General features: G+C 41.8%; 4 protein-coding genes across 6 annotated transcripts; 2 read left to right on the top strand and 2 right to left on the bottom strand.

Annotated features, from left to right (window-relative positions):
• Nucleotides 1-4,041: 4,041 nt before the first annotated feature.
• LOC143878852 (uncharacterized) lies at nucleotides 4,042-7,249 on the top strand. The gene is made up of 5 exons (XM_077381070.1): nucleotides 4,042-4,350; nucleotides 4,516-6,234; nucleotides 6,622-6,790; nucleotides 6,896-7,056; nucleotides 7,241-7,249. Exons 1-5 carry the CDS (start codon nucleotides 4,042-4,044, stop codon nucleotides 7,247-7,249), a joined length of 2,367 nt encoding a protein of 788 aa, XP_077237185.1.
• Nucleotides 7,250-35,415: 28,166 nt separating this feature from the next.
• LOC143880134 (uncharacterized) lies at nucleotides 35,416-107,775 on the bottom strand. Of its 2 annotated transcripts, none has more exons than XM_077382897.1 (3): nucleotides 107,477-107,775; nucleotides 35,787-38,978; nucleotides 35,416-35,662 (listed from the first exon to the last, which is right to left on the bottom strand). In XM_077382897.1, exons 2-3 carry the CDS (start codon nucleotides 38,796-38,798, stop codon nucleotides 35,654-35,656), a joined length of 3,021 nt encoding a protein of 1,006 aa, XP_077239012.1. In that variant the 5' UTR covers nucleotides 38,799-38,978; nucleotides 107,477-107,775; the 3' UTR covers nucleotides 35,416-35,653. The 2 variants fall into 2 exon arrangements, with proteins under 2 accessions (XP_077239012.1, XP_077239013.1); XM_077382898.1 differs by having other exon boundaries at nucleotides 35,814-38,978.
• Nucleotides 66,697-69,842, top strand: LOC143878517 (Calcium-dependent lipid-binding (CaLB domain) family protein). 2 transcript variants are annotated; one of them, XM_077380793.1, is made up of 5 exons: nucleotides 66,697-66,940; nucleotides 68,192-68,257; nucleotides 68,603-68,741; nucleotides 68,835-68,946; nucleotides 69,644-69,842. In XM_077380793.1, the coding sequence occupies exons 1-5, from the start codon at nucleotides 66,874-66,876 to the stop codon at nucleotides 69,695-69,697; spliced, it is 438 nt and encodes a 145-aa protein (XP_077236908.1). In that variant the 5' UTR covers nucleotides 66,697-66,873; the 3' UTR covers nucleotides 69,698-69,842. The 2 variants fall into 2 exon arrangements, with proteins under 2 accessions (XP_077236908.1, XP_077236907.1); XM_077380792.1 differs by having other exon boundaries at nucleotides 66,700-66,940; nucleotides 68,835-68,970.
• Nucleotides 70,335-92,980, bottom strand: PAT2 (protein affected trafficking 2). The gene is made up of 11 exons (XM_077382896.1): nucleotides 92,590-92,980; nucleotides 91,200-91,276; nucleotides 90,468-90,717; nucleotides 89,767-90,384; nucleotides 87,428-87,601; nucleotides 75,880-76,006; nucleotides 75,686-75,795; nucleotides 74,171-74,371; nucleotides 71,765-72,795; nucleotides 71,384-71,650; nucleotides 70,335-70,945 (listed from the first exon to the last, which is right to left on the bottom strand). The coding sequence occupies exons 1-11, from the start codon at nucleotides 92,803-92,805 to the stop codon at nucleotides 70,597-70,599; spliced, it is 3,420 nt and encodes a 1,139-aa protein (XP_077239011.1). The 5' UTR covers nucleotides 92,806-92,980; the 3' UTR covers nucleotides 70,335-70,596.
• Nucleotides 107,776-126,492: the final 18,717 nt, after the last annotated feature.

The raw sequence follows: 126,492 nt of genomic DNA, 5'->3' as shown, positions 1-126,492 counted from the left end.
GGTCAGTTGGCGATCCACATCGCCAATTGATGACTAGGTCTAAGATGCGATAGATCCTACTGTTTTTCTTAGGATATACAGCCTAGCTACACATAGATTATAGGAACCACTTGCATTAGCTTAGGGCTAACCTGCATTTAGTTAGGGCATATAGGGTGTCCTAAAATCTACAATCCATTGGAATTTAAATAATCACATAAGAAGCTTTAAGAACTAGTCCGGTCTTTTAGATCGAGTCTAGGATAGAGATCTAGATGTCTTAGGCATCATAGATTAGAATAAGTGCGAAGAACTACGTTGCCTTGATTCTCGTGGAGGCGGGGATACGTAGGCTTCTTTGGATGAACATCAGATCATCTAAAGACTCGGGCCTAGGTATAGATTAGAGTTTTAGGGTTGTATGGTATCGAGTCATTTTCTATGTTTTGCAGTGTTTTCTTACTTTATTGCGCAGACCTTATACTTTTTTGGTGTGTCATGCATGTGTTTGTTCATCAGAACTTAGACACCCATTAGGCATGTCACTTATAACCTAGCTATGCTTAGGTGACACATGTTTCTTTTATTTTATCTTGTGTGCCTTTGATTTCATCTCCGAGACATGCATGATTAGATAGATGTCTTCTCGGAGATATTCATTCCCATTTCATATGATTTTCGCCCAAAGCTCTTCAAAATTATTAAGTAAATGGCATAAGAGACCAGGTGTTTGCACTTGGGCGGATGAGGTGCTCTTTAGACCTTCCGAATTCGTAACCAGGCACGAACCTTATTTTATATCTCTGGTTATCCGTTGCAACAGAGCATAGTATGGGATCCAGGGCCCATTTGCCTTTTTCCTTGGATGGCGACTCTTCTTTGTTTAAGGTACGCCTCGGATCTGGGCTAGTCCCCGAATCGAGAGGTATCTCACCTTTTTATCGCCACTCATGCTATGAGAGGCATTTCTTCTTTCGAGAGTTCCTTGGTAGAGCTCTTCATTCACGTGGATGATCCGTAGAGACCTTAGCGCGTGGGGCTCGTCCCTCACCGCCGCGCCTCTCTCGGATCGGGGTCCACAGGCTGGCGACTCTGCTGGGGATTTCTTTCAAGATATTGCCTAACTCTGTTAAAATGCCATTTGTTATTAATTTTGAAGAATTTTGAGCTAAAATCATTATAAATGAGAATTTAATCGCTTAGAATCCAGGGGCACCCAAATAGGTGTTTAAAATAAGGGATTCACACACTGCACAGCATACATCATTTTTGTTCTTTATTTTCTTTTATTGATTTTATTATTATTAGCTCCATGGGATAGATATAATGCGTGCCTCATGGGATATCACTATCCAGATGATGCTGTTGTATCTATTACCAAGCTATGCGCCGGTGCTGCAGTCGTAAACACTAGGCGTACTTGTGTTTACAGCAGCCGATGAGCAATGAAGCATACTATGTATAACACTAGGCGTACTTGTGTTATACATTTTAAGTATGGATCATAAGCATAGTACCCGATATATTGAGTCCGGAGCTCTACTTTCATTTTACATATATTATGTATATTTGCTAACTTAGTGAAACCCAATTAGGATCTGCATGTGCTTATATATATATTGCATTCATATAAGGACGAACATGTGTTGCTTATACATGTTGGAGCCTAGATTTAGGAGCCTTGTCCTATCCATTGATTATTGTAGCTCACCTTATGTGGCTACAACGCAGTCCTAGTGCACTTACATGTCTGTCTTGAGTCAAGTATCTTGACTCTATGGGATTATATTTAAGGCTGGTGCCCCTGGTTAGGGTATATATGTATATATCTATATATTGATTATCAGATTGAGGGCCTACTCTTTAGTGAGGTTTCCTTGTCTAATCTAATCAGTTGTGTCAGTCCGTTTTTCAGATCTAGACCCGACCAGTGGTTTTCGCTTGCCCCTCTCATGGTCGTGGCCTCTCTGTTGTTCTATTTATTGAGATTATGCCTCTATATCTGTTGATTATAAGATCAGGACCTACTTTCTAGTAGAGATTTCTGGCTTGGATCAATCAGTCATGTCTATGCATCTCTCAGATCTAAACCTAGCTAGTGGCTTCTACTTGTCACCCTCATAGCTACGGTTTATTCTTTGACTCGATGATGATAAAATTCACTTGTTTTTATCCCTCAGATTGAAACTTCATTTATCCATTCTTTTGTTGTGTCATATATTATTCAGATTGTTTTCTTCTCTTGTCTTTAGATATGGTCGACAGTTTGTCTGCTGTCTTCATGGCCATAGTCTATTATTGATCTCTTTGATCGTTCAGTTTTGACATCCATCTTCCAGATTTAGATCCGGTCTATGATCTACTTTTGTCATTTTGTGACCGTGGTCTCGTTTCTGAGTTTCTGATCATCTTTGATCAGTAGTGGAACATTCGATGTCATCCATAATATCCTTCTTATGCTTGATCGTTAAGTTCATTTTTATTCTTTGTTTATTCGAAGTTATCTTCATTCCCTCATTATCCCGTCCTATCTTTGTGTCAGGTCTGATTATGGCAAACCTTTTGTTGGACAACTGGATAGCCGATACCATTAAAGCTCTTCCGCATGAACTGTCACAGAGAAATATGGCTGATCATTTCATCAATTCGTTCACCTATTTGAACAGTCGGGATATAAATTGGAAGTTTCTCCAAGCAGCTGCTGGACTTTGGAATCCTGTTCTTCATGTCTTTCGATTTGGCCGTTTTGAACTTTGTCCCATATTTGAAGATTGGTGTACCATACTAGAGCTCCCATCTGAGGGACTCTGGATCAAACCTTCAAGGATAGAATCTCCTCATGGTCTGTTTTGCAAACTGTTCAAAAATGAGACTGTGGATGCTCTGCCATGTTTAACGGATACGTGCGTGAAAATTCAAGACCTTGTTAAACTTTTTTCGAAAAACGTCGATCCTACTAACTCTCGTTTTCAGGATTGCCGACGTAATGCTTTAATTTTTATGGTCTTCGCACGTCATGTTCTTCGCAGAAATTCCCATGTTGCATCTTTGATACTATTAGGAGTGGTAGATCAGATCAATGAGGGGAGGAATCCTATCCCTACCATGTTAGCAGAGACCTTCTTGGGACTAGATCTTATTGCTTCCCAAGAGATCAAGGACAATTTCTATGGATGTGTCAAGTTGTTGTATGTCTGGCTTAGTGAAAAACTTCAAATTCTTCAGCGACAAAACCAAAATCCATATACCCTGAAGAATTTCCATACATGGAAACCAATAGCCCATCAACCTCAGTCTATCGATGAATGGCACAATTGGTTACAACATGTAGAGGAGAGCCAGTTTCGCTGGGTAAGTCATTCATGTTTCCACGTTTTTACTAGCACTTACCCGCATTCATTTGTTTACCTCATGGGTACTGAGAAATCTTCCTTTTATGCACCCATGCGAATTCTCCATCAGATTACGGGAATTCCATGTCCTCCCGGAATCATAGTCCCTCCTCTTTGTGAAGATCTCACTCCTGATCCCGTCCGATCCATTGTGGCTGCTTGGGGAAACAAAAATATAGAAAGGAGGTTAGGTTTATCTCGCAAATTCCGACGTGGAGAAATATCGGAAGAGCCCGCAAGCAAGAGAGCTCGGATTGAGGAGCTTTGAAGATCTGTTTCATGTTTTGCTATTCCGATTTCTGCATTTCCCATTATTGTCAGTCTGTTTATCCAGCTGCGATCAGAGATTAATATTTTTCATCCGTTGTAATCACAATTTGAATTTTATTAATGAAAGTGTGTTTTTGCCTCTTTTGTCATTGTTTGATCAAAATAGTTTATCTCGATTATCAAAATTTTAATCTAGTGTTTATATTTCCATATCAGGATTCTTGATTGAGCAGCCATTGCTCCTAAGAAAATCCTCGTTTCAAAATCAACCTGGTCCCGTCAGTCCGCTGATTCCAGGCTGAGTCGTTTTTCTTCCTCACCAATTTCTTTTACCTCCCCTGCATTACCTTTCTCCAATCTCCAGGAAATCCCTTCGCCCGTTCAATATACTCCTGAACAGATGGCTGAATCTGCAAACGCTATAGCTGAGATGAGTGAGATGATGAAGGTTATGCTCCAGCAAATGAATAACATGAATGAGGAGATAGCCCGTCTGAAAAATGATAGGGAATCTACCTCCAAAGAGCATGTGGCTCAGCACCCTTCTGTTTTACCTCCTCCCCCTCCTGCAATGGCCCGGCCTACTGTTTTAAATGTCGAAGACGATCTCGATGATGAGCAGTATGCAGAAGAGAATTGCCATCCCAATATAGATAGAGCCAATGAGGGCAAAGCGATAGCGGACAGAATGGATATGTTGGCCCGAGAGGTGGAAAACATAAAATTTCAAGGCCCGAAGAAGTTGAACATGGCCGATTTTATGTTGTATCCAGGAGTCACATTGCCTCCTAGATTCAAAGTTCCGGACATGGATAAGTACGATGGGACCGGGTGTCCTCGAAGCCATCTAATGTCGGTTCTTCCGCTTTTACAGCAGCATGGTCTATCTCCGGAACAGGTTGCTCTCTTATTTCCCCGATCTTTGGTCGGAGTGGCTAAAAAGTGGTTTTTGAGCTTAAAGTCTGAAGAGATCAGAACTCTAGAGAATATTGCAAATAGGTTCGTCGAGCAGTTCTCCATGGAGGAGGGAATCGACGTGACCAAGAGAGATCTCAAGGCTTTGAAGCAAGGCCACAATGAAACCTTTACTTCCTTCATCCGCAGATGGAGAAGGAAAGCCGCGCAAATGACTCATCGTCTTTCAGATGAAGAGCAAATCAAGATTGTGGTGAAAAATCTGTCGCCGCAATATTATCACCATATGGCTATTCAGTATTTCCTTGATTTCAATCATCTCATTAAGACTGGGACTCAGATAGAAGATGCATTGGCTAAGGGCCTGAGATCTAGAGTATCGTCTGATGTCAGAGAGGGGAAGCGACCTGTGATGGCGCCGAAGGAAGTACATAATGTTAATTATGTCAGACCTCCACCCAGGGTAATCACTGAAGTAAGAAGGCCGCCGATGGAGCAGAAGCCTCCTCGTCACTTTGATCCCCTTCCATACTCTTTGTCCGTAGCTTTGAAGAAGCTGTTGAAGGACAGAAAGATCAAGCTGCCTGATATTAAGCCTCCTCCCAACCCATTGCCGAGATCCTGGAGAGAGGATCAGTTCTGTGATTATCATCGTAACACTGGCCATATTACTGATAGGTGTTTAGCTTTGAAACACCAAATTCAGAACATGATCGATAGGAAGGAACTGTCAATCGAGTTACCAAATGTAACTAGAAACCCCCTTCCTACGCATGCAATGCCGCCTCCATCTTCAGTCAATGTCATTTGCGCTGAAGAGTCTGTTATTGATCCTGCTTCCTTCATATGTGTTGTGGAATCCGAAGAACCCTATGTCTGGAAATTTGAAGGAGAAGATCAGTGGGTAGAATCAGAAAAGCCATATGTATTATCCTGGAACGACCCTGATGTGGCTGGGCCATCAAATCAGTCATATATTTTCCAGTGTGAGGATGAAGAGAAAGAATCCGAATCTCTGTACGTCTTAAGGGTGAGTGATGATGAGGAAGAAGAGATAAAAACCCCATACATCCTTAAGATAGATGATGAAGATCTGTTGCTCTTGAACGATCAATGCGATGAGCTCCGCCACGTCACACGTGGTGGACGAGTCTTCAAACCAGCTGAGCTTAGAGTTGAAAATCCCGCTGAAGTTGCAAGAGGGGTTGACAGTCAGAGGCAGAAGCAAAGACTTGATGAAGAAGAAGATAACCTGTTGAATCAGCTTAAGAAAACCCAAGCTAATGTTTCTATCTGGGGTTTACTGATGGCATCGCCGAAGCACAGACAGGTTGTACTTCGTGAATTGAACTCGTCCCAGGTGTCAGTGGAGATCACTCCTGACGAGCTGGTCGGTTTGGTGGCCATGACCAAGGCTTCAAAAGCCTTGTCTTTTTCAGATGAGGACTTACCTTCTGAAGGAAGAGATCATACGCGTCCTCTCAAGATTACCTTGCTTTGCAACCAGAAGAAAGTCTCCGAAGTACTGGTAGACAATGGGTCAGCTTTGAACGTGTGTCCTTTGAGCACTGCCACTACTCTGGGGTTTGGGCCTGAAGACTTCATTCCGTCTGAGCAGGGTATACTGGCATATGATGGAACCCGAAGGGACGTTATTGGAACCTTGGCTACTGAGATTGTCATTGGAGGAGAAACCTTTGACATTGAATTTCAGGTGTTGGATATCAAGACTTCTTTTTGTCTATTGCTTGGTCGACCTTGGCTGCACAAGGTTGGAGTTATCCCTTCCACACTTCATCAAAAACTGAAATTCATTTGAAACAATCGGGTGATCACAGTCAAAGGAGATCCCGAGCCAGAAGTCGGACAAATATCTCAAGAGCTTGTTACTGAAAACACAAGAGATATCAGTCTGACAGGATTTTCAGTGGAGGTTTCAGCTATCACCATGAAAGAAGCTATGAATGAAGAAATTATGTTTCTTTCTAGCACTAATACTCGGGTAGTCAAGATGATGCGCCGATTTGGGTATCTCCCAGGGGCAGGTTTGGGAAAGAATATGCAGGGTCCGACTGAGCGGCCCGAGTTGAAAGCATCTGATGGGTTGTTTGGGTTGGGATACAAGCCGACTCGCAAGGAGGTGCAGGAAATGAGAGCCTACATGTTTAAATGGGCAGAATGTCGCCGCAGAGGCTTAGAGTTTCCAATGGGACCTTTCAGCAAAGTCATTAATGGTAGATTCCGAAAAGAGGGAGCTGATTGCCCTTATTATGGTTTCTCAGAGCCATGGTATGATGAGAATGGGACCAAGCTGCCGGGTCTTGAGATTTTCTTTGCAGATGAGCTGCCAGCAGAATTTTACAGTAAGCAGATTGCGGAGTCAGTTGTAACAGAGGAATCAGACTCAGACTGGGTTGAGAACTTTGAGCCAGAACTCCTGAATTCTTTGTTTCAGACCGAGGCACCAGTCATAGCTATGATTGGAAGAGACGCACCTTTCGTGAACCCAGAGGACTATATCACCCCAGCCGAGGGACCTCTGGATAACTGGACCTCACAGGTTATACCCCATGTAGTCCTTCAGTATATTCCAGTCCCTTCAAAAGAGTCAGTTGTTTCAAAGTATGTGCCAGTTTCTGAGTCCGTCCCAGAGTCTGTCATTTCTAACTTTTCTTTTGATGCAGGTACTGTAGAGGTCGTGTCTACCTCTGGAGTGGGTGACGAGTCTGTCCTTGATGGTGTCGAGTCCAAGTCTGAGGACGTATTCATTGATTCTTCGTCTGTGCATATTTCTGGTTGTGTCGATACTGATGTCGACTTATTTTTTCATTCTGTTCCAGAGTCTGTAACGCCTGATGTGGGCGAGTCATCTGATGTAATCATTAATTCTGATGAAATAAAAGACTCTTTTGCTTATATTCCTGTACTTGTCTCTTCTGCTGATTCTGCTTCTGAACTTGATCAAGTAACTAATAATAACAATCAAGATTCCCCCTCTAATGAGGAAGCCGATGAAACTCCCCTTGAAATCAAGCATATGATTCAACAAGAGGAGAGTCGCCGAGCTAAACCACTTGAAGAAGAAATTGAAACCGTAAATATAGGTGATGAAACCTTAATTCGGGAAATACGAATTGGCAAAATTTTATTTCCTGAGGAGCGCGAAGAATTAATTACCTTGCTAAAAGAGTTTAAGGAGGTTTTTGCTTGGTCTTACGACGACATGCCGGGATTGAGCGAGGACATTGTCCAACACAAATTACCTCTAATCCCTGGCATCAAGCCGAAGAAGCAAAAACTCCGGAAACTGAAAACAGAATGGGAGTTGAAAGTTCATGATGAGGTTAAGAAGCTACTTGAAGTGAAATTCATTGAAGTAGTTGAATACCCCGAATGGCTTGCAAATATTGTACCAGTGCCCAAGAAAGACGGAAAAGTCAGGATGTGTGTCGATTTCAGAGATCTTAACAAGGCAAGTCCGAAAGATGATTTCCCGCTTCCGAACATTGATCTCTTGGTTGACAATACCGCTGGACATGCACTCTTATCCTTTATGGATGGATTCTCAGGGTATAATCAAATCAAAATGGCGCCTGAGGATATGATGAAGACGGCATTCATTACTCAGTGGGGGACGTATTGCTACAGAGTTATGCCGTTTGGTCTCAAGAATGCTGGTGCCACCTATCAGAGGGCTGCGACAACTCTTCTTCATGACATGATTCATAAGGAAGTCGAGGTCTATGTAGATGACATGATTGTCAAAGGCAGGACTCGGCCGGAGCATACAATTGCTTTGAGAAAGTTCTTCGAGCGAATCCGAAAGTTTCAACTTCGCTTGAACCCTAATAAATGTGTATTTGGGGTCACATCAGGGAAGTTGCTTGGATTCATGGTCAGTGAAAGAGGAATCGAAGTGGACCCTCAGAAGATCAAGGCTATTCAAGAAATGCAACCACCAAAGACAGAAAAGCAGATTCGTGGATTCCTTGGCAAAGTGCAATACTTGAGGAGATTCATATCTCATTTAACTATGACGTGTGAACCCATCTTCAAGTTATTAAAAAAGAATTCTTCCAAGAAATGGAATGAAGAATGTCAGGAAGCATTTGAAAAGGTCAAGCAATGCTTATCTTTGCCGCCTGTTCTATCCCCAGTCATTCCTGGTCAACCATTGTTGATGTATTTGTCCATCACAGATACAGCAATGGGTTGTATGCTTGCTCAGCAGGAGGCAGTGTCTAAGAAAGAAAAGCCCATCTACTATATCAGTAAGAAAATGCTAGAGTATGAAATCAAATACACTGTTTTGGAAAAGACATGTTTAGCATTGGTTTGGGCAACTCAAAGGCTTAGACATTATCTTCTGTCGAACAAGATATTTTTGCTCTCACGGATGGATCCGTTGAAGTATTTGTTCGAAAAACCCGCTCTTACTGGAAGAACAGCTAGATGGTTGCTATTGTTGTCTGAGTTTGACATCACTTATGTCACTCAGAAATCAATTAAGGGACGGGTAATTGCTGAGCAGCTAGCTGATGCTCCTGTTGAAGAGAATGCTTTTCTGAAAGCTGATTTTCCTGATGAAGAGATTATGGACATTGAAGAAGAAACTCCGAGTTCCAAGTGGCTTATGTACTTTGACGGAGCTGTCAATAATCACGGTCAAGGAATAGGGGCTGTTTTGGTATCTCCAAAGAAGGAGTACATTCCGTTATCCATCAAGTTGCAATTAGAGTGCACCAATAACATGGCTGAATATGAAGCATGTATCGCAGGACTTGAGGCAGCATTAGCTTTGCGAATTCAAGACATCGATGTATTTGGAGATTCAATCCTGGTCATTTGTCAAATAAATGGGGATTGGAAGACAAAAGAGGCGAGGTTGATCTCATATCACACTTATCTCGAATCTCTGAAAAAGTTCAGGAATGTCACCTTCACTCATCTGTCGAGGACAAGGAATCACTTTGCTGATGCTCTGGCTACTCTGGCATCTATGTTGGACATTTCTGCTACAATGGAGGTTCAACCTTTAGCTGTAAGATTGCAATGGGCTCCAGCACATGTGAATGCCATTGAAATATCTGCCAGGTGTCCAGATGGTAAACCATGATATATAGATATCAGAAATTTCATTTCAGGCAAGGGGCATCCGCCTGAAGCTTCCAGCAAAGAGAGGAAAACTCTTCAGAGGTTCGCTGCCAACTTCATCATCTGTGGTGAAGAGTTGTACAGAAGGTCGTTTGATGGGATACAGCTTCTGTGTGTTGATGAAGATCAGGCTGCAGAGCTCATAGAGCAAACACATGAAGGTGTTTGTGGTCCTCACATGAATGGTAAGATGCTGTCAAGGAAAATCCTTAGACTTGGATTCTATTGGCCCACAATGGAAACAGATTGTTTTGCATTCGTGAAGAAATGTCATAAATGCCAAGTCTATGCGAATCTTATTCATGTGCCTTCGTCAGAGCTGCATTCTATGACCTCACCATGGCCATTTTCAGTATGGGGAATTGATATCATCGGAAAAGTCTATCCTAAATCGTCAAGTGGACATGAATACATCTTGGTGGCCATTGATTATTTCACAAAATGGATAGAAGCTGCTTCATATGCTTCCATAACTTCCAATACAGTTGCGAAGTTCATTCGTGCGAATATCATTTGCAGATATGGAGTACCTAATGAGCTGATTTCTGATAATGGATCTCACTTCAAGAAAGAGGTAGTCCACCTGTGCTAAGAGTTTAAAATCAAGCATCATAAATCATCTCCTTACAGACCGCAGACCAACGGGGCTGTAGAAGCAGCGAATAAGAATATCAAGGTCATAATCAGTAAGATGACCGAGACTTATAAGGACTGGTCGAACGAGCTTCCTTTTGCTTTGTGGGCTTACAGGACATCGATCAGATCTTCTACAGGTGTAACTCCGTACTCTCTGGTGTATGGAATGGAAGCAGTCCTCCCTGTTGAAGTGAGAATCCCGTCTCTAAGAGTTATGATGGAAGTGAATCTGCCAGAGTCTGAGTGGGCCAAAGCCAGACATCAGGAATTACAGATGATTGATGAAAAGAGGCTGAGAGCCTTGTATCACATCCAAGGGTATCAGAGAAGAATTGAAAGAGCCTTTAACAAGAAAGTCAAGGTCCGAGACCTGAAACCAGGAGATCTCGTCTTAAAGTCTTACCGAGCACCGGTGTTTGATCCCAGAGGAAAGTTCAGGCCAAATTGGTCTGGTCCTTACATTGTTGATGAAGTCCTGCCTGGAAAAGCCGTAAGACTCCTTAATGAAAATGGAGAAAAATTAACAGAACCTACAAACCTGGACCAACTAAAAAAGTACTATGCTTAGATACACCAGGAGGCCGTCTTTGATCGATCAGAGCTCAAAAGCCAACAACCTCAAAGTCAAAAACCATTTGCAAACACTTTGGGCCTAAATAAATAAATAAAAAAAACTTTCATTCTTTGATAAACTCAAACCAGGGGCATCTTTTATGACTTGCGTCATAAAAGATAATAGCCTGAACTACGTCATGACTAGATCCCTCTCTACAGGGTACGTAGGTAGCCTGATTAATTCGGGTTCGGTCAAATCCTTCAAACCTTTCAAATCCTTAAAAAAAAAAGAAGGAAAGAAAGAACAAAATAAAAAATTTTTGAAACCCAAATGGGCGAACTACGCGGACCTGATTCCCATTTCTTTGGGGATACGTAGGCAATCTGGAGGGCCAGATTCGGTCAAATACATGAAAACTTACCAAATGTTAACCTGATTGAACCCAAGCCTACCTAAAAGTCCTTCTGGTGTACTTAGGCCCAGGTTTGTAGAGAAACAGAAAGAAAATAAAAAATAATGGAGTCTTAGACCCGCTAGACTGAAAACCCGCAAGGGCGGTCTAGGCAAAAGTTAGGGTCATTCGCCCGCTAAGCTGAAAACCCGAAAGGGCGGCTTAGGCAAAAAAATTAGGGTGCTGAACCTGCTGGATGGAAAATCTGCAAGGGCAGACAGTCCAGGCAAAAATTAAGGCATACGGTCCGCCAAATCGAAAACCTGAAAAGGCAATTTGGTCATGGCAGTGACTTCATAAAGGACAGAACCTCTGAAAGCCAGCAAGACTTTCATTTCTTCGGCGGCACTACTCCAAAGTCTGAGTAAGCACCGGCAGAAATTCTTCTGACACTCTCTAAGCCAGGGGGTTAAGACTAAGCAATCCAAGAGAATAATAACCATGATGGAAATACCAGAAAAATGAATGAAACACCTTTAAATACGGTTTTCAAAAGATTTTAAGAGTGGTAGACTGTACCATTTTAAAAATACTTATCAGACTAAGAAGCAGATTCAGTCTCTCTTAGAGTTTAAGTCATTGTGCCCGTCGAAGTCCTCATTTGCTGGTTGTCCAAGTCTTTTTCTATGTCGAGTCAAGGTTAAATTCCAGAGTCAGAGTCCTGTGTGGTTAATATTCCTCCCAAGGCTGGGGTGATGAGAAAAAAAATGATGAATTTGTATCCCCTCAAGGGTGATGCGCAGCAGAGTGAAGTTCAGAAGATGATTGATTCTCAAGTCCATATGGCAGGCTTTCAAGCCCATATGAAATGGCAGAGATCGTCAGAATTGAAAGGCAATTGTCGGGCAGATACAGTCTGTTGTAAACCTGAAAGCTTTGTAACCTCAAATATTCAATGAAATGAAAATTTTTGACAATTTCCCTGTGTTTTGCTCTCTTACGAATCTGTCATGGAAGTATTTCATACTAGGGGCATCTTTTATGACTTATGTCATAAAAGATATCAAGCGTGATGATAACTGGGATAACTATTCTCAGCAAATAAAAACCAGAGAAGCTTGAGTACAATCTTTGAGTCAGTCTCTTCAATCAAATTGTTTTCTTTTGAAGTCCAGTTTTCAGAAAATCTTATCCCTAGTGGAGTCTAGAATTTGCTCCTGCAATCGTCAAACCCTCAGCAAAATGTTTTTTTCACTCATTTTAAAAGGGTCAATACCTGAAATTTTCTTCAAGTTTCTTGAGTTTTATCTTCAGCAAAGATCATGCATTTTCAATCATTCTTGGCAAAGAATGACTTATTCACCTTGTAAGATCGATCAAAGTTGGTCATTTCTTCAATCATTTCAATAAATTTTCCTTTCATTTTAAAAAAATATATATTTCTGCCTTTGGCTCCGCGATTTGGAGTTTGGTTTTTTTTTCTTTCACCATTTGAAAGATTTTAAAAGCTGTTTTCGCCAATGGCTCCGCGATTTGGAGTTTGGTCATTTCTTTCACCATTTGAAAGATTTTAAAAGCTGTTTTCGCCAATGGCTCCGCGATTTGGAGTTTGGTCTTTTCTTTCACCATTTGAAGGATTTTAAAAGCTGTTTTCGCCAATGGCTCCGCGATTTGGAGTTTGGTCATTTCTTTCACCATTTGAAAGATTTTAAAAGCTATTTTCGCCAATGGCTCCGCAATTTGGAGTTTGGTCATTTCTTTCACCATTTGAAAGATTTTAAAAGTTGTTTTCGCCAATGGCTCCGCGATTTGGAGTTTGGTCATTTCTTTCACCATTTGAAAGATTTTAAAAGCTGTTTTCACCAATGGCTACGCGATTTGGAGTTTGGTCATTTGTTTCACCATTTGAAAGATTTTTTTTAAAAAAAAAAATTGTTTTCACCATGGCATTCAAAGTCCGTTTTCACACGGCATTCAAGGTATTCAAGTCCATTTTCACATGGCATTCCAAGTCCGTTTTCACACGGCATCCAAGTCATCAAAGTCCATTTTCACATGGCATTTCAAGTCCATTTTCACATGGCATTCTAAGTCCGTTTTCACACGGCATCCAAGTCATCCAAGTCTGTTTTCACACGGCATTCAAATCATTCAAGTCCGTTTCCACACGGCATTCAAGACCGTTTTCACACGGCATCCAGATTCATTTTCTCTTCAAATTTCAAGATCATTCACAATCAAATCTACCATTTAATGTTTTGCAAGAGAGGCTATCTCATCCATATATCCATTGTTGAGTTACGAGTTCAAGAAAGGCTATCTCACCAGCATTTGCAGAGTCAGAGTCCGGTGAAAGGCTATTTCACCATGTTATCTTTGTGAATATCATTTTCAAAAATAAAAAAAAATCTAAAATTTTAAAACCCTCTAATTTTGGGCCAGTCAAAATGTGTTGTCTGTTCAGCTTTGACATTCGCGTGACAAGCACGCTCTGCCAAAGAGGGGCATCTGTAGACACCCCATTTTGACCGGGCCCTAAACCTCTCTGTGAAAATGAATAACCCAACCAAATCTCAGCATTAGGGTCCCAAACTTCGCCCTAGGTTGGATTAGGATCTCTTCTAACCCCTTGCAGAATTTCATCGAGATCGGGACTCGTTTGCCCAGCAATCGGGCTGAGAGGGTGTGTGTAGTGTAAATAGGGGGTGGCCCACTAGGTTTTTCATTTTACCCTAAAAACCTTGTATTTTAGGAAAAATTCAAGTTATCCAAAGACCCCAAATACCCATGAATACATTTTCAGAAGCCTTAGGATCTCAGAATTGTCTCGGCAAAATTTCAGAAAAATCTACTAAGAAAATTCGAAAAAGACAAGCGGAGTTAGTGCAGTTATCAAGCAGTAGGGGGTGAATCATCCGGTCAGGGTCGCACATTTGTGCGCTTATCAATGGTAGTGCCAATATCATCACTCAAAATTTTCTTTAAATACGAATTTAAGTTTCTCTTAAAGAAAAAAAAAAAAAAATTTCGCTGGAGAGAGAAAGAGCGAGAAAGTGTGAGTGAGAAACTGGATCTCGTTCTCCGATCGTCTTCTCCGGTGAAAATTGTCGGGATCTTCGTTGAAATCTTTGCCGGAGTCTCCTATTCAAAGATATTAGCAGTTGTTTCTCTTCTTGATAAGTTTTATCCCCATTTTTTTTTAGATCAATCCTCTTCTTATCTTCTCCGACCAATCGCTGGTGAGATTCTGGCAAAATTTCTGCCATTTTTGTAGTCAGCAAGCTTTTCTACACTTTGTTTTTCTTGTTTTCTCATTGACCTCAAATCACAAGCACGTGCTTGAAACCCTAAATTTTTCTAAAATCCGAAGTCATAAACCTTAGATCTAGTCTTCTAAACCCTAGATTCACATCCTTTCTGTTCTGAACCTTGAAACTCCAGATTTTTGCAGAGAAGAGAGATATCTGTGAGAGATCTAAGAGATTAGGGAGGGAGAGAGGCTAGTTTTTATTGAAAAAAGAGGGATCGAGGGAGAGAGAAAAGGGATTTTGCTGAAACCCTAGCTAACTCCTCCTTCTTCGGTTCGATCCTCATTCGATTTCGATCATTTCCTACCGACGGAACTTGAAGAAGTTTTGAAGCTGGTTGAAGAAAAGGTCTCAATAAGTGAAAAGTTACAAGTAAAAAAAAAAAAGAGAAGTGAAAGGGAGCTTAAAGTTTACAGGTTTTGATCGAAGGCTTGTCTGAGGTAAGTAGATGTTTCAATTTCATTTGTTTTTCATTGGATCTGTGATTTTTGTTAAGCTTTCTTTAAGCATATTTTTTTTTAGATTCATTATTATCTAAAAGAAAAAAAATTTCACTCTAAATCGCTTTGGATCTAAGAACTGAATTTTTGAAATTTGTTTACTTTTCATCCAAATTTATTCTGTTTATTATTTGTGAATTTATTGATCTATTAAGCTGAAGTTTCGTCATTTCCATTGACATCATAAGAAGAAAATGAACATAATTGTTCGATTAATTTTTTTTTTTGTGGGATTGAGTGGTAGGATGACTTTGTGTGGCTCGATTTCTCAGGTTTTATTTGGAAAGACTGTTAAAATTTTTATATCTTGCTTGCTTGATTTAAGAAAAGAAGTGATGATTATTTGTTTTTTTTTTAGCCACCTGATCTTGCTCTTGACAAGCTACATGCTTTGATTTTAGCATTGAACCTTTAATTTTTAACATGATCTGTCTGTGATTTTGTGTGGCTCAAAAAAAAAATATCGTGTAGTTAAAGTTTTGGTTATATATCTCTATCTATAAGAGGCATCTTGTTAGTGGTTTGGATGCTTGATTATTTCGTATAAAAATTAAGGAATGATGTGAAATTTGTAGCTAGGGCTTTATTTTAGTTGAGATTATAGAAGTTCTGAAAAATTTTGAGTATAAAGCTTAATATTTAAGCTTGATTCTGTTACTCCTTTTTGTTTATAACTTCATATTAGGATTGTCCAATTGGCGTGATTTTTGGGCTAGGGATAAGATGTATTATTTTTGTCTTTAAGTATATTGGGGCTCGGTTCTTAGTCTAAATATACAAGCGGTCATGGAGAAGGTGTTCCTGTTCATTTTTGTTTAAAAAGAAATTAGTTACCATAATATATGCAACATGGACATTGCATCTCACTGTGTATAAATAGCATAGAATTCCCAAGTTAACCTTCCACTTGTTCTAATAAAACTCCAACCTGATTTCCTATTTCCACCAAATATGAGTCAATTATCACCACCCCTTCACATTGATATCAGTAGCCCCTATACCCTTGGTGCTAGTAGCCTTTACACCTTTGATAATGGCAGCCCTCACCTCCGTTTGGTAATGGCAACCCTTTTTGATATGTGTAGCCCCATAACATCTCTTAGACATTAGCAAGCCCTGTTCATTGCAAGGGCGATGAAGGCGCTAGCCCAAGCCCATCTTTAGAGGGATTTACCCGATCGTGATAGTCTCCCCTTCTTTCTTCTTTTCTTTCTATAAACTTGCATAGTTTTTAGAAACCTTTAGAATTTGTCCTTTCATTGCAAGGGCGATGAAGGAGTTATCCCAAGCCCATCTTTTAGGGTGATGTAAATATCATTTAATGTGTTTCTATAATCTGTTGGAAATTTAATATTTCTCTTTCATCTTATAGTTTTGAGTTAGATTCTGAAGATAAATGGATTATTCAGGTGTGATTATCTCAAAGCTTCTTATACTCATTCCTATTTTATTTAAATAAATTGTTAATAGGAAGAAGGAGATCAGATGACTACTCTATTCGATAGTATCGACATGAGTACTGTCTGATCTCAAGGCGGGATTAGAAATATTATCATGTGTATTTGATATCAGATGATTACTTTGGCATCATCTGATTTCATTGGAGTCCCCGTATTGGGGTTTGTGGTTGGTTTTGAAGTGTTTGATATTGTTTTTACTTTATTAGGCTATCCAGCGGCTGGTCTGGACTAATTAATGTTATTTATCATTTTATGATTGCTATTAAATTGTATATTCTTCTTTGCTTAACACTTGATTTATTTTTAGAATAAAATTTGCGATTATCTGGTAGCATTTTCTTCTCTTTTTGATAGACTAACACAGTCTTATGGATTTCTGTTAAAATTCTTTAGATATTAGAATTCCCTCTCGTTGTAGGGTGATGAAGGCGCTAGCCTAAGCCCATCCTTAGGGGACTCTCTTAGTCCGAGTAGCCCTCCCCTCGTTTGTTTTTTTAAGACGTGCCCAGTCTTTTGAGATACCCTTAAAACTTTGTCATTTAGAGCCTCAATTTAGAGAGACAGGCTATGTCTCATGTAAGAAAAGTTATACCCTTTAGAGACAAGCTTTGTCTCATTAGTGGGTTCACCTTTAGGAGACATGCCATGTCTCGTCAGCACCTCTCTTGGAGACCATCCTTGTGCTTATGAGACTTGCCCAGTCTTGCTAACATTTTTCTTTATCCTACCTCTATGTCTAAAGAGACTTATCCAGTCTCATTTTCTTGCTAGACCTCCTCTTTGTGCGTCTTTTGGTTTTGGGAGAACACCTTACTCGGCTTGGCATCATACCCCGACCCTTATGGGTATTGGGTTGCACATTTGTTGCACCCTAGGGCTAGGTAGCTGTCCGGCCCGGCTGGGTGTTTTACCTTTGCCAAATACGCACAAGGTCTCTTTTTCTTTGTTAGCATTTTTCTTTATCTTACCTCTGTGTCTAAGAGACTTACCCAGTCTCATTTTCTTGCTAAACCTCCTCTTTGTGCATCATTTGGTTTTGGGATAACATCCTACTCGGCTTGGCAACATACCCCTTACCCTTATGGGTATTGGGTTGCACATTTGTTGCACCCTAGGGCTAGGTAGCTGTCCGGCCCGGCTGGGTGTTTTTACCTTTGCTAAATATGCGCAAGGTCTCTTTTTCCTTGTTACTTGTGAGCTTTATCTTAGCTTGATAGTCTCACTAGCACCCTTCTTTATCTCATTTTCTTTTAGGAGACAGGCTTTGTCTCATTAGCACCTCCTTCTTAGAATCCTATTTTCAGAGTCAGTCCTTAGCCTAGGAGTCTGTCCTTAGCTAGAGAGTCTGTCTTTCTTTCGGGAGTCAGTCCTATCATCATAGGGATTAGGATTCTATCCAACCCTTCATCAAATCGTGTGTTTTTCTATCCACTCTTGCAAGGTATAGGATGCTGTCCAACCCTTGCAGACCTGTGTTTCTGTTCTTTTCCCCCGCAAAGCATAGGATGCTGTCCAACCTTTGCGGGATATCAGGAGTCTGTCCTCCCCTTATGATGATAGGATTTGTCCCCGTTGAGTCAAAAACACTTAAAAACAATAAAAACGTCTGAAAAACCAAAAATCTCAAAAATCTTGAGTCATTTGGAGTAGTTAGGAAATCTGTTCCGAACTACGTTGGCTTGATCTCTTTCAACAGGGTACGTAGTGCAGCTTGGGATCCACATCCCAAGTCCAGCCAAACCTTTAAAAATAAGCATTTTAAATCTTTCAAAATTACAAAAATCTTTCAAAATATTATTTTTTCGAAAGGATCTTCCTCTAGAGTTAGGAGGTTGTCCTAGTTAGAGAGTTTTTTGAGTCAGGAGTTGCTCCCTTGTTCGTTGTTTGTTTGTTGTGTGTTTTATTTGTTTGTGTTAGAGTTAGGAATGAGTCCTAGCTAAGAGTTTTACGCCTCCGTCCGGTCAGTTGGCGATCCACATCGCCAATTGATGACTAGGTCTAAGATGCGATAGATCCTACTGTTTTTCTTAGGATATACAGCCTAGCTACACATAGATTATAGGAACCACTTGCATTAGCTTAGGGCTAACCTGCATTTAGTTAGGGCATATAGGGTGTCCTAAAATCTACAATCCATTGGAATTTAAATAATCACATAAGAAGCTTTAAGAACTAGTCCGGTCTTTTAGATCGAGTCTAGGATAGAGATCTAGATGTCTTAGGCATCATAGATTAGAATAAGTGCGAAGAACTACGTTGCCTTGATTCTCGTGGAGGCGGGGATACGTAGGCTTCTTTGGATGAACATCAGATCATCTAAAGACTCGGGCCTAGGTATAGATTAGAGTTTTAGGGTTGTATGGTATCGAGTCATTTTCTATGTTTTGCAGTGTTTTCTTACTTTATTGCGCAGACCTTATACTTTTTTGGTGTGTCATGCATGTGTTTGTTCATCAGAACTTAGACACCCATTAGGCATGTCACTTATAACCTAGCTATGCTTAGGTGACACATGTTTCTTTTATTTTATCTTGTGTGCCTTTGATTTCATCTCCGAGACATGCATGATTAGATAGATGTCTTCTCGGAGATATTCATTCCCATTTCATATGATTTTCGCCCAAAGCTCTTCAAAATTATTAAGTAAATGGCATAAGAGACCAGGTGTTTGCACTTGGGCGGATGAGGTGCTCTTTAGACCTTCCGAATTCGTAACCAGGCACGAACCTTATTTTATATCTCTGGTTATCCGTTGCAACAGAGCATAGTATGGGATCCAGGGCCCATTTGCCTTTTTCCTTGGATGGCGACTCTTCTTTGTTTAAGGTACGCCTCGGATCTGGGCTAGTCCCCGAATCGAGAGGTATCTCACCTTTTTATCGCCACTCATGCTATGAGAGGCATTTCTTCTTTCGAGAGTTCCTTGGTAGAGCTCTTCATTCACGTGGATGATCCGTAGAGACCTTAGCGCGTGGGGCTCGTCCCTCACCGCCGCGCCTCTCTCGGATCGGGGTCCACACCAGCCCCTGAGGAGAATTCTCCAAAAACTGGAGACCTCAGGCAGGATGGTAAGCTGGGCCGTCAGGTTGGGAGAGTTCGACATACAGGTCCGGCCAAGGCCGGCCATTACATCCCAGGCCCTCGCCGACTTTATAGTGTAATCTACAGCCCCTGCCACGGAACCAGCAATAATGGAAAATGACAGGGACCCCACCAAACAGACGGCTCGCGAAGACATGAGGCCAGGCTCGGCGGAACATAGCGACAAGATTCACTGGACTCTGCACGTTGATGGCTCAGCAGGTAAAACGGGGCACGGGGCAGGAATGGTCCTCCACGGCCCCGAAGGATTCACACTAGAATACGCCCTCCGGCTAGATTTAAAAGCCTCCAACAACGAGACTGAATACGAGGCCTTACTAGCAGGGCTAAGCCTAGCCACGGAGCTCGGCGCAGGAAAGTTAAAAGTCTGTAGCGATTCCCAGCTCGACGTCAATCAAGTGAGCGGGGCCTACGAGGCCAAGAGCCTAAGGATGAAGAGATACCTCCAGAAGGTAAAAGGAAAGCTGCAGAGAATGGGAGAAGTTGAGATCCTCCAGGTACCGCGAGACATGAACAACCGAGCGGACGCATTGTCAAAAATGGCCTCCAAAGAAACTCATGACTTCGGCACCGTGCTCACAGAGATACTGTCCCACCCCAGCATCGATGAGGTACAAGTCTTGGAAATTCCACCATGACCAAACTGGATGGATCCCATCATGCGATACCTGAGAGACGAGATACTACCCAAAGACAAGCTGAAAGCGCGACGCCTAACCGCAAGAGCCGCCCACTACGTGGTCCACGGACCCAGGCTGTACAAACGGTCATACACATGGCCGTACCTCCGATGCCTGGTACCCTCCGAATCGGAGTACGCACTACGGGAAGTGCATGAAGGAATCTGCGGAGACCACGGAGGCGGTAGGATCCTAGCTCAGAAAATCGTAAGGCACGGCTACTTTTGGCCTACGATCCTCAGGGACGCCAAGGAGCTCGTCAAGAAATGCAGCCCGTGCCAGAGGTACGCAACCACCCCCCGTCAACCAGCCACACCATACACCGCGATGGCAAGGCCCCTGCCTTTCGCCATGTGGGGTATGGACCTGCTCGGCCCATTCCCAAAAGCCCCCGGGGGGCACACAATGCTGTACGTCGCCATCGACTACTTCACCAAGTGGGTCGAAGTTAAAGCCGTGGCAAAGCCCAATTCAAAAGCAACGGAGAAGTTTTTCTATCATGACGTGGTCTGCCGCTTCGGCATTCCAAGGATACTTGTAACGGACAACGAACCCCAGTTCGCAAGTGCTGAATTCGGCAGATTCTGCGATAACCTAAACATCGAACACCGTTTCGCTTCCGTAGCACACCCGCAGGCCAACGGACAGGTGGAGGTAACTAACAGGATCTTGCTCCAGAGCCTCAAGAAACGACTAGAAGAAACTGGAAAGAACTGGGTAGAGGCACTCCCTATCGTCCTCTGGGCCTACCGAACGACGCCGCGGACAACAACGGGGGAATCCCCTTTTAGTTTAACCTTCGGGGCCGAAGCGGTTATTCCGTTAGAAATCGGCCTCTCCAGCTTCCGCACGGAGAACTACGACGAACAAAGAAATTCTGAGCTCCTCCGGAACACTCTCGATCTCGTGCTTGAAAAAAGAGAGCAAGCCCTCCTCCGAACCGCCTCCTACCAGCAAAGGGTGGCACGATACTACAACGCCTGAGTAAAAAAGCACACAGTAAAGCTCGGAGACCTGGTATCCGACACCCGCAACACCGGGAAGCTCGCACCTAAATGGGAAGGACCCTACAGGGTCGTTCGTGCACTCCGCCCCGGGGCCTACCAGCTAGAGCGCCTCGACGGGACCCCAGTCCCTCGAAGTTGGAGCCTGGATAACCTCCGAGAATTTTACCAGTAAAAAGTAGGGTAAGGTTCGTGTTTTTCTTTTAAGATATGACGAATGTTTTGTTTGTTTCCTTTTTATGGTTTCTAGAAGCAAAGCCGTGTTTTCCCCTTTACAAATCAATGGAATAGCGTTTCTACCTGAGCCATGAGCATCTCTACTTTCCAGCCCATGATGAATAAAGGGCCGGGAAAAGACAGGGAGTGAGACAGAGGTAGCATCGGAGCCGATCCCCCCGAAAATACCCTAAAACGCTCCCCATGAAAAAAATACCTCCCCATTAAGGGCAGGCGGGACCCATTAACTCCGAACTGATCACTCGAGGGGAAGATGGTCCTTCCACGAACAAGATGCCCTACAAGGGTGCACTAGAAGTATTCTCGCCAACCAAGATTACAACTTAATAGCTCGAAGAGAAATACCGAAAAGCTCAAAGGGCCCAAGGCGCATTATATAAAAAAGAAGAGAAAAATATATATAGTTCAAATGTCATTACAGACCAAGCATGTCAATAATACCATGAAAAAGAAGCAAATCCCCAAGGCATCCGAGCCTCACTGAGCCCCCCCAGAGGTCTCAGTAACTACAGGAACTTCTAAGGCAACCTCCGGATCCCCGACCGGTGACGGTGTACCCACCGGTGCCGGCAAACGCTTTCCTCAGCATCGTGCACCAACTTCTCGAGGGGGAAGGAGGGATCAACCTCGCGAACGCGCCGCCGGCATTCAACAAAAGCATCTATCTCAATATCCACGCTGAACGAAGCTGCGGCCTTAAGAAACTCCTCGGAATCCCGCCATTCCTCCCGCACCTTCGCCAGCTCCTCAGCGTGCTTCTGTCGAGACACTGCCAATCTTTGCTCCGCATGGCTTCTCCCATCCACTATCTGCCGGAGGTCCCCCCAAAGTTGAGCAACAGTATAATCAAGCGCCACTTTTTCCGCTTGGGCCTTCTCCAAGTCCTCGCTCAGCTTTCGGGTTGGCTCCTCGAAAGCACCTATCTCAGACTCATCCTCGAGCAGGTACTGCACCATCTTCCTGGCATAACTTTGAGACTGCAAAAAGTAAACCATTAGGAAATTTTTACTTGCGGTCTCAAAGGCAACAAAAAGGGAAAAGCACAAGCAGGAAAATCGGCCACCCGGTACTTACGCAAGATGTTGACTGAAAATACCGAGCCCCCAGGGCCCTGCGGTCGAAGCCTTCTAACTCAGCCTCATCCCCAGGAAGGCCGGTTGTCACCCCTAGCTCCACCCCGACCTGGGGATTCGCAAGGACGCCATCCTCGACACCAATCTTCCAGTCGGGTTTAAACAGCTCTCTCCACGTCTGAAAGCACTGCAAAGAAAGCTCCATCCGCTCCAGAAGCAGTTTGGTCATAACCGACCCCTCCAGCCGACTCGGCACGTCCTCCGTAAAGGCAGGGGGACGCGCCGCACGGCCAGCTTTCCCCTGTTTAGCGCCAGAAGGGGCGACCCTCTTGGCGGAAGGCTCCAACTCCCAAGGAGGAGACCCGGCCGTACCCTTTTCTCCGACCGATCGACCAGAGGAGCTAGATGGCGCGGATACGGGAAGCCTAGCTTGTGACCGGTCCAACCTGGCCGCGGCCATAAAACCGAAGGGAATCTTCTTACGGCTCGCCAGACCCTTCGTCGCCGCCGCAACCCCCTTTCCCCTGCCAGCATCACCGGAAGAAGACATACATGCTGCCAAAAACAGAAGAACAACAACCACTCTGAGCAAATAAAAACAACAACCCAAAAAAATATATATATGCTCAAGGCGCATATGGACAAACCCAGGGAAAAAGGCTCACCGCGGTGACTGGCGGAACTCTCCCCTGTTTCCTAACCCGTACAGCGGGCCCTCCTCTCCATAGCTCCCAGCAAACCGAGCCTCTTCAGACCCCTCTCCCATCTAAACTCGGAAACATCGATAGCCTCCCCAGAGGCGAGCTTCCCCAAGTCAAACTTACTACAATCGGACTCGTCGGGGAGGGACTTCCTCGCCACTCAACGGAGCGCCTCCAAGAACGAGAAAAGCCCCAACCAGCGTCCGATGAAGGAATGATGAACACATACTCCTCCTTCCACTTCTTAATGGAAGAAGGCAAGTTCGCCGCAATTTTCACATGAGGACGCTGGGTCAGATACAACCAGATGTCCTCCCCCTTCACCAACGGGCTAAGGGCAACACAACCCCGGAGCAAAGGAAGGGTAGGCTGGATCTTGTGAAGACCCGCCTTGGCCACAAAAGCCAAGAGAGTACGCCAACTATTAGGCGACAGTTGGGAGGGGGCCACCCGGTAAAACTCGAGGGCCTCTACTGTAATACCCAAGAGCAGAAACCTAATTCCCGCCCGGAAAGCCTCCACGTAGAAAGCTACCTCTTCCTCCGTGATACCCTCACACACCCCTCCGCAGAGGAAGGAACCCTAATCCCATAATCATCGGGAATGTGAAACTCCCTCCTAATCTTCTCCGCCGCCCCCTCTTCCAAAGTACTCCCATAACACGCCACCCGACCAAGACGGATAACGGTGCCAGACCGAATGTCCCTAACCTCCGCCTCACAAGCGGAAGAGACACGAGCAGGAGATTCCAAGGGAGTGTGGACCCCGATCCGAGACGGGGCGGGGGACGTGCCCCCACGCGAGTCTCAGGATCATCCACGTGAAGGAGAGCTCCGCCAAGGAACTCTCGAAAGAGTGCCCCTCACAGCATGAGCGGCGATGTGAAGTGAGATACCTCTCGATTCGGGGACTAGCCCGGATTCGAGACGCACCTTAAACAAAGAAAGAGTCGCCATCCAAGGAAGTAGGCCCTGGATCCCATGCTGTGCTCTGTCGCAACAGATAACCAGAGATATATAAAAGGTCCGTGCCTGATGACGAATGGGGAAGGGGTTAGGCGCCCCCAATTCGCCCAAGTGCGAGCACCTGGTCTCTTATGCCATTTATTATTAATTTTGAAGAATTTTGGGCAAAAATCACGCGAAATGGGAACGAAGATCTCCGAGATAACGTCTATCTAATCATGCATGTCTCGGAGATGAATAAGAAGCACAAAAAGGAAATGAAAGATGTCACCTAAGAATAGCTAGATTATGAGTGTCATGCCTAATTGGTGTCTAAGTTCTGGTGGGCACACACATGCATGCTACATCTAAAGGTATAGGATCTGTACATGAAAGTAAGAAAACACAGCAAAACATACAGCACAACCAATGACTCGACACGACACACCCTAAACTCTAAGGTGATAATTGACTCGGACCAAGATGGCCATACATCTTAGCTGCACTACGTATCCCAGCCTCGGGAAGAATCAGAGCCAACGTAGTTCGGCGACCTATGCTAAACTACAATGCCTAACCCTCTAGAACCGCTATCCTAGACTCGATTAACTAGACCCGACTAGTTTTTAAAGCTTCTTGCGACATTACTTAAGTTCAAGTGAATGGTGATTTTTAGGACTCCCTGTATGCCCTAACTAATGCCAGTGAACCCTACACCCTAGGTGTGACTAGGCTGTGTGTCATGAGGAAAACCGTGGGCTATCTAAGCGCGCTCTAGTCTAGCCATCGGCTCGACTAAGTGTCTAACCGACCACGACCTGAGGCCTCCTAACTCTAGGGACACTCACACGACCGGACATGACAAAGCAACACAATCAGGACAGACTCCCCACTCTACGACACCCCCAAACGCCAAGGACTGACTCCTAACTCTATGGGAGGATCTTTTGAAAATTGTTGGTAAAGCTATTTTGAAGAATTTTTGTAGTTTTGGAAGGTTTTGAAGTTGTGAAAGTTATGAAGTTGTGGAAAATATTTGCAAAATGGTGACTGCACTCAGGATGCCAGCAGCACGCCTGAGCTGCCTACGTACCCCTCAGCTAGGGATCAAGCCATCCGTAGTTCGGAATTGACTACTCCTAATGACTCGAGATTTTGAGGTTTTTGATTTTTAGATGTTTTTGAGTTTTTGAGTGTTTTTGAAATGCCTTTCTTTTTGGAATTTTTGACACGAGAAGACAGGACCCTATCATCATAAGGGTACAACAGACTCCCGATATCCCGCAAAGGTTGGACAGCATCCTATGCTTTGCGGGGGGGAATGAACAGAATTACAGCTCCGCAAGGGTTGGACAGCATCCTATACCTTGCAGGAGTGGATAAAATCACATGACTTGATGAGGGGTTCGGCAGAATCCTAACCCCTATGATGATAGGACAGACTCCTAAAAGACTGAAGGACTGAATCCTATGCTGAAGACTGACTCTGAAAGACGGAAGGACAGACTCCTAAACCCTCTAGGACTGACTCTAAAGAGGAAGAAATCCCTTAACCTGCGAAAACTCTAAGGCAGGAAGGGAAGGGGTTGGCTCAAGATACATTCCGTCATAGCCCAGACCCGACAGAAAAATTCTGAAGTCGATGGACAAAATGGGAACCCTGAGATCTAGGGACAAATTCTAAAACTAAGAGAAGCCTCGAAAGGGAAGGAAAGCGAAAGATAATGGCGCTCAATAGCAGACGAATCCGGCATATGGGACAACTCTTGAAGTGGAAGGGGATGTCATCGACCTCATTTTTTGGTGAGAAAAAGGGGAGATAAAAGTACAAGCACAGGGCACTTTGACACAATATCCGCTTCGGACGACCTTGAGCAAGATAGGATTCAATACAGGTTCCACATTTCTGGGCCCGAGACTAATGAAAATGACCAACATATTCATATATATTTCTTAAAGAATATATACCATAAATCAATGCGACCGAACCCGCGCTCCCCAGAACTAAAATTATAAGATCAGCATAAACAGAAATGAACAGGGGCTGAGTCACAAACGGCACGGGCTGAGCCTGTGCTGAAACAGGGGGCAGCAACGGACTAGTATAGTGCTGAAACAGGGGCAGCAACGAGGCCGAATCTGTGCCGAAACATGGGGCTGAAATAACTAAATGAACTTACACCACCAGCCCTCTATACCTTTTCCACAACATCAGATGCCCCATTATTCGGAAATTAACATGCATGTACTTAGATCAGATACCGCTCAAACAATGACCAAAACAAAAAATCCAAATGTAGAAGGATCGGTTATCGTTACCTAAAGCATGTGACATACTAAACAAATGTAAATATAAAATATATATGAAGGAAAACTGAGGCTGACTCTAGCAAAGTTTAAATTAGCAACTGTCTCTGGAAGGCACTATTTCCTTTGAAATAGGATCTTAAAATAGAGAAAGGGATGTACCTGAAGGTCGCTACAAACTCAGTTCTGATGGCGGGATGCCAGAATGGTATGATCGGTGGAAATGGGTGCGATTGGTGGATGGGCAGAGGCCGACTGGAGGAGACGGAGTTGAGGGTCGAGCTCCCTCTCTTTCTCTCTCTTCTCTCTCTCTCTCTCTCTCTCTCTCTTCTCTCTCTCTCTCTCTCTCTCTGCTCGAACTTATTAAACGAAAATGGTTTTTTTTTTTTTTTTTAAAAAAAACAGAGATGGGTTGGAGCAGAGATGGGGTGGGAGTGGAGAGGCTTGATGGGTTGTGGAGAGGCTTGCCGGATTCCGGCAAGCTCGCCGGAGATGGTCGGTGAAGTTGATGGGCGAACGGCAGATGTGGGTTTTCAAGATGGTTTTTTTTCTTTTTTTTTTTTTTGGGAAAAGGGGGGTAGAGGTGGTGGTGGTTTAATGGAGGTTGGGTGGAAGAGAGGGCAAGGTGGAGGTGGTGGAAGATGGGGGGTTGCCGGAAAAGGGTGGATAGCCGGCGGCTGTGGGGGAGGTTAAAAAAATGATTTGGGTTTTTGAAATAGGTTCGGAAAAATGACAGAGGGTGACCGGTGGTGGCGGTGGTCAATGGAGATGAGGGAGGAGAGGATGGCCGGTGGGTTGGATTCCGGCAAAATCGCCGGAATCGATGGGAATGGGGTTTGGAGCTCAAAAAAAGGTGGTTCGAGGGTGGTGGTGGTTGGAGGTGGAAGAAGGTGGATGGAGTGGAGAAAATGGGTTTGGGTCTTGGGGATTGAGGATGGCGGCTGGTGCGGCTGGTGCGGTGGAGGTTGGTTTTAATGGTGGATGGGTTTCGGATTTTTTTTTTTTTTTTGATGATGGTGGCTGCAATGGTGGAGGTCGCGGCCGATGGAGGTGGTGGCTCGGTGGAGTGGGTTGGAGGTGGGAGAAGGTGGGTTGGTGGAGGCAAAGGGGGAGGCTTGCCGGATTTGCAGAGGTAATGGTCCGGTGGTGGCTTTTTGTTTTTTTTTTATTTGAAATGGGTTTCGTTTTTTTTGGGGTGTAGAGGAAGGGGATTTCGGTTTTAGGTTTGGAGGGAGGTGAGGATGGAGATGGAGGGGATTTTCGAAGGGTTGGGTGGTGGTGGCTGGAGGTAGACGATGGTGGAGGTGGGTGGAGGATGGGGAAGCTTGCTGGTGGTGGAGGTTGCAGAGAATGGAGAGGATGGAGGAGGAGGTGGCGGCTGTGGGTGGATGGTGGTGGTGGTTGGCAATGGAAGAAGAGAAGAAGAAGAAGGTGGGGGGTAGGCTTGCCGGATTCCGGCAAGCTTGCCGGAGAAGAAGGTGGCGGCTGCGGATTTTTATTTTTTCTCTGCCTCTTTCTCTCTGTGTTTTTCTTCAACGAGAATGAGCTCCCCTCCCTCTGTTCTTGGTTTTTTTTCCTTGAAAGAAAATCCTCCCTCCCATCTGTTGATTGATTTTTCTTTTCTTTTTTTTTTTTTTTTTTTGAATTCTGCCCTCTCCCTTCATGCAAGAACCCTCTTTGTTTTATACTTAGGGTTGAATCCCTAACTCTAATCCTAACCCTCTATGTGGCATCTTCCTCTTCTTGGGTGATCTCCACCCTTGATCTCCTCCATTGCCTTTACAAACCCTAGAAAATCTCTTCCTCACCTCATCCTACCCACACATTTTCTTTGATTGATCCTATGGCTTGGAATTATTGCTTCTCAAGCAAGCAATGTGAACATCCAAGAATACCCTTAAGGATGGGTTGATTTCCTCTTTGCCCAAGCCCCTATTTTGAAGAGTGATATACTTGCCCCCCCCTTTTTGCTCTAGACAACCCCATCTAGTGTATTTTAACTACTCTTATCCTTACAGGGGGGTGGCTCGGGTAGAAACAGGGGGCGGAATAAAAATCTTTTTTTTTTCTTTTTCTTTTTATTTGCCTATGGTAAGCCAGTATTGGCACACCCATGCCCTGCTAATTCATACTCCCTTTTATATTTCTTTAAACTACGCCCGGCTCGAGCTCGAGACACGGGTTGGGGTGCGACCTGGGTTGATTCGTGAAATTCGGGTTGAGATTTCCAACTGCCAATCGGGTTAGGCTCCGATTAATTCCATTCATTTTCCGCCTGACCTCGGGATTTCATTCGGATACACGGGTTTAGGGCGCTGTCAAAATGGGGTGTCTACAGATGCCCCTCTTTGGCAGAGGGCGCTTGTCGCGCGAATGCCAAAGCCGAACAGACAACACATTTTGACTGGCCCAAGATTTCAAACGGAAGGAACGAGATGGATCGACGAGACAGATTCTCATCGAGAAGGAATGATAAGATGAATTGGCGAGACAGACTGTCACAAATTGCAGAATGGAATAATTAGACAGCCTCTAATTAAGCCACTCAGAGATTTGGAGATTATAAAGCGGAATGATTAGACATCATCTTGATCAAACCTAAATTGGGATCTGAGAAGACAGCATCTTGACAGATGAACGAAGCGGAATGATTAGACAGTTATCATGATCAAACCTGGATTGGGATCTGAGAAGACAGCATCTTGACAGATGAACAAAGCGGAATGATTAGACAGTTATCATGATCAAACCTAAATTGGGATCTGGGAAGACAGCATCTTGACAGATGAACGAAGTGGAATGATTAGACAGTTATCATGATCAAACCTAAATTGGGACCTGGGAAGACAGCATCTTGACAGATCAATACAGCGGAATGATTAGACAGCATCACGATCAAACCTGGATTGGGATCTGAGAAGACAGCATCTTGACAGATGAACAAAGCGGAATGATTAGACAGTTATCATGATCAAACCTAAATTGGGATCTGGGAAGACAGCATCTTGACAGATCAACACAGCGGAATGATTAGACAGCATCATGATCAAACCTGAATTGGGATCTGAGAAGACAGCATCTTGACAGATGAACGAAGCGGAATGATTAGACAGTTATCATGATCAAACCTAAATTGGGACCTGGGAAGACAGCATCTTGACAGATCAATACAGCGGAATGATTAGACAGCATCACGATCAAACCTGGATTGGGATCTGAGAAGACAGCATCTTGACAGATGAACAAAGCGGAATGATTAGACAGTTATCATGATCAAACCTAAATTGGGATCTGGGAAGACAGCATCTTGACAGATCAACACAGCGGAATGATTAGACAGCATCATGATCAAACCTGGATTGGGATCTGAGAAGACAGCATCTTGACAGATGAACAAAGCGGAATGATTAGACAGTTATCATGATCAAACCTAAATTGGGATATGGGAAGACAGCATCTTGACAGATCAACACAGCGGAATGATTAGACAGCATCATGATCAAACCTGAATTGGGATCTGAGAAGACAGCATCTTGACAGATGAACGAAGCGGAATGATTAGACAGTTATCATGATCAAACCTGAATTGGGATCTGAGAAGACAGCATCTTGACAGATCAACACAGCGGAATGATTAGACAGCATCATGATCAAACCTGAATTAAAAATTTGATTTGAAAAATGCGCTCAAGTTTTCTCAAATCCTGATTCGTTAAAACTGCTATCTCAACCGTCAATGCATGCTAGGTATCTTTTATGGTCTGACTTTCGTCAGGACATAAAAGATGCCCCTAGTAAAATTTCGCTTCCAGTTCAGGAGTCTTAACAGAACTCAAACAGATTCAAGCTTTCTTTTATGAAACTCGGGTTACAAAGATTTTGAAGGTACAAGAGACTGACTCTTGCTGAAAGGCCTACCACTTTTATGCCAATTGCAAGGGCTCCGGGCCTCAAAGGCTTTCAAAATGCACAAGAGACTGATTCTGCCTGAAATACTTTCAATTTTCTGCCAGCTATCAGAACTTCAGGTTGCAATGACTTTCAACTTCCAAGCAGACTGATTCCGCTTGACACATCTTCAACCTCCTGCCTGCTGCAGGAATTTCAAATGGGCCTGAGAGCTTGCCGCGCTTCTAGACCATGTATAGGTCATTTCGCCTTCTGGAGATGCGACTTCAGTTTCTGGTACCTGCTACCCCAGCTTTTTGAAAGGATACTGGACCAAACAGGTCATTTTGGGACACACCTGACTCGACTGAGTACATGACTTTGACTTGACAAAAAATGACCTTGACGACTGCTTGTCAAAGGACTTTTGGTGAATACACGACCGAGTTACAAGACTGACTTTCAGGAAAGACTGAATCTGCTTCTCAATTTGATAATCGTTTTAAGATGGTACAGCTTACCACTCTTGGAACTCTTTGAATACCGTGCTTTAAGGTGATTACGCCTCTTTCTGGTATTTAGTCATGGTTATTATACCCTTTGGATTGCTCGGTTTTAACCCCTAGCTTAGAGGAATATCAAAGGAAGCCTTGCCGGCACTTTTCAGACCTTGAAGTGATGCCGATACAGGTATGACGTCTTGCTAGCTTCTGAAGTTTAGTCCTTTACGAGAAGTCACTGCCATGACCAGACTGCCTTTTGGGTTTTCAATCTGGCGGACCGCTTGCCTTAATTTTTGCCTGGACTGCCTGCCCTTGCAGGTTTTCCATCCAGCAGGCTCTGCACCCTGATTTTTTTTTCCTAAGCCGCCCCTTCGGGTTTTCAACTTAGCGGGCGAATGACCCTAACTTTTGCCTAGACCGCCCTCTCGGGTTTTCAGTCTAGCGGGTCTAAGACTCCATTATTCTTTTCTTTTCTTTTTCTGTTTTGCCACAAACCTTTGCCTTATCACACCAGGAGGACTTCTAGGTGGGTTAGGGTTTGAAAGAATTGGATTAGGATGTTTGCATTGACTGGACCGAATCTGGACCCTTCCAGATAGCCTACGTACCTCCAAAGAGTGAGGATCAGGTCCGCGTAGTTCGCCCATTGGGGACTTTGGGTAGAGATTGCTTTGATTTAAGTCTCTTTCTTTTCTTTTCTTTTTTCGAAAGCTTTGAAAGATTTGACCGAACCCGAGTTTGTCAGGTTGCCTACGTACCCTGTGGAGAGGGATCAGGTCATGGCGTAGTTCAGGCTTTGCATCTTTTATGACGTAAGTCATAAAAGATGCCCCTGGTTTGAGGGTGACAAAGAAATTTTGGTTTCACTTATTGGCTCAAAGGGTTTGCAAACGGTATTTGACTTTTCCCTTCTTCTTCTTTTTTGAATGGGATTTTTGGCTTTGAAGCTCAGATCGACCAAGGACGGCCTCCCGGTGTCTCAGGCATAATACTTTTTAAGTTGATCAAGGTTTGTGGGTTCTGTTAGTTTTTCACCATTTTGATCAAGGAGTCTGACGGCTTTTCCAGGCAGGACTTCATCGACAATGTAAGGACCCGACCAGTTTGGTCTGAACTTCCCTCGGGGATCATGGACCGGTGCCCTGTAGGATTTCAAAATGAGGTCACCTTTCTGGAGATCTCTGATCTTCACCTTTTTGTTAAAGGCCTTCTCAATTCGACGCTGATACCCCTGGACATGATACAGAGCTCTGAGCCTCTTCTCATCAATCATCTGCAACTCCTGATACCGGGCCCTTGCCCATTCTGATTCTGGCAAACCAGCTTCCATCATTACCCTTAACGAAGGAATTCTCAGCTCAACTGGTAGGACTGCTTCCATCCCATATACTAGTGAATATGGCGTAGCTCCCGTAGAGGCCCTGATCGACGTTCTATAAGCCCACAAAGCATATGGTAGCTTATTTGACCAGTCCTTGTACGTTTCTGTCATCTTGCTGATGATGGCTTTGATGTTCTTGTTTGCGGCTTCGACGGCACCATTTGTCTGAGGCCTGTATGGTGAGGACTTGTGATGCTTGATCTTGAACTCCTCACAGAGGTGTACCACTTCTTTCTTGAAGTGCGATCCATTGTCTGAGATCAGCTCATGCGGCACCCCGTATCTGCAGATGATGTTCGTTCGAATGAATTTGGCGACTGAGGCTGAAGTCAGCGAAGCGAAGGATGCGGCTTCGATCCACTTAGTGAAGTAATCGATGGCTACCAGGATGTACTCATGCCCGCTTGAAGATTTCGGAAACACCTTTCCAATAATATCGATTCCCCAGACTGAAAACGGCCACGGCGAAGTCAGAGAATGTAACTCAGAAGGCGGCACATGAATGAGGTTGGCGTAAACCTGACATTTATGACACTTCTTCACAAATGCGAAGCAGTCAGCTTCCATGGTTGGCCAGTAGTACCCAAGTCTCAGGATCTTTCTTGACAGCATCTTCCCGTTCATGTGAGGCCCACAGACTCCTTCATGCGTCTGTTCTACGAGATTAGCTGCTCGATCTTCATCTACGCAAAGAAGCTGGATTCCATCAAATGACCTCCTGAAGAGCTCATTGCCGCAGATAATGAAGTTAGCCGCCAACTTCTGGAGAGACCTCCGCTCTTTTCCTGATGCTTCAGGGGGGTGCCCTTGGCCTAAAATGAGATTCTTTATATCAATGTACCAGGGCTTTCCATCTGGACATCGGGCTGCTATCTCTATAGCGTTCACATGCGCTGGAGCCCATTGTAACCGCACTGCCAGAGGCTGAACTTCCATTGATGCAGAGATATCCAACATTGAGGCTAGTGTAGCCAAAGCGTCCGCGAAATGATTTCTCGTCCTCGACAGATGAGTAAATGTAACATTCTTGAACCTTCTGACCAGGGAATCCAGGTGCGTGTGATACGGGATCAATCTATCCTCCTTTGTTTTCCATTGACCATTGATCTGACAAATGATCAAGATCGAGTCCCCGAAAACATCTATCTCTTGAATATGCAGAGCCAAGGCCGCTTCGAGACCAGCAATGCAAGCCTCATACTCGGCCTCATTGTTGGTACACTTGAACTGCAACTTGATGGACACGGGGATGTACTCTTTCTTCGGAGATATCAACACTGCCCCCACTCCTTGACCTCGGTTGTTCACAGCACCATCAAAATACATCAACCATCTGGTGCTTTGGACCTCCTCTTCTACAGCCATGATCTCTTCGTCAGGAAAATCTGCCGTCAGAACGGCATTCTCATCTATAGGCGCATCAGCCAACTGCTCAGCTATCACACGCCCTTTAACTGATTTCTGGGTCACATAGGCAATATCAAATTCAGACAATAGCAGCAACCATCTGGATGTTCGCCCGGTGAGAGCGGGCTTCTCGAACAAGTACTTCAACGGATCCATCCGTGAGAGTAAGAGAACCTTGTTTGATAACAGGTAATGCCTAAGCCTCTGAGTTGCCCAAACTAGTGCCAGACAAGTCTTTTCCAAGATAGAATATTTGATTTCGTATTCCAGCATCTTCTTGCTGATGTAGTAGATAGGCTTTTCTTTCTTCGACTCAGGGGCTTGCTGGGCTAACATGCAACCCATAGCTGTGTCGGTGACAGATAGGTACAGCAACAGTGGCTGGCCCGGAATAACTGGCGACAAGACAGGAGGCAAAGTTAGACACTGCTTGACTTTCTCAAATGCTTCCTGACACTCATCATTCCACTTCTTCGGAGAATTTTTCTTTAGCAGCTTGAAGATGGGTTCACACGTCATTGTCAACTGATTTATGAACCTTCTTAGGTACTGAACCTTTCCCAGGAAACTACGGATCTGCCTCTCGGTCCTCGGCGGCTCCATCTCTTGGATTGCTTTGATCTTTTGAGGATCTACCTCGATCCCTCTTTCGCTGACCATGAATCCCAACAACTTCCCTGAGGTGACCCCGAATACACACTTGCTCGGGTTCAAGCGAAGCTTATACTTCCGGATCCTTTCAAAAAACTTCCCCAGGACTATGGCGTGCTCTGGTCGAGTCTTGGATTTAACAATCATGTCATCGACGTAAACTTCGACCTCTTTGTGAATCATGTCATGCAATAAGGTGGTAGCCGCCCTTTGATAAGTTGCCCCTGCATTCTTCAGCCCAAACGGCATCACTTTGTAGCAATATGTTCCCCATGGAGTGGTGAACGCAGTTTTTATCATGTCCTCAGGGGCCATCTTGATCTGATTATATCCGGAAAACCCATCCATAAAGGATAACAAAGCATGACCAGCTGTATTATCCACCAGGAGATCGATGCTCGGCAAAGGAAAGTCATCCTTGGGACTCGCCTTGTTCAAATCTCTGAAATCCACGCACATTCTGACTTTTCCGTCCTTCTTGGGCACCGGTACTATGTTAGCCAGCCATTCTGGATATTCAACCACTTGAATGAAGCCCGCATCTAACAGCTTCTTGACTTCATCATGGACTTTCAACTCCCATTCTGGTTTTAATTTTCGAAGCTTTTGCTTTTTCGGCTTGGCACCTGGGATTAGGGGAAGACGATGCTGGACAATGTCTTCGCTTAATCCCGGCATGTCATCATAGGACCAAGCAAAAACTTCTTTGTATTCCTTAAGCAAAGTGATTAATTCTTCACGCTCCTCCGGGGATAACGTTTTGCCAATCCGTATTTCCCGGATTAAGGTTTCATCACCTATGTTGACGATTTCAATTTCTTCTTCGAGTGGTTTAGCGCGACGCTGCTCCTCCTGAGTAATCATGTGTTTGATCTCAGGGGGAGTTTCGTCGGCATCCTCATAAGAGGGGGAGTCTTGATCATTGTTATTAGTTTTATCAATTTGAGAAGCAGAAACAGAGACAGAGACAGGAAGATACTGAAACGAATCTTTCATTTCATTCATAGAATCAAAATTTACATCATTGATCAATTGGCCCACAGCAGGCTTTACAGTATGCTCAAAAGAAAAGTTTGTATCGTCAACTGAAATGTTGACACCTGACTCAACTGGACTATGTATGGACTTTGCAGTATATTCTATGACGGACTCATCTTCATAGACAGCATCTATACCGGAGGACTCGCCACCCACACCAGGAATGTCTAAGCTTCCTAAGGTACCTGCATCCAAAGAATTGTTAGAAATAACAGACTTTATATTTGACTCGGGAACAGACACATACTCAGAAACTTTAGACTCTTTTGGAGAAACATGACCACACTGAAGAACTAATTGAGGAATGACCTGAGAAGTCCAGTTATCAAGGGGTACCTCAGCTGGGGTAATTCGGCCCTTAGGGTTCAGGAAGCGCGCCTCTTCTCCGATCATAGCAATGACCGGCGCCTCAACCTCGAAGAGGGAGTCTAGAAGCTGCGGCTCTAAGTTCTCCGCCCAATCGAATTCCTGCTTCTCGACAGCTGTAATCTGCCCATGGAAGTACTCATCCGGCAATTCATCAGCGAAAAAGATTTCAAAACCTGGCAGCTCTTTCCCAGACTCATCCAACCACGGCTCGGGGAAACCACAGAACGGGCGATCAGCTCCTTCTTTCCTGTATCTACCATTCATCAACAGACTGAACGGTCCCATAGGCAGCTCTAGGCCCCGACGACGCAACTCTGCCCACTTCAGCATGTACTGCTTCCTTTCCCTGATCTCCTTTCGGGTGGGTTCATATCCTAACCCAAACAAATTGTTCGCGACCTTCAGCTCCGGCCACTCAGTTAAACCCTGCAAACTTCTCCCCAGACCAGTTCCAGGAATATACCCATATTTGCGCATTATTCGGGCTACCTGCGCATTTGCACTGGACATAAACAGAATTTCCTCGTTCATAGCTTCTTCCATAGTAATGGTCGAAACTTCAAGCGAAAACCCAGTTAGACTGACATCTATGGTGCTTGAACCGATCTGCTCTTGGGAAATCTGTCCAACCTCTGGTTCTGGATCCCCTCGAACTGTGATAATTCTGTTATTCTTGACAAACTTGAGTTTCTGATGGACAGTGGAAGGAACCACTCCAACTTTGTGAAGCCAAGGTCGGCCGAGAAGGAGAAAGAAGGAGGTCTTGATATCTAGAACTTGGAATTCTACGTCAAACATTTCACCTCCGATCTCAATTTCGGTGACCAAAGTTCCGATGACGTCTCTCCTGGTCCCATCATAAGCCAGTATCCCCTGCTCTGACGGAATATAATCATCGGGCCCAAACCCCAAGGCAGTAGCGGTGCTCAAAGGACATACATTCAGAGCTGACCCGTTGTCAACCAAAACCTCTGGTACCTTCTTCTTATTGCACACGACGGTGATTCTGAGGGATTTTGTATGATTTTTACCTTCCGGAGTCAGATCTTCATCCGAAAAGGACACGGTCATAGCTGATCTGGCCATAGATACGAGCCCAACCAGCTCATCAGGAGTTATATTCACAGACACCTGTGCTGTATTCAATTCACGAAGTATAACCTGACGATGCTTAGGCGATGACATCAACAGACCCCAGATAGAAACATTAGCTTGGGTCTTCCTAAGCTGCTTCAACAGAATGTCCTCATCTTCCTCAGGACTCAGCCTCTGATTCTGGTTTACAACTGCTCTGGCGATCTCAGCAGGATTCTCTGCTCTCAACTCAGGGGGCTTAAAGAAACGTCCACCACGGGTAACATGGCGAACCTCATCACAGGGATCATTCAACAGAAGCAAATCCTCATCCTCAAGCTTGAGGACGTATGGGACTTCGCTCTTCTCTTCCTCCGCCTCGAACCTGAGGACATAAGGGCATCCAGAGGATTCCCCAACTTCTTGCGTAGAGGACAAGACATAAGGCTCTTCGCGCTTAACTTCCTCATCATCGGATTCCCATCTCAAGATATACGGCTCATCAGAAATAACGGCACATATACGGGAATGATCCAGCACAACCTCTTCAGTAAGAATGGCAAAAACATTTGGAGGAGGCATAGTATGCGTCGGCAATGGGTTCCTGGTGACATTAGGAAGAGCTTCCACTGCAATTTCTTTTGCCTCAATCTTATCCTGGATCCTATGCCTTAGTGCCATACATCTGTCAGTCAAATGCCCAACACTCTGGTGAAATTCGCAATACTGATCCCTTCTCCAATATTTCGGGAGAGGATTTGGGGCTTCTCGGGGTTCCAGTAGAGTGATCTTCTTGTCCCTCAACAGCTTTTTGAGAGCCACAGATAGGGAATAGGGTAGAGGGGTGAATTGTCTGGGCTCAGTTCTTTCCGGACGAACTCCTCCGGGACCTTCTCTCCTAACTGGACGAGCAGTATTCACGTTGTTGACTTCCTTCGGAGGCGCCATAGGCCTTTTTCCCTCTCTGACATCTGAGGTGGAGGTCCTAGTTCTCAGGCCGCCCTTAGCTAATATATCTTCGATTCTTGTCCCGGTCTTGATCAGGTGATCGAAGTCATTGAAGTACTGGATTGACATGTGAGGAAAGTAAAAGGGGGAAAGATTCTTGACGGCAATCTTGATAAGATCGTCATCTGGCAACTTGTGGGTCATTTGTGCTGCCTTTCTCCTCCATCGCCGAATGAAGGAAGTAAAGGTCTCATTGGGCCCCTGCTTCAGCGATTTCAGATCCCTTTTTGTCACGTCAATCCCCTCTTCCATGGAGAATTGCTGGACAAATTTGTTGGCTACACCTTCAAGGGTCCTGCTTTCTTCTGGTTTCAGATGCAAAAACCACTTCTTCGCTGTCCCAGTCAAAGTTCTAGGGAACACCAAAGCAATCTGCTCTGGGGATAAACCGTGCTGCTGCAACAGAGGAATGACTGACTTAAGATGGCTACGAGGGCACCCCATTCCGTCGTATTTGTCAAAGTCTGGCATTTTGAACTTGGGCGGAAGTACGACCCCTGGAGCTATCATGAACTCAGACATATCTAAATTTTTGGGACCTTGGCACTTCATGGTTTCCATATCCCGAGTCAGCTTCTCAATTTGGTCAGCCAACTCCTGTGCTTTATCAGGATTTCCCAGGTTAGGAAGACAGTTCTCTGCTGCGTACTGGCCCTCATCAAAGTCTTCGATTTCAGGCAATACAGCTGGCCTGGGAGAAACAAGAGGAACGGAAGGTATAACTGAAGGCTGCTGATTGGCCGGGTCTTTAGAGGTAGAAAGACGATCATTTTTCAGGAGGGCTATATCATCCTTCATGGCACTCAGCTGAAGAAGAATAGCCTTCATCATCTCATTCGTATCAGGACTGTTGTTACCGGTCCCTTCCATTGATTCAGATGCAAGTGAAATGGGTGAAAGAATTTCTGGACGACCAAGGAGAAGCGGCGCAGGAGAAGTAAAGGATTCTGGGGAAAGAGAAAGTCTATTCAGCCTGGAATCTGAAGACTGACGGGACCAGGCCGATTTTGAATTGGCTTTCTTAGGAGCGATGATGTCCCGCTAAGACTCCTGAATGGAAGTTAATAAGTTAGATTGCACATTTGATAATTGAGATGGAACACTTCACGTAAATTCAAGACGAGAAAAATAGAAAAGAACACATTTTCATTGATCACAAATCAAACTGTAGTTACGATTGATAAAACATGTCACTTTTAATTACAAGTAGATGGAACAAAATGAGTATAATGAAACTTGAAATTAAAATGACAATTGTATGAAAATGGTCTTCAATGCTCCATGATCCGAGCTCTCTTTCCCGCAGGCTCTTCTGGTAACTCCTTTCGATGGACTTTAGATGATAGAGCAAATCTCCTAGCGGTAACCTTGTTTCCCCAAGCAGCTACAATAGACTTTATGAGACCGGGAGTAAGCTTTTCGCAAGGAGGAGGGGTTACAAATCCGGGAGGACATGGACTTCCCGTGATCTGGTAAAGCAGACGAGTGGGAGCATAAAAGGTTGACTTTTCCAAACCCATAAGATACACAAATGGGTGTGGGCAGGTGCTAGTGATAACATGTAAGCATGAATGACTCACCCAGTGAAATTGATCCTTCTCCACGTGTTGCAACCAATTACGCCACTCATCAATGGATTGGGGTTTATTGGCCATTGGTTGCCACGAAAGATGATCCTTGAGGGTGTACTGAAGGGAACTCTGTGGCCGAAGGATGGTGAGTTTTTCACAGAGCCATAAATAAAGTAACTTGACGCACCCATGGAAATTATCCTTCACCTCTTGCCGGGCGATAAGATCCAGCCCAGAGAAGGTTTCTGCTAGCATGAGTGGGACAGGATTCCTTCCTTCACTAATTTGATCGACCACGCTCAGTAAGGTCACAGGGGCAATACTGGAGTCTTCACGGACAACGTGACGTGCAAGGACACCAAAGATTAAGGCACTGCGTCTACAATTTTGAAAACGGGTATCAATAGGGTCAACGTTTTTAGAAAAACGCTCAATGAGGTCATCGAATTGCACGTACGTGTCTTTGAAATAGGGCATAGCATCAACAGTTTGGTTCTCGAAAAGCTTACAGAAAAGGGAACGAGGAGACGCTACACTCGAAGGTTGGATCCAGAGTCCCTCAGGTGGGAGTTCTAATAAGGCGCACCAATCCTCGAATATAGGACAGATTTCAAAGGGACCAAATTGAAAAACATGAAGAATAGGATCCCAGAGTCTTGCAGCTGCTTGAAGAAATTGCCAATTCACACCGGATGCGCTCAAATTATTAAACGTGCTGATGAACCGGTCGGCCGTACTCCACTGTGCACGCTCGCGCGGGAGAGCTCGAATTGACTCACTTATCCAAACCCTCATCACTTTGTTCGACATGATTTAACCTAATCACAGATAGGATAAGATCAGAAGAGAGGGAAGATAACCCTGAATAACGAAATAATAGGGATAATTTTGACCGATCATATGGGAAGGATACAACTGGTGACAATGATTTTGTTCATCAATAATCATAGACTTTCGAATAGATCAGAAAGGTAGACCACGGCCACAAAATGACAGAAGTAGGTCATAGACTGGATCTCAAATCTGATGATGGACATTGACAACTGTATGATCAAGAGGATCGATAATGATAGATCATGGTCATAGAGACAGCGGACAAGCCATCAACCATATCTAAGACAGAGCATGCAAGTAGCGAAAATCTAACCCAATGAGTAATATCCACACACAACACGGATCTATGACACATGAATAGACCATGGCTATGAGAGTGACGAGTATAGACCACTAACCAGGTGACTCTGAAAGAATGTACATATGATTGATTGAACCAGGAATCCCTCACTGGAAAAGAGGGTTCTGATCTAACCAATCGACAAAACAGGACATACCAAAGAGATTTGTACAATCTGAAGACAAAACGACAGATATAGTCTCAACAAAGGTAAAAGAAATACTATCGACTGCATCGAAGGAGTGCAATAGGATGGATCAGACCTGGAACACCTATTGTAAAAAGGTGGCCTGATCTGAACGACCGACTCGACACATAGGGTATGCACAAGAAGATGGCAAAACTGTACATCGACTCAGCGAATAATACATGTACAAAGGAACAAGACCACCGTACACTCAGGAGACAAAACATAGACCATGATCAGGACAAAGACCAGGGAAAATGATTAACCATTTTGAAGACTGAGGAATGAAACTATGTAGCTGATAGTTAGACCAGAAAATTCTATTGATAGACGGACCCTGGTCTAACAGGTTAGCACAAAGACCGATCAGGAAAATAAGGAATCAAGGACTGGACCATGACCATGAAAGGCGGTGAACAAAACCGTCGGCCAGACCCAAACTGAAAGAAGGAATAGACTCTACCTGATGTAATGGATCAGAACAACTCAAACACATGAACCCAACACACCGGGGTGACCGTATGATGAGAGATCACAGGGTAAATCACGATCTAGCTGACAACCGAGCAAGAGTAAGGGTCATCGATCAGGTCTGAAGGAATGCACGACTGCGACAGATACAGAAACCTAATCTAGGAGACATGTCCTAATCTGAGAATAAATATAACACATACACGTACATATATACATACATATCCTAGCCAGGGGCACCAGCCCTAACCTGATCTAGCGGAGCCAAGATAATCTTGACTCAAAAGTGCTTGTGAGTGTACTAGAAAACGCGCGGGTAACCATGGTGTGACTTACCCTTCTACACTACATGGGTAGGCTGACTTCTATCCTAGGCTCACATATGCTGGTCGCACATGTTCGTCCTATATGAGTACATATATATAGTGTCCTAGCAAGGGTTCCCTAATTTTGGTTCTAAAGGGAGCAACTAATATATACATACATAATATAATGAAATAAAAGTAGGGCCCAGGCATCTCTGCAGGGTACTATGCTTATGACCATACCCTTGATGTATAATGCCAGCACACCCAGCATTATACAAAGTATGTTCATTGCTCATCGGCTGCTGTAGAACACCAGCACACCCAGTGTCTACGGCTGCAGCTCCGGCGCATAGCTCGGAAATAGATACAACGGTTCCCAACTGGTACGCGTCATATCTATTCCCTGAGGCCAATAATGAAAATAATGAAAGAAATAAAGAATATGACAATGTATGATGTGCAGTGTGTGAATCCCTTGTTTTAGTTACGCACCTACTTGGTGCCCCTGGATTTCTAACGATAAAGTTCTCATTTAACTTGATTTTGACCCAAATTTCTTCAAAATTAATTAAAATGGCATTTTTACAGAGTTAGGCAATGTTTCAAAAGATCCCCAGCAGAGTCGCCAATCTGTGGACCCCGATCCGAGACGGGGCGGGGGACGTGCCCCCACGCGAGTCTCAGGATCATCCACGTGAAGGAGAGCTCCGCCAAGGAACTCTCGAAAGAGTGCCCCTCACAGCATGAGCGGCGATGTGAAGTGAGATACCTCTCGATTCGGGGACTAGCCCGGATTCGAGACGCACCTTAAACAAAGAAAGAGTCGCCATCCAAGGAAGTAGGCCCTGGATCCCATGCTGTGCTCTGTCGCAACAGATAACCAGAGATATATAAAAGGTCCGTGCCTGATGACGAATGGGGAAGGGGTTAGGCGCCCCCAATTCGCCCAAGTGCGAGCACCTGGTCTCTTATGCCATTTATTATTAATTTTGAAGAATTTTGGGCAAAAATCACGCGAAATGGGAACGAAGATCTCCGAGATAACGTCTATCTAATCATGCATGTCTCGGAGATGAATAAGAAGCACAAAAAGGAAATGAAAGATGTCACCTAAGAATAGCTAGATTATGAGTGTCATGCCTAATTGGTGTCTAAGTTCTGGTGGGCACACACATGCATGCTACATCTAAAGGTATAGGATCTGTACATGAAAGTAAGAAAACACAGCAAAACATACAGCACAACCAATGACTCGACACGACACACCCTAAACTCTAAGGTGATAATTGACTCGGACCAAGATGGCCATACATCTTAGCTGCACTACGTATCCCAGCCTCGGGAAGAATCAGAGCCAACGTAGTTCGGCGACCTATGCTAAACTACAATGCCTAACCCTCTAGAACCGCTATCCTAGACTCGATTAACTAGACCCGACTAGTTTTTAAAGCTTCTTGCGACATTACTTAAGTTCAAGTGAATGGTGATTTTTAGGACTCCCTGTATGCCCTAACTAATGCCAGTGAACCCTACACCCTAGGTGTGACTAGGCTGTGTGTCATGAGGAAAACCGTGGGCTATCTAAGCGCGCTCTAGTCTAGCCATCGGCTCGACTAAGTGTCTAACCGACCACGACCTGAGGCCTCCTAACTCTAGGGACACTCACACGACCGGACATGACAAAGCAACACAATCAGGACAGACTCCCCACTCTACGACACCCCCAAACGCCAAGGACTGACTCCTAACTCTATGGGAGGATCTTTTGAAAATTGTTGGTAAAGCTATTTTGAAGAATTTTTGTAGTTTTGGAAGGTTTTGAAGTTGTGAAAGTTATGAAGTTGTGGAAAATATTTGCAAAATGGTGACTGCACTCAGGATGCCAGCAGCACGCCTGAGCTGCCTACGTACCCCTCAGCTAGGGATCAAGCCATCCGTAGTTCGGAATTGACTACTCCTAATGACTCGAGATTTTGAGGTTTTTGATTTTTAGATGTTTTTGAGTTTTTGAGTGTTTTTGAAATGCCTTTCTTTTTGGAATTTTTGACACGAGAAGACAGGACCCTATCATCATAAGGGTACAACAGACTCCCGATATCCCGCAAAGGTTGGACAGCATCCTATGCTTTGCGGGGGGGAATGAACAGAATTACAGCTCCGCAAGGGTTGGACAGCATCCTATACCTTGCAGGAGTGGATAAAATCACATGACTTGATGAGGGGTTCGGCAGAATCCTAACCCCTATGATGATAGGACAGACTCCTAAAAGACTGAAGGACTGAATCCTATGCTGAAGACTGACTCTGAAAGACGGAAGGACAGACTCCTAAACCCTCTAGGACTGACTCTAAAGAGGAAGAAATCCCTTAACCTGCGAAAACTCTAAGGCAGGAAGGGAAGGGGTTGGCTCAAGATACATTCCGTCATAGCCCAGACCCGACAGAAAAATTCTGAAGTCGATGGACAAAATGGGAACCCTGAGATCTAGGGACAAATTCTAAAACTAAGAGAAGCCTCGAAAGGGAAGGAAAGCGAAAGATAATGGCGCTCAATAGCAGACGAATCCGGCATATGGGACAACTCTTGAAGTGGAAGGGGATGTCATCGACCTCATTTTTTGGTGAGAAAAAGGGGAGATAAAAGTACAAGCACAGGGCACTTTGACACAATATCCGCTTCGGACGACCTTGAGCAAGATAGGATTCAATACAGGTTCCACATTTCTGGGCCCGAGACTAATGAAAATGACCAACATATTCATATATATTTCTTAAAGAATATATACCATAAATCAATGCGACCGAACCCGCGCTCCCCAGAACTAAAATTATAAGATCAGCATAAACAGAAATGAACAGGGGCTGAGTCACAAACGGCACGGGCTGAGCCTGTGCTGAAACAGGGGGCAGCAACGGACTAGTATAGTGCTGAAACAGGGGCAGCAACGAGGCCGAATCTGTGCCGAAACATGGGGCTGAAATAACTAAATGAACTTACACCACCAGCCCTCTATACCTTTTCCACAACATCAGATGCCCCATTATTCGGAAATTAACATGCATGTACTTAGATCAGATACCGCTCAAACAATGACCAAAACAAAAAATCCAAATGTAGAAGGATCGGTTATCGTTACCTAAAGCATGTGACATACTAAACAAATGTAAATATAAAATATATATGAAGGAAAACTGAGGCTGACTCTAGCAAAGTTTAAATTAGCAACTGTCTCTGGAAGGCACTATTTCCTTTGAAATAGGATCTTAAAATAGAGAAAGGGATGTACCTGAAGGTCGCTACAAACTCAGTTCTGATGGCGGGATGCCAGAATGGTATGATCGGTGGAAATGGGTGCGATTGGTGGATGGGCAGAGGCCGACTGGAGGAGACGGAGTTGAGGGTCGAGCTCCCTCTCTTTCTCTCTCTTCTCTCTCTCTCTCTCTCTCTCTCTCTCTTCTCTCTCTCTCTCTCTCTCTCTGCTCGAACTTATTAAACGAAAATGGTTTTTTTTTTTTTTTTTAAAAAAAACAGAGATGGGTTGGAGCAGAGATGGGGTGGGAGTGGAGAGGCTTGATGGGTTGTGGAGAGGCTTGCCGGATTCCGGCAAGCTCGCCGGAGATGGTCGGTGAAGTTGATGGGCGAACGGCAGATGTGGGTTTTCAAGATGGTTTTTTTTCTTTTTTTTTTTTTTGGGAAAAGGGGGGTAGAGGTGGTGGTGGTTTAATGGAGGTTGGGTGGAAGAGAGGGCAAGGTGGAGGTGGTGGAAGATGGGGGGTTGCCGGAAAAGGGTGGATAGCCGGCGGCTGTGGGGGAGGTTAAAAAAATGATTTGGGTTTTTGAAATAGGTTCGGAAAAATGACAGAGGGTGACCGGTGGTGGCGGTGGTCAATGGAGATGAGGGAGGAGAGGATGGCCGGTGGGTTGGATTCCGGCAAAATCGCCGGAATCGATGGGAATGGGGTTTGGAGCTCAAAAAAAGGTGGTTCGAGGGTGGTGGTGGTTGGAGGTGGAAGAAGGTGGATGGAGTGGAGAAAATGGGTTTGGGTCTTGGGGATTGAGGATGGCGGCTGGTGCGGCTGGTGCGGTGGAGGTTGGTTTTAATGGTGGATGGGTTTCGGATTTTTTTTTTTTTTTTGATGATGGTGGCTGCAATGGTGGAGGTCGCGGCCGATGGAGGTGGTGGCTCGGTGGAGTGGGTTGGAGGTGGGAGAAGGTGGGTTGGTGGAGGCAAAGGGGGAGGCTTGCCGGATTTGCAGAGGTAATGGTCCGGTGGTGGCTTTTTGTTTTTTTTTTATTTGAAATGGGTTTCGTTTTTTTTGGGGTGTAGAGGAAGGGGATTTCGGTTTTAGGTTTGGAGGGAGGTGAGGATGGAGATGGAGGGGATTTTCGAAGGGTTGGGTGGTGGTGGCTGGAGGTAGACGATGGTGGAGGTGGGTGGAGGATGGGGAAGCTTGCTGGTGGTGGAGGTTGCAGAGAATGGAGAGGATGGAGGAGGAGGTGGCGGCTGTGGGTGGATGGTGGTGGTGGTTGGCAATGGAAGAAGAGAAGAAGAAGAAGGTGGGGGGTAGGCTTGCCGGATTCCGGCAAGCTTGCCGGAGAAGAAGGTGGCGGCTGCGGATTTTTATTTTTTCTCTGCCTCTTTCTCTCTGTGTTTTTCTTCAACGAGAATGAGCTCCCCTCCCTCTGTTCTTGGTTTTTTTTCCTTGAAAGAAAATCCTCCCTCCCATCTGTTGATTGATTTTTCTTTTCTTTTTTTTTTTTTTTTTTTGAATTCTGCCCTCTCCCTTCATGCAAGAACCCTCTTTGTTTTATACTTAGGGTTGAATCCCTAACTCTAATCCTAACCCTCTATGTGGCATCTTCCTCTTCTTGGGTGATCTCCACCCTTGATCTCCTCCATTGCCTTTACAAACCCTAGAAAATCTCTTCCTCACCTCATCCTACCCACACATTTTCTTTGATTGATCCTATGGCTTGGAATTATTGCTTCTCAAGCAAGCAATGTGAACATCCAAGAATACCCTTAAGGATGGGTTGATTTCCTCTTTGCCCAAGCCCCTATTTTGAAGAGTGATATACTTGCCCCCCCCTTTTTGCTCTAGACAACCCCATCTAGTGTATTTTAACTACTCTTATCCTTACAGGGGGGTGGCTCGGGTAGAAACAGGGGGCGGAATAAAAATCTTTTTTTTTTTCTTTTTCTTTTTATTTGCCTATGGTAAGCCAGTATTGGCACACCCATGCCCTGCTAATTCATACTCCCTTTTATATTTCTTTAAACTACGCCCGGCTCGAGCTCGAGACACGGGTTGGGGTGCGACCTGGGTTGATTCGTGAAATTCGGGTTGAGATTTCCAACTGCCAATCGGGTTAGGCTCCGATTAATTCCATTCATTTTCCGCCTGACCTCGGGATTTCATTCGGATACACGGGTTTAGGGCGCTGTCAAAATGGGGTGTCTACAGGGAGCGGCCCCCAACGACGATCCAGAAGCCCCGGAGCGATCCTCCGACTCCCTGGGCAGCTGTACATCTCGAGAGTCGCCACCCCCGCCCTTTACCAACCGCCTCCTTTTCCTTGGCGGAGCCCTCTCCACTACTTCTACTGACTCGGAAGACGGACTCTGAGAACCGGTTGCGACAGACATCGTAAAATAATCAAATGTCGGACGGAATAAAAAACACAAAACTCACCAGGGCAAACAAACGAGGAAAACCAGAAGGAAATTGGTGAAGAGCAACACGTAGAAAAATCGCTGCAGAAGAAAGCCCGCTTCACCCGAGGAAGACGAAGAAATAAGACAAAGAATGAAATCCCCAAAAAAGGCTTTAAAAAGAGCTAGGGTTTCAACACGCGTCGATTGATCTCCCTTTCCTTCTAATCCGATGGGACGCGCACACGTGGCGCCGATTGGGAAATTCGAGGGAACTGCCAAAAATCGAAGCGCCATGCCCCCGACTGAAAAGACGTTACTACTCCTACCGCTAGGTGACTTCCCCAGCAAGCCATCCCTAAATTCTCCCCACCTAAGGGGAAGGAAGGGTCCAGATGGAAAATACCATGTACAGTCTGGAAAGGCTCGGGACCTATCACAAGGGCTCGGCATACAATTCCACAAGATGGAAAACACCACGTACGGTCGGGAAAGGCCCGGGACCTATCACAAGGGCCCGGCATACAATTCCACAAGATGAAAAATACCACATACTGTCGGGAAAGGCACGCGACCCATCACAAGGGCCCGGCATACAATACCACCAGAAGAAAAAATACCAAGCACAACAAAAAGGGTTCGGGTCGCATGGCAAAGGCCCGGTCTTACTTCTAAAACTCCGCTCGGAATAATTCGGCTACTATGCAAAGGGAAAGGAAATATAAGGTACAAGTCGTAAATACAAAAAAAAAGAGCCATTCATAACTATTTCCTTCTGGCCCACGGGACTACAAAAAGGGGGAGGAGAGTGAAGACAAAAAGATAAGGGCACGCAGGCCCCCAAGGCCCCCAATAAAGAAAAAAATAAAAAGAAGAAAAAAGGGAAAGAGCCCCTCCAAAGTCCCCCTCAACCCACTCGCTCCAGCTTAAAGTGACTAGCCACTGAAAGAATTTTCCACTTCAGAGAGCTCCTTATCACTATGCTCCTCCTCCAAAGAGCACCCCCAACGTGGATCCTCAGCAAATCGGGTCTGGTCAGTTAACCACCTCACCCGGTTCCTCAACAAATCATTCTCCTCGCGCAAGGCTGCTATCTCTCGATCCATGTCGATCATCCGCCTACAGACTTCCATTTCCCTACGATGGACATGAGAGAAGAACGAGCGGTGGCGATGAACAAAAGCTTCATGGGACTCCCTCTCGTAAAGGGGAGGAAGATGAGAGCGCGGGGGAAGCCCTTGAGGCGGGTTCCTCTCAGGAATTCTTTGTTGAGGCCCCAACCCGTCGGGGTTTGTCTCGGGGCTACTGGGAGGACTCCCCTCGGTAGCAACTCTCCCCTCGCCGCTTACAGAGAGACCCTGGAAAGACGATGACATCTCTGACAAGCTCGAAGAAAGGCCAAAAGAAAGCAAAGAAAGAAAGAGGAACGAAAAGGCAATCTGCATAAAAAGCGGAAGAACTCACCCCTTATAAACCCTATGGGAGACCCTTGGATAGAAAAACGAAGCAACTTGCCCTACGCGTGTCTGTTTCTTATTGGATAACCGACCAGCACCGCGTAATGGCACCACAATTCTTCGGGAAGGAACCGCCGGACGAAACAGCACGTCCTCTCGTACCCCAAAGCTCCCATAAATGCCTTCGTCACGATATTCCTTAACCAGGTAAACAAGCCTGCTCCCTTGGACCATTCAATGGACCAAAGGTAGTGTTATGAAGAGACATAAAAACGGCGCTGCTCTCAGCTCTCGCCACGTGTCGCCCATGCACCCATACAGCCTAACCTTCATAAAGAAAGGTAATGGGAAACGGCAAGACCGTACGAAATCGACACGTGTCACTTCCTCGCCGTCCAGGCCTCATCATCACAAATCACTCACAACTCCTCCCCAGCTAATGAAAGGGAAGGGTCCGGAGGTGGGAAACCAAGCAGAGAGGTCCGACCTCAATCCCACTAGAGGAAAAACGCGCGCCCAGGCCCGGAGCCCCGGCACGAGACCACGACGCACAAACACAACAGGCGAAGGAAACTAAACGCGCTAGAAAAAGGCTCGGAATCCCGCAAAGGTTCGAACAAAACGCCACAAATTCCTCGCAACAAAGATAATTTATGCCGAACATGGTGGAAAAACAACCAAACAGATGAAAAAAGCAACACAAAGAAGACACGGCACAAACTCATGAAGATCGTCCATTCACATCCTCTTGGCCCACAGGCCTACAAAAAGGAGAGGGAATAAGAAACAAATCACAAGGCACGCAGGCCCAAAAATCCCCGATAGGAAAGGGGAAGAAAAAAAAACACACAGAGAAACAGGAAAAGCCAGAAACTAATCGGAAGAAGACTCCTCTCCCGAAGGGTTCCCCTCCTCTTCCCAGGAGCTCTCCAGCAGGGGGTCCACCTCATATTCCAGCAGCTACTCATTGAGGGAGTGAACCTTTTTCTGCAAAGCCTCGCTCTCCCGCTTCAAGTCCTCGATCTCCTTACCCATCTTCGAAACACGGCCACGCAGTTCCATCCCCTGGTGATAGGCTCGAGAGAAAAAAGACCACACCCTGGCGACACGGGACCGAGACGACTTGTCCTCCCTGGACAAGGAAGAAAGGCAAAGGGGGGGGAAGCCCGAGGAAGGGCCCGAGTCCCTCCTAGCCCTCTTCCGACGAGCCACAAGGTCCTCCTCCAGATCGGAAGACAAGTCGGGGTCACTCGACGATTCCTGGGAAAGACAAACCTTGCCCCTAACTGGCGAAGGAGAACCGGACATGTTGTTGAAAAAAGGTGCAGAGAAACACCCACCTCAGAGAAAAAGAGGGGGAGAGACGCCACGACAGAACTCAGGGGTAGTTTCCCTTTTTAAGCTCAAGGGAGAAAAACCTCGCATCTTGAAACAAGGCGACCCGCATAATGATGCTACCACTTCCCGGGGATGGCCGTCGGATAAAACGGCACGCCTCCTCGTACTCCGGAGCTCCCATAAATGCCCTCACCATGACGTCACTCGACCAGAACGTTACTCCCTTGGCCCATTCAATGGACCAAAGGAGTAAGGGGGTGTTATGATGGGACATAAATACGGCGTTGCTCTCAGATCTCGCTACGTGTCGTCCATGCACAAATAAAGCCTAACCATCATAAAGAAAGGTGTTGGGAAATGGCAAGACCATACAATCACGACGTGTGTCGCTCTCTCGCCGTCCAGGCCTCATCATCATAAGTTAAGGAAGGAAATATCCGGCGAAGCCACGCGCGCCGGCGGAGCAGAAAAACGGCCCAATCCTGCAAATGAAGGTTTTCTCTCCATAATGATGAAAATGTCCGCGCGCATCCCTTTAAAAGGGAGGGAAGGGAAGAAGAGATGACCCACGTTTTTTGAAAGACATCCTTTTCTCTCAGCTCCCGCATAACAACCGGAAAAAGAGGCGAGGCAACAACAGAGGAGACTAGGAGCTTAATCCCAATCTCCCTATTAGTCCCCTCCGACCCACTCATCCGCACACCCAGAAAAGAACCCGCGCCTTGGTCCTAGTAAACCTGATCGAACCCCCTCATCTTCTCGTTGTCCTTTATATTGATTGGTCGAATGATCTGACTTGGGTGTCGAAGTGGTCGTCCGAACCCACCCCAGACCCCCTGACCCCCTTTGTTTGTGATTGCAGACCCTGCAGAGGCCCTCTACCGGCCGCGCGAATTCAGACGCCATCACTTCCCAAATATAACCTTTCTTAAGACTATAAATGCTCCCTAAGTTTGCATTTAGTAGAGTCGTTTCTGTATTTAACATTGAGTTAAATCTGTAGTTATTATGGAAAAGGAAACGATCAAATGCTTGATATCATCCCTTCATTCATTACCATACATATCAAACCACTCTCTCCAAAGAAAAGAGACCTCTCTCCTCTGTATGGTTCTCATCCGCGCCCTCTCCCACGAATGAGCTCTCAAAACCGGTAACAACAGTGAGTAGTCTTCTTCTCCTTTCAGCAATAAAAACCACTTCTCACAGAAATTGAGTTCTCTTTCAGGAATGTTGTTCTCATGTTTATGATACAAAGTGGATTGGTGAGTAGTTTCTTTCTAGATGAGAAATTCCTTCAGATATAACAGGTGAGAGTTGGGTTCTCTCTATTGATCTATACATATAAGAGCCCATGAAAAAAATGGCTTGGTGTTTGATTTTATTATGTTAATTTTTTTATCTGTGGATGTTTTTCCACCAATTATTAGATGGTAATTCTTTTGGAGAGCACTCCTTAGCAGTAGGGGTTTGACCCATATGCCATCTTCAAGTACATTATTTACATCGTTGATCATGTTTGGTTCGACCATTAGTGGGAATTTTCTAAAGCTTCATGATTTTCATGATTTACATCCAAAGCATCTCAATTGGATCCACATCACAAGTAACGTTGAATGCCTCTGCCCGTAAATCTGATGCGGTAGAGGAACGTAACGATTTTCATGATTTGAATACAAAGCTTCTCAATTGGTTTTATTGGGGTCATCTATTGATCAGAAAGGGGGAGCTGGATATGTGGGGATAGGTGTTTCCAATAGGTGGATGATTCTGCTCTTGGGCTACAAGGTATGCAAATCAAGAACAAGTCTTATATTTCTTCATTTCTTTACAATTAGAGATCTACAACTATTTAATATCAAGGAAGACACCTTCGTTCATTTGACATTCAATATAATATAGACAGTGTTAGCACGGATCTTTGTGTATAAATGTTAAGTGGTGACTTGAAAGGAATAACATACGCGTCTATAACTTAATCCGATGGAATTTTTTTAGCACGTGGCTCGCAGCTCAGTGTGTATACCTTAATGGATTTTCACTATAGTGTGTTTTTTTAAGGTATACTATCTAGTTGTGGTATAGTATATTTGGTACTTAATGGATTTTTGCGCTAGAGTGTATGCATCTCTATATTTCTTTGTTTTTTCGTGATGTATTGGTCTTTTTTCTTTGTTTTAGTTTTAAATCATAATTTTTTCCTCGCCCCGTGCATCGCACAGGTCTGCAACTAGTAGTATAGATTGTCCGATCAATGGAATTGTAAATCATGGCCCACCATAACAAAGAATTCCAATCACTATTTTATAGGAAATTAGGGCTTCATAATAATACTAACAACCCAAATCCAAGAAGTACTTTCAATTTGTCCTTCTGACAATGTGGCCCTCCTACATGATGGAGGGCTCCTACATGAGGGAGGGCCCACTTGATAGTAGAAATCCAAAATATAGTGGAGGGAGAAGTCAACATTGAACTCTTCTGCCGTACGTACAACGGACTGACACTTTTAAGAAAGATGATGCGTCTAATCACGAACCTCACTCGCAGCCTAGTACCCTGGGAGACTGCTCACTTATTTAAGCATCTGTAACATGCCACAAATAGCCCTGTCTTTCCTCCATTATTACTATTCTACACACAATATTTTGCGATTTTGAACTTTCCAAACTACCAATAATTTCGTTTGGTTATATTCGCCCCCCTCTTCTACTCTGGGCCACCTCAGTCCCCTCTAGTGTAGAAACGGTAGTCATTAATACACTAATACAACCACCGGCCCGCGGGCGCGGGGGCGGGGGCGGGGGTGTTGACCGAGGACTAAAAGGGGGCAAATACATCATTTTCTTTTGGTGGCGCTTTCCATTTTTACGGGCTTTGAATTTTCTTTTTCCTTCTCTTTTTGCTTCTTTTTCTTTTTTGTCATCTTCTTCCTCCTCTTACTATTCCTCCTGAGTTGCACTGATTGTCAACGGTGGTGAAGATGAAAAATATTAAAAAATTAGAGAAGAAGAGGAAGGTGAAAGGGCCTTTTGGATTGTATAGCGCCACACGAAGGACAATAGAGCTGAAACTAACATCCATGCGTAATTTCAGACTCAAAAAGCAAGTTATTCTTATTTTAGGGAAATGATACCCCCCCCCCCCCAAACGTTATTCGTTAGGTTTTAAAGGCAAAGAAAAACGTTAAAGGGAGTGAATTTATCCTAAAGCAGCGAACCACTCTCACAGAAACCGTTAAGGGGGGGGGGGGTTTATCTGTTTAGAAGGGGGGTATCAGCGCCCTTATTTTATCCTAATATAAATAGCTACCATAGTTTAGCATTCCTCTTATAGTAACTAGAGTAATGCTAGGGAGACCGAGTGTATGACCGAGAAGGGGATCGAACAAATGAGTTTTCGCCACAAATAAAAAGTAAGCTCTTCTTTTTTTCGCACAAATGCCACGTTTTCATTGTTGGGCTCTCCATCGATCGTCTTTTCGGACTCTGTAACATTTTCCTAATAATTATTAACTACTCCCACAAATCTATGAGCAACAAACCAGGCTCTCGTAATTAGTAAGGCAAGGAGAGTGCTATTGCTGAAACAAGATAATGCATATACCATTTTTAGATTCCTAAGGATAATAGTATCTCATAGAAATAGGTTACAAAAATACTAATATGGGATTTGCTAGGGTCCATCGCAAAAGGCATCTCACAGCTGGTCTATTGCAATTCAGACCAGCCACCTCATGAATGGAGACAACAGCTTTTGTCTCCATTCACGAGGTGTGTGGTCTGACATGCGACAGACCAGCTGCGAAATACCTTTTACAATGGATGCTAGCAATTCCCTACTAATATAGGTCCTCGATCCTTGCCATGCATTTATATTTTTACTATCTATTTCCAAACTAAGGCTGGTCGAGTGAATGAAATTTTGCAACCACTTCATTATTCTTAAAAGGGAAATGATGTTTACACCCCATTTGTTGCCTATTTCCAGAAAACCATATAATTTAAAGAGACAAATAAAAATTGGAAGGAAAAGCATCCATTTTTAGAAATAAATGTGATGAAATGCTAGAAAACAAGGTGGAAATATCATTTCTCATTATCAAATTAAGTATGGTTTCTTCATTGGACCATCTATTTCTTGAGTTGTTATACGATATAAGAGCATTTCTCTCCTTAAAAAAGATATGGAGTGACAGAAGTACAGGGCCTTCATATATTAGTCCACATGGCAACATTAGGGTGAGCCTTGGCTCAAAGGTAAGGTTGTTCCATTGTGACCTAGTGGTCACGGGTTCGAGTCACGGAAACAACATTTTCTGCAAAGGCGTGGTAAGGTTGCGTACGTCTAACCTTCCCAGACCCCCGCAATGGCGGGAGCCTCGTGCACTAGGCCGCCCTTTATGGCAACATTAGGGTGACTGTCTTAGACAATAATAAAACAAGGGTGTCTTAGTATCCGTTTCCTTATTTTTTTCGAAGGTAATCTAGGGTTTGGCGGTTTATTTTTTATAATTACTTCTTTTTCTTTTTCTTTTTCTTTTTCTTTTTTTGGGATAGGTTAGCCTAAACCTCGGACCTCAAGGCTGAAAACCACCTCATGGTCAAAAACCAAAGCCTTAACCAATTGAGCTATAGCTCAAATCACCCATCCTAGTTTTACTCTCGCCTAAGCATACTTGAATGGGATTTGCTAGTGTCCATTGCAGAAGGCATTTTACGGATGGTTTGTTGAATGTGAGAGCAGACACAAGCACTCACTTTTCAATAGATGGTTTTTTAGCACGTGGCTCGCAGCTCAGTGTATACCTTAATGGATTTTCACTATAGTGTATTTTTCAATGTATACTATCTAGCTGTGCTATAGTGTATTTGGTACTTGATGGATTTTGCGCTATAGTGTATGCATCTCTATATTTCTCTTTTTCCCATTTCGCTTCATTTGATTCTTTGTTTTTCTTTGTTTTTTCGTGATGTATTGGTCTTTTTTCTTTGTTTTAGTTTTAAATCATAATTTTTTCCTCGCCCCGTGCATCGCACAGGTCTGCAACTAGTAGTATAGATTGTCCGATCAATGGAATTTTAAATCATGGCCCACCATAACAAAGAATTCCAATCACTATTTTATAGGAAATTAGGGCTTAATAATAATACTAACAACCCAAATCCAAGAAGTACTTTCAATTTGTCCTTCTGACAATGTGGCCCTCCTACATTATGGAGGGCTCCTACATGAGGGAGGGCCCACTTGATAGTAGAAATCCAAAATATAGCGGAGGGAGAAGTCAACATTGAACTCTTCTGCCGTACAACGGACTGACACTTTTAAGAAAGATGATGCGTCTAATCACGAACCTCACTCGCAGCCTAGTACCCTGCCAAACTGCCCCTATCCATCCTCCTCTGCTTATTTATGAGCCTGTAAGATGCCACAAATAGCCCTGTCTTTCCTCCATTATTACTATTCTACACACAATGTTTTGCGATTTTGAACTTTACAAACTACCAATAATTTCGTTTGGTTATATTCGCCCCCCTCTTCTTCTCCGGGCCACCTTAGTCCCTTCTAGTGTAGAAAGTGTAGTCATTAATACATTAATACAACCACGGGGGAGTGGTGGTGGTGTTGACTGGGGCTGCAACTCAGGGGTCGGGTTTTGAAGAACCCAACCCTACCCGAGAAATATCTTGGGTCGGGTTTTTTTCCGGAAAACCAACGATTACCAAACAAGGCCCTACCCATGATAAATCTCAGGTTGGGTCGGGTTTTTTTACGTTGACGCAATTTTTTAAGGAAAACTCTTGTTTGGCAAGGCAACTCAACTCATAAAAGTAGAAAAACTCAAACATGGCAAACTCTTTAGTCCATTAACTAATAACTGGCCCAAAGAGAATAAATTGATGCATTACCAAATGAAAATGATTATACTCATATGAGATAAACAACAAACTATTTAGTGCATTAACTATTTAGTTGAAACTTGAAACCCTAGAGCTAAAGTGGGGAAATGAACATAAGAAGGAAAGAGCCCATGTGATTGCATGCGTGCGTGAGTCTTACTTTTAAGTTTTCACTTTTAAAGTAACAAAAAGTTTTAGAAAAAAAAAATACATACTATAACTTAAGTAACTCGGGTTGGGTCGGGTCAGGCCCCTTCAAACCCGGCTCGACCCGAAACCCGAGAAACATGAACCCAACCCAAGCTATTTTCGGGTCGGGTCGATGCGGGTCAGGTAAAACCCGACCCAAGTTGCAGCCCTAGTGTTGACCAAGGACTACAAGGGGGCAAATACATCATTTCCTTTTACTGGCACTTTCCATTTTTACGGGGTTTGAATTTTCTTTTTCCTTCTTTTTCTTTTTCGTCATCTTCCTCTTTTTCTTTTTCGTCATCTTCCTCCTCTTCTTACTATTCCTCCTGAGTTGCAGTGATTGTCAACAGTGGTGGAGATGAAAAATAGAGAAAAATCGGAGGAGAAGAGAAGGGTGAAAGGGCCTTTTGGATTGTACAGCGCCACACGAAGGACAATAGAGCTGAAACTAACATCCATGTAGGTTTTAAAGGCAAAGAAAAACGTTAAAGGGAGTGAATTCTAATGCAGTGAACCACTCTCACAGACACTGTTAAAGGGGGGGATTTTATCTGTTTAGAGGGGGGAGGGATATCAGCGCCCTTATTTTATCCTAATATAAATAGCTACCATAGTTTAGCATTCCTTTTATAGTAACTAGAGTAATGCTAGGGAGACCAAGAAGGAGATCGAACAAATGAGTTTTCGCCACAAATAAAAAGTAAACTCTCTTTTTTTGCACAAATGTCACGCTTTCATTGTTGGACTCTCCATCGATCGTCGTTTCGGTCTCTATATCATTTTCCTAATAATTATTAACTACTCCCACAAATCTATCAGCAACAAACGTGGCTCTCGTAATTAATAAGGCAAGGAGAGTGCTATTGTTGAAACAAGATAATGCATATACCATTTTAGATTCCTAAGGATAATAGTATCACATAGAAATAGGTTACAAAAATACAAATATGGGATTTGCTAGGGTCCATAACAAAAGGCATTTCGTAGCTGGTCTGTTGCAATTCAGACCAGCCACCTCATGTTTGGTCTGTAATACAAATAAGGCAAGGAGAGTGCTCTCGTAATTCAGACCAGCCACCTCATTTTAGATTCTTAATTAATAAGGCAAGGAGAGTGCTCTCGTAATTCAGACCAGCCACCTCATGAATGGAGACAACAGCTTTTGTCTCCATTCACGAGATGTGTGGTCCGACATGCGACAGACCAGCTGCGAAATGCCTTTTGCGATGGACGCTACCAATTCCCTACTAATATAGGTGCTCGATCCTTGCCGTACATTTATATTTTTACTATCTATTTCCAAACTAAGGCTGGTCGAGTGAATGAAATTTTGCAACCACTTCATTATTCTTAAAAGGGAAATGATGTTTACACCCCATTTGTTGCCTATTTTCTGAAAACAAGATAATTTAAAGAGACAAATAAAAATTGGAAGGAAAAGCATCCATTTTTAGAAATAAATGATGAAATGCTAGAAAACAAGGTGGAAATATCATTTCTCATTATCAAATTAAGTATGTTTTCTTCATTGGATCATCTATTTCTTGAGTCGTTATATGATGTACGAGCATTTCTCTCCTTAAAAAAGATGTGGAGTGACAGAAGTACAGGGCCTTCATATATTAGTCCACATGGCAACATTAGGGCTAGCCTTGGCTCAAAGGTAAGGTTGTTCCATTTTGATCTGGTGGTCACGGGTACAAGTCACGGAAACAACCTTTCTGCAAAGTAGTGGTAAGGTTACGTACATCTAGCCCTCCCTAGACCCCCGCAATGGAGGGAGCCTCGTGCACTGGGCCGCCCTTTATGGCAACATTAGGGTGACTGTCTTAGACAATCATAAAACAAGGGTGTCTTAGTATCCGTTTCCTTATTTTTTGGTACTTAATCTAGGGTTTGGCGGTTTATTTTTATAATTACATTTTTTCCTTTTTGTTTTTTTTTTTTTAATAGGTTATCCTAAACCTCGGACCTCAAGGCTGAAAACCACCTCATGATCGAAAACCAAAGCCTTAACCAATTGAGCTAGCTCAAATCACCCATCCTAGTTTTACTCTCGCCCAAGCATACTTGAATGGGATTTGCTAGCATCCATCGCAGAAGGCATTTTGCGGATGGTTTGTTGCATGTGAGAGCAGACACAAGGGCTCACTTTTCAACAGATGTTGTCTTCATTCACGAGGTGGCTGCTCTCACATGCAACAAGACCATCTATGAAATGCCTTCTGCGATGGATGCTAGTATGATCACATCCTTACTTAAACCAAGACCCTAAAGTTAAACGAGTCTTATGTAGTAATCATTTTTGTTCTTTTTTATGCTGATTCTACACATTTTTTGTCCCTTTTAATGCTAATTCTTTTTATTATTAAACCTTTAAAAAAAAACCCATTAGCCATGATTTCTTCAAATTGTTTCCAAATCAAACATTTTAAAGAAAAAAATAGTTTTAATTGAAATTTCAATATACGTTTTAGAAAACAAAGGGGCATTTTAGGTATTTAAGAATGTAAGTTAGGAAAATTCTAAAAAGACTTTTGTCATAGGTGGCATCTTCTGTAAATTGCTAATGTTTGGAGAGTATTTGTGATATCTCATCTCTGCTTGTGACACATTTACGAACCTCCATGGCTCCAATGACACGTAGATTCTAAAGATTCAACACGAAGCCATTCTAAATCACGAAACCACCCTTCACATTATCACATATTCACATATTCCCATCTCAAATGAAAACTAATAATCATATTTAAAAAAGGAAGATGATATTTTCACCCCCCCGCATTACGTGCACGCACCCTTATAACCTGACTTGACGTGAAAAGTGGGCAACTTTATGTCAAATCACGTTATAAGGGGGGTGTGCAAGTACTGCAGGGGGGTGAAACTATCATCACCCTTAAAAAAACTTAGATCAGCACAACTTAGAAACACGTAAACCATACTAGCATTCTTCTTAGAGTCACTGTTAGAAGTAGAAGCGCTTGTAGCTATCTTACGCCGAGTGCTCTCTAACCTCAAAGAAGGAACGATTCTTAACAACAATATCATACATGTGAGTGGAACGGAAGTTGGAGAAGTCCTTTGGAAGGGAAATGAGATGGACGGAGGAGATTGAGCGATGGAACTGGATGAGATCAGGTCGCCCCCCTCCTTGGTAAGGCTCCCAGCCAAGCTCCCTAAGCCGATGCTCCAGCTCGGCGTAAGATCTGATCACCTGGTTCGATGGCACGTGAACGAGCACGCGCCGACGCAGTCCACCCGTAGTCGACTGCATGAGCTCAAGCTGTTCTTTAGTTGGGTTCGAGATTAGATGAGCCACCCCATTCTTGAATATCCACACCCCAGACATTGTAAAGGACTCTCTCGCTCTCTCTCCTTTTTCTTGTTTTTGGGTGTTTTGGGTTTTGGTTTTGAGGGATATGGAGGAGGCTTTGGTGGTAACGAAATTAAAGGAGGATGAGTAGTTGAGAGCGGCGGAAATAATTTAAGTGCCGAAAATGGCCTTTCATCTTTATGAGAGTAGAATGGTCAGGGTTGTAGAGATTTACGAGACTGCCACTACATTTTATGACTGAAGTGCCCTTGTTGGAGGATTTTGGGCATGGGGTAAAGAAGGCATAGATGACAAGAGTATGAGAGAGGTACGAAGAGAAGCAAGGGTTGCAATTGTTGGTATTAGAGGAGAAAGACCAGGCCGACGGCTAGATCCGCCGTCCGCCGGAGACGGAAGCTTCTTGTGTTGTGCTCATGACTAGGTCCAATCGACCCGCTCTGACACCATGAAGAATTTTAGAGAATTTCTATTATTCTTGAATAAATTACAAAACTTACTAACTTCTCCAATAGCGGAGAAAGGCGTTATTTATCTTTTATACTTTAACACTCCCCCGCACGTGTGGCCCACTTGGCAAACACGTGGCACATGTGGTCCCACACTTTGGGCCGACCATTGCATGTGGATTTTCGCTATCCGGGAGGTTTGAACTTGAGACCTTTGGCTCAGATACCATGTTAACTTACCAACTTCTCCAATAGCTTAAGCTATTGGAGAAAGGCGTTATTTATCTTTTATACTTTAACAGAGGTTCTTGTCTCTAAACTAGAGACATGAATCGTTGCCCATCAATGTTATGGGCTGTGTAAATGGTCATTTGTTGTACAAAAGACAAAAATAAATGAAGGAATGATATAAATAAATGATGGCATGATATGTGTATATCTAAAGATGCATTAGTTGTAAGGCCTAACACCATATAATGTCTCGCAAAAGTGAACTCTGAAATGGCTTTGGAAATGCATTTAGGCCATGTTTGGACACCTCATATTTTGTATTTCAATTTGGATTTGAGTTTTGAATACTAAATGAATAGATCCGCCAGCTCATGCTGAGGGAGACAAAAAGGGAAGGGGGTACTTCCTACCTTAGGGTAGAGGTTGAAAGCAAAGAGGGTGAAGGAAACTGCCACATCTGGGAATTTCCAATTACTTATTTCCATGGCATATTTGGAAATCTAATTTTTTTCACTGGCAATCGCTGATTTGGAAATCTAAGGATTTGATCCAAATCCATATCACAACGCAAACTGGGCTGAAAATGTGAGAAATCCAAATCAAAATCTTCTCGGCATCCCAACGGGCTATTACATCCCTAGTGCAAGAAATTATTATATAAAGCCTTACCATAAGGCCGTAGTACGTTGGAGGTATCACGCATGATATTTGATCCAACAGCAGCTTCTCAAAAGGTGAGTTGTTCTCTATCTCCTTTTTCTTCTTGGGGTGTTTTGGGTTTGAGCGATTTGCAGGTGGCTTTGGCGCTAGCGATTCTAAAGGATGATGAGTAACTGAGGTAGTGGAAATAGTTGAAGTACCGAAACTGCCCTTTTGTCTTTATGTGAGTAGAATGGTCATGTGGTAGAGATTAACGAGACTGCCACTGTTTTTTATGACTAAAGTGCCCTTGTTTGGGGTTCTTGTCTCGAAACTCGAGACATGAAGTCGCTGAGGGGTGGGAAATACTCGGAAGTGCCGAAATTGGCCTTTCGTCGTTATGTGAGTAGAATGGTCATGGTGGTAGAGATTTACAAAACTGCCACTGTGTTTTATGACTTAAGTGCCCTTGTTTGGGGTTCTTGTCTCGAAACTTGAGACATGAATCGGTGGGTCGCAAGACAGCATGAATCTAGAGATGGACTCGAGGATGTATTTCCGAAGCCACTTCGGAGTTCACTTTTGCAAGAGAGAACAATCACAATAGATGGGTTAAAATGAAGAGTTTTTATACGGTGCCCGACCGTCAAAATCTGAAAAAAGTGTTTTGACCAGATCAAAATCCAAGGGCAGGTGGTTTGCCACCTAGCCCTTCAAATTTTAACGGTCGGGCATCATATAAAGTCTCTTAAAATGAATACAAAGTCTGCTAAGAAGTGAGCATGTGCTGCTAAGAAGTGAGCATGTGCGGAGATCCTGAAAAAATGAGCCCCCTACTGGCTTTCCGGGAAATTGCCTAGAAAATCCCATAAAGATGCATGGTGAAATGGGTGATTTTGATAGTTTCTGGGGGTTAAAGAAGGTAAAAATGTGGTTAGGAATTGCTTTTGACTCTGTCGAAAGGAACGAAAGAGGGAGAGAGGGAGAGAGAGTATATGCTTGTCAGCTTCCGCCGTGCGTTACGCCTTAGCATTGCCAATTGCCTGTATTTCCGTTTCCCGCACATATTAGCCCCAATTTCTTCCCTGGGCCACCCCCTTGTGGTGTAAAAAGTAAAGTCAAAATACACCAGTCAGGGTTGGCCCGAGGGATAAAGGGGACAAATATATCACTTGCCCATCCCTATAATACGAGGAATGATAGAATGAAGGGTGCCCTTGCAAAAATCAGGTTGGCGCCCCTATTGGTTAATTTCTGCAAAGTGTGGCGCCGGAAGAAGAGGATGCCGCCTTAAAAAGTGGAAACCGTGTTGACTTTGCAGAAATTAATCAATAGGGCTGCCCTTGAAGCTGATTTTTGCTAGGGCACCCTTCATTCTATCATCCCTCCTATAATACACACTACATTTTTTGTTCCCAAATTTTAAGAAGTTGTTCCTTTTTTCTATTTTTAGAGAAATTATAAAATCTCTGTTTTTGTAGTGTTTTTGCAAAGTTCTGGTGTAATGAGGCGCTGCCTTGATACTTTTTTTTAGGGATTTTTGCTGATTAGTCTCTACATGGCAAAATAATTGCTAATTACTCCCTAAGAAAAGCATATTAGCCGAATACTCCTTCTTTTAGAAAATATTTGCTAAAAGGTCCCTAAAACTCACGAACTTCATTTTTCTCCATTAAAAATTTTAAAATGGCAAATTTACCCCTCAACCCATTTAATCCCTTTTAGTTTTTTTTATTTCCCTTCCAATATTTTTTGTAAAAAAAACTAGCAAATAAGCAACAATATAATATCTTCCAATATTGACTTTCCCTTTGACATTCTCCCTTCTTCTTCTCCAAAGATTAGAAGCCAAGCCATAGTTCTTATTACCAAAACAAAAGTTCGGAAATGAAAAAAATCTAAAATTTCTTATTTCTTACACATAGAAAAAGACAAGGTAAACCAACCCTACTCAGTTTTTTAGTTAGGGACCTTCGGTTTATGATGTTATCCCTCTAAATTAATTAGACATAATTCCTCAATGAAAAATAATTCCATAGAAATAATTTTCCAGCAGAGATATTTTCTTGCAATCCAATTAAGATAGGAATTTCTTAGAAAAATTAGAAACGAAAAATATTCCTAAAATTTCTGACTTTATTTATCTATGAAGAAAAGATAACTCAAACCAACCCTATTTAATTTATTATAGAGGGATTTTCAATTTGTTTAATTCCTAATTTTTTTTGTTGAACGTTTTTTTATTAGAATGTTGGAAGAAATAATATTGTTGCTTGTTTCCTAATTTTTTTCCAAAAATATAGAAAGGGAAGTAAAAAAACGCTAAAAGTGATTAAATGGGGCGGGGCGTAAATTTGCCGTTTTAAAATTTTTAACGGAGAAAATTGAAGTTGGTGGGTTTTAGGGACCTTTTAGCTAATATTTTCTAAAAATAGGATTGTTCAGCTAAAATGCTTTTCTTATGGACTAATAAGCAATTATTTTGCCATGTACGGACTAATCAGTAAAAATCCCTTTTTTTATGACATGCGGCATCCCCACCCCATTTTTAGAGCCGGACTAATACCTATAGATGCAAGCAATTAGAGCCGGACTAATACCTATAGATGCAAGCAATCACCTGTAAGCTACGTGCACCAAGTCCGGGGGAGTTGAACTCGCGTTAGTAGAGAGCCAGCCAACGTGCCAACTCTGTAGGTTGCCGCCCTTGATACTTGATCGAGCTACAACGGACATTTTGCAAAGGCTATTCCAAACAGTTAGTTGGATCAAACATCAAGGTATAACCACACCTATGTTGTACCATGCACACCTATGCTGTACCTCATTACACGCATGAACATGAACCCCATATAATTTCGCCTCTATCTGTTCTTTTTGTGGATTCACTTGGCAATTTAGCTGTAATTCATTTCGCAGTGCACTTTTGCAGGAGAGAACAGCTGCCACAGAAGAATTAAATGAATAAGACAGAATCTGCTGAAAAGTGATCTGTGTGGCTGCTCTCTACAGCAAAAGTGAGCCGTTGAAATGGCTTTCCATGACATTGCCTAGAAAATCCCCCGGTAGTCGGACTATTAAAACTATCTCTTTGATAAATAGAATTTTGCCAAGTTCGAAAGAGATTGAGATGCACTATCTAAAATAATAATAGGACTAGTAAATGGGGTCTCTTCTAACGAAATAGTTGTGTCTTGTGGCATGCCGCATGCCCACACGTTGCATGTCGCTACACTTTGCTAATGTGATTTCTCACATTATATTGATGTGAAAAATCGCATTATATTTAATCATGTAACTCATGACTATTGAGCATTTCAATCTCTTAGGCTTAGTGTTCGCCGTTCATATGTTCCCAGTTTTGGACCTCCCTCTCTCATATGTTTTGAGTTAGGGATAGCTTAATGTGCCTAGTAATGTATCATATTTCTCTATATCAAATAAACCAGTAGGGGTTGCCACCAAACCCAGCTTTGAAAGACGACGGTGGAATCAATACGCGCAGCGGAAGCAAGATTGCACTAAAAAAAAAAAAAAAAAATTCCACCAACAGAACCAAGATCCTGGTTACTAGATGACTCCATTGTGATGCATTGAAATACCCAAGATTAAAACATACCAATTGATTGACAGATACCGCCAATCTTTGCTTCATCTACTCCTCGCTAGGTGCCTGACGTTTCTCAACCCGAAGCCGCTCCTGAAGTCGAAGTAGTAGCTTCTCACGTCTTGTGGTTGAAGAAGGAAGAAGAGATGATCTTGCTGAGATTGGCACAAAACTGAAATCCTTGAGGCTTCTTAGTTGTTCCAAACAATTAAAACTAGAAGAGAGAGAGAGAGAGAGAGAGAGAGAGAGAGAGAGAGAGAGAGAGAGAGAGAGAAGGAGGAGGAGCAGGAGGAAAGGAAGACAAATTATTCTTGAGGGGAGGGTTTGATGAATTTCGGCAATGGAAATTTTCAGATTTCTGTGTGTATAAAAAATGTCGACACCCATCCCCTTTTATAGAGCACCAAGGCCCAATTGGTTTCCTCCTAGGAACCTTCTAGAATTGAAAATTTAGTTTTGATAAAAGAAATTCCTTATTAATTGGAGGTAGTCTAGACTTACAGGCGCCCTTGCAAAAAAGGGGGCAAAGGGCGCCTGCATTGGTCAAATCCCTTTTAAGGTGGCATTTGAAGTTAATATATAGATGTCCTTAGTGGAATTTAACCAATAGGGGCTTCCTTTGCCCTTTTTTGCAAGGACGTCTGTGAATCTAGCATCCCTCATTAAATTGTTTCGAAAAATGATTTTTGCACATGGGTAGTTTCCAAATTCTTAAAAGGATTCCTCCAGTATAGAAACTCTCTCCATAAGTCCATAACTCTCTTTCCTTCTTAAATTTTCACCAATAGGAAATTAGCAAATTCCAACAAGTAAGAATTGAGCTATAGCTAACCAATAGGATTTCACTTGACTCATAGCCAATAGGAATTATGCATCAATTAAGCACATGCTCAATTAAGCAATAGGATTTCGCCTTTTATGTAATTTGAAATTCGTTTGGATTATTTTCAACATATTTGTGTATCATCTGAATTTCACATACCTACTCATGTACCAAGATGGTCACTTTAGTAAATGCTTAATCCCATTAGGATACTTCCACGTCAAGCAATGCTAGTCACATGCCTAGTATGGATAGTCCAATGTTTTCTAACTAAGGCCTCTTTTCTCATTTAGAATCATACAAAAATATCTCTATGCATGGAGATACAATAGAAAAGGCATGAGTTGAATACACATCAAGGTAATTGTCAGTTCAATACGTACGTAATTTCAAGGAAAACATTTAGAAAATGAGATTTCGTGTGGAAATTAAATAAAGAGGGAAGTGAAATTGACTAATGATTTGGTTATTTCTAGTGTATTTTACATTTTGTGGGGATTTGAGCTGACTTCGTTGTCTTCTTGCCGTGTGTCACAACATATGGTTTCTGTCTTTATTTTCCAAATGAAATCCCTTTTGGCTAGCAGCCCTCTAATGTTCAAATTTGAAAACGGCTACACAGACAATTCTATTGGGATCAAGGATAAAGATAAATTTTTGGGTCTCACATGAGGACAGACCATTAACTTGTAAGATATGTGGAATTCTAAAATGAAGGACGCCCTTGTAAAAAAAAAGGGATGAAAAGGTGCTCCCATTGGTTGTAAATCACCGAAGTGCATTTAATGGGAACATTAAATGCACTTTGGTGATTTACAACCAATTGGGGTACCCTTTCATCCCATTTTTTCAAGGGCGCCCTTCAGTTTAGATCTCCTTTTAAGATAAAGGGCTACTAAATCAAAGCCATATAATTTCTTAATAGAACCCTAAATGAGGCTTGATGGATCTGACGACCAAGGATCATCTAATTAATCAATCAATGTATTATCAACACCATTTACAAGTGGGGGGACTCTAGAAAGCGTTTATTTAGGGGAGTGATAAATCGACTCCCCATGTGTCTTTCTCTCTCCTCTAGGTTAGAGAGAGAAAGAGGAGAGAGAAAGACATTTGGGGAGTCGATTTATCACGGCCCTTTATTTATTAGGATTTCACTTTTATAATTTTTCTTCTAATTTTCAACACAAGCAAGTACAAGCAAGGTTGTGGGTCAAACATCAATCAATTCGAAATCTAGGCCAATTCAGGTGGTTCGCGGGACTACCTCTCTTTCACCAAAGAGAGGCAGAAAGGTCAGAGTTTCTAGAAAGAGGATTCCACGTTTCCTACGGGCTTTATTTAATAGTTCGTTTGAAATCTTTTTAGAAGACTTTAGCGTCAAGTCTTTTGTGGCGACGTGATAGCTTGGACGACTTCTTATTTGTAGAGCGTGTAAAAACCAAACGAAGGAAAACAAAGGAAGAATTAGGAAACACCCACGACAGGACTTGCCCATGGAAACCTTGTGACTACATTTCGTCTCTTATTATAAATCTCTAGTACGTGTTGGCAAGAATTTTACTACTTTGAGCCTGTTTTATTTTCTAATTTGAGAGAGAGAGAGAGAGATGCCGAGTGGAATATTGGAGGTGTTGCTGGTTGATGCTAAAGGATTAGCAAAGACTGAATGTTTTGGTAATATTTCTTACCTTTCTTTTCAATTACTTCTCTTTCTTCTTCATTTTTTTTATTTAGTCTCTGCCTTATCTTTATGGGGCTAATCTTTATGGGCCTTCCTTTTGTACCTGTTTGATGAAAGAGAGGAATGATAGATGAAGGGAACGCCGGAGAAGGGTACTTGATTGGATTCATGTCATTTTCAGTAACTTTTAAAATCGGTTGCAGTTAATGATGTGGAACCAATCAAGAGCCCTTTTCCGGCCCTCTATACAAGGGCACCCCTGCATCTATCATTCCTCGATGAGAATATATCTCATATATCTTGACAGGAACAGGCAAGAATTGCTTTAGAAGTTTTTCATGAATGTTTTCATAAGCTCTCTCACGATCCCAAATCGGTTAGCAATTTGATTGATCATCTTAGAAGGAAGATTAGTCTCTTGACCCACTTCGAGAGAAGGGTCTGATGGCCTTGAATATCGAATTTTGTCGAATGTTTTATGCGTCTTCATAATAATTCGATTCCAATTCTGCCATCAAATCTTTAAAAGAGGCTGGATTGGCCGCCTAGTATAGAGATGTGATCCTATAGATAGATTGTCTCCGGTCCGATTCGTGGGGACTTCCTTTGTGTGCAAAAACACAATTTATGAGATCTTTACGAGGTTGTTTCACGTCTTACGTACATTCCTTTTCTACCTGTTTGATGAAAGAGAGGAAAGATAAATGCAAGGGCGCGATTGCATAAAGAGGCGGAAAAGGGTCCTTGATTGGATCATTTTCAGTAACCTTTTAAAATCAGTTGAGAAAGTAAATTTGGTTGCAGGTAATGACGTTGATCCAATCAAGGGCCCTTCTCCTGCCCTTTATGCAAGGATGCCCTTGTAGTCTTGCACCTATGATTCCTCGTTGAGAAATATATCTCATATAAATTTATTGAGAGAAAAAGACAAGAATTTTTTTACAAGTTTTTCATGAATGTTTTCATAAGCTCTCACTTATGAATCCAATTTGGTTAGCGACGTGATTGATCTTCTTAGAGGGAAGATCAGTCTCTTGACCCACTTCAAGGGAAGGGTCAGGCTTCCTTTGTGTTAAAAAACACAATTTGTGGGCTAGGTTTCTTCATTCCTTCAAAACCCCACTTCCTCTAAAACTCCTTCCCAAGCCAATGTAGATAAACCCTCATCACTAAGACTTGGGACCCATATAGGCAAGTGTAAAACTCTCTCTATACTAACAGCAAATCTTCCAAAATTTTTGCAGGTAAGATGGATCCGTACGTGGTGATTCATTACAAGAACCAAGAGCGCAAGAGCAGCGTCGCTCGAAGTGAGTCATCTTGACTCCCCTTGATTTGATAAAGACACCCTCTTTTTATTTTCAACTCTTATCACTTGTTCATTCTGCTTGTGCGATGTATATGTGATCGGAACCGTTGGTTCAACCGGGGTCCACAAGATCTTAGGTCCCTAATTTATCAAGCCTCTTTTAGGGTCCCTCTATTAGAAGCTAAATTATTGATCGATGATTATTTTCTTCCCCTAGGGCATTCCCGAGTCTGTTTGGTTGCACCAAACCTAAGGAAATACAATGTAAAATGACAGATTTTCCTTTTCCTGTTACTGTTTGGTTGTCATTTCCTTTTCCTAACAAAACAAAGATACATTGATGCAGGGCAAGGTGTGAATCCTGTATGGAACGAGAAATTCAATTTCAGAGTGGACTATCCAGGGGCAGATGATCAGTACAAACTCACCTTCAAAATCATGGACAAGGACACCTTCTCTAAAGATGACTTTGTGGGCGAAGCCACGTAAGAACATATAATACTTGTTACTCAGTAATGATATTCAAATTTTGTTTCTCTTCCTTATTGCTTATGTTGTTGTTTTTGTTATAAATGTAGGATTTATGTGAAAGATGTTTTGGCATTGGGCGTGGAGAAGGGAACGGCCGAGCTAAAAACTACCAAATATAGGGTCACCCTTGCCGATCGAACTTACCGCGGAGAGATTCGAGTGGGCGTCACTTTCACCCCAAAGGTATATATATACATATATATGCAGAGAAATTATATGGTGGCCGACCTTCAAGTCCCTTGATGGTGGTACATCAAAAGTACCACCCTTGATGTTTGATCCAAGAGCAGCATCTTAAAAAGCGGTCCGCCGTTGGTACTGCCCACAAGGGACTTGACGGGCACCATATAAAAACTCATATATGCAACATGGAGACATGCTCCATAATTTTTCACTTCACTAAGGGGATGTTTGGCAACCATGAAAAAATATTCCATGGAATATTAGTGGCGTCATTTCGTGAAAGATGGTTGGAGAAGGAAGGTGAGAGTGAATGGAGCATGAAAAGTCCTTAAAAAATAGGTAGAAAAAAACCTAATTTGAAGTAGAGTATTTTTTTTTTTCACTGTTTTTAGGGATTTCTGTGGTCTCTCCTTAATAACCCCCTTCCTTTTCAATTGGGCCCATGAATATTGGGAAATGATAAATGCGCATGGTTGCCAAACATAGCGTGAACACATTTTGATTGGCAATTGATAACTTTTTGTGAGGTTGTAACAACCTCAACTAGCTAAATTTAAAAAGGGTATAAAATGAAGAGATGAGGGTCTATATTAATTCTCCTTAAGTTGTGGTAGTTACTAATATGATTGACACTAATATTTTGCTTGTTTTATGGTTTTGTTGGTGTCCTCAGGCAGAAGAAAGAGAAGATCAAGACTATGGAGGCTGGAAACACAGCGCTTACTAAGAGCCCTCAAATGTGAATTCCTACTGTGTATTATATGGGCAATGATTGTAGTTCACTTGTGATTTTTTAATTAAATGGGCACTGATTAGTTTCTTTGATTACATAATAAACGGTTAAAATCCTTACAGGAAGCCATTGGGATCGATTTACTCTTTTCTTGGCTTTTTCTCCTAGTTCTCTTTGGCATGGTGATGGGGACCTTAGTGTAGTTTTATAGAGATTTTCTAGTACAAAAATGAGACTCCTTGTCACACCAGTAGCATTAGTATAGTTTGTTTTAATGATTTTAATATCACAGTGCCCTATCATCTTGATCAAGTATGACCAAGAAGCCATTTTGGTATGGGGTTTTAGAAAAGAAAGTTACTCACAGGCCCATGTCTATTCAGCTTGATACCAAGACCATAGTGGTGGCCTAACAGATCAGTAGTTCAAGCTAGTTGAACTAGTTTCTTTTTTTCTGGAATGGTTTGAACTTGGTTGAGAATGACCACTTTGAATTGTGAATCAGACGTTACTGTTCTGATTCTTGGTGACTAATTAAAATAATAGACTAGGGATTTATTGGTAAAAGCATCCTTTTACTTGAAATAATAAAGAGGCTGCTTGATTATCAGATAGAAATATATAAACCTAATGACCATAATAAAACAGCTAATTCTATATTTGCAAACCAAACAAGAGATTTCATACAGGCCAGAAATCAAATATGGTTTCATATTCCTACAAGTCACATTCTTTCCAAAACCTTGTTGAACTCTTAACAATTGAATAGATGGAGGTGTTCAAGTAAGAAAAGAAATATGGTTTCATATCTTTACAAGACATAACAGACAATGCTTCTTACCTTCATTTCAAAACCTTGTTGAACTCTTGCACAACTGAATAGAAGAAGATGTTCAAGTAAGAAAAGCCACAATCCTATTCAACAGGTTCAGGCCAAACACTGTTTCTTCACAGTTAACTTTGACTAGGACGTCCAATGGTTCAGTGCATTTGCCTTCAACTAGGATGGTTATGAGGCATGGAATTGAGCTGCTCAATATCTCACTACTGAATCTCAAGCACAAACCCGATGCATCATCGAACTTTACATCAACGGGCATATCCACAGATACAAGGAAGACATTTGCATTGCTGAGTATCTTTGATGCTAGGCTCTGGCACACCACAAGCAGCTTGTCGTCACTCACCGAGCTACGATCCTTCGCTTGGTTTACCTCCTCCATATGGTTTTTAAAGGTGCACCTGTTATAACAGGATGTTGATTTGTTTGATTAATAAGATCTAAACTAAAGAGAAAACCCAAAACCCACTTCACATTCATAATTTTCAACTTTATAAAATCACTTACTACCAACAAAACATAGAGGCACACCTCCTTCACTCCTTTTCCATTATTTTCTCTAATTTTCAACAAAAGGGTTCGTCATCAAGCCAGACACATATGCAAAGTCTAGGAAAAGTGTGTTTTCTTAATGTCTATTTCAGTCACCCGAAAAAAAACGCCCCAATCTTATCGACATCGATACCGGTCTGATTGACTGGAAAACTCTAACCTGGCAATATCTTGGGTTTTGGGGGCTGACAGTTCTGAGGACAAAGAATGTGGTGTACATTTCACATTCTAGGATTTGGAGTGTAGGTTTCTCAGCAAAAGAGAAAAGAAAAGAATATTTGACTGACCTTCTAGTGTATTCAAACATCCCTGGCAGCTGAGATTCCTTAGTTATAAAGCCGTCGATATCCATGGAGAGTGGTTTTACAAAATATCCAATGTCGGGCCTCAGCTTAACAGGGTACTTATTCCCATTACAAAATACAGCCAGCTTGAGAGGTAACAGGTGATGATGAAAACGAACTTGAACAGTCTTCTTTGCCATCTGACCTGGTTCTAGAGACGCAATCTCTTCCATGGGAATCATTGTTCGCACGTGATGGGGTGTCTGCGAGCTGCAAAATTCACATGAAAATTTTGACATTATATATACCCTAGAACAAATAAATAAAACAAAAAAAATAAAAAAATAAATGACAACTACAGATGGAAGTAGGGTCTCAAATCACCTTTCGTATGTTTCCAGTGCTTGGTTTGCAGAATCTGGAGTTCCATCAGAATCATCATCTTTCAGAGCTACTTCTGTCAGTAGTTCTGTAGAGCAGTTATCAAAGGAAATCTCCACACTTACAAGTAACAAGGATATAGTTGAAATCTCAGACAAAAAAGAACAAGTCACCCTCAGACCATTTCCATTTGCAGGGTCTAAGAGAGCAGAGATTTTGGGTCTAACACTAACGCCAATATCCCTAATAGAGATTCTTGCTGAAGATGGTTGTTCAGCCCTTTGCTTAGATGAGCTCGACTCAGGCAAACCCGGTTGCTCATCCAGCCACGACTCCAGTGACTTCTTAGACATCAACTCTGGCAAATCTGTAGAGGGGGATGTAGAATCACTTTCCCTGGAGCTCCCATTTGGTTTGTTATAATCAAAACCAGCATCAGAAAGACGAATTAGTGGGCCCACATTATCATCATACTCAATGTTGTGGTCATTATCACTTATATCACTGTCAGAGTCACTCCCTTCGCTGTCAACTGAACTGGTAACAGAATGTTGAGAATTATAACTATAAGCACTTTCTTCATCCGAAGATCCAGAATGTGTGCCGGGAGGATTCATTTCAAAGGAGTCGCTAGTAGCAGCAGCTCGGTCTGGCATCTTAGACGCAAGGCTCAATTCATCGTAGAGTAAACTACAAGGCTTTGGGAGAGGTTCATACCCTGGAGCAGCATGAAGAACAATCTGTGAAAGAGATCCAGGAAGATAAAATCGAAAATTATTAGGGGTATCAAATGTTGATTTTGTCGTTCCATTAAAGACGCGCCCCGCAAGCTCATGTCGTAAGTCTGCATTTTCAGGTAAATATGGAGTTCCTTCACCCTGGCATTGAGAAGCTGTGTGGAAAGACACAAGTTTGCTAACAAAACGAGCGCGATCACGGATGTCATAGTCTAAATCATATTTTGCCAACTCAAGGACGTAACTTAGGAGCCTCTGGAATGTCCACAAATCTTCCCCCTGAGCACATAACACAACCTGCGGGAAAGAATGAAATGAGAACAGTACAAGACTCTATGCAATAATGGCATTTAAATCAAGAATAAAAAAGGGTTAGGCTATATTATTGGACCTAATCAAAAAATGACTGAGCATTCTCAGCTTGATTGATTGATGCCATCACTACTTGAAAACTCCCTTTAACTACTTCCAAACTTTTCAACATTTACCGATTTTTCATTAGGTTGAATAAGCGTAATGCATACTTGGTAATAAATCCAATCCAAGTTAAGAATATCCTATACTTCCACCCCTTAAATTTACAAATAGTTCTAATAAATCCAATTCAAGTTAAGAATATCCTATACTTCCACACCTTAAATTTACAAATAGTTCCAACTTCCAAGCATAATACGACTTTCCCTTGGATGATATTGCTTTCAAAGTTTATAACACAACAAAATTGGGAACTCCAAGGTATGGTCCAATTTGAACTGGGCTCGAGTAGATTATGTCCATATTATTATTCTCTAGTATTTATCTTCTCTCATTTGTCCTCCATTCTCACAGTTACCCGTAGCTCCTACCTTTTCTATAATTCTTCAACTGACTCTATTGAGCCACAAAATCAATTAGCCTTGGTCATGTTTTCCAATGGAAGAAGTCCAAATTGTGGTTTTAAATTTCGCCTGAACTGATAATGAAATAACTGAAATATTTTTGTTTCCATCCCTACCAAAGCACATATCGAAACTTAAACTAAAATCATAAGTGTATTAGGGGGCATACTATACCAGTATGTGTTACATAAATATATTTATACAAATTGCATATGAAATGTAGTGTATCTGTTGTGTATAAATAAATATATGAATTACATGTGAAATGTAGTATGTACTGCATTAATAGGCATGCATGCATGTTACTAAGTGTTCGATGTTGTTAAACCATTATGGGTGAGTTTCTTTTTGTTTATGAGATGGTTTTTCAGTGTGTATTTGTGTATATTCTATCAGTTCTTGAACTTTCATCTTAGATGTCTGTCATTTGCATATGTTTCCATGATTTTACAAGATTTCCACCAAAATTTTCATCCAAAACCAACGTGTTTCCATTTCCTTGACAACCAAAATGCATACTAAAACCAAAATCTGAAATCTTGGTCCAAATCATGACATGCAGACCTTAACTTGAGATGGAAACAATTTTTAATGTTCATAATCTCAATTTAGCAACATACCACTACTCAAACAATCATAAAAAGACTAAAGATCACACCTAACAATTGAACCAACAACAATGAGTATGTAAACAGAAAAAAAGATACTGACAAATGCTATGATAAAAACATCATTCAATAAGCATGAAAAGGTAAAGATAGAAATTTGTTGTCATTTATAAACTTAGAAAATACCTTAGACATAGTATTGAGAATCTGATGCTTCATTTCCAACTCTTCTGAAGAGAAACACCAAGCGAGGTACTTAAGTACAGTGGGTATCATCCTTGGAATATTCTTTCCAACAGAGTTATACTCTCCCACTATCCAAACAATCATTGCACGAGCCTCAGACACCTTAATTGAATCCAAACTACGAGCCAACTGAATAATCACCTTTAAAAATAGAAACAAATCAAGAATTAGAAGCAAAGCAAATATTTTGGGTGTGCACAAAACAAAATTATGAGTCACATAAAAGTTGAATTGACAAACATCTATTTATTATTTAATGGTTTTGTGAAAAAGTTAAATAAAATAAAAGTGCTGAGCAAATTGTGCATATTTATATTATTTAGGGAAAATATGTGGAGCAAATCAAATGAGAACTGTCAAGTAACAAATGACATGGAAAACTAATCAAGCAGATGTAATGGTTCTCTTTGGCATATACAGTTTTTCCTCTTCTAAGGGATGCCATGGAGAAGGGCTTGAGATTGTAGTTCAATTTGAAGATTGGAATGTTCAATATGACAACATAGAAGTCTCCACTAATCCTAGCTTAGATGTCCAAAAAAAAAAGGGATTCAATATAAAAAAGTTTTCGGCATGCTGATTTCTTGCCTACTCTGATTAAATGACCGACCATAACTCACTCAATTCAACTCGGAATTTAGTGAAATTGGTACCGAATCGAGCGGCTCGAAGTTTAGTTTCTAACGAAAGAAACGGCACCGATCTACAACTTAAAATAGCAAGAACATATAGCAAAGTCACACGGCGTCAACGGAGGACAGAAAAATACCAAAAAACAAGATAATGCAATAAAATGCTGTCTTGGCACATATCTCACAAAATTACAATAAATATGCATTAAATGTCCAGCATCAAGCGGAGTTCTCAGAAGGTCCAGTTCTCAGAAGGTCCAAAAAGGCAGAAACAATGAAAAAATTGATCACATGAATAATAAAAACAAGAGACCAATTACCACCATGACATTTAGGGGATGTTTGGATACACAGATTTTAGAATCTTGGATTTCCTCAAAATCGTAGTTGGGAAACGAAAGGATACCAGCGGTCGTTTTCTGATTTCTAGCCCTTCTTTCCGTCGGCAAGAAAGCAGATCATCCCATGTTTCCAGGTTTTAGAAATCTCAGGATGGAGGAGTGATTTCTAAATCCTGGATTTCTTACTTAAAATCAAGTTTTCTAAAGAGAAGCAAAACAGTCGGTCTCCTTCTCTCGTCTCCCAACTACGATTTTGAGGAAATCCAAGATTCTAAAATCCGCGCATCCAAATGGCCCCTTTGTCTATTTCTTAACTTCATAATGCAGGTATGCAACAACCTGACAGTGCAAAATTGTATAACTCATTAGATAATGGATGCATTATATGTTGCAGAGAAACAATGATTACCTTTTAGTAGGTAGCTGGATTTTGTTTTATAATCGATTTAATGGACATGATTGCTTGGGCCAAAACAGGTTACCTTTTCGTAGGTAGCTGGATTTTGTTTTATAATTGATTTAATGGACATGATTGCTTGAGCCAAAACACCTGCTTCCCCATCAGTAGAGCCCACCCCACTGATAAAAGACACTGTAATTTGATATGTTAACTTAGTAAACTTAAGTTTCTGGGATAATTTTGATGTACTATGCACATTAAGTTCTGGCAGCAAACCTTGTCTAGTCAAAGCTAGAAGCCGCTCCAAGCACGAGTTCGCCACAGAGGGAAGTCTTTGTGCACATAAACCAATAGCGGCAATTGTATCAGCAACAAACCTCCTATCTGGATCTTTTATGTAATCCTACCAGCACACTAAAAAGATAAGCATAAGTTCATGATTTCAGAAATTTCAATGAAGACAACTGCTGTTAAAGATAAATGCCACGGAAAAGTGATTGTGATGAAATAAACAAATTACAAATGCTACATAAATATAGTACCAAGATGTTACAAAATGTAATCTATTTAAGAGTGGTACTGTGGTAGATCCATTCTGGAAATTCCCATGCAAAATAAAAGAATCACATGAGTAAAGCAATATGTATTCAATATTTTAGTTGAGCAATATGATTTATATGATTTCCTCCCGCCAAGCCCTTTATTTGTCTTGGCATGGCCTTACCCTGTGTTTAGCCGATGCACTTTTCTGCTTACTCTTTTTTATGTTTCTTGTATTTGACCATCTCGGTCTTGCTTTCTATTAGGGGCCGTTTGGATATGCGGATTTTAGAATCCAAGTTTTTAGTTTGAAAACAGTGTAAAAGAGGGTTCATGATCAAGCTGTTGTATGCTCTCCTGACAGCGTTTCTTGGATTTTAAGTGAGATATTCAGGTTTTAAAAATCTCTCCCGCATCCTGAGATTTCTAAAACCTCAAAATATGGGAGGATCTGCTACTCTCTTGCTGACGGAAAGAAGGGCGACAAGTCAAAAACGAGTCAAAAACGACGGCCGGTCCGCTTCTTCACTTGTCTCTTACCTACAATTTTGAAGAAATCCCGGATTCTAAAATCTGCGTATTCAAACGGCCCCTTAATGATATTTATGACCATTCAAAAAAAAATATTTTAGCTAAGCAATTCACAGCAGAAGATGCTAACAAAAGTTGACATCATTCCTGGAAGGCAATGTTACCTGGAATGCGGTTCGTTCCGGTACGTGGTACGGGAACGGGTACAGGGTACGATGGTAGCCCGGTACACGATACGGTGAGGGTATGCTATGTTGGTTTGCTATTCGGAGACGTGGGTCAATTTGGGAGCGCTAATTCGGACTCTCTCTCTCTCTCTCTCTCTCTCTCTCTCTCTCTCTCTCTCTCTCTCTCTCTACATACACAGATATATATATATATATATAATTTCATATATTTTTACAAGAATATTATTACTCAGTACAAACTGCATACATTTAATACACAAAATATAAAAACTGCATGTATGTCATACATATTTTTTCATAAAGAAAGTTCCCGTTGGAATATATGAATACCCTTCCATAGCCATAATACATCCATTTAATAAACAAAATTAAAAAAAACCTCATGAATGCCCTACATATTTTTTTCAAAAAGAAAGTTGTAATTCTAATCCAACCAAAATATATAAAATTCGTAGCTCTCTCTCCATCACTCCCTTAGTCTATATGCATCTCTCTCTTTCTCTCCTGCGGGTCGTCAATTTTGGCGATCCGGATCGCTAGCGAACCACGTTTGGGATCGTGTGACCCCGGATCGCAGGTCGGACGGCTGAGGGCGAATCCAGTAACTATGGGCTAACCAGAATCTGATCGACAATAATGTGAATGACGATGTAGATGCAAGTATACCAGGTAGTTGAAGATGGAAGGTTGACCGAATCAACCAAGGCTCTGGCCTTGACAAGAAAAAGTGACGAAGGCTTTAGTGATGTGATATGAAAGTAATTTTTCTGGGGCCACAAAGTGGGACTGCTCTTTTTTTTCTGGAGTTCTCCAAGGATGAACTAGAGGCGGAGGAGGGCTGGAGATTGGAATGAGGAAAAAGAAGACGGTGCATTCTCACTTGCCAGAGATGAATCCAAGATGGAGGTTGGGGAAGTGGAGGTGTAGGGACTACAGATTTATCAATTTCAGATACAGGTGAAGGTGTGAAGCTTGTACGCCAAATGGGAATGCCATACAGGATGGATGAGAAATAATGGTTGTTGATTTCTGAAACCAGCCTTGTTGCCCCCAGCTGGATTTGGGATGACAAAAGAAAGGAGATGGAAAAACCAATGGCGAAGTAAGGGGATGGTCGAAAATCTTTCAAGCAGATTGTGCAGGTGAAGATGCAGCAAGATGGGAAAGCGTCGTAGAAGACGGTAGACGAGAAGTTAATGCTCCAGTTTGATGAAGCAGCGTCGGACAACAGGTGAAGATACCTCCATGGCTGTGGGGTGGGCATTGTGAAGCCAGAATAGTCGATTCCCAAAGCTATGAGATGGATAGATAGGAAACGTGTCGTAAGGAAGCCTCCAAAAGTCACTCAAATGGGAAGAAATAAGATAATGATTAACTTCTGCTCTGGGAAGTGGCAGAGAGGTCAATTGAGGAAGTGGAATTTAATGGAACTACCCCATTCTTGAAGATTACAATGAAGATTACAATGTGGAATGTGAACCAGAGAGTGGCATTCAGGGCCTGTTGGTGCCGCTTCTATGACATCTGTTTGCATGTTTGGGGAAAGGGGCATTCGTTGTGCTTAGTGAATGCTTGGTTTTGGTGTTAGGGGTTGATCCCATGTCGAATGAAGTGGAGTTTGTAGAGCTCACAAGGATTAAGGTGGAGGTCAGGGCAAACTCCAGTGTGCCCACATCAATTATTCTCTTGACGGATGATCGACAGCACTCTGTTGACATCTGGAAGGAAACAGTCATGTTGGGATTGGAGCTGCTACCATTCCGGAGTTAGTTTACCAATCGCATGGGTAATCGCAATCGAAGGAAGTTGCAAAACCAGGTGGTTCTAGTATTCCCAAGGCGAGAGGCTTTGAGAAGGTATCATAGGATTGGTTCCCAATGTGGAACCAGAGGAAGGAAGAATAGGGGGAGGGGATTCAAATTTGGAAGGTGTAATAAGCACCCTCTTTGATGGGATGAAACATGAATACAGTCAAGGTGCACATGGCAGCAAATCAGGGGACAGGTGAAAAGGTCCTGGTGACCAGTGTGGGAGTGATGATATAAGGGAAAATTTAGGGGTGGTTATTCGGTTATAACCGAACCGAAATAACATAAATAATTTCGGTTATCAAATTTCGGTAACCGAAACCGAACCGAAATTTTTAAAAACCAAGCCGAAACCGAACCGATAAAAAATTCGGTTATTTCGGTTATTTCGGTTATTTCGGTTAACCGAATAGTGTGAAAAAAAGAGGGAAAAAAGACAAAATCACGGTTTCGATCGGAGGGCTAGGATCATCCAATCGAAATGACTTTTTGAGCACACCCTAATTAAGTTGTGATCAATCAAATGGACGGTTATGATCATCCTACGTAGTGCCCATATAGCACCTTTTTTTTTTAAATAATGGTTTTTTATCATAATTTCGGTTATTTCGGTTAACCGAATTGTTTTTTGAGATAACCGAATAACCGAATTTCCAAAACAAAAAAACCGAAACCGAACCGAAAAGGAAAAAAACCGAACCGAACATTCGGTTATAACCGAATAATGAACACCCCTAGGAAAATTACATGAACAAGGAGGACCATAGCGGTCTAATCAGGGGGAGTTAGAGGGCAAAAAGAGTTTCCAAGCAAGGTTTTAAATTTCGGTTTCGGCTAAATTTTCGGACTTATCCGAAACAGAAATTTAAGCCGAAATCCCGAAATTTTGGGCGAAATCAGGTATTGCTCATAAAATCCCGGATTTTTTGGGACGAAATTTCGATTGAAATTACCGTAATTTCGTTCGAAATTCTTTAACGGAATAAAAAAGTATTATTTTATTTTAAATTTCGACGAAATTCCCGAATTTTCTGACGAAATTTGGTAAATTTCGGGAATTTCGGTACAATTTCGTTTCGTTCCTCACCGAAATCCGAAATCCGAAATTTCGGATTTTGGTCGAAATTTAAAACCATGTTTCCAAGGACACGACAAGAAAAGAGAATGCAATGGCACACATGGATAATTTTGAGCTAGAAGGGAAGCTTAAAGTGGAAAAAATCAGCGGGCAAGAGAGAAGTCAAAGGGGGTGTGAGGGGAGGGGGAACAGTGAGGAAGAAAAGGAAGGACATCGAGGAAGATGTCCAGATATATGGAATAGCTATTCTGAAGGACATAGAGCTTCAGATAACAAACTCAATGAAAATTATGGAGATCATATCTTAAGACTTAACGGCAACCTTGCCATCAATCTGGATGAGGCAGAACCAATACGGGAAGCAGGCACTGGAGAAGAATGCAAGACCGTAAAAAGCAAGGGAAGAGATGACAGTTTGAAGATGGAGTTCTTCTTCTCAGCTACAAAGGAAGCAGTAGTTATTGGGCCCTTGAAACATCAGATAGAGGATAAGACCAGGGCATAGTGTGATGCAGTAGTTGGTGATGAGGGATCGTCAATCCTTCTGACCAGCGCAATGGCTGGAGTGCAGAAAAAGTATTATGTAGCTGAAATAGAATGATGTAGCTTACAAAATGGAGTTGTGTATGAAGAAAAGTGTGCCGCTGTAGAAACCCAAAGAGAGCTGAAGAAATACACAGATGATCAAGTGCATGAGTGGCTTCGAGAAATCTAGATAGGGAGAGGAGAATGATGTAGCTACAATAGGGGACAATCAGACTCCTCATCTGGTTCATCCCAAGACAGAGAAGCAGGTGGCAATGAAGATGTGTGTGATGGTGGTGAAGATCTCGAAAAAGGACATAGCCTGAGAAGGAGGTAGACACAAAAGGTTAGGAATGGAATGGGCCACCAAGTGGGGTTTTGCCTCTGCGTCTTACGAAAAAGATAAGAATGGGAGGTGGAGAAGGTGATGTGATATAAGACACGTACAAATCAAATCCATTTCAAAAAAATGGGAGGTGGAGAAGGTGTTCTCTATTAGAGTCTTCTTCATCAGTCAAAGTTGCATCCCTCCAATTGGTCAGCATGAGACATCATCTGTATCAGCGCGACTCATGTGGATAAGCTCACACTTTGCTGACCCCACCTAAGTTTTTTAAGCTGAACTTTGTGGTTCTAGCTTGGGGAACCGGGTCCTACCGATTGTGGGGGCTTGTTGCGTTGTGAGGAGAACTTTGCATGTAGGCTTTCTCAGGTCCCTCAGAATGGTGGGCTCCACCGAGGCAAAGGTTTGTGCAATTTTAGAGGAGGTTAGACTTGTGGACTCATCTTTGCATGATACCCCCATGCCGTGAATGGAGATTCACTTAATGTCATCCAGTAGTTGAATGATGGATCGGGCTTCCCCTGGAGATTTGCAGATTATATGGGGGAGATCTTGGACCATGTTGACGAGCAAGCAACCTCTTTCCAACGTAGTTGTTAAGCAGCCAATGAGAAAGCAGATCGGCTTGCTAAAATCTAGATATGTGGTTTCGGGAAAGATTTTGGAGGTCTTTGACCATCTCCCCCCTGAGGGATTTTGTATTTTGCCTTTCCTTTTTGAATGATGACCCTTGATCATCTCGTTTGAGGGGTCCCTCTACTATTTTTAATAAAGTTCTCATCATCATTCAGAGAGAGAGAGAGAGAGAGAGAGAGATCATAGGCCTCGACCTATGTAATCGTCATCATCCTCTCTTGAATCTTCATCAAACAACTCAAATTTATTAAGAAGCCAGATCATGCAAAAAATTCTTTCAATGGGCATGAGGTCAGGGTGTTGTTTCTTATGAAGAAGAAATGGAGAGAAAGATGACTAGGGAATTAAAAAATCATTTGCTCATCTGTAAAATACGAGAAGGGGTTGAACAAACGGGAAAATGAAAGAAGAATAAGGGAACAGGAAACAAGAATGGTGCCTAATGAAGTTAGTATCCTAGAATGTTAGGGGTATGGTTTTAAATTTCCACAGAAACAGACATGAAAGTACGGAAGTATTTCCTTTCCCATCCCTATCAAAACACATATCGAAACTGAAATGCATACTGAAACCAAAATTGTAAGTGTATTAGTGGTATACTACATCAGTATGTGTTATATAATTATATTTATATGAATTGCGTGAGAAATTTGGTACATGTATTATGTATTATGTATAAATATTGATATAAATTACATGTCAAATATGGTAAGCACTGAATTATCAAACATGCGTAATAGTGCATTTCACTAGGTATTCGATGTTGTGCTTTTTTTTTGGTAGGTTAGATAGGGTTGAACCTCCGACCTCAAGGTCAAAGAACAAAGCCTTTGAACAATTAAGCTAAAGGCTCAACCCCAAGTATTCAATGTTGTTAAACTATTATCGATAGTTGTCTTTCTTATGTGAAGGTTTAAAGTGTGTATTTGTACTCATTCTAGCGTTTCTTGAAGTTTTATCTTAAAATTCTATCATTTCTGTATGTTTCCAAAGGGTTCTATGATTTTACAGGATTTCCACCAAAATTTCCAACTAAAACCGAAACGTTTTTTTTTTTTTGTGACAACCAAAACAGAAACTAAAACAGTGGTTAGGGGGTAGGCTTATATATCAATGCTACTACATCAAGAAATTACAGAAGTACCATTAACACAAAACCGAAAATACAAGACATATGTACACCATGTATAGGATAGAAAGGAAACTGAAGATGCAAGATTGGAATTCTATCAACAGCTATATTCAAAAGAAAGAGTAGGTAGGTAGTCCTCAGATGGGCTACCATTCTCGAACTTATCAGAGGAGTGTGGTTCTGCTAGAACATACGTTCAATGGAGACAAGACTAGAGAAGCAGTTTGGGGATGGAAAGGGACAATGCCCCAAGCCTAGATGGTTCGTACTTTCATTCTACCAAGAGAATTGGGATGTTAAGACCAACCTTTGGAGGATGCTTAAAGTGTTTTACGATAATGGTAGTATTTAGGGAGTGTAGTGCCACTTTTTACAATGATACCAAAGGAGGGGCCAATAGATATAAAGGACTATAGACCCATAAACTTGGTTGGCAGCCTATACAAGATTATAGGCAAAGTGTTCGCAAAAAGGCTGAGACGTAATTGTGAATGTTATCTCTCCAATCCAAGGGGTGTTCATGGAAGGGCAGCAAATTTTGGATGGTCTTCTATTGCTAACAAGCATGTCGGGAGTTATTTGTTAAGTGATACATAAAAGGCATACAACATGGTCAATTGGGAGTTGGCAAAGGGAATGTGAGGCATACAACTTGGTCACTACTCCATTCTTGTTAATGGGAATATGAGGGATTCTTCAAAAGCTTGAAGAGCCTTCTTATTCACTTTGGTGGGTGAAGAGCTTCGTTGACTCATTTCCAAGAAAATGGAGTTAGGTGTGATTGAATGCTTTTCCACATGAAGGCATAACCTGATTATTTCCCACCTGCAACTTGCAGATTACATGATTTTTCGCAGGAATCTCAAGAAAAGCTTTGTAAGTCGTTGTGTATCTTGTGGTGGTTTGAGGAGGTTTCGAAGTTGAAAATAAATGGGGAAAGGAGTGTGTTGGTGGGTGACTGGGTGTTAATATGAAGGGGCGGAGAGCAGAGTGGAAGAGCTCGCAATTGTGTCTCCTGTGGAGGTAAATAAGAAAAAAAAAAGATTCATATTTCCCTAATTGGGCTGCCTTCTTATTGGCTTGGGCATCCATTCAAATCCCTATGGGACCCAATGATTGGGCACATTGAAATGGGATTCGCACATTGCAAGAAATATCATTTTGGGTAAGAATGGAAGGTTAGGGAAGGTGGGTGGATCGAGAACTCGGTTGGGGGTAGAGAGGCTCGAAAGCAAGGCAGTCAATTTGTAGTGTCAAGGAGGTTTTCTTGTTGTTTACTAGGTTTAGGGCAGGAAATGGGGAGGGGATTAGTTTTGGGGAAAATTATTAATTGAATCATGTTCCTTTATGCCATGCTTATCATGATCACTACAGATTAGCTACTGAGAAGGGGTGTTGTTCTGTGGACTCTTATGAGAAAGTAGGGGGTAGGGTGGTATGAGGTGTGTGTTCCATTATTATTTTAAGGATGACGAGATTGAGTCCACAATCAGCCTTCTTAGTCAGTCAAAGGATGCCTTCATGTCTTCTCATTCCAAGGATTGCGGGTGAGCTTGGGACTCGGATCCTTGGTTTACTTTAGACACCTCCACCGGGTTTTAGATGCACAGGAAGTGCTAAAAGTCTTTTGCTCCACTGATATTCAAATTTTTTGTTGGATCGTGGCTCCTCAAAAGATAAACACCATTGATGTGCTAAACAGAATAAATTTTCAAATGGTGAATAAGTGTGGTGCAAAGTGAATGAAGAATTTTATTTTATTTTTTATCATATCTTTATCCATTTGTAAAGTGGCCAGATTGGTGTGGGACTAAATGCTAGTGCTCTTCAATATCTTATGGGTGCTTCTAGATTCCATTGCAAAGTTATTGGAGGAGTGGTATTGCTCCCACCTTCAGGAGAAAGGTCAAATGCTTTGGCTCACGGTCCCTTTCCCAATGCATGGACTTTGTGGATAGTGCAGAATCGAAGGACTTTTGAGCAAAAGAGAATATGGTGATCGAATTGTGGTGAAGGTTAAAAGCCTCATCTTTTCTTTGGCAATGGCGAGAAATGGTTTTGTGGCTAATCTGTACAAGACCTATCAAAAGTGGGAGGTGATCATTATTGATAGAAAAGAAAAGGAGAAGCAGAAATCCAAGTGGACCCCCGCTTCCCTGTGTTCATAAGCTCAATTGGACAGTCCTCTATGGAGAAAACACGGGAGAGACAAAAGTTGGAGTCAATAGGAATCAGTTGCGGGAGGTTTCACTTGCCTTCTTTGGGTAAATTGGGTGGAAGGATTTGAACAAGAAATAGGCTCGAGCAAACCTTATGGGTATCAAGTTTGTTGTGAGTAACATTCAGTGGTACTCTCTTTGTTGAAAGAGACTCGTTCAGTGTGATTTTGTGGGCCAAGAATGTGTCTTCGGGTCCTTGGAGGCTTGCTAAGACAGAGAAGATTTAAAAAAAATCATTCATCATTGTAACGATTTTTCTTTTCTTATACTCTTCACGGTGACAACGAGGTGACAGATTGATGTAGAGCGTCTCCTAGGGCCCTGGAGGTCCCTCCTAGGCCACCATGCGAAGGACCAAATGAGGGACTCCTGGTCTCTGCGCATGTATCCTTCGTATGACTTATCAATAAATCTTTTGTCACTTTTCAAGAAAAAAGATTGATGTAGAGCAGGTCCCGGCCAAAGTTTATGGGTAGCACCATTTCCATATAAAAGAGCATGTGATAGTAGTTAATAGTCCATGGAAGGGGTTGTTTTGGCATTTTATATTAGTAGGGTTAGTATAATAGGGAGGGGTATTGTCATTAGAGGGAGCTTTTGAGAATTTTTCATTGAAAACTTAGGGTTTCAATCCCTTTACTGTTGAAATTGTAAAAGATAAGAGGAGTCTACGAGCTTGGGATTCAAGCTCTTCTTCTTCCTCTGTGTCTCTTGCCTTGTAGCTTGCAAGGGATTTTCATCGGTGTGTCAAGAACTGATGTCTCCATGGCAGATCTGGACTGCCTTCTTCAAGAACATAAATCAACATCAAGGAAGAAAAGCAGAAACTGTTCGTGCAAGTGTCCTCCGGAATTGCATTTCCTTATTGTCGTGTGTGGAGTTTCATCCTTGCTAAAGCATGTATTCATAGATGTCTTGCCTCTAATACGCTGTTGTCATGACATGTGGTAAGAAGCTTTGAAATTGTAATTCTGCTTGCTGCAGTCATTTGATGATTTGCAAAGTCCGAAAGCTAAACTAGCTTTCGTTGTTACCTGTTGTTATAAGTATGTGAATTTCATTGATCTCCAATGGTTTGGAAAGTAGTTCTGAATGTAAAGCCGAGCTGTTCGTTTCACCTGGAATTCGTCTTGGCCTTTCGGAGTTAAACTCTGCAACTGTATTACACAAGATATGAAAATTGAGAAGGACAGGCCCCGGTTTCTATCTTGGCTGGCACATGTTTGTTGAAATGCTTGTTTACAAATCTTGGGAACTGCCTCTTCTCTCATATCCTATTCAACCCATTAAAGGCTAGAGGTTTTTCCTAATGGAATTTATATGCAAAGATGGAATTCCATTTCCTATCCATCTATGCTTTCTGCTAGCCTGGTCCTAATGTGAAGAGGTCCACGGTTTTGGCTTCTAATTGCTGAAGAAAGGCGTGTGCGGAAGTTAAGTTCCAGCCTCTTCATCTAAGGAGTGGCATTACCAATGATTAGACACCTCTTGAAGACCATTTGATCTATAAATTGAAGAACCCTTAGTGGACACATTGCCTCTCAGGTGATGAGGGACGATTGTAATGGGATTGGAAACTGTTCAAGCTTCCTAAATTTTGTCACCTAGGGACTGGATTGAAGGCATTTTGAAAGTCAAAGTTTCATCTATGGAATTGTTTGTAGAGCGATTTCAGCCCCCGATGAAACCTTATGTTTTTTCTTTCACTTTATTAATTTTTCTATTATAGTTTCAAAAAAAAGTACAATAACAGGTACAGAAATATAAACATAAAGGGTACAGAAATGTAAACATAATATAATATTTTATATATATATATATATATATATATATATAATATTAGAGATGGGCAGATCCCTTTTATCTTCTTCATGAATTTTTTTTCTAAAGGATTCATTTAGCCGACCCCAACTAGTTTGGGACAAAGGCCTTGTTGAGTTGAGTTGAGTTGAGATTAAATATATAGAATCTAACACAATTATATCCATGGTAATCGTGCAAAGTCCCTAATAAACCATATTAAATCCATTTTCTGGTTTTTAATTCAATAGCAACAAAGGTTAATGGCATTTGGAAAAGGCAAAAATGCTAAAGAAAGTTAGGGCCGGTTACAAGGGGAGGCAAATGAAAAGGTCTGGAGTGCACAACTTCAGAGCATTGACGATTTAATTATTTATTAATCGGGTAGGCGCGCACTCACAACTGCGAAAACAAAGACTGTCTCAACAAAAGATAATGAAAAGTTATTCCTTTCCCATGATGACCTGGATGACTCTGTTTTGCTATGCCTGAGGACCAGTTCAGTTTCATTTTGTCAACGTATTCTATTTGTTTATTAGTTTAATATTATGCTTCCACTTTATTGGCAATTACTGAATATAAAAATAACAACCATCCAAAACTTTCCAATTAACATGACAGAGAAATCACAACTATTCCTATCACATATCCTTTCTAAAACTAAAAGAAACGTCACATGTTCAATTCCACCACCTGCAATTTTAATCACTTGCATTGGTTGTTGCTTTAAACTAAAAAATACCCACGCCCACATGAGTTGAGAAGAATTGGCAAGTTCAATCAGTGCTTCCAAAATCAACATTATGCAACATAAATTCACTTGGTTTTTACGGAAAAACACTAAAATAAATAAGTAAACAGAGTTCATACACCTGAAATTGACATACCACACATCTTCAAAGCTCACACAAAGAACTATAAACTTGCATGATAGAAAGAACTAGAATCATTAATGGGGGAATATGTGTGTGATCAGTAACCAGCTAACATAAAAGACCTGACCAAAAAAAAAAAAATCAAATACCTGGAATTCATGAAAAATGAATGAAATTGATGAATCTGTAGCAATGCCAGACAGAATTTCAAGCTTTAGAGCTTTCATTTGATACGAGTCAGAAGAACATATGAAAAAATCTTCATAATAAGGTGCAAAAAGGGAAGGCATTGCTTTGGTAAAGACTTGTAGGTTGCAGAGCACCTGCGGAAGACAACTGGAGATAATCAGTCTTTCGTCTTACAAAGTTCTTTGAAAAGAGCCCTCTTACAAAGTGTCAGCTGATCTTGAATCAAACATTAGACAGAAAAATAGAAAGTATTCACATAAAAATAATAAATTAATGCTAACGACAATAAGATCTAGCTTGAAGAAATTAGAAATGTCATATTTGATGAGCTATTATAATTTCTTAACTAATGAATTGACACACAAAAGAAGCATGCTGACCTGCTTTTTTTCATTAAAGCATCTATTGCTTCAAATAAGAAGATAGGGAGCCAATTGTATCTGGAGGATGTTTTGACTTTTTTCTTTTTCTTTTTTTTGGAATGGTAGGGTGTTTTGAATGTTGCTGGCTGCACATAAAAATTTCTCAAGAAATAGCATTCATGGGCATCTGCAACGGTGCACGATTATTGCCCTGACAAAAATTTAGGAATTTACCATTAGATCTATTTCTATGGGTCGCCGCTTTAAAGCAAGTCGCTTAGGGGCCGTTTGGATACCCGGATTTTAGAATCCAGGTTTTTAGTTTGAAAACAGTGTAAACAAGGGTTCATGATCAGGCTGTTGTGTGCTGTCTTGGCAGTGTTTCTTGGATTTTAAGCAAGAAAATCAGGTTTTAAAAATCTCTCCTGCAACCTGAGATTTCTAAAACCTGGAAAATGGGAGGATCTTCTACTCTCTTGCTGATGGAAAGAAGGGAGAGAAATCAAAAAGGAGTCAAAAACGAGGGCTGGTCCGCTCCCTCTCTTGTCTCTAACCCTCTTTTACACTGTTTTCAAACTAAAAACCTGGATTCTAAAATTCGCGTATCCAAACGGCCCCTTAGGTTCTTAAGAAAGTTTTTTTTTTCTTTGTAAAGCGGAATTCTCTATTGACCCATAACCCTTTGCTCAAGTGTATGCCAGGCAGAAGCCGTCAATAAGGTTTACTAAAGGCCTGTCATTTAGAAGGACGGGTAAATAAACAATACCTATACATCCAATTAATGTTGAAGCTAAGATCCAAAGCTTGAAGAAACATTTGGGAAATCCAAAGTATAACCACGAAGATAACAAATGGAAATGAAATGATAACCGGTAGGCGGTAGCTAACAAAGTTCAATAACTAACTGGAACTATGGGACGTCAAGTTACCGCACAAGCAAGAAACCTTCTATGGGGACTACACACCAACTTACCACACAAAACTCTACAAGAAACCATAACGACTGTAAAAGAATAAATGACAATGGTTAAATACAGCAATAGATAAAAAGATCCCATGCCAATATGACATCATGTCCAATAGTCCATTATGGTTAAAAACAAGATTTAGTTATGTAATCTTTGCCCCTTTTACAATTTTCTTTGTTCATTCTTAGAATAAAACGTTTGGTTATCGTTCAGGGAAAAAATAATGCTAGAATAAAGCTACAAAGAAGGTGGCTTGTTGGGCTCTTTCTTAGCATCCATTTTTGGGCCCCAAATGTGCCAGTTGATGTGATTGAATCATTGACCAGACAGGTGACCACAGAGTCCGGACCATTTTAGTGGACCCCACCTTGATCAGATGATCTTAACCCTTGATCATCAAACCTCATTTACGCTCTAAAATGAAAAGATAAATAAGTGACGGTGTACTCTATCTTACAAATGTAATATCCATTTGGCATGGGACTAAGTGCATGGCGATTGCCTCATGCTGATATACAAGATCAACAGTCTGAATTACACATACATGTCCTCAAGTGGGAACCAAAAAATTATCATTAGGATTGATTCTGAAATTGTCTATCAGCCAGACTTGCAAGGCTAATATCTAACAAGATGGGTGACTAGCAACAAGTAGCCAAACGAATATTGAGGATCAATAAAAGCATCACAACAACATGCAATAAATAATTTTTGACAGAGGAATATCACTTAACATCACATGATCAGAAACTTCAGAAAAAATTAGGAGCTCAATAAGGAAACCTTTAACCAAAAACAAAATCTAAAAATGAAGAGGGCTGGGTTAACTAGAAAATCGGCAGGATCCTGACAGCTAACAAAAACCCATGGGACAGTCCTAAATCTGATTTCAGTGTATTCATGAGTACTCTTTTACACTAGAGGGGCCTGTCACAAGGAAAAAAAAAGGAGGGGGGCAAATATATTTACCACGTATTTTGAGGCACGAGATGATCGCATAATAAATAGAATTGGCTTCACAATCCTTTTGACATCCTCCCTTGGCGCCATAATCCAGTGCACTCCAGCAGCAGCAAGTACCACTGCACTATTTTGACTCCATAACAGAGGCAAAGTACACTGCAGCAAAACCTTGACATCGCTATTTTGACCAGACGTAAAGATTGCAGAATCCAACTCGGCAGGCTCTCTATTTGAATAGCTTGAGCGTGATAAATATTCATCTGGCCCTTCTATGTAACATCTGAACAATTGTGTAGTCAATTTAAAATCATGGGCCTCACCTCCCGTGAAGCCACAAATATTGTCAGACACAACATCAACAGAATCCTTTTCGGATGGGGAACTCAGTGAGCAGAGAGAACACATAATAGATTCACTCACAAGCCCGTGTCTTGCTACTACATATCTCAGAAGAATTTCAATCAGAACAATCTGACCCCACTCTTCCACATCAGGAAGAGTCTCACATAACCTTTTAAAGTTCCTGCCTATCAATGATAAGTTGTTAGGGCAAACAGAATTAAATGCGGCGGCAGCAGCTCCAACGACTCCGGGAGAATTATCATTTAATAATACACCAACAAGCTGCATAACATTAACAAGATATTAATAAATGAAAATTGTCAAAAGATTTGGTGTGATTTAATAGAAGGTTCCGGTATTCTGACCTCTTCGATGGCAGAAACATTTTCTTCCTGGTGTAAATCATATAGCTTTGGGAGAGCATTGGCAGCACATTTTCTAACATATGCAGATGGATCTCTGGAACACTTCGTCACGGCCACCAAAACAAGAGGAGCTATTACAAGTAAACGAATTCCTGCCATGGCACGAAGGGCCCAAGCACGCACCAACGGATTTGGATCTGACAAGTCCTTCTGGAAACAATTAATCGATAGCAATGCTTCATTGGGACGCCTGAGTTAACAAGACCAATTAATGTTAAATATGCTAAAAAGTTTAGTGCCAATCTTTGAGTTCACCCTCAGATGTAACAAACGTGATAAAAAAAGTGCAGACTCTAGGAACACAAATATCCAACAGGAGATATCTGAAAATATTAAAAAAACAGCCTTACAATCCTCAAAAGTTATGAATATCTTGTATAGCAGAATCTAGTAATACTTGAAGCATGCAACCAAAAAAAACTAGAAAGGGAAATAACAATAAAAGAAAAGAAAAAGGAAACATGTTTGGACCCACAATGGAATAGAAAAACAACTAAAAATCCAAAAAGAAAAGGAAAAAGAGAGATCATTTCAGGTCACTATTTACTAGGCATGCACGATGTCTCACGGTTTATAAGGATTATAATTATTTTTTCAAGGCAAGAAAAACAACACCCATTACTTTTGATAGTATGAATGTGAAGGATGGCATAATTATTGTGTATGGCTTACTTTTCAGCATAATGCAGCAGATACAAGTAGACGAGTTTCTTTACTTCCAACGATTGAGATGCCACATTTTTCACTACCTGCAGTTCCAGAGAAAAAAGAGGATTAGTTCCTCACAAAGGTGTAAGGTGCATTTAATTAAATAACACATCCAATACACACACACACACACACACACACAAACCATCGTATGGGTCATTTAATTCAAAATGCCACATTTTGAATTCCAATAATTGTGCTAGTGACACTGACAATCACATCAGATGCATAGTGATTAGGTTGAAAGGTAGCAAGTCGGGGCTAGAAATGTTTGACGGATCGAGTTTGGGGAACCTGGTCTCGGCGGGTATTGGAGGTGTCCTTCGAGACTCGAGTGGAGATGTCTTTTGGGATTTTGCAGGACATGTAGGAATTTCGGGTGCGAAAGCGGTACATCATGGGACAAAATGCTTAGATAGAGAAAGCTTGGATAGGCTGATCGTGGAGGGTGACTCCCTCAATGTCATTCGTTGGCTAAGGGGCTCTTTGGTGCCCCCTTGGAGATTTGCCCCGTATTTTTATGAGATCCAAGATAAAATTGAGGGAGATTCCATTACTTTTACGCACGTTAGGAGGTCTGGTTGCCTCGAATCAACCTTTATCCCCCTATTTTTTTATATTTTCCTTTGTTTATTTGTGTTAAGACCAATTAGGCATGTAACAAGCAATATGTGCATGTTATGGTGTATCTGAGGTAGTTACAAAGTAGTTACATATGGTCGTGCGTTTTAGAATTATGGGTGTTAATTATTGATTGCATGCCATAAAGTGGGTAAATAGGCTGGTGATTTGGAACTACCTTTGTACTTCTATTTAAGGAATTGCATTTCAATAAAAATAGAGGGAATTTTGCAAAAAAAAAAAGGAAACTTATGTTGAAGGAGGTCATGGTTCCTCTCAAATTGAACCGTTAAGAGGTTCGGTTGCTTCAAATCAACCTTGCTCCCCCTATTTTCCATATTTTGCTATGTTTATTTGTGTAAGGGCCAACTAGGCACATAATAAGTGGTATCAGAGCTGTTAATCCTACGTCGTGATTACATCTAGGGAGATTTTGGATTTCATGTGACAATTTTCGACAGATCAAAGCACTTATTTCGAAAATTGATAAAAAGGAAAATGACATTTTGCACAAGGCTTTAACAGAATCAACATAGCGATCAAGGAAATGTGACATTTACAGTACAAGTTGACTTTCAGAGTAACATAGTAATGATCAGAAAAAAATGATAACAATAAGTACTCTACAAATCAATCCATCTAAGGAACTGGAAAGAAAGAAAAATGATCTAACTCTGGAGAGAATGAAAAAGAGCAGAGATCGAATTGCGATGAGAGAAAAAAATGATCGAACCTGTGGGAAGAAATTGGAGACATCGAAGCCTTGGGCGATGAGAGCAAGCAAACGCTTTAGGGCTTCGGAAATCTCGGAGTCGAATCGGCTGTCGAGGAGGGGAGCGATGTTCACGTCTTCGGGATCGTCGTAGAGGTGAGCGTCGGTGCCGATTCGAAACATCAGGCTCGACGCCTTGCTCAGGCTTTCCGCCGTATGGCCGAATTGGGGGAACATTTCTAGGGTTAGGGTTACGGTAATGGCTAGGGTTTAACCTCTAAAAAAAAAATGGCTAGGGTTTAGATTCTCTTCTTTTGACAGAGGTGGAAAATGTAAGATGTAGATCCCCCTTGCAACCAACGAAGAGTTGGTAGTAGTCTCTCTCTCTCTCTCTCTCTCTCTCTCTCTCATTTGGAGTAGGGCTAGCAGACTTTTCACTTTTTCCGGTAAAATAAAAGGGTAGTTTTGGGGACAGTGTTTTAACAATTGCACTGACACATCTTGTCTTTTATTATTTACAGTGCTGTCAAATATTATTACGGTCCCCAAAAAGCTCACAAGCCGATTAGAAAGGAAAAGAGCAGCTGAGTTCGTGCAATTATGAAAGCATGTTGTGCAGATATAATTTCCCTAGTTTTTGTATGGTGTTATCACTTAGTTTTTATCGTTTTATATGGTATGAGGAGTGGTGTTCATTATTCGGTTTTAACCGAATAACCGAACCGAACGATTCGGTTCGGTTCGGTTTTTTGCTAATTCGGTTCTGTTTCGGTTTTTATTTTTGGTTAATTCGGTTATTCGGTTTTGGTTTCGGTTTCGGGTATCTCAGGAAAAAAATTCGGTTAACCGAATAACCGAAATTAACCAAAAACAAACATTGTTTTTTTAAAAACTGGTGTATAGGCACTCCGTAGGATGATCCAAACCGTCCATTTGATTGATCACAACTTCAATAGGTTGTGCCTAAAAAACCGTTTCGATAGATTGATCATAGCCCTCATATCAAACCGTCCAAATAGATTTTTTTGTCTTTTTCTATCACTATTAGTTATGGTTATAACCGAATTTTTAATCGGTTCGGTATCGATTTCCGAAATTTGATAACCAAAATTATTTTGGTTCAGTTATAACCGATTGAACACCCCTAGGTGTGAGCCCATGTAGGCGATATTTTTTCCAAAAAAACATCCATTTCATTGGCCACAAATTAAATATAACCTGAAAAATCATCTATGTAGGATGATCCTAGCGCTCGGATCTATCAAGGAACTGCATATTATGGAAACCTCTATAGATTGTAGGGTTGAGATTGCATTATAGTCCGAAATTTTCCCAAAAGCACTGTACGGCTTATCGATATTCCAAACTGTCCATTTCAGGGGCGGGGGCATAAATAGGTCTTGCCCAGAAAATCATTTGCAGTTGCATAGGATGATCCTAGCCCGCCGATCTATCAAGCAACTGCATATTATGGAAACCTCTATAGATTGGAGCATTTCGCTCATCCTATGAAAATGATTTTTGGGGCATAACCTATTTACGTTGTGGCCCATCAAATCGACGGTTTGGATCATCCTACGTTGTGAGCCGTACTGTACTTTTTGAAAAATATTGGATTATTCAAGCTTACACCATATAAAATCTCCAATAAATGGTTAGGGAATTTAATTCCATGTGCCTAAACATGATTTGTGTCCGGGAATTTAACTGGTAGAACTCACCCCTAAAAGCTAAGAGGAGAAGATCAACACCAATCCAACTTCTCTCCTTGAACCATCTCAGTGAGCTTATCCGCCACTTCTCTTCGGTTCCCACTTCGAATAATCGGATACTTCCATCTTGTCACCCAAAAGCTCCACCTTAAATGTGTGGCTGGTCATTTTCTCAAACATTGCTTCTCTCGAGCAATTTCACAAACACTTTGTGTGCACAACCCGGATGTTCTGATTCCAACTGTCAGGGAGCTTAACCGAGTAGAACTCACCCCTAAAAGCTAGCCATTAGAGGGAGGATGCCCATTCCCTTATAAACCATCCCCATCCATTTCACTGATCCGATGTGGTACTATTTGCTTTTACGTGGAACCTCGACAATCTCCCCCTCCACACGGAAGCAATGTGGACAATCTCGCATCTCCACGTGGCGGCAACGTGGGAACCACGAGATACTGCATCGGGGTTTTCGAGAATTTATATGATGCCCGACCGTCAAAATAGCAAGGGCTAGGTGGTTTGACCTTGATTTTTGATCTGGTCAAAACACCTTTTTTTTAGTGTTTTGACCAAATCAAAAATCAAGGCCACCTAGCCCTTGTAAATTACCCGGTCGGCCATTATATAAAAACTCTCTCTCTCTCTCTCATATATATATATATATATATATATATATATATATATATATATATATATATATATGAGAGAGAGAGAGAGCGGTTTCTACACACGTGTAGATAAGTTATCTACACACTAGCTTAAAATACAGTGGAGGCCCACATTGTTTGGGTGATCCAAACCATTCATTTGATTGGCCCTCACATAGATAGGGTGTCCAAAAAAAATCAGCTCCATAGAATCATCCTAACCCTTCAAACCGTGGAGGCAAAAAATGCGGGTTGGGTCGGGTTGGAAAAAAAGGTTGCTCAGGTTGGGTTGGGTTGAACTTCATCAGGTTGGAACTCGGTTTAGGTAGGGTTCGGGTTGAGTAAATGGTTCCTCGGGTCGAGTTTGGGTTGGGCTCAACCCGACCCGAGTTGTTTCCCTAGCAAGGTCGCACTATGAGCACCATAATTTTTCTAAAGGACTTTACTTCAAAACCTCAAAGGTCTTGATCGTGAGTCCATGAGAAAACTCGGCATGGCCGAGTCCCATGGCTCCCCTGAGGCCTAAACTTGGGACCTATGACCCCACCCTGGTTATATAATTTTTACTTCACCTTTGATGTGGGTTCCGCTTGATGTGACTTGGATTTTTGAACTTGGGTTTGAGCCTTAGTTGTGAGAAGGCTTTTTCTTGGGCTTCTTAGTTGGGTTGGTGTGTTGCAACCAACGGCTTAAAGGTTAAGGGTTGACAACATAGGAAAGGAAAACAAAAAAGATAAACTATTACATGAAGTTCCCAAGCTGTGAGCCAAAATCCAATACATCAAAAAACTAAGTCCAAACCTAATTAAGAAGCCCAAGAAAAAGCCTTCTCACAACTAAAGCCCAAACCCAAGTTCAAAAATCCTGTAGCCAAGGCTACCCACAAGAACTGGGTATTGACTATGATGAGACCTTCTCCCCTGTTGCCAAAATCTAGAATATCAGAGCTTTCCTTGTATTAGTTTCCGACCATGACTTTGACCTTTATCAAATGGATGTGAAAACAGTAATCTGAAATCTGTATCTTATGAAAAGAACAAGGCAACTTCCACCGAGGAGCACGGACTTTAGCTGACACAAAACTCATACACTGATTGTGGCTCCCTTCCATTTTCACCTCCAATACCGGACCAAAAAGATTCCCTAATGAAAATTGTCTTCATACCGTCTAAAATATTGAAGTTTTCTGCATCTAAGGTTTGATAGGATTTCTAAGGTTATGTCTCTTATTTTTGATGGATTACCTATAAAATGTTGTGCAATGGAAAAGATTGGGGTTACTGTTTCTTTTTGTAATTGATTTTCAATTCTTGTAGTTTGAGCCCTCATTGTTGCCAAGATTTGATCAGTGAAGTTCTTCTGATCAAGGACATTTTTTATCTTTTGAATTTGGGGGTGAGTGTTGGTGTATTGCAACCAACGACTTAAGGATAAAGGGTTGTCGGTGTGTTGCAACCAACAGCTTAAGGGTTAAGGGTTGACAACATAGGAAATGAATACCCTAAAAGATCACAACATCAAATTGTCCTACCACCTCAATCAACTACTCCAAAGGTCACAACCCAATTTGATAACGATACCAATGATCGATCATTCATATTAAAAGATTTATGTAATCTTCTTCTTCAAGTTTTCTTGCCAAGCTTTACTATTGGCGTACTCTCTATAACTTGTCTTGAGTACTTGATAGAATTTCACTGTTTGGTGATTTAATTTGGTTTCACTGTTGATGCTTTGGCTATTTTGACGACGACGCTTTTGATGGATGTCTTGAGTGAACAAAACTTGGCTCCAGCCAGGTCTGGAGGAAGTTCCTCCAACCCCTCTAATAGCGAGGGTGTGAAAATATCAAATCCATGCCTACCTTTTATTTTCAGAAGGAATTGATATTTCTACAGCATTTTTTATCACAGTACTAGTAAGGGGTCTAGAGGAACTTTCCTCCAGACAGGTCTGGAGCCAAGTTTTATTCGTCTTGAGTGCCCACAATTCAAGTTAAAACTTTTTTTAAAGCATGAAATTGAATAAAAGAGACGTCTGAGGGTGAAGGCTTAAGGCTACATTTATATCGGCTGTATTGGTAAATCACAACAGTTTTGAGACTAGCTAACCAGTTGATCTTCCATCTTAGCCTCACTAATATACTAGGATTAGTAATAAGTGCAGTCCACTATTTATTACCGTTAAGCCATCTACCTAATCACCAAAACTATATAACCCATTATTGTACATGTGGGCCCTATTCACCATTGCTCACTTAACTAATGTGATCCCTTGTTTTCTAGAAAACATGCATCCAAATGAGCAGAATATCTTTCCAAACTCTGTTTCAATGAGGTGCGTTTGGATTACCGGAATCAGGAATCAGTATGCATTGTATGATGCATGCAACGACATATAATAGGTGGGCCCGTGTGTCATACGTCTGTTCGTAGATAGGACTACATTTTGAAAAAATACGATGAAGCCCACCTTGTTTGAAGATCCAAATCATTCAGTTTTTGGGCCCCAATGTTTCTAGACCATGCCCAAAAATCATCTCCAATGGATTGAAGTGTCGGGGTCATCCAATGGAGATGATTTTTGTGGAACGTCATATTTATGCTGGGTCTAGCAGCTGAAGGGTTTAGATCTTTGAACAAGGTTGGCCCCAACGTAAATAGGAAAATCATCTCCATTGGATGATCCTAACTCTTTGATGAGATTTCTATATGATATGTTTCATCTACAAATTAGATGGTTAGATCATTCAATGGAGATGGTTTTTTAGGAAACATTGGGGCCCAACAATCAAATGGTTTGGATCTTCGAACAAGGTAGGCTTCACTGTATTTTTTTTCAAAACATACGTATGTTACACTGGGCCCACTCTGTTTGAAGATCCAAACCATTCATTTTTTCGAGCCTCGACGTAAATAAGTTGTGCCTACAAAATCATCTCCACTGGATGTTCCCAACCCTCCAATCTATCTAATACAATGGTACCTCATATAAAAATCTACGGTTTGAAGAGTTAGGATCATCTTGTAGAGATGATTTTTAGGGAAAGGCCGATGTAAGTTAGGTCACAACAAATGAACGGTTTGGATCTGTAGACACCCCAATTTGACCGAACCTCAAACCAGCATGTGTGAATAAAAATCCCTCGAATAAGTGAATTAGTGTCCCAAAATTCACCCTATGGTAGTTTAGGATCCCAAGTAGGTCCCTGCAAAATTTCACAGAAATCTGCCAAAAACTACCCAATAGGATGAGCCTAGTTAGGATTGTAGTACAAGAGGGGAGTGTATTAGCTTATTACCCAGTTAACTTTTACACTAGAGCAGGAAGGGGGGTAAGTTAGCCGAATTAGAAAGACAACTTAGCTTAGGATGTAAGCTACCTCCTAAATGGGGGTGATTTATCTCTTTTAATTTTTCAAACCCTTATTCAATTAGAAACAACTCAAAGCATAACCTAAAAAGGGGTGTCCAGGTGACTTAAGGGGGCAAAAATTATGTCCAAAGTCTATATATAGAAGGTGTGGGCTCACATTTTAGCTAATCTAGGGTTTGCTTAGTTTTCTAGAGAGAGAAAGAGGGGGGGGTTTGTTGAAACCCTAATTTTCTAATCAAAGAGCTCCGACCATTGCTTTCTTCTCCGATTGTAGCATCTTCTCCGGCTAGTTATCTGACTAGTTCTCCGGCTAGATTCATCTTTTTCGGCCAGCAGTTTTCCTTCGGTAGATCCAAGTTTAAGGTTTCTTCTTGTCTTTTTCATTTTCTTTTTGATCTATAATTCCTGCTTCTTTTTCATGAGATCTTATTTTTCTTTCAATTTTTTCTCTATAAAAACCTATATCTGAATTTTAATGCTCTCATTTTAACTTTTTCTACAGTATATTTAGATTTTTTTACCTTCCTCGACAAGCTTGCTAAAAATCTCCTTAGATTCTTCATTTTGTTTGTTATTTTCCTCTATTCTCTTTACATTTCCTATCAAATTACTTCAAGTCTGAATTTTCTTATGACTGAATTTTAGATCTTATCTTTCTTCAATTTTTATAGCTTTCAATTTTTTTGGATAGAGTTATAGATCTGTTTTTTCATATTCAAGTAATAAAATTAGTTCCTTTAATTAGATTTGGCTCCATTTCATTACCTCGTCGGTGAATTGTATTAAGCTTCAATTATACTCTATTTGAGCAAAAGAATTCAACAGTAAAATTAGGCATTTATCTTTATCAGGAATTTCTTTAATCGGATATTTGTTAGATTTGAGGATTTCCTCTGTTGAAAGATATGTTCATGAGTTGAATGAGTATTATTTAATTAAAATGGACTGGTATGATCTCCGAATATCTTTCTTTTTAATGTTCTCTGGTAGTAAATGTCAATTTTAATGATTTTCATGAAGTTGTGGTGAAATTATTTTCGAGATCTCATACTAAATTTTTCTTCAGATGTGAAAAATCAGTTGTTGGTCTTATCATATTGATTCAGTTTTGCAATTATTGCTTATGAATTCTCCTGAGATTGAAATATTGATTGAAAATTTGATCTTGAAATTTTACTCTTGCTTGAAGCTTTAATAAGTTCCATTTTCGTGATCTAGTGATTACTGATTAAGATCCATGACTTGGTTTGGATTTTATACAATCAAATTTTCTTTGAGATATGATAGTAAATGTTGGAAAGTTGCCTTGTTTTCCACGGAGGAGTGGGAGGATAAAAATAGAAAGCTACTCATTTAGGTTTTTTAAAAACCTAAATATAGAAGAGAGTTTGGCATTGCCATTTCAAAAAAAAAAAAAAAAAAAGAGTTTGGCATTCTCTCTTGTGGGTGAGAGAACGACAACTTGAGGAGCAAGAAGAGAGAGAGAAAGAGGAAGAAGAAGAAAGTGGGTTTTCTTTGGGTTCCTCTTAAAGCTTTCTCTTTGAGTTTTTTATTAGATATTCTTGGGTTTTTCTCGGGTTATCTCTTGTACGGTCTTGGTTTTTGAAGCAAGGAAAGGGTTGCGGGTTTTGGGTTTGGGTTTGATCAATTGTAATCATTTATATGTTGTTTTTCTCATAGTGGAAGATCGTGTTTCTCACCCGTGGAGTAGGTTTGGCCGAACCATGTAAAATCTTGGCATCCATCTTGTGGCTTGATTTACTAATTTTATTTTCCAGTTAAATTTGTGCACGATCGGATTGATTTGCGCGGCGGATTTTCTCAACAAGTGGTATCAGAGCTGTGGTTGGAGAGATCGTTGGACGGGTGGAGTGATCGTGGGTGTTGTGGTTGGATTGCGGTTAGAGCGGTTTTTGGAGTAGAAAGATTGTCCAAGAAAGATTCTCGTTCGAGGTAGAGCGCTACACTGTGAAGTGCAGAGTAATATGAGATAGCGGTAAAAATCAAGTTCTACTCAGTTCAACATCGACATATTTGACTGAAAAGACAATTTCACTCTATGGCAGATAAGGGTGAAGGGCATCCTAATTCAACAGGGCTTGGAGCTAAGGCGTTGAAGGGAGGGGATGGGAAGGCGGAGAAGATGACTGGTGACGAGTAGGAAGACATAAAGTCAAGGCGGTCAGCACGATTTGACTATGTCTGTCAGATATCGTTATGTTCAACGTTATGGAAGAAGAAGATGCGCCTAAATTATGGGAGAGGTTGGAAAAGCTTTACGTGTCAAAAAGCATGGCCAATCGGTTGTATCTGAATCAACAATTGTACGGGCTGAAGATGCAGGAAGGCGGGGATCTTCTCGAACACATTACGGTGTTCTACAGGCTTGTGGATCAACTCCACAAAGGTTGACAAAAAGTTGAAGGAAGAAGACAAGGCCCTTTTGCTTCTTACTTCGCTTCCTGATTCGTATGACAACTTGGTGACGACTTTATTGTATGGCAAGGATACGATAAAGTTGGAGGAAGTCACAGCGTCGCTTTTATCAAATGATATCAAATGAGATACGAAAGAAACCTATTCTTGGTGGAAATGAAGAGCATGTGTTGGTTGTTCATGGTAGGAATCAAAGAGGAAGGTCGTCTGACAAGGGATCTGGAAAAGGAAGGTTAAGATCCATGGTCGGCGGAAAGGGCGTGCAGTGTTACTGTTGTAGGGAATATGGCCACATCAAGCGGGATTATCCAAAGCGAGCTGACCAGGTGGACAATGGTGCTACGAATATGGTGGTGACGGTAACGGATGAGCATGGCAAAGTGTTTGGAGACGTTCTCATAGTCTCCTCAAGTAATCGCACTGCTCATGATGAGTGGATTCTAGATTCAGGTTGCTCTGTTCATGTATGCTTTAAGAGGGAATATTTTGATACGTTCCAGGAGACAAGGGCGGGTGTAGTGTCATTGGGTGACATGTCTACTTGTGACGTCACATGAGTTAGAACGGTAAAGATCAAGATGTTTGATGGAGTGGTTTGTACTTTGGGTGGTGTGGAAAGCTCCCACTAGTTCCTTTCTTTATCACTCTTCTAGTTTCATATACATGGTTATGTCCATTTTAGAATTTTGGTTACTTATTAGTTTTAGATAGAATTGTTTATTTATCTCTGGAAATTATTCTTTTACTCAAGGGCTGTGATATGGACACATGGAGCCCATCTTTAGGGGACGTGCTTAGTCTCTATAGCATCCCCTCCTTCCTTCTTCTCCTATATGAGATTGGCTTAGTCTTTTAGATGTATTTTTAGTAGTTTATCTTTCTCAATCATAGCAGGGGCGATGATATTGACACATGGAGCTCACCTATTTAAGAGACCATCTTAGTCTCATTAGCAGGCCACCCCTAGCAGACTGTCCTAGTCTTATAAATAGAACACTCTCCCTACTAATTAGGGACTAACACATTCATTTATCTATCCTATTTATCATTGCAGGGTCGATGATATGGACACATGGAGCCTACCACTTTAGGAGACTATCTTAGTCTCTCTAGCAAGTCACCTCTAGGAGAATGTCCTAGTCTCAAAATAGAATATTTCTCCTACTGATTAGGGACTAACTTATTCATTTAGATACCCTTATTTATCACTGCAAGGGAGATGATGAGGTTACTTGGAGTCCATCTTTGTGTCTAGGAGACTTGCCTGGTCTCATTAGCACCCTAATTGTCTCCTCTTCTTCCAGGATACTTGCTTCAGTCTCATTAGAACCCCCTTCATAAAGTCATTAGTTTAGAAGTCTATCATATAGACTAAGTGTAACGCCCCGGATTTTTAGAAATACCAACTCGGTGCGTAGAAGAATATTACATCATCTTTCTCAAAAACTTTCATTATTCCCAAGATCTCAAATACAACAACTACGTTTAGAGGGTTTACAGAAATTTGGTCTAACTTATTACATCTTAATTCAAGACATAGTTGATACATATTTAAAACATATTTGTCCTTTAGAACAGTTCTGGATTCAACTCTAGCATTCCTCATCTTTCATCTATACTTCACTTGGGGGTAAAAACAATAAAACAAGGAAAAAGGGGTGAGCTCAAATAGCCCAGTAGGGTATAAACAACAAGTGATGTAGAATTGTCAAGCTCATAAGAACATGATATTTTGCAGATAGGACATCTCACATTATAAACATGGAAAGAAAGAATAAGCACAACATACTTTCCAAACGTATAGAGAAAACTTACAGAACTTGATATCAAGAATTATATATAAAATTATATATATAGACTTCATTAAGCATAGATGCTTTCATTCATAGCCATATCTCGGCCCATTCATAGCCATACCTCGGCTCATAATCCTCTAGATTTACACTCTCTAGAGTCGTCTTTACCCACGTGCACATGGAGGACTATAACGCGTCCACCCGTCATCATATCATAACTCAGTCCATATTCAGAATTAGGGTATCACAAGATAAACTCTAAACATAAACATATCTCACGGAAATAAGTTTCGAGGATACAAAATAGAATTATAGCTTTATCAGTAAAATTATTTATCTGAAATGAATGGGGTCTGAAAGAAAGGATCCCCCTTGGATTCTCATCAGTTGTGGATCTTAGAAGGATAGAAACTCTTATATATAGCAAAAGATAATCAATGGAATAAAACCCTTACATATAGTAAAAGAGAATCAATGGAATAAAACCCTTACATATAGTAAAAGAGAATCAATGGAAGAAAACCCTTACATATTGTAAAAGAGAATCAATGGAAGAAAACCCTTACATATAATAAAAGAGAATCAATAGAAGAAAACCCTTACATATAGTTTTCCGGTCACAGGTTTGTTTGAGCTTACACCTTGGAGTGGATAACCTGTAAATATATTCTAATTTTATCAAATTCATGTTTTAAGGCAGTGTCCTTTCTGTCCAGGTAATGTCCATCTATGTCCAAAATAATGTTCCCTGTGTTCAGTGTTCTTTCTATTAAATTTTAAGATCATGGGGCCCATCATGCACTATTCATATGGACCCCACATGTTACTATTCATGTGGACCCCACAGGTTACTATGCTCAGCAGTTCACCATTCTTTGATTTAGTTTATTTCTTGGCTACCATGCTCAGCAGTTCGCCTTTCTTTGATTAAAGTTTACTTTACGGTTACTATGCTAGCATTTCACCGTTCAAATAAGATGAGCTACTATGCTCAGCAGTTCGCCTTTCTTTGATTAAAGTTTACTTTACGGTTACTATGCTAGTATTTCACCGTTCAAATAAGATGATAAAACTTGCATAATCTATAGCGAGTTATCGCCTCTTATGCATGCTTTATCCTAATATTTACATAGGTGGTAGAACCAACCATATTACCCATAATAAATACTTTAACTATCTATATGAAAGACTTACCTTGGTAGTGATGAAGTGGATTTTCTTTTCCTTCTCCTCTCTCTCTTTTTCCCTCTCTCTCTTACTCTTTCTTCTCTCTCGTTCTCTTTTCTCTCTCTCTTTTTTTTTTCTTCTTCTTCTCTTCCTCTATTTATAGGTATTTTTTTCAACTACAGTCTTAAATTCACAACTACTCTCTTAAATGCTTTCACAAAAATATAGGAATAGTAAAGGTATAAATAAATGAATAGTAAAGGCTGCTTGAATAGTAACAGGATGATTAATATTATTTAATTATTATTTTCGTCGGTGAAGCGCAACTCATTAATGATAGTGGTTGTGGAGTGACCCGTTTAACCAATGAGTTAATGAAAGTGGTTGCGGTGTGTCCTTCTGGTAGTGGTTTCCACTAGTGATGGGTCCCGCTATTTGTGGGTCCTGCTTGTTGTGGGTTCCACTGGCGGTAGGACCCGCTTGTGTGGGGCCCGCTGATGTGGGACCTACTGTTGGTGGGACCCGCTTGTGAATAGTACTCGGTGGGTCTTACTGTGAATAGTAATTTTGAATAGTTTATCTCAATAGTGAACTTGCATAGTATTTCTGCATAGTAATCTTACGTAGTATTTCTGCATAGTAATCTTGCATAGTGACTATTGTGAATAGTAATTATGAATAGTGACTATTGGTAATTTTTAATTAATATGTGTAAGTATCTACTCATTTTTAGTTGACATATGGGGCGGTGGTTTAGTGGTAGGAAGCCGTTCAATCCTCGCTCAGCGTTGGGTTCGAATCGCGTACGCCCTATTATGCCAGATGTCCTCATGCCTGATTAACTCGGGGAAAAATGAGTAATGGCCGATGATTACCCACCTATGAGGCCATTTTTATTTATTTGTATATATATATATATTTTACCGGTTATTACATTCTACCCCCCTTAAAAAAAATTCCGTCCTCGAAATTTTACGTACCTTAAGAAGTAAATAGATGAGGATACTTTTGTTTCATCTCCTCCTCCGGTTCCCATGTTGCTTCCTCGGTGGCTTGGCTCCTCCACAGAATCTTCACCAGTGATATTCTTTTTGTCCGAAGAATTTGTTCTTTTCGATCAAGGATTTGTACTGGTTGCTCTTCATAAGACAAATCTTGTTCCAACTGCATTGGTTCTGTTTGCAGTACATGTGATGGGTCCGCCAAGTATTTCCTTAAAAGTGAGACGTGAAACACATTGTGAACATGTGACAAGGCTGGTGGCAAAGCTACACGGTATGCTACTGGTCCAATTCGTTCAAGTATTTCGTATGGTCCAATATATCTGGGACTGAGCTTCCCTTTCTTTCCGAACCTTATAACACCCTTCCAAGGTGATACTTTTAAGAATACACGGTCACCCACTGCAAACTCCAGGTCTCGACGTCGATGATCGGCGTAGCTCTTCTGTCTGCTTTGAGCCGTCCTCATATGTTGTTGGATCATACGTACTTTGTCAGTAGTTTCTTGTACTAACTCTGGGCCTAGAAGTTTTCTTTCTCCGACCTCATCCCAACACGTCGGTGTTCTACACCTCTTACCATAGAGAGCTTCATAGGGTGCACTCTTTATACTAGAGTGATAACTGTTATTATAAGAATGTGGTACCCGGATCCCGCGAGAGGGGCGGGGCGCGAGCCGCCACGCGCTCTCTCTTTTGGTCTCTCGTATCCACGCGATTGGCGTGTGCATTTTAATGTTGATTTGAATTAATCTTTCCTGTGAACTTGGGATCACTAAGGCAATCCGAATTCCACACGAAAGAGACTGACAGAGTCGCCACCTAGATGTGGGATCTAGGACCCGTAATTAACCAGAAATCTAGACTCGCTACCTGGTTACGAGAATGGAAGGTATGGGGAGTTATCCACCACATGCACCATTCCTGTCCGATAATCGGTCTTCGATTCCAAAAGCTAACTCTTTTAAATTTATTTTAAATGGCTCATTCAACTCTATGTTAATGTGCGAACTAAGTGACATGCATCCTAAAATCTAATTTCAATGGGAATCCTAAATGTGTATCTTGATTTATTAATTTGTCTGGGTTCAATCTAAGTGAAAGTTCTCCTAGAATTCTAATTTCATGGAAAGCCCTAAATGATTTGATTAAGCATTTACAAGAAAATTAATATCCAAAACACCACAATTTGTTATGGTGCCGACTCGCGGGTGGTATGCCGTCAGACATCCAAGCTGCCTACGTACCCAAGCCTCACTGGGATCAGAGTCGACGTAGTTCGGTGCACCTAAGCTAAGCTACATATGCCTAACTCAACTAGGACACCGATCTAGACGGGATTGACTGTTTCAACAGTTTTAAGAGAAGTTATTTAATTCAAGTTGAGGATTTTATTATCTTAGGATTTCATCGAAGATGCTATATGATCCTATCTAAATGCAAGTTGTCCCTTAGACTAATGCAGGTTAGCCTACATCCTAGTTTACTAGGCTTGTCCTAGGGAAAAACTGGATGACTAGTGTAACTTGACCTATGGCACGGTTGCTATACATAGCAAGCGTCCGTGATGAGGCTGGACTCCTAACTCTAGGACTCCCTAAAACTTAGGACACGACACGACACCGGTGTTCCTAAATTGGGCTCTAAGGGTCCTTACGACGGAAACCGTGATCCAACGGTTCTGAAAGACACAAGACAAATCGATTTAAATTCTCGAGGTTAGTGAAAAAAGGGATGGAAGAGATGATGAAATAGTGTGAGGGAATGAGAAAGATAGAGAAAGGTGCGACTGAACTTGGGAGTGCCAAATTGCCTACGTACCCCGCGATGGGGATCAAGCCACACGTAGTTCCGCTGGCGAGGTTGCTTGGATTTTGGAAGACAGAATTGGTATTTGTATCTGGAATCGGGTTTGCATTTGAGCATTGGACTTGAGATTCAGAAACATTGATCTAGCAATGGGATTTTGGAATTGGGAATTTGCATCAAAGAATTGAGCATATAGGAATCATCAAGGGTTTGAATTTTCGGAATTCAAAGTGGGCGGGCTTATGAGATTCGGCCAAATGGATTCAGACATGCGACTCGGATTGTGTTGGGATATTACTTGGTTGGATTGGGTTAATAGTTAGGGTCAAGTGAGTCGGGTCTAAGTTAGGAGCAAACCCGAGACTAGCCATGGTCTAACTAGGAGGAAGCAGGGTACAAACCAGGGTGCGGACCAGGGTGCACCAGGGTGCGAACCAGCAGGGAACCAGGGTGCGAACCAGCAGGGGAACCAGGGTGCAACCAGCAGGGAACCTGGGTGCAACCAGCAGCGAACCTGGGTGCGAACCAGCAGGGAACCAGGGTGCGAACCAGCAGGGGAACCAGGGTGCAACCAGGAGGGAACCTGGGTGCAACCAGCAGCGAACCTGGGTGCAACCAGGGTCTAACCAGAGTGCGAACCAGCAGGGAACCAGGGTGCGAACCAATATCGAACCAGGGTGCGAACCAGTAGGGAACCAGGGTGCAACCAGCAGGGAACCAGGGTGCAACCAGTAGGGAACCAGGGTGAAACCAGCAGGGGAACCAGGGTGCGAATCAGTAGGGAACCAGGGTGCAACCAGCATCGAACCTGGGTGCAACCAGCAGCGAACCTGGGTGCAACCAGGGTCTAACCAGAGGCTAACCAGGGGGAAAACGGACCCTGCATGCTTCCTAACATGGTTTTTCTTTTAAAGTAAAAGATATGTATGAAAACAGACCCTACATAGAATTGAAATAAATGCCTACCTCTTTGGAAACCCACTTTGTGTTTGATTTTTCTTTGATGTTAATTCTTTGAAGATGATTCCTTGCTTGATAATGACTGCTTTTGATATATATCACCCAACGTATAAAATCACCCGATCCGGCAAGGATGGCCGAACCCTTGAAGAGATGAGGGAGAGGGATGAATTTTCTAAGAGAGGGGTTCTTTTTCTTCTCCTCTTGGATGGTGGGATGAGAGGGTATTTATAGGAGAATGAGATAGGAGGTTAGGTGAGGTTAGGTGGTTTTGGATGGTTAGGATGAGAGGATGAGGTTAGGTAAGGTTAGGTGGGGTTAGGTAAGGTTAGGTGAGGTTAGGTGAGGTTAGGTGAGGTTTGGATGGTTAGGATGAGAGGAGATGTTAGGTGAGGTTAGGTGAGGTTTGGATGGTTAGGATGAGAGGAGAGGTTAGGTGGTTTTGGATGGTTAGACCCAGGTCAAGATCTGCCATTGATCTAATGATTTACGGAAATCGGGTCTCGGAATGGAATCAGGGTCCGGGCTATGAAGTGACCCTAGCTTATTTTGTCCCGATTGATGATCCGTAAAGTCAGATCAAGATATTAATGACCTAAAACATATAAATCAATGATAGAGGGGGTTCTCACATGGATTTAACACACTAATTTATTTGTTGATTAAAACAAAACAAAATGGGGTGTCTACAGATGCCCCTCTTTGGTAGAGATGACGTAGTCATTGAATACCAAAGTTAAAAATGACAGAACCATTTTGCGTAGCTTTAATCGACAAAGGACTCTCTAGACACAACGCACCTTAACATAATGCAAAACCTTAGATGAAACCCTAGAACTTGAATAATAAAAAAAACTCGATGCGGCGCCGTTCACAAACGGGCAATTAGAGAATGAGATATCATTTTCGAATGGATTCTGAAGGGAAAGGACAAAGATCGCTCTCAAACAGTTTTTAGAAGGAGATGAGACGCCGCTCACAAGCGGGTTCAACGAGGATAAGAAGCATTCCCAAATGGACTTGGATAATGAGGCACCGTTCACAAACGGCCTCAAGGAGGATAGAAAACCATTCACAAATGGACTCGAGAAAAGAGGCACCGTTCACAAACGGGCTCAAGGAGAAGACAAGACCATTCACAAATGGACTCGAGAAATGAGGCACCGTTCACAAACGGGCTTAAGGAGGACGATACCATTCACAAATGGATTCGAGAAAAGAGGCACCGTTCACAAACGGGCTCAAGGAGAAGACAAGACCATTCACAAATGGACTCGAGAAATGAGGCACCGTTCACAAACGGGCTCAAGGAGGACGATACCATTCACAAATGGATTCGAGAAAAGAGGCACCATTCACAAACGGGCTCAAGGATAAGACAAGACCATTCACAAATGGACTCGAGAAATGAGGCACCATTCACAAACAGGCTCAAGGAGAAGACGAGACCATTCACAAATGGACTCGAGAAATGAGGCACCGTTCACAAACGGGCTCAAGGAGAAGACGAGACCATTCACAAATGGATTCGAGAAATGAGGCACCGTTCACAAACGGGCTCAAGGAGAAGACAAGACCATTCACAAATGGATTCGAGAAATGAGGCACCGTTCACAAACGGGCTCAAGGAGAAGACAAGACCATTCACAAATGGACTCGAGAAATGAGGCACCGTTCACAAACGGGCTCAAAGAGGACACGAGACCATTCACAAATGGACTCAGAAAATGAGGCACCGTTCACAAACGGGCTCAAGGAGAAGATGAGACCATTCACAAATGGACTCAGAGAATGAGACACCTGTTCACAAACGGGTTCGAAGAGAAGACGAGACCATTCACAAATGGACTCGAGAAATGAGGCAGCCCCGTTCACAAACGGGCTCGAAGAATTTAGAGATTTTTTATGAACTTGAATTTGACGTAGGATTGGATTTTTTATTTTTTATTTAATTAAGGATTTGGATTTGATAATTTTTTTTTATTTTTGGAAAATGAGGTACCGTCCGCAAATGGGCTCAAGGAGAAGATGAGACCATTCACAAATGGCCTCGAGAAAAGAGGCACCGTTCACAAACGGGCTCAAAGAGGACATGAGACCATTCACAAATGGACTCAGAGAATGAGAAACCTGTTCACAAACGGGTTCAAGGAGAAGACGAGACCATTCACAAATGGACTCGAGAAATGAGGCACCTTTCACAAAAGGGCTCAAAGAGGACATGAGATTTTTCATGAACTTGAATTTGACGTAAGATTGGATTTGTTTGAATCGGGGATTGGATTTGATGAATTTTTTTTATTTTTGAGAAATGAGGTACCGTCCGCAAACGGGCTCAAGGAAAAGACGAGACCATTCACAAATGGCCTCGAGAAAAGAGGCACCGTTCACAAACGGGCTCAAAGAATTTAGAGGTTTTCATGAATTTGAATTCGACGTAGAATTGGATTTTTTTTAATTAAGGATTTGGATTTGATAAATTTTTTTTATTTTTGGAAAATGAGGTACCGTCCGCAAACGGGCTCAAGGAGAAGATGAGACCATTCACAAATGGCCTCGAGAAAAGAGGCACCGTTCACAAACGGGCTCAAAGAGGACATGAGATTTTTCATGAACTTGAATTTGACGTAAGATTGGATTTGTTTGAATCGGGGATTGGATTTGATGAATTTTTATTTTTGGGAAATGAGGTACCGTCCGCAAACGGGCTCAAGGAGAAGACGAGACCATTCACAAATGGGCTCGAGAAATGAGGCACCGTTCACAAACGGGCTCGACGACACAAGATAGCTTTGATTGATGAATTCAACAATGAAAAATTTAGAGATTTTTATGAATTTGAATTTGACGTAGGATTGGATTTTTTGAATTGGGGATTGGATTTGATGAATTTTTGATTTTTTGAGAAATGAGGCACCGTCCACAAACGGGCTCAAGGAGGACATGAGACCATTCATAAATGAACTCAGAAAATGAGGCACCGTTCACAAATGGGCTCAAGGAGAAGACGAAACCATTCACAAATGGACTCGAGAGATGAGGCACCGTTCACAAACGGGCTCAAGGAGAAGACGAGGCCATTTGCAAATGGGCTCGAGAAAAGAGGTACCGTTCACAAACGGGCTCGAAGAATTTAGAGATTTTCCATGAACTTGAATTTGACGTAAGATTGGATTTGATGAATTTTTTATTTTTTTTGAACTCAATGAAATCGGGGATATTATGGATCGTGCCCGACAAAGATGTTGGAAACTAGGACTTTGACGAATGATGAAACGGCAAACCTTTGGAACGAAGAACCATTACTAGCAAGAATGGATTAGGAACATTTTTATGAAACTTCAACAAGATTTTTCTCAAAGAGACTGCTGGTCTTGTCTTCTGGGGATTTTGATAACTGAAACCTTGAACAAGACATTTGAGATTGGTAATTTAGAACAACGACTCTCTTGGATATTAACATGGAAAAGCGGGATCTGCTTCTTGACAGGTGTTTAGATAAACATTTCTTGACCAGGATAACTAACCGGAAGGGAATTATGAATTTGAATGGTTCATCTTTCTGAGAAATTGGCTCAACCACCATTGCATCTGAGGTTCTTCCAAGCTTAAGGTGCCTTCCTGGGGTATGATCTTTTTACGGAAGCTGGGCTTTCTGATGTTTCTACTTCTGAATTTTTCTGAGCTGATCTTCTTTGAAATGAAGTTGTTTGACTAAATTCTCGAGCTCTTTCAGGTATAATTGCAGGGAGCTGCCTAGGCCTGGCCTCCTTCACCAAGACAGTTACATCATTTGGACATAGGAACGACAATTGACTCTTTCTAAAGAGAAAACTTAGATGAAAGGCACTACTCAAAGGATTGAGCAGCCCTGAAGGAGTGAACTTAGAATAATAAAGATTGACTGACTATACTGACAAACATAGTGATGCTTCTGACTTAGTTAATGTTTTGTTTGGTAAGTCTATCCTTTCAAGGAATAGTTTTTCAATTGGTAAACACCGGACTTCTTCCTCGAAACAGTAATGCCTCAAGAATTTAATTACGACCCCTAAGATTGCTTAGCTTCAATGCCCCCAGTTTTGAGGATATCACTTGAATTTGCTTGAACTTCAGTTGATCTTCAGTCTTGATACCGGCTGTTGCCTTCTTATACTGATTCTCTTACCGTGACCAAGTCACCTCTTCAGGGTTTTTAACTTGGCGGACCGCGCTAGCCTTAACTTTTGCCTGAACCACCTTTCTAGGTTTTCGATCCAGCAGGCTATCCCCTTAGCTTTTGCCTAAGCCGCCCTTTCGGGTTTTCAACTTAGCAGGGGAATGATCTTAAATTTTGCCTAGACCGCCCTTTCAGGTTTTCAGTCTAGCAGATCTTCAAACTCCGTTATTTTTCTTATTCATCATCATTTCATTTTTTTATTGTATCTCAGGACCTAGCTCATTAGTTCTGAACACCAGAAGGACTTTTATAGGTAGGATAGGGCTTTTCAAAGAATGGCTTAAGGCTCAACAAAGATTTCGACCGAACCTGTGAACAGGTCGCCTACATATCCCAAGGTAGGAATCAGGTCGTGTGTAGTTCAGGGCGAATGCCCCTAGTTTGAAGATAAATTGTTTGATTTTTTTTTCCTTTTTTCTTTTCTTTCTGGAACAATTAACTTCTCTTCTTTTGGAACTTGTCCCTCTCTTTTTTTTTTTGAAAGGATTGAATTTCTTTTCCTTTTTGAATCGACCGAACTCGGTTCAACCGAGTTGCCTACGTACCCCAGTATAGGGATCAGGTCTCGCGTAGTTCGGGGGAATGCCCCAAGTTTGATGGGTTTTCAAGAAAATTTGATTTAGGCTCGAAGGGTTTGCAAATCGGTATTCTTTTGACATTGGGTTTTGATTTTGGGATTTAATCGGCCAAAGGAGGCCTTTCGATGTTCAGATTGGGAATCGATCTAGGTTACTAGAGTCTGTCTGGTACTGATTATTTATTTCTTTTTTTTTTCTCTTTTTTTTTTTTCACGGAGTTTGACGGCATTTCCAGGTAAGAGATAATGGATCTTCTTCTTTCAAGATTCTAATACGTGCTTTTGACTTTCATAGAGCGAAACTTGTTCTTTGACATCCTCCATCTATGGATTCGTACTCTCGATATCTGATGATCACTTTTCATTGTTTGCTCTTGAACTTTTCATCTTGAATTTGTTGGCTTTATGTTATGAATTTGAGAACCAAGGTCATTGATTAGAAATATGAAAGTTGTTTCCACTCTATGCCCCTTGTATAGCATATATCTTCTCACTTTCTTCATTTTCTTTGAGCTTTCCATCTATGTCTTGCCCCTGGTATCGGTTGTAGCTTTTCTAGACAATCTTCTTATTCTTGAAATAATTTTATCAATTCTTCACACTCTTTAGAGGGTAATGTATTTTCAATCGGCATTCACTGAATCAAAGTTTCAGTGCCAGTGTTTATCATTTCAATTTCATCTTTGAAAGGTTGGGATTGGCGCTCCTCCTCTCGTTCAAGTAATTGCTGTGACTCAAGTGGAGTTTCGTCAATTTTGTCCTCATTTGAGGAGGGAGTCTTATTTTAAGATCAGAAGCACACTTAAGAAACAGACACAAGTGAACTTTTTGGAACTGACTGAAATTTTATTTAAAGAAAAGCTATTACATCAGACGACCTATCCTGAACATGCTCAGGATTCACAACTCTAAATAAGAAAGGGAAACAGAAGATAACTTGCCTGGACTAGGCATTGACCTTTAACTGTAAGACCGGACTCAGCAATTATACTGACCATGATGACTGACTCAACATAAAATAGTAAGTGACTAAAACTTTAACTGCTGCAACTGTTTGGCGTTGAAGGCTCGGCGAAGGCTGGTTCGTTCTGAACATCATCATGGCTGATACTTTCAATTTTGGACAATGATGACTGATTCGCATAGGGGAATGCCCCTAGCTCAAGGATTCTGAGAGTGAACTCTGAAGGACTTAGCAAAATAATCTTGAAAAGGTAGCCCCTAGAGGAGGAAGAGACCAGGGGTACAAGCAAGATTGGATTATCTGGACCAGGCATGATCAGATCATGAGAATGCATAATAGAAAGATTGTGAGATTCTGCATCTGCCAGTTAGGGGATGGCATGAAGATACGATCGAATCGTATGACAGAAGAACGAAAGACGCACGATCAAAAGATTAGATGAGATAGCATAAGATTGCTTTCAACGGATAGATCATGAATGACTAATCCTATGAGATTTTTGAAAATGATGGGATTTATATCCTAACCCAAAGGGAAATTTTTTTTTTTTTTTTTTTTTTCACATTTTATCAGTGTTACCTGAAGGCATCAACCCTAATCCTAATCTATCGGAGTGGAGAGAGAATCTCGACTCATGCCTTTGTTCGTGTATCTAAGGACCGATCGTAGCCATTGGAAGATGGACTACGGCCTAATCTAGACATAAATAGGTAGAATATCCTAAACTAGGCTCACACACGTGATGCACATGTGTTCGTATATTACATGCATGTGTGGGTTAATCTAGGGGTAAGGCCAAGAGTTCCCTTAGCGCGAATCCATGTTCGATATACTGTACCAGTGTCCGGCGTATCAGTACGTGAACAAGGGATCCGTTTACGTACCATAAAGGTACTAGGCTAAGGGTGGAATGCTTCTCTAGCACAGAGGCACCAGGTGATGAAATCCCAGTCAACCATGCTAGATAACACTCCGGGTTCCTAAAATAGGATGTGTGTGCACGTGAGATGCATGGTTTAGATGCAAGTGATGTAAGTGTGTGCAATATGTTTGCGCAATCTATGATGCCTTCAGGTTTTGTTAAATTAAGTTTGAGTAAAATGTGATGAGAAAATAAAACAAGACAAACTAATCTAACAAGTATAGAGTTTTTATGAGCCATTTAAAATTAAATTCAAATGAATTATCTTTTGAAGTTTTAATGAAGTTAGGTGATCCCCAGCAGAGTCGCCAGACTGTGGTACCCGGATCCCGCGAGAGGGGCGGGGCGCGAGCCGCCACGCGCTCTCTCTTTTGGTCTCTCGTATCCACGCGATTGGCGTGTGCATTTTAATGTTGATTTGAATTAATCTTTCCTGTGAACTTGGGATCACTAAGGCAATCCGAATTCCACACGAAAGAGACTGACAGAGTCGCCACCTAGATGTGGGATCTAGGACCCGTAATTAACCAGAAATCTAGACTCGCTACCTGGTTACGAGAATGGAAGGTATGGGGAGTTATCCACCACATGCACCATTCCTGTCCGATAATCGGTCTTCGATTCCAAAAGCTAACTCTTTTAAATTTATTTTAAATGGCTCATTCAACTCTATGTTAATGTGCGAACTAAGTGACATGCATCCTAAAATCTAATTTCAATGGGAATCCTAAATGTGTATCTTGATTTATTAATTTGTCTGGGTTCAATCTAAGTGAAAGTTCTCCTAGAATTCTAATTTCATGGAAAGCCCTAAATGATTTGATTAAGCATTTACAAGAAAATTAATATCCAAAACACCACAATTTGTTATGGTGCCGACTCGCGGGTGGTATGCCGTCAGACATCCAAGCTGCCTACGTACCCAAGCCTCACTGGGATCAGAGTCGACGTAGTTCGGTGCACCTAAGCTAAGCTACATATGCCTAACTCAACTAGGACACCGATCTAGACGGGATTGACTGTTTCAACAGTTTTAAGAGAAGTTATTTAATTCAAGTTGAGGATTTTATTATCTTAGGATTTCATCGAAGATGCTATATGATCCTATCTAAATGCAAGTTGTCCCTTAGACTAATGCAGGTTAGCCTACATCCTAGTTTACTAGGCTTGTCCTAGGGAAAAACTGGATGACTAGTGTAACTTGACCTATGGCACGGTTGCTATACATAGCAAGCGTCCGTGATGAGGCTGGACTCCTAACTCTAGGACTCCCTAAAACTTAGGACACGACACGACACCGGTGTTCCTAAATTGGGCTCTAAGGGTCCTTACGACGGAAACCGTGATCCAACGGTTCTGAAAGACACAAGACAAATCGATTTAAATTCTCGAGGTTAGTGAAAAAAGGGATGGAAGAGATGATGAAATAGTGTGAGGGAATGAGAAAGATAGAGAAAGGTGCGACTGAACTTGGGAGTGCCAAATTGCCTACGTACCCCGCGATGGGGATCAAGCCACACGTAGTTCCGCTGGCGAGGTTGCTTGGATTTTGGAAGACAGAATTGGTATTTGTATCTGGAATCGGGTTTGCATTTGAGCATTGGACTTGAGATTCAGAAACATTGATCTAGCAATGGGATTTTGGAATTGGGAATTTGCATCAAAGAATTGAGCATATAGGAATCATCAAGGGTTTGAATTTTCGGAATTCAAAGTGGGCGGGCTTATGAGATTCGGCCAAATGGATTCAGACATGCGACTCGGATTGTGTTGGGATATTACTTGGTTGGATTGGGTTAATAGTTAGGGTCAAGTGAGTCGGGTCTAAGTTAGGAGCAAACCCGAGACTAGCCATGGTCTAACTAGGAGGAAGCAGGGTACAAACCAGGGTGCGGACCAGGGTGCACCAGGGTGCGAACCAGCAGGGAACCAGGGTGCGAACCAGCAGGGGAACCAGGGTGCAACCAGCAGGGAACCTGGGTGCAACCAGCAGCGAACCTGGGTGCGAACCAGCAGGGAACCAGGGTGCGAACCAGCAGGGGAACCAGGGTGCAACCAGGAGGGAACCTGGGTGCAACCAGCAGCGAACCTGGGTGCAACCAGGGTCTAACCAGAGTGCGAACCAGCAGGGAACCAGGGTGCGAACCAATATCGAACCAGGGTGCGAACCAGTAGGGAACCAGGGTGCAACCAGCAGGGAACCAGGGTGCAACCAGTAGGGAACCAGGGTGAAACCAGCAGGGGAACCAGGGTGCGAATCAGTAGGGAACCAGGGTGCAACCAGCATCGAACCTGGGTGCAACCAGCAGCGAACCTGGGTGCAACCAGGGTCTAACCAGAGGCTAACCAGGGGGAAAACGGACCCTGCATGCTTCCTAACATGGTTTTTCTTTTAAAGTAAAAGATATGTATGAAAACAGACCCTACATAGAATTGAAATAAATGCCTACCTCTTTGGAAACCCACTTTGTGTTTGATTTTTCTTTGATGTTAATTCTTTGAAGATGATTCCTTGCTTGATAATGACTGCTTTTGATATATATCACCCAACGTATAAAATCACCCGATCCGGCAAGGATGGCCGAACCCTTGAAGAGATGAGGGAGAGGGATGAATTTTCTAAGAGAGGGGTTCTTTTTCTTCTCCTCTTGGATGGTGGGATGAGAGGGTATTTATAGGAGAATGAGATAGGAGGTTAGGTGAGGTTAGGTGGTTTTGGATGGTTAGGATGAGAGGATGAGGTTAGGTAAGGTTAGGTGGGGTTAGGTAAGGTTAGGTGAGGTTAGGTGAGGTTAGGTGAGGTTTGGATGGTTAGGATGAGAGGAGATGTTAGGTGAGGTTAGGTGAGGTTTGGATGGTTAGGATGAGAGGAGAGGTTAGGTGGTTTTGGATGGTTAGACCCAGGTCAAGATCTGCCATTGATCTAATGATTTACGGAAATCGGGTCTCGGAATGGAATCAGGGTCCGGGCTATGAAGTGACCCTAGCTTATTTTGTCCCGATTGATGATCCGTAAAGTCAGATCAAGATATTAATGACCTAAAACATATAAATCAATGATAGAGGGGGTTCTCACATGGATTTAACACACTAATTTATTTGTTGATTAAAACAAAACAAAATGGGGTGTCTACAAAGAAAAATCAACCAATTGTAAGTGTTGGTCCCAATTACCTTGGAAGTCTATTATGCAAGCTCTAAGCATATCCTCCAGTGTCTGAATTGTCCGTTCGGATTGACCATCTGTTTGAGGATGAAAGGCAGTGCTGAAGTTCAACTTTGTCCCCCAATGCTTTTGTATACTCCTCCAAAATTAGATGTGAAGCGCGGGTCACGATCAGACACAATGGATGCTGGTATGCCGTGTAAACGGACTACTTCTTTGATGTAGAGCTTCGCCAATTGATCTAAGGAAAATTTTTCTCGTATTGGGATAAAATGAGCTACCTTCGTCAGTCGATCAATGATGACCCATATTGCGTCATTTCCTTTCGTAGTCCTCGGTAGTCCCGTAACGAAATCCATTGCTATCATATCCCACTTCCATATAGGCACCTCTAGTGGTTGTAAGGCTCCCTTTGGTAGCTGTCGTTCTGCTTTAACTTGTTGGCAAACCAAGCATGTAGACACGAACTCATCAATCTCTCTCTTCATATTATTCCACCAATAATGGGTTCGAAGATCTCGATACATCTTCGTACTCCCTGGGTGTATGGAGAATGCCGAACTATGTGCCTCAGTTAGCAACTTCCTTCTTAATTCTGGATCGGAGGGCACACACAGTCTTGTGTTGAATCTTAAGATGTCATCTTTATCAACATTGAATTCAGAAAGTTTGCCTTTCCGAACAGCTTCGATCTTTCCTTGTAATTCAGGATCGTCGACTTGAGTGGCTTTGATTTTCTCCAATAGTGATGGTTGAGCAACCATCTGTGCTATGTAGCCCTTGGTTCGCGGTTCTACTATTTCCATATCCAGTTTTCTCAGATCTTAGAGTAAATGCTTTTGAGTGGTTAGCATTCTTGCCAAGGTTCCGAAAGTTTTTCTACTCAATGCATCTGCCACTACATTCGCCTTTACAGGATGATAATGAATGGTGCAGTCATAATCCTTTAGTAACTCTAGCCACCTTCTTTGTCTCATATTCAGCTCCTTCTGGGAAAATATGTATTTGAGACTCTTGTGATCAGTATAAATTTCATACTTTTCCCCGTAGAGATAATGTCGCCGATCTTCAGTGCAAAGATTATTGCCGCCAATTCCATATCATGCGTGGGGTAGTTTTGCTCGTGGTATTTTAGTTGGCGTGATGCATAAGCTATAACTTTATCATTTTGCATTAATACGCAGCCGAGCCCTTCCTTTGATGCGTCACTGTAGATCACAAATCCTCCGGTTGGTGTTGGTAATGCTAGCACAGGTGCGCTGACGAGTCTCTTTTTTAACGTTTGGAAGCTTTCCTCGCATTCTTTGGTCCAGATAAACTTCACGCCTTTCCGAGTTAATTTCGTTAATGGATTTGCTAATCGAGCGAAGTTTTCCACGAACCTTCTATAATAGCCGACAAGTCCCAAGAAACTCCGAATTTCTGTTGCTGTCGTGGGTCTTTGCCATTCTTCAACGACTTTAGTCTTCGCTGGATCCACAGAAATTCCTTCTCGGGTGACTGTGTGACCCAAGAACGCCACTTGCTACAACCAGAATTCACATTTACTGAATTTGGCATACAGCTTCTTCTGTCGAAGTGTTTGTAAAACAATCTTCAGATGTTCCTCATGTTCTTCGCGACTCTTAGAATAGACAAGAATGTCGTCGATAAACACAATGACAAACTTGTCAAGATAGTCGTGAAATACTCTGTTCATTAGATCCATGAATACGGGTGGGGCATTCGTTAGTCCGAATGGCATGACAATGAACTCATAATGTCCGTATCGCGTGCGGAACGCCGTCTTTGGAACGTCTTCCTTCTTTACTTTCAGTTGGTGGTAACCAGATCTGAGATCGATCTTGGAGAAGTACATGGCACCTTGAAGTTGGTCGAACAAGTCGTCGATTATGGGCAACGGGTACTTGTTCTTTATTGTGACATTGTTCAGTTCTCGATAATCAATGCACAACCTCATTGATCCATCCTTCTTCTTTACGAACAGGACGGGAGCTCCCCAGGGTGATACACTGGGCCGGATGAATCCTTTGTCTAATAGTTCTTGCAGTTGCTTTTTAGTTCCTCCAATTCTATCGGCGCCATTCGATACGGTCTTTTGGATATTGGATTTGCTCCCGGTACTAGCTCGATAGAAAACTCCAGTTCTCGATTCGGTGGGGCTCCTGGTAGATCGTCAGGGAATACATCCACGTACTTTTGCACAATAGGCACGTCCTCCAATTTCATCTTCTTTTTACTCGTGTCCACAACTTGAACTTGAGCGAGATATCCTTCACAGCTCTGTTTTAATAATCATCTTGCCTGCAACGATGATATTAGTGCTGGAGTTTTATTTCTGTCAAGGCTTTTATATACAAGTTGGGGTTGATCAGGAATAGTAAACCTGACTTCTTTCCTGTAACAATCTATGTTGGCATGGTTTAAAGTCAACCAATCCATTCCTAATATAACATCGAATTCTAAAATAAGTAAGGAGATAAGATCTACCGATAAGTTTCTACCACAAATATCAACAGAGCATGCTCGATAAACTCCTGATGTAACTAGAGAATTTCCACCAGGCGTTTTAACAGAAAGTTCAAGATCTAACTTCTGAAGTGGTATGCTCAAATGCTTGGCAAACTTTGGTGAAACGAAAGAATGCTAGAGCCAGAATCAAATAATATATGTGCATTCTTCGAACTTACAGACAAAGTACCTGTCACCACATCATTCGTTGCCTCCACTTCAGCAGTTGTGATAGCAAAAGTACGGGCCTGTCCTCTTGGCTATTGTTGTTGTTGTCGACCTCCTCCTACTGCTCTAGGCTTGGTGCATTGATTTGAATAGTGTCCCATTTCGTTACAATTGAAACACTTGATGTCTGGGTGAGCATTCAGAGTCTGCTTGAGGGTTGACTGACTGTTCCGAGTCAAAGTTGGATTTTGTTCCCGTTTTGGGACCGTCTTGCAGTCCTTTGCCACATGTCCTTCCATTCCGCATTGGAAGCATTTTCGTGTCCCCGCGTAACAGACACCTCCATGTCTCTTTCCACATTTTGAGCAATGTTGCTGGTCTCCTGCTTCCTTGACATTAGGTCTCTTTGTTCAGATCCTCCTAGTTGGCTTTCATTCGTTCTCTTTACGCCGATCAACTTGTTTTTGGACTGTTGAAAGTCCAAATGTTCAATTTCCACTTTCAAAGCACATCTCACCACGGCTTCGTAGCTTTGAAAATCTAAAGCTGCAAATGCTCGCCTGACACTAGGCTTTAATCCGTATTGGAATTTGTCCAACTTACTTTGAACGTCAGTCACTAGGTGGGTTGCATATCGAGCCAGTCTTGTGAATTTTGCTTCATATTGGGAGACTGTCTCTCCCTCTTCTTGCTTTAATGAAATAAATTCTCTCACCAGCTGAGCTTTTAGTGGTTGTGGGAAGTATTTTTCGAGGAAGATTCTTTTGAATTCATTCCAACACATTGCGTTCATTTCTTCTTCGGTTTTTGTATTTCGGACTAAATTCCACCACTGATCCGCGTCACCGTCCAATCTATACGTCGCCAATCTTACACGTTGTTGGCTGGTGCAGTCAATCACTGAAAAGATCTTTTCGATGGAGTGAATCCATCTTTCAGCTTCTAAGGGATCTGTAGTTCCCGAGAATGCAGCAGGATGTTGCCTTATAAACTGTTCCAGTATAGCTCCTTCGTTTTGAAGTGGAGCAGATGGGGCTCGTTGTTGGTTCATGTTTGCTGTCATTGCTTGGGCTAGCTGTGCCAATGCAGTGGCAATGGCATCATTTCCTGCGTTGTTGTTTCTAGCGTTGGCTGTAGGTTGTTCGTTTCTTGCTTGCCTTTCTCTGCGTGGCCTGCCACGTCCCCTCCTTGCCTCAGCCTCGATTGCAAAAATCTGTTCCTGATTCTCCGCCATCTTCATATCATAGTATCACATTAGTAATCTAAATTATAACTCATATTTAAAAGCATTTATATACAGAAGTATCACAGAAGTCATAAATAGCATATAAGTTCTATATTAACCAACGACTAGCGGTATAGTTAACATATTCTAACTTAACATTTAGATAGGGTAAATTCTAATCCTATATTTTTGAATCCTAATTTCCAAAATCGACTAAATTTCGGTTTGATACCAAATGTAACGCCCCGGATTTTTAAAAATACCAACTCGGTGCGTAGAAGAATATTACATCATCTTTCTCAAAAACTTTCATTATTCCCAAGATCTCAAATACAACAACTACGTTTAGAGGGTTTACAGAAATTTGGTCTAACTTATTACATCTTAATTCAAGACATAGTTGATACATATTTAAAACATATTTGACCTTTAGAACAGTTCTGGATTCAACTCTAGCATTCCTCATCTTTCATCTATACTTCACCTGGGGGTTGGAACAATAAAACAAGGAAAAAGGGGTGAGCTCAAATAGCCCAGTAGGGTATAAACAACAAGTGATGTAGAATTGTCAAGCTCATAAGAACATGATATTTTGCAGATAGGACATCTCACATTATAAACATGGAAAGAAAGAATAAGCACAACATAATTTCCAAACGTATAGAGAAAACTTACAGAACTTGATATCAAGAATTATATATAGAATTACATATATAGACTTCATTAAGCATAGATGCTTTCATTCATAGTCATATCTCGGCCCATTCATAGCCATACCTCGGCTCATAATCCTCTAGATTTACACTCTCTAGAGTCGTCTTTACCCACGTGCACATGGAGGACTATAATGCGTCCACCCGTCATCATATCATAGCTCAGTTCATATTCAGAATTAGGGTATCACAAGATAAACTCTAAACATAAACATATCTCACGGAAACAAGTTTCGAGAATACAAAATAGAATTATAGCTTTATCAGTAAAATTATTTATCTGAAAGGAATGGGGTCTGAAAGAAAGGATCCCTCTTGGATTCTCATCAGTTGTGGATCTTAGAAGGATAGAAACTCTTATATATAGCAAAAGAAAATCAATGGAAGAAAACCCTTACATATAGTAAAAGAGAATCAATGGAAGAAAACCCTTACATATAGTAAAAGAGAATCAATGGAAGAAAGCCCTTACATATAGTAAAAAAGAATCAATGGAAGAAAACCCTTACATATAGTAAAAGAGAATCAATGAAAGAAAACCCTTACATATAGTAAAAGAGAATCAATGGAAGAAAACCCTTACTTATAGTAAAAGAGAATCAATGGAAGAAAACCCTTACATATAGTTTTCCGGTCACAGGTTTGTTTGAGCTTACACCTTGGAGTGGATAACCTGTAAATATATTCTAATTTTATCAAATTCATGTTTTAAGGCAGTGTCCTTTCTGTCCAGGTAATATCCATCTATGTCCAAAATAATGTTCCCTGTGTTCAGTGTTCTTTCTATTAAATTTTTAAGATCATGGGGCCCAGCATGCACTATTCATATGGACCCCACATGTTACTATTCATGTGAACCCCACAGGTTACTATGCTCAGCAGTTCACCATTCTTTGATTTAGTTTATTTCTTGGCTACTATGCTCAGCAGTTCGCATTTCTTTGATTAAAGTTTACTTTACGGTTACTATGCTAGCATTTCACCGTTCAAATAAGATGGGCTACTATGCTCAGCAGTTCGCCTTTCTTTGATTAAAGTTTACTTTATGGTTACTATGCTAGCATTTCACCGTTCAAATAAGATGATAAAACTTGCATAATCTATAGCGAGTTATCGCCTCTTATGCATGCTTTATCCTAATATTTACATAGGTGGTAGAACCAACCATATTACCCATAATAAATACTTTAACTATTTATATGAAAGACTTACCTTGGTAGTGATGAAGTGGATTTCCTTTTCCTTCTCTTCTCTCTCTTTTTCCCTCTCTCTCTTACTCTTTCTTCTCTCTCGTTCTCTTTTCTCTCTCTCTCTCTCTCTTTTTTTTCTTCTTCTCTTCCTCTATTTATAGGTATTTTTTTCAACTACAGTCTTAAATTCACAACTACTCTCTTAAATGCTTTCACAAAAATATAGGAATAGTAAAGGTATAAATAAATGAATAGTAAAGGCTGCTTGAATAGTAACAGAATGATTAATATTATTTAATTATTATTTTCGTCGGTGAAGCGCAACTCATTAATGATAGTGGTTGTGGAGTGACCCGCTTAACCAATGAGTTAATGAAAGTGGTTGCGGTGTGTCCTTTTGGTAGTGGTTCCCACTAGTGATGGGTCCCGCTATTTGTGGGTCCCACTGGCGGTAGGACCCGCTTGTGTGGGGCCCGCTGATGTGGGACCCACTGTTGGTGGAACCCGCTTGTGAGTAGTATTCGGTGGGTCCTACTGTGAATAGTAATTTTGAATAGTTTATCTCAATAGTGAACTTGCATAGTATTTCTGCATAGTAATCTTACGTAGTATTTCTGCATAGTAATCTTACGTAGTATTTCTGCATAGTAATCTTGCATAGTGACTATTGTGAATAGTAATTATGAATAGTGACTATTGGTAATTTTTAATATGTGTAAGTATCTACTCATTTTTAGTTGACATCTGGGGCGGTGGTTTAGTGGTAGGAAGCCGTTCAATCCTCGCTCAGCGTTGGGTTCGAATCGCGTACGCCCCATTATGCCAGATGTCCTCATGCCCGATTAACTCGGGGAAAAATGAGTAATGGCCGATGATTACCCACCTATGAGGCCATTTTTATTTATTTGTATATATATATATATATATATATATATATTTTACCGGTTATTACACTAAGAGTTTGTCATTAGTTAGGGAGTCCGTCCTTTAGTTAGGAGTCTAGTCTATAGCTCAGATATCTTATCACTTAAAAATTAAATAGTGTATACCTTATCGAGATCAGTTCATTGGTCGGGACTCTAGTTCACTTGTTTAGGGTTTCCCCTTAGGCTCTATGGATTTTGTCCTTAGTGTTGACATTCCGCCAAGTCGTGGATTACGAGTGTTGTCTTATAGGTCCCCTTTAGCTAAAAAGGTGAAAACACATAAAAATTACAAAAACATTGGAAAATCTAAAAGACACAAAAAGCTAAAAAACACTAAAAACGTATTTCGAAAAGCTGTTTCCGAACTACGTTGGCTTGATCCCTTTCTACAGGGTACGTAGGCAGATTGGGTCCTTCCAAGTCCAATCAAACCTTCTATTCAAACTTTTCAAATCATTTCAGAAAAATATTTTCAACAAACTCTTCAAATATCTTAAATCATTTAAATCAAAACATTTTCAGCTTGCTTTCAAAGCTAATAAAACGGTTTTCGAAAACCTAACGAAAAAGCAGTTTTCAAAAAAAGAAGGAAGAAAAGGTTGTTGTCGATGGCACTTTGAAGTCAGCACTCTTCTAAGAGTTGATTTCATTGGACACATGCTGCATGTAAGGACGATTGCCCTCTCGAGCCAATAAGCCCATTTTCTTTTGCAAACCCGTTTTATCGATTCTTTGATTCCTTGATTGGTTTGTTGACATGATTAACATATACTTGCCCTGATCATATGTTAATTATAACATCATTATTGCTCTAACCACATGCTTAGTAGCAGCATTATTATTGTTGCCTCGATCACATGTTTAATTGTAGTATTGTCTATCTCTTTATGCTTTGATCATATGCTTAGCTGTAGCATTACCTGCTTGTTTTATTGCTTTGATTACATGCCTATTCACATGTTTACTTGTCTATTCACATGCTTAGCTGTAGCATTATCGGCATGCTTTATTTTCTGATTATCTGCTTTCCTACTTATTCCTTTATCATTATCCGTATATATCTGCTCATTTGCGTAGCTGTAGCATGCATGCGATTGTTTACCACTTTCTTATATGTGATAAGTTAGGATATAGTGGAGACAAGTATCATGGTTATTTGATATTAGATTGGCACTAGTCTTTCCCGCCTCACCACGAGTGATGTGATACTGATATCAACCCTCCTTAGGTCATGAATGTTTTTTTCCTTTCTTTTGTGGATGTGATTGCTTATCCCCAAGCCATGCATGCTTAGATAGTACGTAGGTTCCCATTACATGGTCCCCCCAAAACTCTTCAAAAATAATCAAAAGGGCACAAGAGACTAGGTTTTCTCGGGCGCGTGGGGTGCCTAATCCCTTCCCCACTCGTAACCTGGCACGAGCCCTTCCTTTCTGGTTATCCATTGCACATATTACATATATGGGTTTCAGGTCTTGATTATGGATGACGACTAGATCTGTGTCCGAATGTTATATTGAGGTACGACTTGTTTCTGAATTTACTTCGAATCAAGTGGTATCGTGCGCGATAGACTCATGCTGTGAGAGCACTATTTGAGAGAGCCACTGCGACTCGTGTAGACTTGGCAAACGGGTAACCCGGGCGGGTACGGGTACACCCCGTGCGGGTACGGGTAAGAAATACCGGCACGGGTACAGGTAGCCTTTCTTGAACCCGGAACCCACCCAGGCGAGTACGGGTATACCCGCGGGTAACCCGACAAATTTAAAGAAGAAATTATATATATATTTACGAAAAGAAATTATATGATGAATGGGTGTATGAACACATAAAGGTGGTACGATGGATGTACAAGCCTTAATATTTAATCCAACAACAGCTTCTTAACAAGTTAGCTGCTGTTGGATCAAATATCAAGGATGGGATGATGAGTACATGTTTATACGCCCATTCATCATACAATTTTTCATTTACTTTAACAAATGTTTGTTTTGGTACAACTAAAGATACCAGTCACATGGTCTGATTGCTTTCACTTGTTTTGTTGGCCCACCGACATAGTCTATTTTTTAGTGCTTTGTGTTTAGGCCTTAAGAATAAGAAGTTGAAAACTGAATGACGGGTAACCCGCGGGCATCAACGCCCGACCCAGACCCACCCACGGGTCACGGGTACGGGTATTTTTTTCGCGGGTATTGAAATTGGTACCTGTACCCCTGCGGGCCGGGTGTACCAGCGGGTACGGGTCCCATTTTGCGGGGTCTAAACTCGTGTGGTGATTGAGAGACCATGGGGTCTCATCCAGCCGCCCGCCTCGAGATCGGGTCCCACAGGATCTTTGAACAAAGTGAACTTAAGTGTTCTTTTTTAAATACACTTTTTATGGTGTCCACGTTCCTCAAAGATCCAAACCATTCACTCTTGTGCCTCAATAAGGA

The sequence above is a fragment of the Tasmannia lanceolata genome, unplaced genomic scaffold, assembly GCF_043159265.1.
Source record: "Tasmannia lanceolata isolate RefF3 unplaced genomic scaffold, GAP_Taslan_0.1 ptg000006l, whole genome shotgun sequence".
NCBI lineage: Eukaryota > Viridiplantae > Streptophyta > Magnoliopsida > Canellales > Winteraceae > Tasmannia > Tasmannia lanceolata.
Note: the sequence above shows the minus strand (reverse complement) of the source record. Positions and strands in the feature narration are given on the sequence as shown.

What these genes read in the sequence shown, in the direction of transcription:
- LOC143878852 (XM_077381070.1), top strand. Translation starts at nt 4,042, where the DNA reads ATGGCTGAATCTGCAAACGCTATAGCTGAGATGAGTGAGATGATGAAG. An exon ending in TGGATATGTTGGCCCGAGAG is followed by an intron (nt 4,351 to 4,515) that starts GTGGAAAACATA and finishes CCGCTTTTACAG; the next exon opens with CAGCATGGTCTATCTCCGGA. An exon ending in GAACCTTGGCTACTGAGATT is followed by an intron (nt 6,235 to 6,621) that starts GTCATTGGAGGA and finishes AAGAATATGCAG; the next exon opens with GGTCCGACTGAGCGGCCCGA.
- LOC143880134 (XM_077382897.1), bottom strand. Translation starts at nt 38,798, where the DNA reads ATGGAAGGGACCGGTAACAACAGTCCTGATACGAATGAGATGATGAAG.
- LOC143878517 (XM_077380792.1), top strand. Translation starts at nt 66,874, where the DNA reads ATGCCGAGTGGAATATTGGAGGTGTTGCTGGTTGATGCTAAAGGATTA. An exon ending in AGCAAAGACTGAATGTTTTG is followed by an intron (nt 66,941 to 68,191) that starts GTAATATTTCTT and finishes AAATTTTTGCAG; the next exon opens with GTAAGATGGATCCGTACGTG. An exon ending in GCGTCACTTTCACCCCAAAG is followed by an intron (nt 68,971 to 69,643) that starts GTATATATATAC and finishes TGGTGTCCTCAG; the next exon opens with GCAGAAGAAAGAGAAGATCA.
- PAT2 (XM_077382896.1), bottom strand. Translation starts at nt 92,805, where the DNA reads ATGTTCCCCCAATTCGGCCATACGGCGGAAAGCCTGAGCAAGGCGTCG. An exon ending in ATGTTTCTGCCATCGAAGAG is followed by an intron (nt 90,385 to 90,467) that starts GTCAGAATACCG and finishes AATGTTATGCAG; the next exon opens with CTTGTTGGTGTATTATTAAA. An exon ending in GCACTGGAAACATACGAAAG is followed by an intron (nt 71,651 to 71,764) that starts GTGATTTGAGAC and finishes TGAATTTTGCAG; the next exon opens with CTCGCAGACACCCCATCACG.